This window comes from Salmo salar, chromosome 14 (assembly GCF_965601325.2).
Source record: "Salmo salar chromosome 14, fSalSal1, whole genome shotgun sequence".
Taxonomy (NCBI): domain Eukaryota; kingdom Metazoa; phylum Chordata; class Actinopteri; order Salmoniformes; family Salmonidae; genus Salmo; species Salmo salar.
The window spans coordinates 108,152,374-108,275,966 of record NC_138304.1 but is presented as its reverse complement, the minus strand read 5'-3'; the positions used below and the strand labels follow the sequence as shown (position 1 = coordinate 108,275,966).

Below are 123,593 nucleotides of genomic sequence, written 5' to 3'. Positions count from 1 at the left end.
CTGGTTACCTGGGGCTGAGCAGGGCAAACAGCTGAAACTCTAAGGCCTGGTTACCTGGGGACCTGGGGCTGAGCAGGGCAAACAGCTGAAACTCTAAGGCCTGGGGACCTGGGGACCTGGGGACCTGGGGCTGAGCAGGGCATACAGCTGAAACTCTAAGGCCTGGTTACCTGGGGACCTGGGGACCTGGGGCTGAGCAGGGCATACAGCTGAAACTCTAAGGCCTGGGGACCTGGGGACCTGGGGCTGAGCAGGGCAAACGGCTGAAACTCTAAGGCCTGGTTACCTTGGGACCTGGGGACCTGGGGGCTGAGCAGGGCATACAGCTGAAACTCTAAGGCCTGGGGACCTGGGGACCTGGGGACCTGGGGACCTGGGGACCTGGGGCTGAGCAGGGCAAACGGCTGAAACTCTAAGGCCTGGGGACCTGGGGACCTGGGGACCTGTGGCTGTGCAGGGCAAACAGCTGAAACTCTAAGGCCTGGTTACCTGGGGACCTGGGGACCTGGGGCTGAGCAGGGCAAACAGCTGAAACTCGAAGGCCTGGTTACCTGGGGACCTGGGGACCTGGGGCTGAGCAGGGCATACAGCTGAAACTATAAGGCCTGGGGACCTGGGGACCTGGGGACCTGGGGGCTGAGCAGGGCAAACGGCTGAAACTCTAAGGCCTGGTTACCTGGGGCTGTTCAGGGCAAACAGCTGAAACTCTAAGGCCTGGTTACCTGGCAGTGTTCATTTTGGCACCCTTTTTGGGGGGGATTTAGGGCTCTATTCAATTCAGATCCGCTTTAGCTGACATCTGCATTTTGGTTGTTTTGGCGGCGTTGGGGGTGGAACTTGAATCTAGGCCTTAGTTTAGTCATGTCGACTAAAATATCATTAAGTTTTTGTCACATTTTTGTCATTTGAATAGTGATTTAGTCTAATTATTGTAAAAATGACAGAAACAATGGGCTACATTAGTCAACTAAATGCTCTTTCAAATTAGTCAAATTTTAATCACATCAGATTTGTATTGCCTCGTATAGTCAACATAAATCACTGACATCCATGTGCACAAACATACATACAGTTAAGGTCGGAAGTTTACATACACCTTAGCCAAATACATTTCAACTTAGTTTCCACAATTCCTGACATTTAATCCTAGTAAAAATTCCCCGTCTTAGGTCAGTTAGGATCACCACTTTATTTTAAGAATGTGAAATGTCAGAATAATAGTAGAGAGAATTATTTATTTCTGTATTTATTTCTTTCATCACATTCCCAGTGGGTCAGAAGTTTACATACACTCAATTAGTATTTGGTAGCATTGCCTGTAAATTGTTTAACTTGAGTCAAACGTTTCGGGTAGCCTTCCACAAGCTTCCCACAATACATTGGGTGAATTCTGCGTCACGACTTCCGCCAAAGTCGGTCCCTCTCCGGCGTCGGGCGGCTTTCGGCGGTCGACGTCACCGGCTTTCTAGCCACCGCCGATCCACTTTTCATTTTCCATTTGTTCTGTCTTTGTCTTATCACACCTGGCTTCACTCAACCAATTACTTGTTTATTATTTAACCCCCTTTTTTTGTCCAAACATAACGATGGTCATTATGGCCAAAAAGTTCTATATTTGTTTCATCAGACCAGAGGACATTTCTCCAAATAGTATGATCTTTGTCCCCATGTGCAGTTGCAGTTTATGTCGATATAGGACTCGTTTTACTGTGGATATAGATACTTTTGTACCAGTTTCCTCCAGCATCTTCACAAGGTCCTTTGCTGTTGTTCTGGGATTGATTTGCACTTTTCGCACCAAAGTACGTTCATCTCTAGGAGACAGAACGCGTCTCCTTCCTGAGCGGTATGACGGCTGCGTGGTCCCATGGTGTTTATACTTGCGTACTATTTTTTGTACAGATGAACGTGGTACCTTCAGGCGTTTGGAAATTGCTCCCAAGGATGAACCAGACTTGTGGAGGTCTACAATTTTTTTTCCTGAGGTCTTGGCTGATTTCTTTTGATTTTCCCATGATGTCAAGCAAAGAGGCACTGAGTTTGAAGGTAGGCCTTGAAATGCATCCACAGGTACACCTCCAATTGACTAAAATGTTGTCAATTAGCCTATCAGAAGCTTCTAAAGCCATGACATCATTTTCTGGAATTTTCTAAGCTGTTTAAAGGCACAGTCAACTTAGTGTATTTAAACTTCTGACCCACTGGAATTGTGATACAGTGAATTATAAGTGAAATAATTGTTGGAAAAATGACTTGTGTCATGCACAAAATAGGTGTCCTAACAAACTTGCCAAAACTATAGTTTGTTAATTAACAAAAAATGTGTGGAGTGGTTGAAAAACGAGTTTTAATGACTCCAACCTAAGTGTATGTAAACTTCTGACTTCAACTGTACATATGTAGGATCTTAAATTGAACCAGCTTGCTACAGCAGGAAAAAAATCCTGCAGAAGCAGGAAATGTGAATTATTGCGTGGATTATAATTAATGGATATTTTTTGTAGGGGTGGACACATTTTTTCTTTAGGAAAAATCAAGTCTGACATTTTAAACTTTCAAAGCCTTTTTAAAATGTTCAGCAACGAAAGAGTGATCAAATTAACATCCTATAAGCTGTAGTCTTGTCCTAACAACATATTTTTCTGCAACACATCCTATTCTCTTCCCAACCGCAGAAATATGACAAACATATAGAAGAAGAATATTATATAGGAATTATCTGGCCATGTCAATTCCTAATTCCTCCTCCATAGATATTGCACATTAGTTACAAAACAAACTGACACACACAAGTTGAGTGAGAGAGAAAGAGTAGCACAAACGCCAGATAGCTCCGTACACTAGCATGAGTTACATCTACATTATATCATTCAGTCACGTCATTTCCACACTTATCAACGTTCTAGATGCCACAGCCACACTGATGTCCTAAAGTAGAACGGAGGCTAATGACTGATTCACCCAGTCATGTAGTGGAGTCACTAAACCTCCAGATAAGGACTGTTTCACCCAGTCATGTAGTGGACTACTAAACCTCAAATCCGAATCGAGTCCCAAGTCCCCTGTGCTCGAGTCCAATTGCTCAAGTCTGAGTCACTCGGTCCATACAAACTCAAAATAAAGTTATTTAGCTAGTCACATGTAGTTTAGAGGCAAGAGGGATTATCTACCCAGTCAGATATAGTCTAGTAACAAGAGGGATTATCTACCCAGTCAGATATAGTCTATATAGTAACAAGAGGGATTATCTACCCAGTCAGATATAGTCTATATAGTAACAAGAGGGATTATCTACCCAGTCAGATATAGTCTATATAGTAACAAGAGGGATTATCTACCCAGTCAGATATAGTCTATATAGTAACAAGAGGGATTATCTACCCAGTCAGATATAGTCTAGTAACAAGAGGGATTATCTACCCAGTCAGATATAGTCTATATAGTAACAAGAGGGATTATCTACCCAGTCAGATATAGTCTAGTAACAAGAGGGATTATCTACCCAGTCAGATATAGTCTATATAGTAACAAGAGGGATTATCTACCCAGTCAGATATAGTCTATATAGTAACAAGAGGGATTATCTACCCAGTCAGATATAGTCTAGTAACAAGAGGGATTATCTACCCAGTCAGATATAGTCTATATAGTAACAAGAGGGATTATCTACCCAGTCAGATATAGTCTAGTAACAAGAGGGATTATCTACCCAGTCAGATATAGTCTATATAGTAACAAGAGGGATTATCTACCCAGTCAGATATAGTCTATATAGTAACAAGAGGGATTATCTACCCAGTCAGATATAGTCTAGTAACAAGAGGGATTATCTACCCAGTCAGATATAGTCTATATAGTAACAAGAGGGATTATCTACCCAGTCAGATATAGTCTATATAGTAACAAGAGGGATTATCTACCCAGTCAGATATAGTCTATATAGTAACAAGAGGGATTATCTACCCAGTCAGATATAGTCTATATAGTAACAAGAGGGATTATCTACCCAGTCAGATATAGTCTATATAGTAACAAGAGGGATTATCTACCCAGTCAGATATAGTCTATATAGTAACAAGAGGGATTATCTACCCAGTCAGATATAGTCTATATAGTAACAAGAGGGATTATCTACCCAGTCAGATATAGTCTAGTAACAAGAGGGATTATCTACCCAGTCAGATATAGTCTAGTAACAAGAGGGATTATCTACCCAGTCAGATATAGTCTAGTAACAAGAGGGATTATCTACCCAGTCAGATATAGTCTAGTAACAAGAGGGATTATCTACCCAGTCAGATATAGTCTAGTAACAAGAGGGATTATCTACCCAGTCAGATATAGTCTATATAGTAACAAGAGGGATTATCTACCCAGTCAGATATAGTCTATATAGTAACAAGAGGGATTATCTACCCAGTCAGATATAGTCTATATAGTAACAAGAGGGATTATCTACCCAGTCAGATATAGTCTATATAGTAACAAGAGGGATTATCTACCCAGTCAGATATAGTCTATATAGTAACAAGAGGGATTATCTACCCAGTCAGATATAGTCTAGTAACAAGAGGGATTATCTACCCAGTCAGATATAGTCTATATAGTAACAAGAGGGATTATCTACCCAGTCAGATATAGTCTAGTAACAAGAGGGATTATCTACCCAGTCAGATATAGTCTATATAGTAACAAGAGGGATTATCTACCCAGTCAGATATAGTCTATATAGTAACAAGAGGGATTATCTACCCAGTCAGATATAGTCTATATAGTAACAAGAGGGATTATCTACCCAGTCAGATATAGTCTAGTAACAAGAGGGATTATCTACCCAGTCAGATATAGTCTAGTAACAAGAGGGATTATCTACCCAGTCAGATATAGTCTAGTAACAAGAGGGATTATCTACCCAGTCAGATATAGTCTATATAGTAACAAGAGGGATTATCTACCCAGTCAGATATAGTCTATATAGTAACAAGAGGGATTATCTACCCAGTCAGATATAGTCTAGTAACAAGAGGGATTATCTACCCAGTCAGATATAGTCTATATAGTAACAAGAGGGATTATCTACCCAGTCAGATATAGTCTAGTAACAAGAGGGATTATCTATAGTGTTTTGACAGGAGGAATCAAATCAAATCAAATCAATAGCTTGTTATCCCTTTTCCTTTCTTTCTGTGCCACCAAATATTTGCATATTGACTACTGGTAATGTTACCATGGTTACATTCAGGATGCTACTTGTAAATTATGGTTACAGTCAATAAACTACTGGTAATGTTACCATGGTTATGTTCAGTAAACTACTGGTAATGTTACCATGGCTACGTTCAGTAGGCTACTGGTAATGTTACCATGGCTACGTTCAGTAAGCTACTGGTAATGTTACCATGGTTACATTCAGTAGACTACTGGTAATGTTACCATGGCTACATTCAGTAGACTACTGGTAATGTTACCATGGCTACGTTCAGTAGGCTACTGGTAATGTTACCATGGCTACGTTCAGTAAGCTACTGGTAATGTTACCATGGCTACATTCAGTAGGCTACTGGTAATGTTACCATGGCTACGTTCAGTAAGCTACTGAATGGCTACATTCAGTTGAAAGCTTTCTGGAATGTTGTCGATAGGAATTCCATGTAGTCTATTTGCACACCAGTATTTCTACTTGCACATCATCTGCACATCTATCACGCCAGTGTCAATTTGCTAAATTGTAATTACTTCGCCACTATGGCCTATTTATTGCCTTACCTCCTTACTTCATTTGCACACACTGTATACAGCTTTTCTATTGTGTTATTGGACTGTACGTTTGTTTATCCCATGTGTAACTCCGTGTTTTTGTCTCAATGCTTTGCTTTATCTTGGCCAGGTCACAGTTGCAAATGAGAACTTGTTCTCAACTGGCCTACCTGGTTAAATAAAGGACTTGTTCTCAACTGGCCTACCTGGTTAAATAAAGGACTTGTTCTCAACTAGCCTACCTGGTTAAATAAAGGACTTGTTCTCAACTAGCCTACCTGGTTAAATAAAGGACTTGTTCTCAACTAGCCTACCTGGATAAATAAAGGACTTGTTCTCAACTAGCCTACCTGGTTAAATAAAGGACTTGTTCTCTACTAGCCTACCTGGTTAAATAAAGGACTTGTTCTCAGCTGGCCTACCTGGTTAAATAAAGGACTTGTTCTCAACTAGCCTACCTGGTTAAATAAAGGACTTGTTCTCTACTGGCCTACCTGGTTAAATAAAGGACTTGTTCTCAGCTGGCCTACCTGGTTAAATAAAGGACTTGTTCTCAGCTGGCCTACCTGGTTAAATAAAGGACTTGTTCTCAACTAGCCTACCTGGTTAAATAAAGGACTTGTTCTCTACTGGCCTACCTGGTTAAATAAAGGACTTGTTCTCAGCTGGCCTACCTGGTTAAATAAAGGACTTGTTCTCAGCTGGCATACCTGGTTAAATAAAGGACTTGTTCTCAACTAGCCTACCTGGTTAAATAAAGGACTTGTTCTCAACTAGCCTACCTGGTTAAATAAAGGACTTGTTCTCAACTAGCCTACCTGGTTAAATAAAGGACTTGTTCTCAACTAGCCTACCTGGTTAAATAAAGGACTTGTTCTCAACTAGCCTACCTGGTTAAATAAAGGACTTGTTCTCTACTAGCCTACCTGGTTAAATAAAGGACTTGTTCTCAACTGGCCTACCTGGTTAAATAAAGGACTTGTTCTCAACTAGCCTACCTGGTTAAATAAAGGACTTGTTCTCCACTAGCCTACCTGGTTAAATAAAGGACTTGTTCTCAACTAGCCTACCTGGTTAAATAAAGGACTTGTTCTCAACTAGCCTACCTGGTTAAATAAAGGACTTGTTCTCAACTAGCCTACCTGGTTAAATAAAGGACTTGTTCTCAACTAGCCTACCTGGTTAAATAAAGGACTTGTTCTCAACTAGCCTACCTGGTTAAATAAAGGACTTGTTCTCTACTAGCCTACCTGGTTAAATAAAGGACTTGTTCTCAACTAGCCTACCTGGTTAAATAAAGGACTTGTTCTCAGCTGGCCTACCTGGTTAAATAAAGGACTTGTTCTCTACTAGCCTACCTGGTTAAATAAAGGACTTGTTCTCTACTAGCCTACCTGGTTAAATAAAGGACTTGTTCTCAGCTGGCCTACCTGGTTAAATAAAGGACTTGTTCTCAACTAGCCTACCTGGTTAAATAAAGGACTTGTTCTCAACTAGCCTACCTGGTTAAATAAAGGACTTGTTCTCAACTAGCCTAACCTGGTTAAATAAAGGACTTGTTCTCAACTAGCCTACCTGGTTAAATAAAGGACTTGTTCTCAGCTGGCCACCTGGTTAAATAAAGGACTTGTTCTCTACTAGCCTACCTGGTTAAATAAAGGACTTGTTCTCAACTAGCCTACCTGGTTAAATAAAGGACTTGTTCTCAGCTGGCCACCTGGTTAAATAAAGGTGAAATGACATTTAAAAAATATCTGATGTTATTCCATTTTCAGCAGGTCCTACCAGCGGAGGCTGCTGGAGTCAATGGAACGGTATCAAACATGTGGTTTCCATCTGGTTTCCATCTGGTTTCCATGTGGTTTCCATCTGGTTTCCATGTGGTTTCCATGTGGTTTCCATCTGGTTTCCATGTGGTTTCCATCTGGTTTCCATCTGGTTTCCATCTGGTTTCCATGTGGTTTCCATGTGGTTTCCATCTGGTTTCCATCTGGTTTCCATCTGGATTCCATATGGTTTCCATGTGGTTTCCATCTGGTTTCCATGTGGTTTCCATGTGGTTTCCATCTGGTTTCCATGTGGTTTCCATCTGGTTTCCATCTGGTTTCCATCTGGTTTCCATGTGGTTTCCATGTGGTTTCCATGTGGTTTCCATCTGGTTTCCATCTGGTTTCCATGTGGTTTCCATCTGGTTTCCATCTGGTTTCCATGTGGTTTCCATCTGGTTTCCATCTGGTTTCCATGTGGTTTCCATGTGGTTTCCATGTGGTTTCCATGTGGTTTCCATCTGGTTTCCATGTGGTTTCCATCTGGTTTCCATCTGGTTTCCATGTGGTTTCCATCTGGTTTCCATGTGGTTTCCATGTGGTTTCCATGTGGTTTCCATCTGGTTTCCATCTGGTTTCCATGTGGTTTCCATCTGGTTTCCATCTGGTTTCCATCTGGTTTCCATGTGGTTTCCATGTGGTTTCCATCTGGTTTCCATCTGGTTTCCATCTGGTTTCCATGTGGTTTCCATGTGGTTTCCATCTGGTTTCCATGTGGTTTCCATGTGGTTTCCATCTGGTTTCCATGTGGTTTCCATCTGGTTTCCATCTGGTTTCCATCTGGTTTCCATGTGGTTTCTAGCATTCCATTGACTCCGTTCCAGCCATTACTATGAGCCGTCCTCCCCTCAGCACATTCCGCTGTGTTCTACATACTGTAGCATATTTGTATCCGAACGTTCCAAAACGTTGCATACTGCTGAACGCACCCCAGGCTGTTAGCTACAGCCAGCTGATGAGGTAACATGACTGTAGGCTAAACAAGTCAGCAAGTAGCCTAGCTTAGAACGTCCGAGATATGCTTTATGAATATAAAGTGCGACCTGCCAATGCCCGATAGAAGAAAAAACTAATGTAGTAGCGGTATTATGGGTCGTGTCTTTTGAAGGGTGACTAGAATGAGGCTGTTTTCTCTGAGGAAAAGAGGGAGACTTAGCTAAGTTGGCTACAGTACCTGTATTTCAAATTCAAAATGTCGGAGAGTTGAGCGAGACTACAAATAAAAACACAGCCTACTTTTCTATAGCCTCCTCAAGGGAGAGAAAAACAGAGCTAGACTGTTGTTTAACTATTAAACTCAACGCTGCGATTGCTTTTAATTTCGTAAAGCAGCTTGTGTTTCTTAAAACCTCCTAAGGATGCGCCCCTTTTTAAACATTTTCGCGTAAAATGACATACCCAAATCTAACTGCCTGTAGCTTAGGCCCTGAAGCAAGGATATGCATATTCTTGGTACCATTTGAAAGGAAACACTTTGAAGTTTGTGGAAATTTGAACGGAATGTAGTAGAATATAACACAATAGATCTGGTAAAAGATAATACAAAGAAAAACCAACTGTTCTTTTGTATTTTCTTTGTATCATCATCTTTGAAATGCAAGAGAAAGGCCATAATGTATTATTCCAGCCCATGTGCAATTTAGATTTTGAGCACTAGATGGCAGCAGTGTGTGTGTGTGTGGGTGTGTGTGCAAAGTTGTAGACTGATCCAATGAACCATTGCATTTGTCGAAAATGTTGTATCAAGACTGCCCAAATGTGCCTAATTTGTTTATTAATAACTTTTCATGTTCAAAATTGTGTGTAACAGATGTAAATCGTACTCTCCTTGCGTTGTGTTTTCTCCTAATAAATCACATCAGCCAGTGGTCCCAGTTGAGCATCATTTATTCCTGTTGTTAAATGGGAAACAGCACGTTAGTTGTGCAGGGCTTAATGATACTGATGGCTGTCGATGGTAAAATCTGTAGCATGAAGACAACTGTGTTAGCAGTGGGCTTATGTGACCATTATGTCGGTGTATGCTAGCATGCTAGCTAACACACTTATTTACAGCAATCATATGCCAAAGCACATCCCAGAAAGCCCCTCAATCCCTAACAGGTACCATATACCCACACATGTATAAATCAGTAACGTACAGCAAACTTGTACACATTGTAAAATATAAAACAGTATTCAGAACGTGACCTACCCCTTGCATCACATTTTCATACTGGGAAGACCTGACGTTCGCGATCTCCCCCTATCTGCAAGCGGGGCCAATCACAACAAGCCTTATTGTCATCAGAGTTGAACCAACCAATAAGAATGCTTGAACATTAAATACACCTTTCTTTAGAGGCAAGTGGAAACGTAACCAACCCTGTTACATTCTCCCCTGCTGAATTACACTTGCATAATATAACGAAACAAAATGAGCTATGCAATACCTTGCAATACATATGTCACCAAATATTCCAGTGCAAAGACTATTCTCTAAAGAGAACTAGGGGAATTCAAAGACCCCGTAGGAAAACATGCCTGTTACATCTCCAGTACACTCAGTGACAATAAGAACCTCAGACAGAAAAACCTTGGCGTACTTGACCTTTGACCCATGACCTCCATGGGGTCTCTCGAAAGTTAAAAATAAAAATGGGCTACAGACTTGGATTCTAATCCTACACCCACACAGGTATTCTAATGAATTCTGTATGAAAAACCCTCAGTGTCTGCATTAGTCTCTATGAGTCTCACTGGGGCGTTTCCTAACCCAACCAGCCGCTGACCTGACAGTCCTAACAGAGTTATCATTACGTTTAACCTGTTAGGGATAGGGGGCAGTATTGACACGGCTGGATAAAAAACGTACCCGATTTAATCTGGTTACTACTCCTGCCCAGTAACTAGAATATGCATATAATTATTGGCTTTGGATAGAAAACACTCCAAAGTTTCTAAAACTGTTTGAATGGTGTCTGTGAGTATAACAGAACTCAAATGGCAGGTCAAAACCTGAGAGATTCCTTTACAGGAAGTGGCCTGTCTGACCATTTATTGTCTTTCTTTGACATCTCATTCCAAAACAAAGGATCTCTGCTGTAACGTGACACTTCCCACGGCTCCAATAGGCTCTCAAAGCCCGAGAAAAACCTGAATGTCGTCATCCCAGCCCCAGGCTGAAACACATTATCGCCTTTCTCAAGTGGCCGATCAAGGGACAATGGGCATTAGGCGCGTGCACTGGTCGCCCCCGTCTTTGTGTTTTTTCCTCTGTTTGCCGAAAAGGAGATTCCCGGTCGGAATATTATCGCTTTTTTACGAGATAAATTGCATAAAAATTTATTTTAAACAGCGGTTGACATGCTTCGAGGTACGGTATTGGAATATTTAGAATTTTTTTGTCACGAATTGCGCCATGCGCGCAACCCTGATTTACCATTTCGGATAGGGTCTGTGACGCACTAACAAAACGCCGCTATTCGGATATAACGATGGATTATTTTGGACCAAACCAATATTTGTTATTGAAGTAGCAGTCCTGGGAGTGCATTCTGACGAAGACAACAAAAGGTAATCAAACTTTTATAATAGTAAATCTGATTTTGGTGAAGGCTAAACTTGCCGGGTGTCTAAATAGCTAGCCCGTGATGGCCGGGCTATGTACTTAGAATATTGCAAAATGTGCTTTCACCAAAAAGCTATTTTAAAATCGGACATATCGAGTGCATAGAGGAGTTCTGTATCTATAATTCTTAAAATAATTGTTATGTTTTTGTGAACGTTTATCGTGAGTAATTTAGTAAATTGTTAGTAAATTCCCCGGAGGTTTGCGGGGGGTATGCTAGTTCTGAACGTCACATGCTAATGTAAAAAGCTGTTTTTTGATATAAATATGAACTTGATTGAACAAAACATGCATGTATTGTATAACATAATGTCCTAGGTGTGTCATCTGATGAAGATCATCAAAGGTTAGTGCTGCATTTAGCTGTCTTCTGGGTTTTTGTGACATTATATGCTAGCTTGAAAAATGGGTGTCTGATTATTTCTGGCTGGGTACTCTGCTGACATAGTCTAATGTTTTGCTTTCGTTGTAAAGCCTTTTTGAAATCGGACAGTGTGGTTAGATTAACGAGAGTCTTGTCTTTAAAATGGTGTAAAATAGTCATATGTTTGAAAAATTTACGTTTTTGCATTTTTTAGGTTTTTGAATAACGCGCCACGGGATTACACTGGCTGTTACGTAGGTGGGACGAATTCGTCCCGCCTGCCCTAGAGAGGTTAACCTTTTCACCTACAACCACCACTGGTGGGTCACTGTCCACAGTCGGTGGGTAGTCAAGGTCAAGGGTTCTGTGACTGTTGCTGGAGCTTGTGCTACCAGCGGCATCTTCAGAATGCCTTTCTTCTTCAGAGGGTTCGGACATTTCTTCTCCAAAGGTTAGCTCTGACATGCTTGTGCCACCAGTGGCACCCTCAGAATGTGGTGAGTTCTGAGGGTCCCTCGTCAGTGGCCTATCTTCCAGCACATCTGCGGTTTCTTTTTCAGAGTGCTCCGGCTGTGCTTCCCCCGAGGTCTGTTCTGATACCCACACACTAGTCCTCTCACCGATGTCCATTTCTGGTATATCGTTCATGGATGAGTCCTCCATCTCCTCACTCGGATCCTCACGGTCTCCCGTATTTTGGTGTCTCCAAGGCAGTGTCAGGGAGAGGCAAGAAGTTTACAGGCATTATCAGATTACGGTGGACCGTTCTCTCCAGTCGACATGTTCTGTATCTTGAAGATGTGGATGTCACTATTCGTCTCCGTAACAATATAGAGGTTGTTCTCCCAATGATCCGGCAGCTTCCTCTTTCCACGTTCACCCTTATTCGCCAGCAGCACCCGATCACCGACCTCCACTGGAGCTCCTCTGATCTTCCTGTTGTAGAGGCCCGCATGCCTCTTCAGCTGTTTGGTTGCCGACACCTGTACTGTCTCCATGGCCTCCCTCAGGTCTCTCGTCAGGGACTTTATGTACTCGTCATAGTCTACAACCTCTGAGTCTTGCAGCACAGTATCAAACATCGTGTCGACAGGCAGACGTGGGGTTCTCCCAAACATCAACTGGAAAGGGGCGTGGCCCGTGGTTTCATGGACTGTACAGTTTTAGGCGAAGGTCAACGACTTCAGCTTCTGGGGCCACCTGTGCTTCGCTCTCGTAGGTAAAGCCCTGATCATGTTTCCCAGTGTTCTATTGAACCTTTCGACTCCCCCGTTCCCCATCGGATGGTAGGGAGTTGTGTGCGACTTCTGGACTCCTGCAGCACTCAACAACTCAGCAATCAATTTACTTTCAAAGTTGGCCCCTTGGTCAGAGTGGATACGACGAGGAAAACCATACACACAGAAGATGTTGTTCCACAGCTGAAGTGCCACTGCTTTAGCTGATTGGTTCGGAGGCATGGACCATCTTAGTAAAATTATCAGTGACGACCAGAACATCCAAGGACTTGTTGTTGGAGTCTTCAGCAGACCAGAAGTCCACGCACACCAACTCGAGGGGCTCAGTCGTGATGATGTTCTCCAGTGGAGCTCTGGCCTTGACATACTCTCTGACATCCGACTCCAGACCATGCCAGAAGAACCTCTGTCTCGTCAAGTACAACGTCCGCTGTTGCCCCTGATGACCAGCTTCACCCTTCAAAACTACCGCTCCCTCATTGAGGTGGGTACTACATACTGGTACATCTTCTTCCTTGACAGCAAACTTTTGGTAACACGATATAGTACACCCATTTTCAGAGTGAGCTTCTCCCAGGTCTTCAGAATCCGCAGAGCCTTGAGTGGTTCGTGGCCACGTTCCCTCCTAGAAGGTCTACGGCCCCTGTCCACGTAGAAGACAACTCTGGCGAGTGCGTCATCCTGGCGCTGCTTTGATATCAGGTCGTCACGGGATAGCACTCTCACATCTGACATCTCAGATGGCACCAGTGACTGAGTGAGCTGAGGCAGTAGCAGCGCACAGTTCTGTAGACCAGCCTCCCCTTGCGACCTCAGGACTGCTGACACCGCTTCCTTTGACAGAGAACCAGGAGAAGGATAGGAGGTAGTGTGGCAGTCCATGACAATTTTCACGGGCATCTGCCTCAAATTGACGGTGAGCAGCTTTCGAGGTCGAATGGGTGGTTCGACCAGCGGAACACATCTTGCACCTTCTCAGCACGGACTCCCGCAGCTTCTTCCAGCAAGGCCTTGTATGGAACCCTTGTGATGCGGTGGAGAGCGCTCGGCTGCACAAATGGCTGTCTACTGAGTGCATCAGCAATGGGATTTTTGGGACTGGGGATGTACTTGATGTCAAACTCGAATGGAGCGAGTTTAGCAACCCATCTCTGTTCACAGGCGTCCAATTTGGGCTTGGATAGGATGTACGTTAATGGGTTGTTGTCTGTCCATACAGTAAAAGGCTTGCCCCTTAGCCAATGACTAAACTTCTCACAGACGGCCCAGCGTAAAGCAAAAAACTCTAACCTATGGGCAGGATAATTTGACTGTGCATAAGTAAGTGATTTGCTAGCGAATGCTACGGGTCTGGCTGCAGACCTATCCTCTGGCACCTGGGAGAGGACAGCACCTAATCCATTACTAGATGCGTCTACAGACAGCAAGAAAGGTCTACTAAAATCAGGGTGGGCTAGCATGACCTGATCGAGGAGAGCTTGTTTCAACTGACTAAAGGCCTGTTTGCACTCACCAGTCCAGTCTGCTGCTGTGAGTTTCCTATGTATTCCTCTTTTCCTCTTGCCTTTCCCATGGCGTGGTGCCTTCGTCCTCGTTGTCAGCCCATGCCGCGTTTTTTGTGGTGCGATGGGTAATGATGCTTTGTGGGTGTCAGTTTTTGATCTGTGCAGAGGGTCCCTGGTTCAAGCCCAGGTTGAGGCGAGGAGTGGGACGGAAGCAATACTGTTACATTGATGCTGTTGACCCGGATCACTGGTTGCTGTGGAAAAGGAGGAGGTCAAAAGGGGGGTGAGTGTAACCGATGTGAAATGGCTCGTTAGTTAGCGGTGGTGCGCGCTAATAGCGTTTCAATCGGGTGACGTCACTCGCTCTGAGACCTGAAGTAGTTGTTCCCCTTGCTCTGCAAGGGCCGTGGCTTTTGTGACGCGATGGGTAATGATGCTTTGTGGGTGTCAGTTTTTGATCTGTGCAGAGGGTCCCTGGTTCAAGCCCAGGTTGAGGCGAGGAGTGGGACGGAAGCAATACTGTTACAACCCTGTTACATGTGCACTCTCCTCAAACAATAGCATGGTATTCTTTCACTGTAATAGCTACTGTAAATTGGACAGTGCAGTTATATTAACAACAATTTAGGCTTTCTGCCAATATCAGATATGTCTATGTCCTGGGAAATGTTCTTGTTACTTACAACTTCATGCTAATCGCATTAGCCTACGTTAGCTCAACCGTCCTGTACACTGATCCCAAAGAAGATGCAAAGGGGATGTAACTAGAAGACTGGTTAGCCGGAGCGTTGTTAAAGGAATTTTATATCTTGATGATAATAATCAATAATCAATTAGCCTTGACTAATGCCCAAGGTTTGTAAGACAATGGGTTAAAATAATTAGGCAAGGACTCAGCTTTCTGCAAAAGGTTTCTGTAGCTTTATTCAGAGAACGTTCTGCCGTCAGGATAACAAAACAGTCATTATATAGTTCTTGCTTACTTACGCACATGCATTTACACACAATCCGTTGGTGACCTGCAACCCCCATAAACTTCTCACACTGTTTATCACCTTCTGGCTCAGCCCGTTCCTTTCCTTCAAGGTTCTGAAGCTTTTACTCCCTTGACCATCTGTTTCCTGCTGTCCCTCCTAATGGCATCCTGGCTCCTAACACATTTCTTTCCCTCTCCAGTGGTTCCTGGACTTTCCGGAACTAATCAGACTAATCGATCCCTACATTGATCATTACATTGATTATTCATTAACCCTGCTGTATGACTAATAATTCATCATGGTTTATTGATTCATTTACCTTTATTAGATAATTCTCTTTTCAAGCGTTGCCTGTCTGCTAACACTCATTGCTTGCTCACCTACAGCTCAGCTAGACTGTATGTGGCAGGTGTGGTGCGTCCTTCCCATTGCTGAACAGAGCTGTGCTTCTGTGCTGTTTATATTAATTGTGCTTATCACTGAAAAGCTCACAATCTCTCCAAAAACTCTTGTCCAGTCCACTTAGCGGTCAGATTTTAGTCACCGAGATAATTCCGTCTCATTTAAGTCAACTGAAATGAAAAATAATTTTTGTTTAGTTATAGTACCCAGTTATAGATCTGACTATAGGGTCTATTTAGTCATAGTTTCGCCACAGAAATATAAGTGTTTAACTAATATTTTTGTCACTATTTTTGCTGACGAAATGAAAACTATTTCCTGAGTAGGGTCGTGGATGGGTATTCCAGCATGACAATGACCCAAAACACACGGCCAAGGCAACAAAGGAGTGGCTCAAGAAGAAGCACATTAAGGTCCTGGAGTGGCCTAGCGAGTCTCCAGACCTTAATCCCATAGAAAATCTGTGGATGGAGCTGAAGGTTCGAGTTGCCAAACGTCAGCCTCGAAACCTTAATGACTTGGAGAAGATCTGCAAAGAGGAGGACAAAATCCCTCCTGAGATGTGTGCAAACCTGGTGGCCAACTACAAGAAACATCTGACCTCTGTGATTGCCAACAAGGGTTTTACCACCAAGTACTAAGTCATGTTTTGCAGAGGGGTCAAATACTTATTTCCCTCATTAAAATGCAAATCAATTTATAACATTTTTGACATGGGTTTTTCTGGATTTTTTTGTTGTTATTCTGTCTCTCACTGTTCAAATAAACCTACCATTAAAATTATAGACTGATCCTTTCTTTGTCAGTGGGCAAATGTACAAAATCAGCAGGGGATCAAATACTTTTTTCCCTCACTGTAAGGCAATAAATTGGCCATAATAGCAAGTAATTACAATTTAGCTAATTATCAATGGAGTGATAGATGTGCAGATGGTGATGTGCAAGTAGTGATACTGTTGTGCAAAAGAGCAGAAAAGTAAATAAAAACAATATGGGGATGAGGTAGGTAGATTGGGTGGGCTATTTACAGATGGGCTATGTACAGCTGCAGCGATCGGTTAGTTGCTCAGATAGCTGATGTTTAAACCAGTGAGATATACCTGCTGGAGCATGTGCTATGGGTGGGTATTGTTATCGTGACCAGTGAGCTGAGGTAAGGCAGAGCTTTACCTAGCATACTTATAAAGATGACCTGGAGCCAGTGGGTCTGGCGCCGAATATGTAGCGAGGGCCAGCCGACTAGAGCATACAGGTCGCAGTGGTGGGTGGTATAAGGCGCTTTGGAAACAAAACGGATGGCACTGTGATAGACTGCATCCAATTTGCTGAGTAGAGTATTGGAAGCTATTTTGTCGATGACATCGCCGAAGTCAAGGATCGGTAGGATAGTCAGTTTTACTAGGGTAAGTTCGGCGGCATGAGTGAAGGAGGCTTTGTTGCGAAATAGAAAGCCAATTCTAGATTTCATTTTGGATTGGAGTTGTTTAATATGAGTCTGGAAGGAGAGTTTACAGTCTAGCCAGACACCTAGGTATTTGTAGTTGTCCACATATTCTAGGTCAGAACCGTCCAGGGTAGTGATGCTAGTCGGGCGGGAGGGTGTGGGCAGCAAACGGTTGAAAAGCATGCATTTAGTTTTACTAGCGTTTAAGAGCAGTTGGAGACCACGGAAGGAGTGTTGTATGGCATTGAAGCTCGTTTGGAGGTTTGTTAACACAGTGTCCAAAGAAGGGCCAGAAGTATAAAGAATGGTGTCGTCTGCATAGAGGTGGATCAGGGAATCACCCGCAGCAAGAGCGACATCGTTGATATATACAGAGAAAAGAGTCGGCCTGAGAATTGAACCCTGTGGTACCCCCATAGAGACGGCCAGAGGTCCGGACAACAGGCCCTCCGATTTTGTAGTTGGTGAACCAGGCGAGGCAGTCATTTGAGAAACCAAGGCTGTTGAGTTTGCCGATAAGAATACGGTGATTGACAGAGTCGAAAGCCTGAAGACGGCTGCACAGTACAATCTTTTATCGATGGCGGTTATGATATCGTTAATAAACCCCAGGACGAGTAGCCGCTGCCTTGGTAGGAATAATGGGGATCCATAATAAATACAAATCTGTGACCAACAGGGTTTCAAACCCAGGCCATCCAGTTTCCTACATGCCATCAGACTGCTTTAGCCTACCGAGCCAAAGGCATTAGCTCTAGGAGCCAACAGCAGCCATCTGGTGTCAGTGAAGTTTTTTCATAAGAGGTTCACTGAACCACGTCCTCAGATAGCACTCCACTCCTTCATCCAATCCATTACTCAATATATCTTCTTTTTTTTTAATCTATTGTGAAAGAGAACGACTAGCAAATATTTCAATACAGATTCGTTATCAGGGCAAAACAAGAGTTAAAATGTTCAAAAAAAGCTTCTCGAAGCATGAAATGACGGCGTAAGAGAGGTCGACATCGTGACGAGAATATGTTGGTGAAGAAATAATCCGCCTCTACCCTCCGTTCTATTGGCGAACGTACAATCACTGGAGAATAAACTGGCCAAGCTCAGAATCCGGAAAAACTCGAGTGGTTCATGGCCACGTTCCCTCCTAGAAGGTCCCGTGTCCACGTAGAATGGACATTTGATTTTTGATTTGAATTTTGATTTGTTTAACACTTTTTTGGTTACTACATGATTCCATATGTGTTATTTCGTAGTTTTGATGTCTTCACTACTTTTCTACAATGTAGAAAATAGTAAAAATAAAGAAAAAACCTTGAATGAGTAGGTGTGTCCAAACTTTTGACTGGTACTGTACATACAGTATCTACCTCAATTACCTCGTACCCCTGCACATGGACTCGTTACCCGTCCCGTTACATCGTACCCCTGCACATGGACTCGGTACCCGTCCCGTTACCTCGTACCCCTGCACATGGACTCGGTACCCGTTACCTCGTACCCCTGCACATGGACTCGGTACTCGTTACCTCGTACCCCTGCACATGGACTCGGTACCCGTCCCGTTACCTCGTACCCCTGCACATGGACTCGGTACCCGTTACCTCGTACCCCTGCACATGGACTCAGTACCCGTTACCTCGTACCCCTGCACATGGACTCAGTACCCGTTACCTCGTACCCCTGCACATGGACTCGGTACCCGTTACCTCGTATCCCTGCACATGGACTCGGTACCCGTTACCTCGTACCCCTGCACATGGACTCAGTACCCGTTACCTCGTACCCCTGCACATGGACTCGGTACCCGTTACCTCGTACCCCTGCACATGGACTCGGTACCCGTTACCTCGTACCCCTGCACATGGACTCGGTACCCGTTACCTCGTACCCCTGCACATGGACTCGGTACCCGTTACCTCGTACCCCTGCACATGGACTCAGTACCCGTTACCTCGTACCCCTGCACATGGACTCAGTACCCGTTACCTCGTACCCCTGCACATGAACTCAGTACCCGTCCCGTTACCTCGTACCCCTGCACATGGACTCGGTACTCATTTAGTCTTTTTTTATTTTCTATTTTTTCTGTCTCTCTGCATTGTTGGGAAGGGCCCTTATGCATTTCACTGTTAGTCTACACCTGTTGTTTATGAAACGTTTGCAAAATTAAATAAGAATAACATTTGATTTGATGACACTTATTAAAAGCAGGATGCAAAGTGGCAGACCAGATGTTGTTTTGTTGTTATTATTATTATAATTATAATTATTATTATCTCCTCCTTCTTACATCATCTATCTCCACCTCAACTCATCTATATAATTAGAATGCTGTCCTTTTCCCATAGCTGGATCTTTCCCTATGTGTCCTGTCCTAAAGTAGTGCACTATGTAGGGAATAGGGTTCCATTTGGATCATACATTTATCTCTAGGACAGCAGCGTACAACTTGTTAGGCCCATTCCCCTTCCCCCACCTCCCCTAAAACTCCTGAGGCATTGAGATGAGTTACTGTCACGTTTGATTTACAGCATATGGGGAGGAAAACAGAGAGATTGAATAACAAAATTGAGATGTCAGCTACTAGGCAGCTAGTTGTCGTCAGAGTGCTGTGTGCTCGGCTCCTTGCCATGTGACTCTGAGCTGTACCCCAACACTGTTTATACTGGTTGGTTACCAAGTGACTTGAGGCCTGCGTCACAATTGGCCAATAGGATTCTGATCTAAAGTATTGCACTAATGGTCCATATAAGGAATAGGGTGCCATTTGGGCCGTAACCCAAGTGAGTTAAGGTGCAGATGCTGATCTTTGAGCTCTCCAAGAACGGTGTCTAATCCCACTGAAAGCCAGTGGCAAGGTTGACTCACAGTCCAGGCATTTCAGACAGTTGATTTATCTCATTCATTTTTACAGTATGAAAACTGGGATATATGTTGTGAAATGCAAATAGCATTGTCATATTTGACCAACTTTGCTTATGGAAAGTATTCAGACCCTTTGACTTTTTCCACATTTTGTTATGTTACAGCCTTATTCTAAAATGAATAAAATAAAATAAAAATCCTTATCAATCTACACACAATACCCCACAATGACAAAGCAAAAACATTTTTGAATATATTTTGGCATATGTATAAAACCACAAAAACAGAAAAACCTTATTTACATAAATATTCAGACCCGTTGCCATGACACTCGAAATTGAGCTCAGGCGCATCCTGTTTCCATTGATCATCCTTGCGATGTTTCTACAACTTGATTGGAGTCCACCTGTGGTAAAACCCCAAAATGTCTGCAGTATTGAAGGTCCTCAAGAACACAGTGGCCTCCATCATTCTTATTAAATGGAAGAAGTTTGGAACCACCAAGACTCTTCCTAGAGCTGGCCGTCCGGCCAAACTGAGCAATCGGGGGAGGAGGGCCTTGGTCAGGGAGGTGACCAAGAACCCGATGGTCACTCTGACAGAGCTCCAGAGTTCCTCTCTGGAAATGGGAGAACCTTCCAGAAGGGCAACCATCTCTGCAGCCCTCCACCAATCAGGCCTTTATGGTAGAGTGGCCAGACGGAAGCCACTTCTCAGTAAACGGCACACGACAGCCTGCTATGAGTTTGCCAAAAGGCAACACTCTCAAACCATGAGAAACAAGATTCTCTGGTCTGATGAAACCAAGATTTAACTCTTTGGCCTGAATGTCTGGAGGAAACCTGGCACCATCCCTACGGTGAAGCAATTTAAGCAATACATTTAGAATAAGGCTGTAATGTAACAAAATGTGGAAAACGTCAAGGGGTCTGAATACTTTCCGAATGCACTGTATATGCCCCATTTATTTATCCTCCGGTTCTGACTTGGTGTACAGGGAGAATACTGTAAGAACGGCCCATTCTGAATTATGTCGCTGTAAATTTTAAAAGTGCTGAACAACTAGTTATATTGACTACGTCCGTCCTAGCTCACTCATTGTTTTAATTGAAATTACAGATTGCCTCTTATCCGCTCGTCATTCTCTTATGCCATAGTTTGTACATTTCAATTGTCAGTAGAAACCACATTTGTTTAACAAGTCAGCCATATCAGCTATGTTTTTTTAATGGCAGTAAATGAGGCTGAATGAACTGTTTCACTGCCAGACAAGGCTCCGCTGCGAGCCAGGTGTAGCAGTGGTAAGGATTCACTCCTTGTTACTAAAAATGAAGCTCTGCTGTTGAGGCAGCTTTATGTAGAGGCCCTAACAGTTTTGTGGGCACCGTTTGTCACCATTAAAGTGCAATTCATATATTGTTTAATGTTGTGTAGTGGCTTTGCTGGCATGCATCTAAAACACATTTTTTTGAGTTTGCCCCAATAAGATGTAAATGCTTTATTTATATCTAATACGTTTTTATAAAAATAAAACATTTCTCAATTAGACCTTGTCAGACCAGTTTAATGTGGACAGGTGATAGTTTGACAGTTGTAGCCACTAGCTAGACAGTTTATATGACCACTATACTCTATGTAAGAAATAATACAGGACATGTATTTTACAAGGTCGAGTATAAATTGTTGGAATGGAGACAACCGTGTGATTGTCTTCCTTACATATTTAACAAGAAACGGTAGTGAGTTTGATGCAGTAATCATTCTGTCAGTGTTCACAACAGCCGCCATGTTTCAGCTGGTTCCGCCTCGGACGGAAGTGACGAACGATCGTTCCGAAATACAACACGGAAGTGGACATTTATTGAAAAGGAAAAATTTGCTCTATTCAGCTCGGAAACATTCGGATTATCAAGTTACTGTATACATTTTTTATTTATTTTAATATATATATATATGTTTCGGCGCGTATAGTCATCTTGGACTTGCCAAAAAAAACCCGCTGCTGTTCGTTTCGTGGATCCCGATTCAAACTAGCTAGCAATGAACACGGACGTGGAATTCCACATCAGGCAGAATTATCCGTGGAACAAGCTACCAGCAAATGTCAAACAGGTATGTGATCTAGCTCAGGGTTTCCCAGACCTTTTGGTTTTCTCCCCTAGCACCACACAGCTGATACAAATAACCCAACTCATCATCAAGCTTTGGTTATTTGTATCAGCTGTGTAGTGTTAACGCAAAAAAACCACCAAAACAACTAAACGTTTGGGAACCCCTGATCTAGCTAGCTAAAAAGCTATTCCACAGCTAGCTAACTAGCTTACATCTTGTCAGTTAACTTTTCTCCCGTCCGTTCATTACTGCAACGACAGTGGTTTTGTCATTCACCTGAAAGCATCATTAGAGCACCGCTCCATTACCTAACGAGCTGGCTGCCTAGCTTGGTGTAGCACCTGAAAGCATCATCTCCATTACCTAACGAGCTGGCTGCCTAGCTTGGTGTAGCACCTGAAAGCATCATCTCCATTACCTAACGAGCTGGCTGCCTAGCTTGGTGTATCACCTGAAAGCATCATCTCCATTACCTAACTAGCTGGCTGCCTATCTTGGTGTAGCACCTGAAAGCATCATCAGAGCACCGCTCCATTACCTAACTAGCTGGCTGCCTAGCTTGGTGTAGCACCTGAAAGCATCATCTCCATTACCTAACTAGCTGGCTGCCTATCTTGGTGTAGCAGCGCATTCTTAATCACATGAGTTTTGACAGGTGGCGTAATGTCACGATTATAGCTAAACAGCTATCAGCTAGCGGTCGAATGAAAATGAGCTGTATTGTGTTATCTATTATCTACCATGTCAAGCAACTAGGGTTACTCGAAATGTTTTTTGATCAGCAAAGAAATTGTTATAATACAGGGAATGATCTATTCATCACTACTACATATCGTTAATAAATCCCACCGCATCATAAGCGTTGAGCTACTATGCCAAGATGTCAGAGACATCTTTTATTTTTTATTTTAGAGCAGCGGTATGAATGAGATTGAATGCATTGTGTTTAATATGCAAGCTCTATAATGCAGTATTCAATCACCTCTACATGACCTTTCTGTAGGCTTTAATACTTACTGAGTTACTGTGTATGTTACTGTACAGAGGGTAGTGCTTACGGCCCAGTACATCACTGATGTACTGGGCAGAGCTCCCTGCCATCCAGGACCTCTATACCAGGCGGTGTCAGAGGAAGGTCCTAAATATGGTCAAAGACTCCAGCCACTCTAGTCATAGGCTGTTCTCCCTGCTACCACAAGGCAAGCGGTACCGGAGCACCAAGTCTAGGTCCAAGAGGCTTCTAAACAGCTTCTACCCCCCAAGCCATAAGACTGATGAACAGCTTCTACCCCCAGCCATAAGACTCCTGAACAGCTTCTACCCCCCAAGCCATCAGACTGATGAACAGCTTCTACCCCCAAGCCATCAGACTGCTGAACAGCTTCTACCCCCAAGCCATCAGACTTCTGAACAGCTTCTACCCCCAAGCCATCAGACTGCTGAACAGCTTCTACCCCCAAGCCATCAGACTGCTGAACAGCTTCTACCCCCCAGCCATCAGACTGCTGAACAGCTTCTACCCCCCAAGCCATCAGACTGCTGAACAGCTTCTACCCCCAAGCCATCAGACTGCTGAACAGCTTCTACCCCCAAGCCACCAGACTGCTGAACAGCTTCTACCCCCAGGCCATCAGACTGCTGAACAGCTTCTACCCCCCAAGCCATCAGACTGCTGAACAGCTTCTACCCCCAAGCCATCAGACTGCTGAACAGCTTCTACCCCCCCAAGCCATCAGACTGCTGAACAGCTTCTACCCCCAAGCCATCAGACTGCTGAACAGCTTCTACCTCCAAGCCATCAGACTTAAACGGCTACCTGGATGGTCTGCTTTTCACCCCCTACCGACATGTACATAGTATTTCAATCAACCAATAACCTAACCAAACCTACATATGCAAATTACCTCAATCAATCACCCCAACGACCTCGTACCCCAGAACACTGACTCGGTCCAGGTACTCCGTGTATATTAGTCTGTATACAGTGTTACTATTATCTTTTTATCTATTTGTTAATTGTCTTTTTAACTGCATTGTTGGGAATGGACTCCTAAGTAAGCATTTTACGGTATGGTCTACACTTGTTGTATTCGGGGCATGTGACAAATAAAATGTGATTTTTATTTTATTTATTTGTATATTAATGCATCTAAATGTCCTGTTTTCATTTCCAGAGTGTTGGGAACTCGCAGCGTGAATATGAAAAACACGTGCAGCTGTACAGTATCCGCAACCAGCTGAGGTTCCGCAATAACCTAGGTGAGTCAGCGTGGGAGGAGTCAGCGTGGGAGGAGTCAGCGTGGGAGGAGTCAGCGTGGGAGGGTTCAGCGTGGGAGGAGTGGAATGCATGGAAGTCTCAGGCTTGTCAGAATAACTATGTTGTAGACTACAATATCCACCCCTCATTTCAGGGCAAGCACAGAAAGTTTTCACACCCCTTGACATTTTCCAGATTTTGTTGTGTTACAAAGTGGGATTAAAATGGATTTCATAAAAAAAAAAATTGTAATCGATCTACACAAAATACTAGGGATGCACGATATATCGGTGAACATATTAGAATCGGCCGACATTAGCTAAAAATGCCAACATCGGTATCGGCCGGTGTCTAGTTTAACGCCCGATGTGCAAAACCGATGTCAAAGCTGACGTGCATACCTAATATAACGTAGGTTCATGATGTAATGACGCCACGTAAAATTTTGCGCTACACGTGCAACAGAGCATTCCTAACCTCGCCCACAATGTCTGCTGTGTGGATCGAGCAGTCAACAAGTCCAGCAGTCATTTGAAAGAGTAAGAACATTTCAGCGAGACGACAACTCAAAGGCGAAATCCATTAACGCCAAGATAATGGAATTCATTGCCCCTGACGATAACCGTTCTCTGTCGTGGGTGATGTTGGCTTTCGCCGACTGGTCGAGCACCGGTTAACACTACCAAGTGCGCGATTTTTCAGATGTTGCCCTACTGGAGTTACGCGGTAATAGCGTCACTGCTATTAGCTTCACGACATACATACTATGGAACGCTGTTTGGGTCTTTGCGTGTCAAAGAAGATACAGTAGCACTGTCAAAGCAGTACAAAAAAGTCTGCAAACAAGCAAACACCGGCCACGAACGATGTTTACAATACCGCGTTGGTAATAAAGCATCATTTGTTTGACCGCAACTTCTGGGGAAGCTAGCTTTAGCTTGTTACTTAGCTAACTCCAATACAACCAGCCTGAAAACAATGACCAGTAGAAACTGCAGTCATGTTCATTATTCTTAGCAATAATTTAGGAATCCTTGTTTTAGGAATCCTTATAAGAATTGTTGTTCACCTATTGAAATTGAACTTCAGTTCATGAAAATAAATAGCTAGCCAGCTACTTAACCCTGTTGCCCTTAAGCTAACGTTATAAGCAGCCAGCTAGCTTCATCTGGCTAGTGAGGCTCGACTGGACCGGGTTGTGTTGTGAAGCTAGCCACAATAAGGATTAGGCACAATAGTAGAATTTGCGTTTTGCCTTCAAAATAAAATTATGTCATTGACAGTGATGCAAATGAATACAAATAGTAGAATTATGATATACTTTTATTTTGAAGGTTAACCGCAAAGTCCACTATTGTGGCTAATCAATCAATCAAATGTATTTATCTTTTTACATCAGCTGATGTCACAAAGTGCTGTACAGAAACCCAGCCTAAAACCCCAAACAGCAAGCAATGCAGATGTAGAAGCACGGTGGCTAGGAAAAACTCCCTAAATAGGCCAGAAACTAGGAAGAAACCTGGAGAGGAACCAGGCTATGTGGGGTGGCCAGTCTTCTTCTGAGAGAATTAGAGAGAGCATACTTAAATTCACACAGGACACTGGATAAGACATGAGAAATACTCCAGATATAACAGACTGACCCTAGCCCCCCGACACAAACTATTGCAGCATAAATACTGGAGGCTGAGACAGGAGGGGTCAGGAGACACTGTGGCCTCATCCGATGAAACCCCCGGACAGGACCAATCAGGAAGGATATAACCCCACCCACTTTGCCAAAGCACAGCCCCCACATCACTAGAGGTATGTCTTCAACCACCAACTTACCATCCTGAGACAAGGCCGAGTATAGCCCACAAAGATCTCCGCCACGGCACAACCCAAGGGGGGGGCGCCAACCCAGACAGGAAGACCACGTCAGTGACTCAACCCACTCAAGTGACGCACCCCTCCTAGGGACGGCATGGAAGAGCACCAGTAAGCCAGTGACTCAGCCCCCGTAATAGGGTTAGAGGCAGAGAATCCCAGTGGAGAGAGGGGAACCGGCCAGGCAGAGACAGCAAGGGAGGTTCGTTGCTCCAGAGCCTTTCTGTTAACCTTCACACTCCTGGGCCAGACTACACTCAATCATAGGACCTACTGAAAGATGAATCTTCAATAACGACTTAAGTCGAGACAGAGTCTGCGTTTCTCACATGGATAGGCAGACCATTCCATAAAAATTGAGCTCTATAGGAGAAAGCCCTGCCTCCAGCTGTTTGGTTATAAATTCTACGGACAGTAAGGAAGACTGCGTCTTGTGACCGTAGCGTACGTGTAGCTAACACCAGACAGATGAAGACCTAGCTAGCCTGTAACTAGCTAACACCAGACAGATGAAGACCTAGCTAGCCAGTAACTAGCTAACTAACACAGATGAAGACCTAGCTAGCCTGTAACTAGCTAACACCAGACAGATGAAGACCTAGCTAGCCTGTAACTAGCTAACACCAGACAGATGAAGACCTAGCTAGCCAGTAACTAGCTAATACCAGACATGAAGACCTAACTAGCCAGTAACTAGCTAACACCAGACATAAAGACCTAGCTAGCCAGTAACTAGCTAACACAGATAAAGACCTAGCTAGCCAGTAACTAGCTAACACAGATAAAGACCTAGTTAGCCAGTAACTAGCTAACTAACACAGATGAAGACCTAGCTAGCCAGTAACTAGCTAACACCAGACATAAAGACCTAGCTAGCCAGTAACTAGCTAACACCAGACAGATGAAGACCTAGCTAGCCAGTAACTAGCTAACACCAGACAGATGAAGACCTAGCTAGCCAGTAACTAGCTAACACCAGACAGACGAAGACCTAGCTAGCCAGTAACTAGCTAACACCAGACAGCTGAAGACCTAGCTAGCCAGTAACTAGCTAACACCAGACAGCTGAAGACCTAGCTAGCCAGTAACTAGCTAACACCAGACAGATGAAGACCTAGCTAGCCAGTAACTAGCTAACACCAGACAGATGAAGGACCTAGCTAGCCAGTAACTAGCTAACACCAGACAGATGAAGACCTAGCTAGCCAGTAACTAGCTAACACCAGACCCAGATGAAGACCTAGCTAGCCCATTAACTAGCTAACACCAGACATAAAGACCTAGCTAGCCAGTAACTAGCTAACACAGATAAAGACCTAGCTAGCCAGTAACTAGCTAACACAGATAAAGACCTAGCTAGCCAGTAACTAGCTAACAGCAGACAGATGAAGACCTAGCTAGCCAGTAACTAGCTAAGACCAGACAGATGAAGCCCTAGCTAGCCAGTAACTAGCTAGCTAACACAGATGAAGACCTAGCTAGCCAGTAACTAGCTAACACATATAAAGACCTAGCTAGCCAGTAACTAGCTAACACATATAAAGACCTAGCTAGCCAGTAACTAGCTAACACATATAAAGACCTAGCTAGCCAGTAACTAGCTAACTAACACAGATGAAAGGGAAGACCCATAGAAATATCTTTGCCATAGAGGAAGTGTAAACTTGTCATTATATTATATATGAAAAACCTTAGTATGGTTTCAATCAAATAAAATTTCATGACCATTGTGGAAAAAGTCAATGTGTGAATACTTTCTGAAGGCCAATTATAACCAATCATAAATCATTTTATTGCTCAGTACTTACAGCACATTTATTATGGGACCCTATGTATCTGAAAGCACCTGCTGTTGTCATTGTTAAAAAAAAAAAAAAGTTGTCAGTAGACCTAATGAACCACAGACCCAGGATTCCTCTACTTACAGTAAAACATCTCACTGCTTTGGATCCAAACATGAAACTGGAGAGCTTAATGAGCCTTGTTCTTCAAAAATAAAACTCCATTGTGTTATTCTTTTAAATGAGCAGGGACAGTTCTGATAGGCTGACAGTGGGACACACCCACTGAGAGTCAGAGTGGTGATTTTAATATCCTGCGTGGTCGCTGTTATTTCTAAAACACCGCCGTCTTTCCCTATCTGATCGCAGTGTCTGTCTTCATACCCCTGTCCCTATCTGATCGCAGTGTCTGTCTTCATACCCCTGTCCCTATCTGATCGCAGTGTCTGTCTTCATACCCCTGTCCCTATCTGATCGCAGTGTCTGTCTTCATACCCCTGTCCCTATCTGATCGCAGTGTCTGTCTTCATACCCCTGTCTCTATCTGATCGCAGTGTCTGTCTTCATACCCCTGTCCCTATCTGATCGCAGTGTCTGTCTTCATACCCCTGTCTCTATCTGATCGCAGTGTCTGTCTTCATACCCCTGTCCCTATCTGATCACAGTGTCTGTCTTCATACCCCTGTCCCTATCTGATCGCAGTGTCTGTCTTCATACCCCTGTCCCTATCTGATCGCAGTGTCTGTCTTCATACCCCTGTCCCTATCTGATCGCAGTGTCTGTCTTCATACCCCTGTCCCTATCTGATCGCAGTGTCTGTCTTCATACCCCTGTCCCTATCTGATCGCAGTGTCTGTCTTCATACCCCTGTCCCTATCTGATCGCAGTGTCTGTCTTCATACCCCTGTCCCTATCTGATCGCAGTGTCTGTCTTCATACCCCTGTCCCTATCTGATCACAGTGTCTGTCTTCATACCCCTGTCCCTATCTGATCACAGTGTCTGTCTTCATACCCCTGTCCCTATCTGATCACAGTGTCTGTCTTCATACCCCTGTCCCTATCTGATCGCAGTGTCTGTCTTCATACCCCTGTCCCTATCTGATCGCAGTGTCTGTCTTCATACCCCTGTCCCTATCTGATCGCAGTGTCTGTCTTCATACCCCTGTCCCTATCTGATCGCAGTGTCTGTCTTCATACCCCTGTCCCTATCTGATCGCAGTGTCTGTCTTCATACCCCTGTCCCTATCTGATCGCAGTGTCTGTCTTCATACCCCTGTCTCTATCTGATCACAGTGTCTGTCTTCATACCCCTGTCCCTATCTGATCGCAGTGTCTCCCTATCTGATCACAGTGTCTGTCTTCATACCCCTGTCCCTATCTGATCACAGTGTCTGTCTTCATACCCCTGTCCCTATCTGATCACAGTGTCTGTCTTCATACCCCTGTCCCTATCTGATCGCAGTGTCTGTCTTCATACCCCTGTCCCTATCTGATCGCAGTGTCTGTCTTCATACCCCTGTCCCTATCTGATCGCAGTGTCTGTCTTCATACCCCTGTCCCTATCTGATCGCAGTGTCTGTCTTCATACCCCTGTCCCTATCTGATCGCAGTGTCTGTCTTCATACCCCTGTCCCTATCTGATCGCAGTGTCTGTCTTCATACCCCTGTCCCTATCTGATCGCAGTGTCTGTCTTCATACCCCTGTCCCTATCTGATCGCAGTGTCTGTCTTCATACCCCTGTCCCTATCTGATCGCAGTGTCTGTCTTCATACCCCTGTCCCTATCTGATTGCAGTGTCTCCCTATCTGATCACAGTGTCTGTCTTCATACCCCTGTCCCTGTCTGATCAGTGTCTGTCCTTATCAGTCCTTATCTGATCTGTCTCTGTCCTCTCCCCCCTGTCCCTATCTGATCTGTCTCTGTCCTCTCCCCCCTGTCTGTCCAGTGAGACACGTGAGGAAGGATGAGAGGAAGTACTATGAGGAGCTGCTGAAGTACAGCCGAGATCACCTGATGCTCTACCCCTACCACCTGTCTGACATCATGGTGAAAGGCCTCCGCATCACCCCGTTCTCCTACTATATCAGTATCATGGAGGTACAGTAATACTATATACTATTACTATATATAATATATCCACTGTAGTCACCCCGTTCTCCTACTATATCAGTATCATGGAGGTACAGTAATACTATATACTATTACTATATATAATATATCCACTGTAGTCACCCCTTCTCCTACTATATCAGTATCATGGAGGTACAGTAATACTATATACTATTACTATATATAATATATCCACTGTAGTCACCCCTTCTCCTACTATATCAGTATCATGGAGGTACAGTAATACTATATACTATTACTATATATAATATATCAACTGTAGTCACCCATTCTCCTACTATATCAGTATCATGGAGGTACAGTACTACTATATACTATTACTATATATAATATATCAACTGTAGTCACCCCTTCTCCTTCTATATCAGTATCATGGAGGTACAGTACTACTATATACTATTACTATATATAATATATCAACTGTAGTCACCCCTTCTCCTTCTATATCAGTATCATGGAGGTACAGTACTACTATATACTATTACTATATATAATATATCAACTGTAGTCACCCCTTCTCCTACTATATCAGTATCATGGAGGTACAGTAATACTATATACTATTACTATATACTGAGTTTACAAAACATTAAGCACACCTGCTTTTTCCATGACATAGACTGACCAGGTGAATCCAGGTGAAAGCTATGATCCCTTATTGATGTCACTTGTTAAATCCACTTCAATCAGTGTAGATGAAGGGGAGGGGACAGGTTAAAGAAGGATTGTTAAGCCTTGAGACAATTGAGACACGGATTGTGTATGTGTGCCAATCAAATCAAATTTATTTATAAAGCCCTTCTTACATCAGCTGATATCTCAAAGTGCTGTACAGAAACCCAGCCTAAAACCCCAAACAGCAAGCAATGCATGTGAAAGAAGCACGGTGGCTAGGAAAAACTCCCTAGGAAAAACTCCCTAGAAAGGCCAAAAACCTAGGAAGAAACCTAGAGAGGAACCAGGCTATGAGGGGTGGCCAGTCCTCTTCTGGCTGTGCAGGGTGGATATTATAACAGAACATGGTCAAGATGTTAAAATGTTCATAAATGACCAGCATGGTCAAATAATAATAATCATAGTAGTTGTCGAGGGTGCAACAAGCACGTCCGGTGAACAGGTCAGGGTTCCATAGCCGCAGGCAGAACAGTTGAAACTGGAGCAGCAGCACGGCCAGGTGGACTGGGGACAGCAAGGAGTCATCATACCAGGTAGTCCTGAGGCATGGTCCTAGGGCTCAGGTCCTCCGAGAGAAAGACAGAAAGAGAGAAAGAAAGAATTAGAGAGAGCATATTTAAATTCACACAGGACACCGGATAAGACAAGAGAAATACTCCAGATGTAACAGACTGACCCTAGCCCCCCGACACATAAACTACTGCAGCATAAATACTGGAGGCTGAGACAGGAGGGATCAGAAGACACTGTGGCCCCATCCGATGATACCCCCGGACAGGGCCAAACAGGCAGGATATAACCCCACCCACTTTGCCAAAGCACAGCCCCCACGCCACTAGAGGGATATCTCCAACCACCAACTTACCGTCCTAAGACAAGGCTGAGTATAGCCCACAACGATCTCCGCCATGGCACAACCCAAGGGGGGGGGCGCCAACCCAGACAGGAAGACCACGTCAGTGACTCAACCCACTCAAGTGACGCACCCCTCCCATGGACGGCATGGAAGAACACCAGTAAGCCAGTGACTCAGCCCCTGTAAAAGGGTTAGAGGCAGAGAAACCCAGTGGAAAGAGGGGAACCGGCAAGGCAGAGACAGCAAGGGCGGTTCGTTGCTCCAGCCTTTCCGTTCACCTTCACACTCCTGGGCCAGACTATACTTAATCATAGGACCTACTGAAGAGATAAGTCTTCAGTAAAGACTTAAAGGTTGAGACTGAGTCTGCGTCTCTCACATTGGTAGGCAGACCATTCCATAAAAATGGAGCTCTATAGGAGAAAGCCCTACCTCCAGCCGTTTGCTTAGAAATTCTAGGGACAATTAGGAGGCCTGCGTCTTGTGACCGTAGCGTACGTGTAGGTATGTACGGCAGGACCAAATCGGAAAGATAGGTAGGAGCAAGCCCATGTAATGCTTTGTGGGTTAGCAGTAAAACCTTGAAATCAGCCCTTGCCTTAACAGGAAGCCAGTGTAGGGAGGCTAGCACTGGAGTAATATGATCAAATTTTTTGGTTCTAGTCAGGATTCTAGCAGCCGTATTTAGCACTAACTGAAGTTTGTTTAGTGCTTTATCCGGGTAGCCGGAAAGTAGAGCATTGCAGTAGTCCAGCCTAGAAGTAACAAAAGCATGGATACATTTTTCTGCGTCATTTTTGGACAGAAAGTTTCTGATTTTTGCAATGTTACGTAGATGGAAAAAAGCTGTCCTTGAAACAGTCTTGATATGTTCTTCAAAAGAGAGATCAGGGTCCAGATTAACGCCGAGGTCCTTCACAGTTTTATTTGAGACGACTGTACAACCATCCAGATTAATTGTCAGATTCAACAGAAGATCTCTTTGTTTCTTGGGACCTAGAACAAGCATCTCTGTTTTGTCCGAGTTTAAAAGTAGAAAGTTTGCAGCCATCCACTTCTTTATGTCTGAAACACAGGCTTCTAGCGAGGGCAATTTTGGGGCTTCACCATGTTTCATTGAAATGTACAGCTGTGTGTCGTCCGCATAGCAGTGAAATTTAACATTATGTTTTCGAATGACATCCCCATGAGGTAAAATATATAGTGAAAACAATAGTGGTCCTAAAACGGAACCTTGAGGAACACCGAAATTTACAATTGATTTGTCAGAGGACAAACCATTCACAGAGACAAACTGATATCTTTCCGACAGATAAGATCTAAACCAGGCCAGAACTTGTCCATGTAGACCAATTTGGGTTTCCAATCTCTCCAAAAGAATGTGGTGATCGATGGTATCAAAAGCGGCACTAAGATCTAGGAGCACGAGGACAGATGCAGAGCCTCGGTCTGACGTCATTAAAAGGTCATTTACCACCTTCACAAGTGCAGTCTCAGTGCTATGATGGGGTCTAAAACCAGACTGAAGCGTTTCGTATACATTGTTTGTCTTCAGGAGGGCAGTGAGTTGCTGTGCAACAGCTTTTTCTAAAATTCTTGAGAGGAATGGAAGATTCGATATAGGCCGATAGTTTTTTATAATTTCTGGATCAAGATTCGGCTTTTTCAAGAGAGGCTTTATTACTGCCACTTTTAGTGAGCTTGGTACACATCCGGTGGATAGAGAGCCGTTTATTATGTTAAACATAGGAGGGCCAAGCACAGGAAGCAGCTCTTTCAGTAGTTTAGTTGGAATAGGGTCCAGTATGCAGCTTGAGGATTTGGAGGCCATGATTATTTTCATCATTGTGTCAAGAGATATAGTACTAAAACACTTTAGTATCTCCCTTGATCCTAGGTCCTGGCAGAGTTGTGTAGACTCAGGACAATGGAGCTTTGGAGGAATACGCAGATTTAAAGAGGAGTCTGTAATTTGCTTTCTAATGATCATGATCTTTTCCTCAAAGAAGTTCATAAATGTATTACTGCTGAAGTGAAAGCCATCCTCCATTTGCGAAGGCTGCTTTTTAGTTAGCTTTGCGACAGTATCAAAAAGACATTTCAGATTGTTCTTATTTTCCTCAATTAAGTTGGAAAAATAGGATGATCGAGCAGCAGTGAGGGCTCTTCGATACTGCACGGTACAGTCTTTCCAAGCTAGTCGGAAGACTTCCAGTTTGGTGTGGCGCCATTTCCGTTCCAATTTTCTGGAAGCTTGCTTCAGAGCTCGTGTATTTTCTGTATACAAGGGAGCTAGTTTCTTATGACAGATGTTTTTAGGGGTGCAACCCCATCTAGGGTATTGCGCAAGGTTAAATTGAGTTCCTCGGTTAGGTGGTTAACTGATTTTTGTCCTCTGATGTCCTTGGGTAGGCAGAGGCAGTCTGGAAGGGCATCAAGGAATCTTTGGGTTGTCTGAGAATTTATAGCACGACTTTTAATGCTCCTTGGTTGGGGTCTGAGCAGATTATTTGTTGCGATTGCAAACGTAATAAAATGGGGGTCCGATAGTCCAGGATTATGAGGAAAAACATTAAGATCCACAACATTTATTCCATGGGACAAAACTAGGTCCAGAGTATGACTGTGGCAGTGAGTAGGTCCAGAGACATGTTGGACAAAACCCACTGAGTCGATGATGGCTCCGAAAGCCTTTTGGAGTGGGTCTGTGGACTTTTCCATGTGAATGTTAAAGTCACCAAAAATTTGAATATTATCTGCTATGACTACAAGATCCGATAGGAATTCAGGGAACTCAGTGAGGAACACTGCATATGGCCCAGGAGGCCTGTAAACAGTAGCTATAAAAAGTGAGTGAGTAGCTGCATAGATTTCATGACTAGAAGCTCAAAAGACGAAAACGTCATTGTTTTTTTTTTTGTAAATTGAAATTTGCTATCGTAAATGTTAGCAACACCTCCGCCTTTGCCGGATGCACGGGGGGTATGGTCACTGGTGTAACCAGGGGGTGAGGCCTCATTTAACACAGTAAATTCATCAGGCTTAAGCCATGTTTCAGTCAGGCCAATCACATCAAGATTACGATCAGTGATTAGTTCATTGACTATAACTGCCTTGGAAGTGAGGGATCTAACATTAAAAGTAACCCAATTTTGAGATGTGAGGTATCACAATCTCTTTCAATAATGGCAGGAATGGAGGAGGTCTTTATTCTAGTGAGATTGCTAAAGCGAACACCGCCATTTTTAATTTTGCCCAACCTAGATCGAGGCACAGACACGGTCTCAATGGGGAAAGCTGAGCTGACTACGCTGACTGCGCTAGTGGCAGACTCCACTAAGCTGGCAGGCTGGCTAACATCCTGTTGCCTGGCCTGCACCCTATTTCATTGTGGAGCTAGAGGAGTTAGAGCCCTGTCTATGTTCGTAGATAGGATGAGAGCACCCCTCCAGCTAGGATGGAGTCCGTCACTCCTCAACAGGCCAGGCTTGGTCCTGTTTGTGGGTGACTCCCAGAAAGAGGGCCAATTATCTACAAATTCTGTCTTTTGGGAGGGGCAGAAAACAGTTTTCAACCAACGATTGAGTTGTGAGACTCTCTGCTGTAGAGCTCATCACTCCCCCTAACTGGGAGGGGGCCAGAGACAATTAATCGATGCCGACACATCTTTCTAGCTGATTTACACGCTGAAGCTATGTTGCGCTTGGTGACCTCTGACTGTTTCATCCTAACATCGTTGGTGCCGACGTGGATAACAATATCTCTATACTCTCTACACTCGCCAGTTTTAGCTTTAGCCAGCACCATCTTTAGATTAGCCTTAACGTCGGTAGCCCTGCCCCCTGGTAAACAGTGTATGATCGCTGGATGATTAGTTTTAAGTCTAATACTGCGGGTAATGGAGTCGCCAATGACTAGGGTTTTCAATTTGTCAGAGGGTGAATGGGCAAGACAAAAATATTGAAGTGTCTTTGAACGGGGTATGGTAGTAGGTGCCCAGGGGCACCGGTTTGTGTCAAGAACTGGAACACTGCTCAACAGTTTCCTGTGTGTATCAAGATTGTTTCAACACCCAAAGGACATCCAGTCAACTTGACACAACTGTGGGAAGCATTGGAGTCAACATGAGCCAGCGTCCCTGTAGAGTCCATGCCCCGACGAGGCTGTTCTGAGGTCAGAAGGGGGCTCTGGTCTATAAGGTCCATAGTGCTCTGGTCTATAAGGTCCATGTAGGTCCGTAGGGCTCTGGTCTATAAGGTCCATGTAGGTCCGTAGGGCTCTGGTCTATAAGGTCCGTAGGGCTCTGGTCTATAAGGTCCATAGGGCTCTGGTCTATAAGGTTCATAGGGCTCTGGTCTATAAGGTCCATGTACGTCCATAGGGTCAGTAGTAGTGAACTATAATTGAATAGGGTACCGTTTAGGACAGAACCGTAGTCCCAAATCAATCCATTCAAGAGCTGTCCTACTGTGCATTTAGGTCATACTGATACCAGTCTTTACACTAGAATGAGTAGAACGGGGGTGTCCTCATTCAAGCCAATGATGACATTATGGGGAGACCCATAGGAGCAAAGCGGGAAGTAAAAGCAGGAAGTGTACCCATCAATCTGTGCTGTGATTTGTTGAATCAATTGAACTGCCATTACAAAAAATACATTCCATTGCATGAGTCATATCAGTTAACATTATTTTGAATTAACATTCTTCATTACCATGGAAATGATTTAATTACAATACCAGGAAGCGATTGCTAGTGTACTCATGAGTTCACCAGTCATATTGCCAGGAATAGAGATTCCAAACCCGTTCTATTCATTGTATTTCTATGTTTTGTATTTCTACGCTGTAAAAACCAATTGACCACAAGGGGTGTATTCAGTTGGGAAAACGGTACAGAGCCGTGCAGATAGAAATGTAATTTATAGAGCTCAAAATGACTCCCTATTATTGAGGATAGAGGATCATATCTGTTCTACATCATATTTTCTACCGTAACCCTTCCTGCTAGAATTTCCGCGGTTAAAGCTGGCAGAGCTAAATCGGTCTTCTCACGGAGTGTCCGAACAGTTTGGCCACTCGGTGGAAAGATGAGACTCTTGTTTTGATCTAGGATGCCCACAAGACTCACAAGACTCATCTGAATGTCCCCCGTACCAGTTAAACCAGTTTATGGAAGTATATATGGAGAAAGTTTAGTGCCTAAAACAAGGGATCAAATACAACTTTTCCAGACACTTCAGAACAAACTTCCTTAAGATTTTTTTTAAAATATCTGTTGTTCAATGTGTTTCTATTGGCTAATAGCAGTAATCTGTTATTCAATGTGTTTCTATGGGCTAATAGCAGTAATCTGCTATTCAATGTGTTTCTATGGGCTAATAGCAGTAATCTGCTATTCAATGTGTTTCTATGGACTAATAGCAGTAATGCCAAATTCAATGTTTCATAAAATACTTTTTGAAGTATTTTTTTTTTTTTGATACCATTAACCGGTCTTATAATTCAAAATCAAAGAGATAAATGATCCTTGGTATGACCATCTTAAAACAATTCCATATGTCAGCTTAGTAGAGACCCCCATTTCCCCCGGCTTGGGTTAACAGACCTCAGCTGTTTAACTGCTGGCTTGCAGTGTTCCTGTTCTGCTGAGAAGACGCCGTTATTCTTCCTGTGTTATTCCTGGAGTTTCACACTCTGTACCCTTGACTCAAACATAACCTTGGTAGACTTTCAAACCCCTTGAGTTAGCCCTAATATGTGACTTTGTCTTGTGCAACAGTCCAATAGCGTCAGTATTAAAGAACCATGCTGCATCCCGATGGCTCCTATTCCCTTCTGATAGGTTTTGGATTGATGAATTTTAAATCCTTATTAATGATTTAGTTTCAATAGAGAAATGAGAGGTGCCGTAACCGCTGGTGGTGCCGTAGTCCCTCGGCTATCTACAGGAAGAAGGTACATGGTGGGGGCAATTCATCTTGGAATGTACCGAGTGTTGGGAAAGCGATCACGTGACAGATAAGCTGGTCCCGTGTGGCTCAGTTGGTAGAGCATGGTGTTTGCAACGCCAGGGTTGTGGGTTCGATTCCCACGGGGGACCAGTACGGAGGAAAAAAATGTATGAAATGTATGCATTCACTACTGTAAGTTGCTGTGGATAAGAACCGTCTGCTGAAATGACTAAAATGTAAAAAAGGGGAGAGAGCCATGGATTAGTGATGAAAGGGGGGGGGGGGGGTCGAGGTCAGGTTAAGGAAGAAATGTAAAGTTTATGGCCTGTATCACTTAGGCAGGACACTAACAGTAAAAACACAATGTTTTATACAGATGTGTAGGAGGAGGCTCAGCCTAGAAGGAAGGGTTAAATATCAGTGCTTGTGTGAAAAATGTTTTTCTCTAATGCAGCTGTATTGATCCGCTGGGCAGAATAAACTTGGTTGAACCTTTCATAGTGTCCGGCGAGTTTTTACTCTGAACGTTAAGTTCTAACACTTCACAGTACGATGGGAGATTGCCCCAGTCAGTGTGGGGTGGACCCTAACTGTTACTAGTCCAACGCTCTAACCACTAGGCTACGCTGCCTTGAAGAATTTCATAGAATTTCAATGAAAAAAATGCACAGATGAAATATAATGAACAACTAGGGCCTAGATCTAGTGCCCAAACTCAAACTGTTGCTTAGCTGATTGTGATATCGTTAATGGTGAAAAACATTAAAACCAATTTTATTTTCTACATTCTGAGGCGGCATCTCGCTGCGCGTTCTGAGGCGGCATCTCGCTGCGCGTTCTGAGGCGGCATCTCGCTGCGCGTTCTGAGGCGGCATCTCGCTGCGCGTTCTGAGGCGGCATCTCGCTGCGCGTTCTGAGGCGGCATCTCGCTGCGCGTTCTGAGGCGGCATCTCGCTGCGCGTTCTGAGGCGGCATCTCGCTGCGCGTTCTGAGGCGGCATCTCGCTGCGCGTTCTGAGGCGGCATCTCGCTGCGCGTTCTGAGGCGGCATCTCGCTGCGCGTTCTGAGGCGACATCTCGCTGCGCGTTCTGAGGCGACATCTCGCTGCGCGTTCTGAGGCGACATCTCGCTGCGCGTTCTGAGGCGACATCTCGCTGCGCGTTCTGAGGCGACATCTCGCTGCGCGTTCTGAGGCGACATCTCGCTGCGCGTTCTGAGGCGACATCTCGCTGCGCGTTCTGAGGCGACATCTCGCTGCGCGTTCTGAGGCGACATCTCGCTGCGCGTTCTGAGGCGACATCTCGCTGCGCGTTCTGAGGCGACATCTCGCTGAGGCGACATCTTCATACTAGACGTGTAAATGACATTACTGATGGACGTGTTACTCTGATAATCCATTTGATGTGTTTTTTTTAATAGGATAAATTAATTACTGCACTAAATAGGGAATAGGGCGCCATAGGGCCCTGGTCCAAAGTAGTGCACTAAAATTGTGAATAGGGTCCTGGTCAAAAGTAGTGCACTACATTGGGAATAGGGTGCCATAGGGTCCTGGTCAAAAGTAGTGCACTACATTGGGAATAGGGTGCCATAGGGTCCTGGTCAAAAGTAGTGCACTACATTGGGAATAGGGTGCCATAGGGTCCTGGTCAAAAGTAGTGCACTACATTGGGAATAGGGTGCCATAGGGTCCTGGTCAAAAGTAGTGCACTACATTGGGAATAGGGTGCCATAGGGTCCTGGTCAAAAGTAGTGCACTACATTGGGAATAGGGTGCCATTTGGAACATATTCAGTGAATAATGAAGGTCCAGGGAAGGAAGGAATGGTGTATTAAGAGAAATTAGTTTAATTTGCTGCTCCCTTATTCCTGTTTTAATTTCTCCCTCTTCTCTTCCCTCCCTCTCTCTCTCTTCTCTTCTCTTCCCTCCCTCTTCTCTTCTCTTCCCTCTCCTCCCTCTTCTCTTCTCTTCCCTCTCCTCCCTCTCTCTTCTCTTCCCTCTCCTCCCTCTCTCTTCTCTTCCCTCCCTCTTCTCTTCCCTCTCCTCCCTCTCTCTTCTCTTCCCTCTCCTCTCTCTCTCTTCTCTTCTCTCCCTCTTCTCTTCCCTCTCCTCCCTCTCTCTTCTCTTCCCTCTCCTCTCTCCCTCTTCTCTCTCCCTCTCCTCCCTCTCTCTTCTCTTCCCACTCCTCTCTCCCTCTTCCCTCCCTCTTCTCTTCTCTTCCCTCCCTCTTCTCTTCCCTCCCTCTTCTCTTCCCCTCCCTCTTCTCTTCCCTCTCCTCCCTCTTCTCTTCCCTCTCCTCCCTCTTCTCTTCCCTCTCCTCCCTCTTCTCTTCCCTCTCCTCCCTCTCTCTTCTCTTCCCTCCCTCCCTCTCTCTTCTCTTCCCTCCCTCCCTCTCTCTTCTCTTCCCTCTCTCCCTCTCTCTCTCTTCTTCCTCCCTCCCTCTCTCTTCTCTTCCCTCTCCTCCCTCTCCTCCCTCTCTCTTCTCCTCCCTCTCTCTTTCTCTTCCCTCTCCTCCCTCTCTCTCCACCTCCAGGACATCATGAACGTAGAGAAGAGTTACGACTCACTGCCCAACTTCACTGCTGCTGACTGTAAGTAGACTGTTACTGTACTTCCTCTTACAGCTCTGTGGTGTGTGGGTCAGTATTTCCGGTAGCCGGTAATAGCTGGCTTTTGGCCCAAAAAACAACAATGATAAAACGATAAATAAAATTGGCGCCGGCCATTTGTCCGGGAGAAGAAAAAAATAAATAATGACAAAATAATTAATTTTAGCCTATTAATTTATGGAAATACCAGTCGATGGAAATACATTTGACCGGTCATGCTTATCGGTCTATAGGTTAATTTGCATAAATTAGTTGGAATTAAATTGGCACATGCATTTTCATTATTCATCTTATTTAGCACACACGCATAGCAAAACAGATACAGAGCCTAATTTGTGCTGCTGCTACAGCTCCTCAAACAGCTTGTCAGTTGCTGCTAGAGTGAAACGTGCTTTTATAAACCCAACCATTACGTAATAATTCTAAATGCAATCTAGTGTTAAAGACAGTTTTGATGGCCACGATTGAGAAGGGCTACTATTTTTATTTCTCAACTGGTAATTGAAGCGCGCTTCCCATTTGCATAGGAAGGCTTCAGAGTGTCACTCTTCACTTTGCAATGAGCTGGAGGCAGAATGCATTTTGAAAACATTTTCTTTAGTTGTTGGAAACCTGAAGGTTTTACTACATATTATGAGGCACGTCCTTGCTTCAAAGTAGCCTAGTTAAAATCAGACCATAGAAACGTGGAGGAAATTATTTTGGCTTCCATATGCCATTGAAACCAGTAGCATATTTCTCTCACGTTCTATTGGTTTTCAAATCAACTTTCTTTCATTGTCCAGTAGCCAAAGGCACAATCCTAGTCATATTAGAATCCCATGCTAGTTGATGATAATCCTAGTCATATTAGCATCCCATGCTAGTTGATGATAATCCTAGTCATATTAGCATCCCATGCTAGTTGATGATAATCCTAGTCATATTAGCATCCCATGCTAGTTGATGATAATCCTAGTCATATTAGCATCCCATGCTAGTTGATGATAATCCTAGTCATATTAGCATCCCATGCTAGTTGATGATAATCCTAGTCATATTAGCATCCCATGCTAGTTGATGATAATCCTAGTCATATTAGCATCCCATGCTAGTTGATGATAATCCTATGTAGTACTCCCTCTCTCAGGGATAAACTTCTGACTGTTAGTAGTAGTACTGTAGTACTCCCTCTCTCAGGGATAAACTGCTGCCTGTTAGTAGTAGTACTGTAGTACTCCCTCTCTCAGGGATAAACTGCTGACTGTTAGTAGTAGTACTGTAGTACTCCCTCTCTGGGATAAACTGCTGTCTGTTAGTAGTAATACTGTAGTACTCCCTCTCTCAGGGATAAACTGCTGACTGTTAGTAGTAATACTGTAGTACTCCCTCTCTCAGGGATAGACTGCTGGCTGTTAGTAGTAATACTGTAGTACTCCCTCTCTCAGGGATAGACTGCTGGCTGTTAGTAGTACTACTGTAGTACTCCCTCTCTCAGGGATAGACTGCTGGCTGTTAGTAGTACTACTGTAGTACTCCCTCTCTCAGGGATAGACTGCTGGCTGTTAGTAGTAATACTGTAGTACTCCCTCTCTCAGGGATAGACTGCTGGCTGTTAGTAGTACTACTGTAGTACTCCCTCTCTCAGGGATAGACTGCTGGCTGTTAGTAGTACTACTGTAGTACTCCCTCTCTCAGGGATAGACTGCTGGCTGTTAGTAGTACTACTGTAGTACTCCCTCTCTCAGGGATAGACTGCTGGCTGTTAGTAGTACTACTGTAGTACTCCCTCTCTCAGGGATAAACTGCTGACTGTTAGTAGTAATACTGTAGTACTCCCTCTCTCAGGGATAGACTGCTGGCTGTTAGTAGTACTACTGTAGTACTCCCTCTCTCAGGGATAGACTGCTGGCTGTTAGTAGTACTACTGTAGTACTCCCTCTCTCAGGGATAAACTGCTGGCTGTTAGTAGTAGTACTGTAGTACTCCCTCAGGGATAAACTGCTGCCTGTTAGTAGTACCACTGTAGTACTCCCTCTCTCAGGGATAAACTGCTGACTGTTAGTAGTAATACTGTAGTACTCCCTCTCTCAGGGATAGACTGCTGGCTGTTAGTAGTACTACTGTAGTACTCCCTCTCTCAGGGATAAACTGCTGGCTGTTAGTAGTAGTACTGTAGTACTCCCTCTCTCAGGGATAGACTGCTGGCTGTTAGTAGTACTACTGTAGTACTCCCTCTCTCAGGGATAAACTGCTGCCTGTTAGTAGTACTACTGTAGTACTCCCTCTCTCAGGGATAGACTGCTGACTGTTAGTAGTACTACTGTAGTACTCCCTCTCTCAGGGATAAACTGCTGGCTGTTAGTAGTACTACTGTAGTACTCCCTCTCTCAGGGATAAACTGCTGGCTGTTAGTAGTACTACTGTAGTACTCTCTCAGGGATAGACTGCTGGCTGTTAGTAGTACTACTGTAGTACTCCCTCTCTCAGGGATAGACTGCTGACTGTTAGTAGTACTACTGTAGTACTCCCTCAGGGATAAACTGCTGGCTGTTAGTAGTACTACTGTAGTACTCCCTCTCTCAGGGATAGACTGCTGGCAGTTAGTAGTACTACTGTAGTACTCCCTCTCTCAGGGATAGACTGCTGCCTGACTGACTGTAGAACATCAGTGAGTTAGAACATTCTGCTAGCAACACCAGGGTTGAGGCATTGGGCCTCTGCTGACTAATTAATAAACGGGAAACACTGTCTTTGACCTCATTTTGAATTGAACTGTTCCGACAGTTATTCCTCTTCTAACGAATTAACACATTCATTTTGAGGAACTCAGTAACTGATAAAACAATTATTGCTAAAGCCCATTGTATTACAAACGACAAATTCAATGAATGAAGCGGCATTGGTCGATGACTTTCTGCTGTCAGACCGGCCAGAAGCAGGATGGCTCCATGACTTTCTGCTGTCAGACTGGCCAGAAGCAGGATGGCTCCATGACTTTCTGCTCTCAGACTGGCCAGAAGCAGGATGGCTCCATGACTTTCTGCTGTCAGACCGGCCAGAAGCAGGATGGCTCCATGACTTTCTGCTGTCAGACTGGCCAGAAGCAGAATGGCTCCATGACTTTCTGCTGTCAGACTGGCCAGAAGCAGAATGGCTCCATGACTTTCTGCTGTCAGACTGGCCAGAAGCAGAATGGCTCCATGACTTTCTGCTGTCAGACTGGCCAGAAGCAGAATGGCTCCATGACTTTCTGCTCTCAGACTGGCCAGAAGGAGGATGGCTCCATGACTTTCTGCTGTCAGACCGGCCAGAAGCAGAATGGCTCCATGACTTTCTGCTCTCAGACTGGCCAGAAGCAGGATGGCTCCATGACTTTCTGCTGTCAGACCAGCCAGAAGGAGGATGGCTCCATGACTTTCTGCTGTCAGACTGGCCAGAAGCAGGATGGCTCCATGACTTTCTGCTCTCAGACTGGCCAGAAGCAGGATAGCTCCATGACTTTCTGCTGTCAGACTGGCCAGAAGCAGGATGGCTCCATGACTTTCTGCTGTCAGACTGGCCAGAAGCGGGATGGCTCCATGAATTTCTGCTGTCAGACTGGCCAGAAGGAGGATGGCTCCATGACTTTCTGCTGTCAGACCGGCCAGAAGCAGGATGGCTGCATGACTTTCTGCTCTCAGACTGGCCAGAAGCAGGATGGCTGCATGACTTTCTGCTCTCAGACTGGCCAGAAGGAGGATGGCTGCATGACTTTCTGCTCTCAGACTGGCCAGAAGCAGGATGGCTGCATGACTTTCTGCTGTCAGACCAGCCAGAAGGAGGATGGCTCCATGACTTTCTGCTGTCAGACTGGCCAGAAGCAGGATGGCTCCATGACTTTCTGCTCTTAGACTGGCCAGAAGCAGGATGGCTCCATGACTTTCTGCTGTCAGACTGGCCAGAAGCAGGATGGCTCCATGACTTTCTGCTCTTAGACTGGCCAGAAGGAGGATGGCTGCATGACTTTCTGCTGTCAGACCGGCCAGAAGCAGGATGGCTGCATGACTTTCTGCTCTCAGACTGGCCAGAAGCAGGATGGCTCCATGACTTTCTGCTGTCAGACTGGCCAGAAGGAGGATGGCTGCATGACTTTCTGCTCTCAGACTGGCCAGAAGCAGGATGGCTGCATGACTTTCTGCTCTCAGACTGGCCAGAAGGAGGATGGCTGCATGACTTTCTGCTCTCAGACTGGCCAGAAGGAGGATGGCTCCATGACTTTCTGCTCTCAGACTGGCCAGAAGCAGGATGGCTGCATGACTTCAGAAGATAAGTTCATTACAGTTACCAGCCTCAGAAATTGCAGCCCAAATAAATGCTTCACAGAGTTCAAGTAACAGACACATCTCAACATCAACTGTTCAGAGGAGACTGTGTGAATCAGGCCTTCATGGTCGAATTGCTGCAAAGAAACCACTACTAAAGGACACCAATAATAAGAAGAGACTTGCTTGGGCCTAGAAACACGAGCAATGGACATTAGACCGGTGGAAATCTGTCCTTTGGTCTGATGAGTCCAAATGTGAGATTTTGGGTTCCAACCACCGTGTCTTTGTGAGACGCAGAATAGGTGAACGGATGATCTCCACATGTGTGGTTCTCACCGTGAAGCATGGAGGTGGAGGTGGATGGTGTGGGGGTGCTTTGCTGGTGACACTGTCAGTGATTAATTTAGAATTCAAGGCACACTTACCCAGCATGGCTACCACAGCATTCTGCAGCAATACGCCATCCCATCTGGTTTGTGCTTAGTGGGACTATCATTTGTTTTTCAACAGGACAATGACCCAACACACCTCTAGGCTAAGGTCTATTTGACCAAGAAGGAGAGTGATGGAGTGCTGCATCAGATGACCTGGCCTCCACAATCACCTGACCACAACCCAATTGAGATGGTTTGGGATGAGTTGGACCGCAGAGTGAAGGAAAAGCAGCCAACAAGTGCTCAGCATATGTGGGAACGCCTTCAAAACTGTTGGAAAAGCATTCCAGGTGAAGCTGGTTGAGAGAATGCCAAGAGTGTGCAAAACTGTCATTAAGGCAAAGGGTGGCTACTTTGAAGAATCTCAAGTATATAAAATATGTTTTAATTTAACACTTTTTTTTGGTTACTACATGATTCAATATGTTTTATTTCATAGTTGTGATGTCTTCACTATTATTCTACAATGTAGAAAATAGTAAAAGTTAAGAAAAACACTTGAATGAGCAGGTATGTCCAAACTTTTGATTTGGTACTGTATGTAAAGACTAAGTTCTTTATAAGTGGCAACATTTTTAAAACTAACTAGCAAAGGATATGAACGTGGCTACATGCAGCTCTTGCTTTGATCTCAAAACAAGCGCATCTACTCACGACCGCTCATGCTGTAAACACAGTCCAGTTCAAAGTCAATGCCACCGATCCATATATGGCAATGGTCTATTTGCATATAGGCCTACTGCAGCTCTGATTGGTTATGCCGCACAGGTCTGTGTAAAGTATGGACTAAGTCTGCAATAGAATGCTACTTCGAAGCGTTCTGCCTACAGCAAAAACTCTTGCATTGTTCGTTTTGTTTCAGTATGTTGGATTGAAAATGGCTAATAGTGCGTTGATTCGATCGCCAATTGCCACAGTAAAGGGAAACGTTGATAGTGTTAGCCTCTTACATCTAGACGTTCCGCTAGCGGAACACCTGCTCCAATATCCAATGATGGGCGTGGCGCGAATTACAAATTCCTCAAAAATACAAAAACTTCCATTTTTCAAACATATGACTATTTTACAGCATTTTAAAGACAAGACTCTCCTTTATCTAACCACACTGTCCGATTTCAAAAAGGCTTTACAGCGAAAGCAAAACATTAGATTATGTCAGCAGAGTACCCAGCCAGAAATAATCAGACACCCATTTTTCAAGCTAGCATATAATGTCACATAAACCCAAACCACAGCTAAATGCAGCACTAACCTTTGATGATCTTCATCAGATGACAACCCTAGGACATTATGTTATACAATACATGCATGTTTTGTTCAATCAAGTTCATATTTATATCAAAAACCAGCTTTTTACATTAGAATGTGACGTTCAGAACTAGCATACCCCCCGCAAACCTCCGGTGAATTTACTAAATTACTCACGATAAACGTTCACAAAAAACATAACAATTATTTTAAGAATTATAGATACAGAACTCCTTTGTGCAATCGAGGTGTCCGATTTTTAAAATAGCTTTTTGGTGAAAGCACATTTTGCAATATTCTCAGTAGATAGCCCAGCCATCACGGCTAGCTATTTAGACACCCACCAAGTGTGGTACTCACCAAACTCCGATTTACTATTAGAAAAATGTTATTACCTTTGGTGTTCTTCGTCAGAATGCACTCCCAGGACTGCTACTTCAATAACAAATGTTGGTTTGGTTCAAAATAATCCATTGTTACATCCAAATAGCGGCGTTTTGTTCGTGCGTTCAAGACACTATCCGAAGTGTAAATAAGGGTCACGAGCATGGCGCATTTCGTGACAAAAGATTTCTAAATATTCCATTACCGTACTTGGAAGCATGTCAACCGCAGTTTAAAATCTATTTTTATGTCATTTTTCTCGTAAAAAAGCGATAATATTCCGACCGGGAATCTGCGTTTAGGTAAAAAGACGAAAGAAAATAAAGCATGGGGTCGACTCGGGCACGAGCCTGAGTCTCACAGTACTGTGACCAGCCACTATCCAAAGGCGCTACTTTTTTTCAGCCAGAGCCTGCAAAGCCACGATTCAGCTTTTTGCCGCCTTCTGAGAGCCCATGGGAGCCGTAGGAAGTGTCACGTAACAGCAGAGATCCTCTGTAATGGATAGAGATAATCAAGAAGGCCAAGAAATTGTCAGACAGGCCACTTCCTGCATGGAATCTTCTCAGGTTTTGGCCTGCCAAATGAGTTCTGTTATACTCACAGACACCATTCAAACAGTTTTAGAAACTTTGGAGTGTTTTCTATCCAAAGCTAATAATTATATGCATATTCTAGTTTCTGGGCAGGAGTAATAATCAGATTAAATCGGGTACGTTTTTTATCCGGCCGTGAAAATACTGCCCCCTATCCATAACAGGTTAACAGGAAAAACTCTAGAACAATCTGGTGCTTCTCTCCGTGGGCTGATATTTCCTCTGTGATCTGCCCGTGCTCAGCTTAGAGGGAGCTGTTCTGGAGGGCTTTGGAAGGGCACGCGCGCGTGCGCGCACACACACACACACACACACACACACACACACACACACACACTGACTCACTCAGAAATAGCTTCAATCGGTGATGATGGTGACATTTCAGGAAATCAATTTGAACATTTTAAATGTAAGACGTTACTGATCTAGGAGGGGCGTTATGGAAACTGCTCTGGTCAAACGGAGTGCACTATATAGGGCTCTGGTCAAACGGAGTGCACTATATAGGGCTCTGGTCAAACGGAGTGCACTATATAGGGCTCTGGTCAAACGGAGTGCACTATATAGGGCTCTGGTCAAACGGAGTGCACTATATAGGGCTCTGGTCAAACGGAGTGCACTATATAGGGCTCTGGTCAAACGGAGTGCACTATATAGGGCTCTGGTCAAACGGAGTGCACTATATAGGGCTCTGGTCAAACGGAGTGCACTATATAGGGCTCTGGTCAAACGGAGTGCACTATATAGGGCTCTGGTCAAACGGAGTGCACTATATAGGGCTCTGGTCAAACGGAGTGCACTATATAGGGCTCTGGTCAAACGGAGTGCACTATATAGGGCTCTGGTCAAACGGAGTGCACTATATAGGGCTCTGGTCAAACGGAGTGCACTATATAGGGCTCTGGTCAAACGGAGTGCACTATATAGGGCTCTGGTCAAACGGAGTGCACTATATAGGGCTCTGGTCAAACGGAGTGCACTATATAGGGCTCTGGTCAAACGGAGTGCACTATATAGGGCTCTGGTCAAACGGAGTGCACTATATAGGGCTCTGGTCAAACGGAGTGCACTATATAGGGCTCTGGTCAAACGGAGTGCACTATATAGGGCTCTGGTCAAACGGAGTGCACTATATAGGGCTCTGGTCAAACGGAGTGCACTATATAGGGCTCTGGTCAAACGGAGTGCACTATATAGGGCTCTGGTCAAACGGAGTGCACTATATAGGGCTCTGGTCAAACGGAGTGCACTATATAGGGAATAGGGCTCTGGTCTAAGGTAGTGTACTAAACAGAGAATAGGGCATCATTGGGACTCAGCCTTGGTAGAGGAGGAACCAGTGATTTAATATCTCCTGTCTGTGTTCTAGGTCTAAGACTGCTGGGAATCGGGAGGAACCAGTATATAGACTTGATGAACCAGTGCAGGTCCTCCAAAGTAAGAGAGTCTTCAACTTCATTAAGCATGTCGTTATTTCCTTGGTCATATTTCTGACTGACATGAATAGTAACAGTGATTTAACGTGTACGGACTTGTGTCTCCTGTCAGAAATTCTTCCGTAGGAAAACGGCGCGAGACCTGCTGCCCTCCAAGCCAGTAGAGATCTCTGTTGAGCCCTGGTGGGTGGCTCAGACCGGATACATCACAGAGGATGACGTCAGGGTGAGTCTCTGTTGAGCCCTGGTGGGTGGCTCAGACCGGATACATCACAGAGGATGACGTCAGGGTGAGTCTCTGTAGAGGATGACGTCGGGGTGAGTCTCTGTAGAGGATGACGTCGGGGTGAGTCTCTGTAGAGGATGACGTCGGGGTGAGTCTCTGTAGAGGATGACGTCGGGGTGAGTCTCTGTAGAGGATGACGTCGGGGTGAGTCTCTGTAGAGGATGACGCGGGTGAGTCTCTGTAGAGGATGACGTCGGGTGAGTCTCTGTAGAGGATGACGTCGGGGTGAGTCTCTGTAGAGGATGACGTCGGGGTGAGTCTCTGTAGAGGATGACGTCGGGGTGAGTCTCTGTAGAGGATGACGTCGGGGTGAGTCTCTGTAGAGGATGACGTCGGGGTGAGTCTCTGTAGAGGATGACGTCAGGGTGAGTCTCTGTAGAGCTTCCTGGTGGTGGTAGAGGATGACGTCAGGGTGAGTCTCTGTAGAGGATGACGTCAGGGTGAGTCTCTGTAGAGGATGACGTCAGGGTGAGTCTCTGTAGAGCTTCCTGGTGGTGGTAGAGGTGACGCAGGGTGAGTCTCTGTAGAGGATGACGTCGGGTGAGTCTCTGTAGAGGATGACGTCAGGGTGAGTCTCTGTAGAGGATGACGTCAGGGTGAGTCTCTGTAGAGGATGACGTCAGGGTGAGTCTCTGTAGAGCTTCCGTGGGATGACGCAGGTGGTCTCTGTAGAGGATGACGTCAGGGTGAGTCTCTGTAGAGGATGACGTCAGGGTGAGTCTCTGTAGAGGATGACGTCAGGGGTGAGTCTCTGTAGAGGATGAGGTCGGGGTGAGTCTCTGTAGAGGATGAGGTCGGGGTGAGTCTCTGTAGAGGATGACGTCGGGGTGAGTCTCTGTAGAGGATGACGTCGGGGTGAGTCTCTGTAGAGGATGAGTCGGGTGGCTCTGTAGAGGATGACGTCGGGGTGAGTCTCTGTAGAGCTTCCTGGTGGTGGTAGAGGTGACGCTGGGTGAGTCCTGTAGAGGATGACGCAGGGTGAGTCTCTGTAGAGGATGACGTCAGGGTGAGTCTCTGTAGAGGATGACGTCGGGGTGAGTCTCTGTAGAGGATGACGTCAGGGTGAGTCTCTGTAGAGGATGACGTCAGGGTGAGTCTCTGTAGAGGATGACGTCAGGGTGAGTCTCTGTAGAGGATGACGTCGGGGTGAGTCTCTGTAGAGCTTCCTGGTGGTGGTAGAGGATGACGGCTGGGTGAGCGTGGCTCTGTAGAGGATGACGGCTGGGTGAGTCTCTGTAGAGGATGACGTCAGGGTGAGTCTCTGTAGAGGATGACGTCAGGGTGAGTCTCTGTAGAGGATGACTGGGGTGAGTCTCTGTAGAGGATGACGTCCGGGTGAGTCTCTGTAGAGGATGACGTCCGGGTGAGTCTCTGTAGAGGATGACGTCAGGGTGAGTCTCTGTAGAGGATGACGTCAGGGTGAGTCTCTGTAGAGGATGACGTCAGGGTGAGTCTCTGTAGAGGATGACGTCATGGTGAGTCTCTGTAGAGGATGACGTCAGGGTGAGTCTCTGTAGAGCTTCCTGGTGGTGGTAGAGGATGACGACAGGGTGAGTCTCTGTAGAGCTTCCTGGTGGTGGTAGAGGATGACGACAGGGTGAGTCTCTGTAGAGGATGAGGTCGGGGTGAGTCTCTGTAGAGGATGAGGTCGGGGTGAGTCTCTGTAGAGGATGACGTCGGGGTGAGTCTCTGTAGAGGATGACGTCGGGGTGAGTCTCTGTAGAGGATGACGTCGGGGTGAGTCTCTGTAGAGGATGACGTCGGGGTGAGTCTCTGTAGAGCTTCCTGGTGGTGGTAGAGGATGACGGCTGGGTGAGTCTCTGTAGAGGATGACGTCAGGGTGAGTCTCTGTAGAGCTTCCTGGTGGGGGTAGAGGATGACGTCAGGGTGAGTCTCTGTAGAGGATGACGTTGGGGTGAGTCTCTGTAGAGGATGACGTTGGGGTGAGTCTCTGTAGAGGATGACTTCGGGGTGAGTCTCTGTAGAGGATGACGTCGGGGTGAGTCTCTGTAGAGGATGACGTCGGGGTGAGTCTCTGTAGAGGATGACGTCAGGGTGAGTCTCTGTAGAGGATGACGTCAGGGTGAGTCTCTGTAGAGCTTCCTGGTGGTGGTAGAGGATGACGTCAGGGTGAGTCTCTGTAGAGGATGACGTCAGGGTGAGTCTCTGTAGAGGATGACGTCAGGGTGAGTCTCTGTAGAGGATGACGTCGGGGTGAGTCTCTGTAGAGGATGACGTCGGGGTGAGTCTCTGTAGAGGATGACGTCGGGGTGAGTCTCTGTAGAGGATGACGTCGGGGTGAGTCTCTGTAGAGGATGACGTCAGGGTGAGTCTCTGTAGAGCTTCCTGGTGGTGGTAGAGGATGACGACAGGGTGAGTCTCTGTAGAGGATGACGTCAGGGTGAGTCTCTGTAGAGGATGACGTCAGGGTGAGTCTCTGTAGAGGATGAGGTCGGGGTGAGTCTCTGTAGAGGATGACGTCAGGGTGAGTCTCTGTAGAGGATGACGTCGAGGGTGAGTCTCTGTAGAGGATGACGTCAGGGTGAGTCTCTGTAGAGGATGACGTCGGGGTGAGTCTCTGTAGAGCGTGAGGTCCGGGTGAGTCTCTGTAGAGGATGACGTCGGGGTGAGTCTCTGTAGAGGATGACGTCGGGGTGAGTCTCTGTAGAGGATGACGTCGGGGTGAGTCTCTGTAGAGGATGACGGTCTGGGTGAGTCTCTGTAGAGGATGACGTCAGGGTGAGTCTCTGTAGAGGATGACGTCAGGGTGAGTCTCTGTAGAGCTTCCTGGTGGTGGTAGAGGATGACGTCGGGGTGAGTCTCTGTAGAGGATGACGTCAGGGTGAGTCTCTGTAGAGGATGACGTCAGGGTGAGTCTCTGTAGAGGATGACGTCAGGGTGAGTCTCTGTAGAGGATGACGTCAGGGTGAGTCTCTGTAGAGGATGACGTCAGGGTGAGTCTCTGTAGAGCTTCCTGGTGGTGGTAGAGGATGACGACAGGGTGAGTCTCTGTAGAGGATGACGACAGGGTGAGTCTCTGTAGAGGATGACGTCGGGGTGAGTCTCTGTAGAGGATGACGTCGGGGTGAGTCTCTGTAGAGGATGAGGTCGGGGTGAGTCTCTGTAGAGGATGACGTCGGGGTGAGTCTCTGTAGAGGATGACGTCGGGGTGAGTCTCTGTAGAGGATGACGTCAGGGTGAGTCTCTGTAGAGGATGACGTCAGGGTGAGTCTCTGTAGAGCTTCCTGGTGGTGGTAGAGGATGACGGCTGGGTGAGTCTCTGTAGAGGATGACGTCAGGGTGAGTCTCTGTAGAGCTTCCTGGTGGGGGTAGAGGATGACGTCAGGGTGAGTCTCTGTAGAGGATGACGTCGGGGTGAGTCTCTGTAGAGGATGACGTCGGGGTGAGTCTCTGTAGAGGATGACGTCGGGGTGAGTCTCTGTAGAGGATGACGTCAGGGTGAGTCTCTGTAGAGGATGACGTCAGGGTGAGTCTCTGTAGAGGATGACGTCAGGGTGAGTCTCTGTAGAGGATGACGTCATGGTGAGTCTCTGTAGAGGATGACGTCAGGGTGAGTCTCTGTAGAGCTTCCTGGTGGTGGTAGAGGATGACGACAGGGTGAGTCTCTGTAGTTGATGACGACAGGGTGAGTCTCTGTAGAGGATGAGGTCGGGGTGAGTCTCTGTAGAGGATGAGGTCGGGGTGAGTCTCTGTAGAGGATGACGTCGGGGTGAGTCTCTGTAGAGGATGACGTCGGGGTGAGTCTCTGTAGAGGATGACGTCGGGGTGAGTCTCTGTAGAGGATGACGTCGGGGTGAGTCTCTGTAGAGCTTCCTGGTGGTGGTAGAGGATGACGGCTGGGTGAGTCTCTGTAGAGCTTCCTGGTGGTGGTAGAGGATGACGGCTGGGTGAGTCTCTGTAGAGGATGACGTCAGGGTGAGTCTCTGTAGAGCTTCCTGGTGGGGTAGAGGATGACGTCAGGGTGAGTCTCTGTAGAGGATGACGTCAGGGTGAGTCTCTGTAGAGGATGACGTCAGGGTGAGTCTCTGTAGAGGATGACGTCAGGGTGAGTCTCTGTAGAGGATGACGTCAGGGTGAGTCTCTGTAGAGGATGACGTCAGGGTGAGTCTCTGTAGAGGATGACGTCAGGGTGAGTCTCTGTAGAGGATGACGTCAGGGTGAGTCTCTGTAGAGGATGACGTCAGGGTGAGTCTCTGTAGAGGATGACGTCAGGGTGAGTCTCTGTAGAGCTTCCTGGTGGTGGTAGAGGATGACGACAGGGTGAGTCTCTGTAGAGGATGACGTCGGGGTGAGTCTCTGTAGAGGATGACGTCGGGGTGAGTCTCTGTAGAGGATGACGTCGGGGTGAGTCTCTGTAGAGGATGACGTCAGGGTGAGTCTCTGTAGAGCTTCCTGGTGGTGGTAGAGGATGACGACAGGGTGAGTCTCTGTAGAGGATGAGGTCGGGGTGAGTCTCTGTAGAGGATGAGGTCGGGGTGAGTCTCTGTAGAGGATGAGGTCGGGGTGAGTCTCTGTAGAGGATGAGGTCAGGGTGAGTCTCTGTAGAGCTTCCTGGAGGTGGTAGAGGATGACGTCAGGGTGAGTCTCTGTAGAGGATGACGTCAGGGTGAGTCTCTGTAGAGGATGACGTCAGGGTGAGTCTCTGTAGAGGATGAGGTCAGGGTGAGTCTCTGTAGAGGATGAGGTCAGGGTGAGTCTCTGTAGAGGATGACGTCAGGGTGAGTCTCTGTAGAGGATGACGTCAGGGTGAGTCTCTGTAGAGCTTCCTGGTGGTGGTAGAGGATGACGACAGGGTGAGTCTCTGTAGAGCTTCCTGGTGGTGGTAGAGGATGACGACAGGGTGAGTCTCTGTAGAGGATGAGGTCGGGGTGAGTCTCTGTAGAGGATGACGTCGGGGTGAGTCTCTGTAGAGGATGACGTCGGGGTGAGTCTCTGTAGAGGATGACGTCGGGGTGAGTCTCTGTAGAGGATGACGTCGGGGTGAGTCTCTGTAGAGGATGACGTCAGGGGTGAGTCTCTGTAGAGGATGACGTCAGGGTGAGTCTCTGTAGAGCTTCCTGGTGGTGGTAGAGGATGACGACAGGGTGAGTCTCTGTAGAGGATGACGTCGGGGTGAGTCTCTGTAGAGGATGACGTCGGGGTGAGTCTCTGTAGAGGATGACGTCGGGGTGAGTCTCTGTAGAGGATGACGTCGGGGTGAGTCTCTGTAGAGGATGACGTCAGGGTGAGTCTCTGTAGAGCTTCCTGGTGGTGTAGAGGATGACGTCAGGGTGAGTCTCTGTAGAGGATGACGTCAGGGTGAGTCTCTGTAGAGGATGACGTCAGGGTGAGTCTCTGTAGAGGATGACGTCAGGGTGAGTCTCTGTAGAGCTTCCTGGTGGTGGTAGAGGATGACGCAGGGTGAGTCTCTGTAGTTGATGACGACAGGGTGAGTCTCTGTAGAGGATGAGGTCGGGGTGAGTCTCTGTAGAGGATGAGGTCGGGGTGAGTCTCTGTAGAGGATGAGGTCGGGGTGAGTCTCTGTAGAGGATGAGGTCGGGGTGAGTCTCTGTAGAGGATGAGGTCAGGGTGAGTCTCTGTAGAGGATGACGTCGGGGTGAGTCTCTGTAGAGCTTCCTGGTGGTGGTAGAGGATGACAGTCTAGGGTGAGTCGTCTGTAGAGGATGACGTCAGGGTGAGTCTCTGTAGAGGATGACGTCAGGGTGAGTCTCTGTAGAGGATGACGTCAGGGTGAGTCTCTGTAGAGGATGACGTCAGGGTGAGTCTCTGTGGAGGATGACGTCAGGGTGAGTCTCTGTGGAGGATGACGTCAGGGTGAGTCTCTGTGGAGGATGACGTCAGGGTGAGTCTCTGTGGAGGATGACGTCAGGGTGAGTCTCTGTAGAGGATGACGTCAGGGTGAGTCTCTGTAGAGGATGACGTCAGGGTGAGTCTCTGTAGAGGATGACGTCAGGGTGAGTCTCTGTAGAGCTTCCTGGTGGTGGTAGAGGATGACGACAGGGTGAGTCTCTGTAGAGGATGACGTCGGGGTGAGTCTCTGTAGAGGATGACGTCGGGGTGAGTCTCTGTAGAGGATGACGTCGGGGTGAGTCTCTGTAGAGGATGACGTCAGGGTGAGTCTCTGTAGAGCTTCCTGGTGGTGGTAGAGGATGACGACAGGGTGAGTCTCTGTAGAGGATGAGGTCGGGGTGAGTCTCTGTAGAGGATGAGGTCGGGGTGAGTCTCTGTAGAGGATGAGGTCGGGGTGAGTCTCTGTAGAGGATGAGGTCAGGGTGAGTCTCTGTAGAGCTTCCTGGAGGTGGTAGAGGATGACGTCAGGGTGAGTCTCTGTAGAGGATGACGTCAGGGTGAGTCTCTGTAGAGCTCCCTGGTGGTGGTAGAGGATGACGTCCGGGTGAGTCTCTGTAGAGGATGACGTCAGGGTGAGTCTCTGTAGAGGATGACGTCAGGGTGAGTCTCTGTAGAGGATGACGTCAGGGTGAGTCTCTGTAGAGGATGACGTCAGGGTGAGTCTCTGTAGAGCTTCCTGGTGGTGGTAGAGGATGACGACAGGGTGAGTCTCTGTAGAGCTTCCTGGTGGTGGTAGAGGATGACGACAGGGTGAGTCTCTGTAGAGGATGAGGTCGGGGTGAGTCTCTGTAGAGGATGAGGTCGGGGTGAGTCTCTGTAGAGGATGACGTCGGGGTGAGTCTCTGTAGAGGATGACGTCGGGGTGAGTCTCTGTAGAGGATGACGTCGGGGTGAGTCTCTGTAGAGGATGACGTCGGGGTGAGTCTCTGTAGAGGATGACGTCGGGGTGAGTCTCTGTAGAGCTTCCTGGTGGTGGTAGAGGATGACGGCTGGGTGAGTCTCTGTAGAGGATGACGTCAGGGTGAGTCTCTGTAGAGCTTCCTGGTGGGGGTAGAGGATGACGTCAGGGTGAGTCTCTGTAGAGGATGACGTTGGGGTGAGTCTCTGTAGAGGATGACGTTGGGGTGAGTCTCTGTAGAGGATGACTTCGGGGTGAGTCTCTGTAGAGGATGACGTCGGGGTGAGTCTCTGTAGAGGATGACGTCAGGGTGAGTCTCTTTAGAGCTTCCTGGTGGTGGTAGAGGATGACGTCAGGGTGAGTCTCTGTAGAGGATGACATCAGGGTGAGTCTCTGTAGAGGATGACATCAGGGTGAGTCTCTGTAGAGCTTCCTGGTGGTGGTAGAGGATGACGACAGGGTGAGTCTCTGTAGTTGATGACGACAGGGTGAGTCTCTGTAGAGGATGACGTCGGAGTGAGTCTCTGTAGAGGATGAGGTCGGGGTGAGTCTCTGTAGAGGATGAGGTCGGGGTGAGTCTCTGTAGAGGATGAGGTCGGGGTGAGTCTCTGTAGAGGATGAGGTCAGGGTGAGTCTCTGTAGAGGATGACGTCGGGGTGAGTCTCTGTAGAGCTTCCTGGTGGTGGTAGAGGATGACAGCTGGGTGAGTCGCTGTAGAGGATGACGTCAGGGTGAGTCTCTGTAGAGGATGACGTCAGGGTGAGTCTCTGTAGAGGATGACGTCAGGGTGAGTCTCTGTAGAGGATGACGTCAGGGTGAGTCTCTGTAGAGGATGACGTCAGGGTGAGTCTCTGTAGAGGATGACGTCAGGGTGAGTCTCTGTAGAGGATGACGTCAGGGTGAGTCTCTGTGGAGGATGACGTCAGGGTGAGTCTCTGTAGAGGATGACGTCAGGGTGAGTCTCTGTAGAGGATGACGTCAGGGTGAGTCTCTGTAGAGGATGACGTCAGGGTGAGTCTCTGTAGAGGATGACGTCAGGGTGAGTCTCTGTAGAGGATGACGTCAGGGTGAGTCTCTGTAGAGCTTCCTGGTGGTGGTAGAGGATGACGACAGGGTGAGTCTCTGTAGAGGATGAGGTCAGGGTGAGTCTCTGTAGAGGATGAGGTCAGGGTGAGTCTCTGTAGAGGATGACGTCAGGGTGAGTCTCTGTAGAGGATGACGTCAGGGTTAGTCTCTGTAGAGCTTCCTGGAGGTGGTAGAGGATGACGTCAGGGTGAGTCTCTGTAGAGGATGACGTCAGGGTGAGTCTCTGTAGAGGATGACTTCAGGGTGAGTCTCTGTAGAGGATGACGTCAGGGTGAGTCTCTGTAGAGGATGACGTCAGGGTGAGTCGCTGTAGAGGATGACGTCAGGGTGAGTCTCTGTAGAGGATGACGTCAGGGTGAGTCTCTGTAGAGGATGACGTCAGGGTGAGTCGCTGTAGAGGATGACGTCAGGGTGAGTCGCTGTAGAGGATGACGTCAGGGTGAGTCGCTGTAGAGGATGACGTCAGGGTGAGTCTCTGTAGAGGATGACGTCAGGGTGAGTCGCTGTAGAGGATGACGTCAGGGTGAGTCTCTGTAGAGGATGACGTCAGGGTGAGTCTCTGTAGAGGATGACGTCAGGGTGAGTCTCTGTAGAGGATGACGTCAGGGTGAGTCTCTGTAGAGCTTCCTGGTGGTGGTAGAGCTCGTCTATTTACCCGTCAGTTTAAACAATATATAATCTAGCCGTGATGGTGAGCAGAGATCCTGGTGAGTCTCTGTTCGATTTGTACATTTGTTACACTGGAGAAGCCTGCAAAGCCAGCAATGTTGATATATATTGTATCATTTCATTTCCTGATACTAGCAAAAGCACAGACCGGTCTGAGTAGACTTTGCAAGGTCACTGTCATGCAGCCTCTGAGTGTCAGAGAGGGAAAATGGAGCACCACTTCAGGCATACAGGCAGGCGTGCCGCTTTGCAGCAAAGAAAACGTCTTGTCTCTAGCCTAAATGGTTTAAAACAATATATATTACCACAGTCTCTAACCTAAATGGTTTAAAACAATATATATTACCACAGTCTCTAGCCTAAATGGTTTAAAACAATATATACTGCTCAAAAAAATAAAGGGAACACTAAAATAACACATCCTAGATCTGAATGAATGAAATAATCTTATTAAATACTTTTTTCTTTACATAGTTGAATGTGCTGACAACAAAATCACACAAAAATAATCAATGGAAATCCAATTTATCAACCCATGGAGGTCTGGATTTGGAGTCACACTCAAAATTAAAGTGGAAAACCACACTACAGGCTGATCCAACTTTGATATAATATCCTTAAAACAAGTCAAAATGAGGCTCAGTAGTGTGTGTGGCCTCCACGTGCCTGTATGACCTCCCTACAACGCCTGGGCATGCTCCTGATGAGGTGGCGGATGGTCTCCTGAGGGATCTCCTCCCAGACCTGGACTAAAGCATCCGCCAACTCCTGGACAGTCTGTGGTGCAACGTGGCGTTGGTGGATGGAGCGAGACATGATGTCCCAGATGTGCTCAATTGGATTCAGGTCTGGGCCAGTCCATAGCATCAATGCCTTCCTCTTGCAGGAACTGCTGACACACTCCAGCCACATGAGGTCTAGCATTGTCTTGCATTAGGAGGAACCCAGGGCCAACCGCACCAGCATATGGTCTCACAAGGGGTCTGAGGATCTCATCTCGGTACCTAATGGCAGTCAGGCTACCTCTGGCGAGCACATGGAGGGCTGTGCGGCCCCCCAAAGAAATGCCACCCCACACCATGACTGACCCACCGCCAAACCGGTCATGCTGGAGGATGTTGCAGGCAGCAGAACGTTCTCCACGGCGTCTCCAGACTCTGTCACGTCTGTCACATGCTCAGTGTGAACCTGCTTTCATCTGTGAAGAGCACAGGGCGCCAGTGGTGAATTTGCCAATCTTGGTGTTCTCAGGCAAATGCCAAACGTCCTGCACGGTGTTGGGCTGTAAGCACAACCCCCACCTGTGGACGTCGGGCCCTCATACCACCCTCATGGAGTCTGTTTCTGACCGTTTGAGCAGACACATGCACATTTGTGGCCTGCTGGAGGTCATTTTGCAGGGCTCTGGCAGTGCTCCTCCTGCTCCTCCTTGCACAAAGGCGGAGGTAGCGGTCCTGCTGCTGGGTTGTTGCCCTCCTACGGCCTCCTCCACGTCTCCTGATGTACTGGCCTGTCTCCTGGTAGCGCCTCCATGCTCTGGACACTACGCTGACGGACACATCAAACCTTCTTGCCACAGCTCGCATTGATGTGCCATCCTGGATGAGCTGCACTACCTGAGCCACTTGTGTGGGTTGTAGACTCCGTCTCATGCTACCACTAGAGTGAAAGCACCGCCAGCATTCAAAAGTGACCAAAACATCAGCCAGGAAGCATAGGAACTGAGAAGTGGTCTGTGGTCCCCACCTGCAGAACCACTCCTTTGTTGGGGGTGTCTTGCTAATTGCCTATAATTTCCACCTGTTGTCTATTCCATTTGCACAACAGCATGTGACATTTATTGTCAATCAGTGTTGCTTCCTAAGTGGACAGTTTGATTTCACAGAAGTGTGATTGACTTGGAGTTACATTGTGTTGTTTAAGTGTTCCCTTTATTTTTTTTGAGCAGTGTATATTACCAGAGGTCTCTGACCTAAATGGTTTAAAACAATATATATTACCAGAGGTCTCTGACCTAAATGGTTTAAAACAATATATATTACCAGAGGTCTCTGACCTAAATGGTTTAAAACAATATATATTACCAGAGGTCTCTAACCTAAATGGTTTAAAACAATATATATTACCAGAGGTCTCTGACCTAAATGGTTTAAAACAATATATATTACCAGAGGTCTCTGACCTAAATGGTTTAAAACAATATATATTACCAGAGGTCTCTAACCTAAATGGTTTAAAACAATATATATTACCAGAGGTCTCTGACCTAAATGGTTTAAAACAATATATATTACCAGTCTCTAACCTAAATGGTTTAAAACAATATATATTACCAGAGGTCTCTGACCTAAATGGTTTAAAACAATATATATTACCAGAGGTCTCTGACCTAAATGGTTTAAAACAATATATATTACCAGAGGTCTCTAACCTAAATGGTTTAAAACAATATATATTACCAGAGGTCTCTGACCTAAATGGTTTAAAACAATATATATTACCAGAGGTCTCTAACCTAAATGGTTTAAAACAATATATATTACCAGAGGTCTCTGACCTAAATGGTTTAAAACAATATATATTACCAGTCTCTAGCCTAAATGGTTTAAAACAATATATATTACCAGAGGTCTCTGACCTAAATGGTTTAAAACAATATATATTACCAGAGGTCTCTGACCTAAATGGTTTAAAACAATATATATTACCAGAGGTCTCTAACCTAAATGGTTTAAAACAATATATATTACCAGAGGTCTCTAACCTAAATGGTTTAAAACAATATATATTACCAGAGGTCTCTAACCTAAATGGTTTAAAACAATATATATTACCAGAGGTCTCTAACCTAAATGGTTTAAAACAATATATATTACCAGAGGTCTCTGACCTAAATGGTTTAAAACAATATATATTACCAGAGGTCTCTGACCTAAATGGTTTAAAACAATATATATTACCAGAGGTCTCTAACCTAAATGGTTTAAAACAATATATATTACCAGAGGTCTCTGACCTAAATGGTTTAAAACAATATATATTACCAGAGGTCTCTGACCTAAATGGTTTAAAACAATATATATTACCAGAGGTCTCTGACCTAAATGGTTTAAAACAATATATATTACCAGAGGTCTCTGACCTAAATGGTTTAAAACAATATATATTACCAGAGGTCTCTGACCTAAATGGTTTAAAACAATATATATTACCAGAGGTCTCTGACCTAAATGGTTTAAAACAATATATATTACCAGAGGTCTCTAACCTAAATGGTTTAAAACAATAAAACAATATATGTCTGCCTGTTTCCCTCCTCTCCTCCTCTCCTCCTCTCCTCCTAATGTCTGTCTGTTTCCCTCCTCTCCTCTCCTCCTCTCCTCCTCTCCTCCTAATGTCTGTCTGTTTCCCTCCTCTCCTCTCCTCCTCTCCTCCTCTCCTCCTAATGTCTGTCTGTTTCCCTCCTCTCCTCCTCTCCTTCTCTCCTCCTAATGTCTGCCTGTTTCCCTTCTCTCCTCCTCTCCTCCTCCTCTCCTTCTCTCCTCCTCTCCTCCTCTCCTCCTCTCCTCCTAATGTCTGCCTGTTTCCCTGCTCTTCTCCTCTCCCTTCTCTCCTCCTCTCCTCCTCCTCTCCTTCTCTCCTCCTCTCCTCCTCCTCTCCTCCTCTCCTCCTCTCCTTCTCTCCTCCTCTCCTCCTAATGTCTGCCTGTTTCCCTGCTCTTCTCCTCTCCTCCTCTCCTCCTCTCCTCTCCTCTCTCCCTCCTCTCCTCCTCTCCTCCTCTCCTCCTAATGTCTGCCTGTTTCCCTGCTCTTCTCCTCTCCCTTCTCTCCTCCTCTCCTTCTCCTCTCCTCTCTCCCTCCTCTCCTCCTCTCCTTCTCTCCTCCTAATGTCTGCCTGTTTCCCTGCTCTCCTCCTCTCCTCCTCTCCTCTCTCCCTCCTCTCCTCCTCTCCTCTCTCCCTCCTCTCCTTCTCTCCTCCTCTCCTTCTCTCCTCCTCTCCTCCTCTCCTTCTCTCCTCCTAATGTCTGCCTGTTTCCCTGCTCTCCTCCTCTCTCCCTCCTCTCCTCCTCTCCTCCTCCTTCTCTCCCCCTAACGTCTGTCTGTTTCCTCCCCCTGTCCTGTCTGATTTTCAGATCTGCTCGGTGGCAGAGAGGAAGGCGATTGATAAGATGATTGATTCAGGACCCCAGCTGGCTGGATCAATGGAGTACAATGTGGTGCTGAGTGAGTGTTATCTATTCCCTGGTTCGTGTGTGTTCACCCCAGCAGGCTGGTAAATGACAGTGTTGTGGGTGGACGGTAATCGTTAGCCATCAGGGTGTCTTTGGTGTTATTGGAAAACAGTTTAGTTTGATGAAATGCCTCCCCTGTCATTACGGTCCATTGTGGCTATGATGAGAGAATAACAGATAGGATTGGAGACGACGGGGAGGCTGGGGAAGATGGGAGACTGGGGGCCGGTGGGTGACTGGGGGAGATGGGAGACTGGGGGCCGGTGGGGGACTGGGGGCCGGTGGGGGACTGGGGGCCGGTGGGGGACTGGGGGCCGGTGGGGGACTGGGGGCCGGTGGGGGACTGGGGGCCTGTGGGAGGCTGGGGGCCGGTGGGGGGCTGGGGGCCGGTGGGGGGCTGGGGGGAGATGGGAGACTGGGGGCCGGTGGGAGACTGGGGGCCGGTGGGAGGCTGGGGGCCGGTGGGGGACTGGGGGCCGGTGGGAGGCTGGGGGCCGGTGGGGGACTGGGGGCCGGTGGGGGACTGGGGGCCGGTGGGGGACTGGGGGCCTGTGGGGGACTGGGGGCCTGTGGGGGACTGGGGGCCGGTGGGGGACTGGGGGCCTGTGGGGGACTGGGGGCCGGTGGGGGACTGGGGGCCGGTGGAGACTGGGGGGCCGGTGGGAGGCTGGGGGCCGGTGGGAGGCTGGGGGCCGGTGGGAGACTGGGGGCCGGTGGGAGACTGGGGGCCGGTGGGGGACTGGGGGCCGGTGGGGGACTGGGGGGCCGGTGGGAGGCTGGGGGCCTGTGGGAGGCTGGGGGCCGGTGGGAGACTGGGGGCCGGTGGGAGGCTGGGGGCCAGGGGGGGACTGGGGACCTGTGGGGGACTGGGGAAGATGGGGGACTGGGGGCCGGTGGGGGACTGGGGATGATATAATGCTCTGCCATAACAGAAATATTTCTAATGACATCGTTATATCAATAAAATCACAATGCTCTTACCTTAGTCCTAATACTGTTTGAGTTCTGTTTTCATACATGGTAATGTATTGATGTTGTCTGCACCTCGTTCTTCTCCTTCAGGTCTGTACAACAGGGGGTACATCTACCTAGATGTTCCCATCTCTGATGCCAGCTGTATCTCAGGTAGCTACTGACAGAGCTGTATTAGAACATGGGGGAAAGAAAAGGTTTGATGCTTGAATGTGTTACTTTCGGTACTTTCTGTCAAATGGGTCTCACGGATCACGGGCCTGTCTATCAGCACAGCCCATTTCTTATTATAGAGAACCCTGCCTGCTCCACTAACTCACTGCCTGCTCCACTAACTCACTGCTAGCCCTTATTATAGAGAACCCTGCTGCTCCACTAACTCACTGCTAGCCCTTATTATAGAGAACCCTGCTGCTCCACTAACTCACTGCTAGCCCTTATTATAGAGAACCCTGCTGCTCCACTAACTCACTGCTAGCCCTTATTATAGAGCTCCCTGCCTGCTCCACTAACTCACTGCTAGCCCTTATTATAGAGAACCCTGCCTGCTCCACTAACTCACTGCTAGCCCTTATTATAGAGCTCCCAGCCTGCTCCACTAACTCACTGCTAGCCCTTATTATAGAGAACCCTGCCTGCTCCACTAACTCACTATTAGCCCTTATTATAGAGCTCCCTGCTGCTCCACTAACTCACTGCTAGCCTTTATTATAGAGAACCCTGCCTGCTCCACTAACTCACTATTAGCCCTTATTATAGAGCTCCCTGCTGCTCCACTAACTCACTGCTAGCCTTTATTATAGAGCTCCCTGCCTGCTCCACTAACTCACTGCCTGCTCCACTAACTCACTGCTAGCCCTTATTATAGAGAACCCTGCCTGCTCCACTAACTCACTATTAGCCCTTATTATAGAGCTCCCTGCTGCTCCACTAACTCACTGCTAGCCTTTATTATAGAGCTCCCTGCCTGCTCCACTAACTCACTGCCTGCTCCACTAACTCACTGCTAGCCCTTATTATAGAGAACCCTGCCTGCTCCACTAACTCACTGCTAGCCCTTATTATAGAGCTCCCTGCTGCTCCACTAACTCACTGCTAGCCCTTATTATAGAGCTCCCTGCCTGCTCCACTGCTAGCCCTTATTATAGAGCTCCCTGCCTGCTCCACTAACTCACTGCTAGCCCGTATTATAGAGAACCCTTCCTGCTCCACTAACTCACTGCTAGCCCTTATTATAGAGAACCCTGCCTGCTCCACTAACTCACTGCTAGCCCTTATTATAGAGCTCCCTGCCTGCTCCACTAACTCACTGCTAGCCCTTATTATAGAGAACCCTGCTGCTCCACTAACTCACTGCTAGCCCTTATTATAGAGCTCCCTGCCTGCTCCACTAACTCACTGCTAGCCCTTATTATAGAGAACCCTGCCTGCTCCCCGAACTCACTGCTAGCCCTTATTATAGAGAACCCTGCCTGCTCCTCTAACTCACTGCTAGCCCTTATTATAGAGCTCCCTGCCTGCTCCACTAACTCACTGCTAGCCCTTATTATAGAGCTCCCTGCCTGCTCCACTAACTCACTGCCTGCTCCACTAACTCACTGCTAGCCCTTATTATAGAGAACCCTGCCTGCTCCTCTAACTCACTGCTAGCCCTTATTATAGAGCTCCCTGCCTGCTCCACTAACTCACTGCTAGCCCTTATTATAGAGCTCCCTGCCTGCTCCACTAACTCACTGCTAGCCCTTATTATAGAGAACCCTGCCTGCTCCTCTAACTCACTGCTAGCCCTTATTATAGAGCTCCCTGCCTGCTCCACTAACTCACTGCTAGCCCTTATTATAGAGAACCCTGCCTGCTCCACTAACTCACTGCTAGCCCTTATTATAGAGAACCCTGCTGCTCCACTAACTCACTGCTAGCCCTTATTATAGAGAACCCTGCTGCTCCACTAACTCACTGCTAGCCCTTATTATAGAGCTCCCTGCCTGCTCCACTGCTAGCCCTTATTATAGAGCTCCCAGCCTGCTCCACTAACTCACTATTAGCCCTTATTATAGAGCTCCCTGCTGCTCCACTAACTCACTGCTAGCCCTTATTATAGAGAACCCTGCTGCTCCACTAACTCACTGCTAGCCCTTATTACAGAGCTCCCTGCCTGCTCCCCTAACTCACTGCCTGCTCCACTAACTCACTGCTAGCCCTTATTATAGAGCTCCCAGCCTGCTCCACTAACTCACTGCTAGCCCTTATTATAGAGCTCCCTGCCTGCTCCACTAACTCACTGTTAGCCCTTATTATAGAGAACCCTGCCTGCTCCACTAACTCACTGCTAGCCCTTATTATAGAGCTCCCAGCCTGCTCCACTAACTCACTGCTAGCCCTTATTATAGAGAACCCCAGCCTGCTCCACTAACTCACTGCTAGCCCTTATTATAGAGAACCCCTGCCTGCTCCACTAACTCACTGCTAGCCCTTATTATAGAGCTCCCTGCCTGCTCCACTAACTCACTGCTAGCCCTTATTATAGAGCTCCCTGCCTGCTCCACTAACTCACTGTTAGCCCTTATTATAGAGAACCCCCGCCTGCTCCACTAACTCACTGCTAGCCCTTATTATAGAGAACCCTGCTGCTCCACTAACTCACTGCTAGCTCTTATTATAGAGAACCCTGCTGCTCCACTAACTCACTGCTAGCCCTTATTATAGAGCTCCCTGCCTGCTCCACTAACTCACTGCTAGCCCTTATTATAGAGAACCCTGCTGCTCCACTAACTCACTGCTAGCCCTTATTATAGAGCTCCCTGCCTGCTCCACTAACTCACTATTAGCCCTTATTATAGAGCTCCCTGCCTGCTCCACTAACTCACTGCTAGCCCTTATTATAGAGCTCCCTGCCTGCTCCACTAACTCACTGCTAGCCCTTATGATAGAGCTCCCTGCCTGCTCCACTAACTCACTGCTAGCCTGGGAGTCTGGGCTGCATCATGTTAGCTCCACTAACTCACTGCTAGCCTGGGAGTCTGGGCTGCATCATGTTAGCTCCACTAACTCACTGCTAGCCTGGGAGACTGGGCTGCATCATGTTAGCTCCCCACTCGTGCTCTGCACAAGTTAACACACTTCAATAATGCGACACGGCATGTAGAAATGTTGAAACTTAATTACAGTTCGCAAAACAATGTCCATACAAGCTAGAACAATGGAAGAAGATACCGGTAGCTTCCAGCTTTGTAGGCCAACTTTCCTTTCTAGCTGACAGATAGAGAACATCAATTCACTACCCTCTGGTACTTAGTTTGTGATAATATGAATCCAAATTGTGATTCACTTAATCGGTGTGTCACGTCTCTCCCAAAGATGATCTATTGCCTCAGCGAACCGACTCCGGGCCGCTCTCCTCTTGCCTTGTGAATGACTTTATTACTAGTTGAAGAGACAGCGCACATTTTTTAATAAAATAAACTACTTCTATGCAAATGTTGTTAATCAGTAAAATGAAATAAGTCTTCAATGGAAGAGAAACAGATTGTTGGTCATCTGTAGCCCCGTTCGATCAGCCCAAACAAGCTCACAAAGTCAATGCCTGCACACACTCCTATGGAATACGCATCCACCTGTATTGTGGATAGGCCTAGTCTAAATATTGTTTTACCCAGTTTATCAATAGAGATTTACCATTTAAATAAATGATTACCATTATGTTATGTAGTTAGATTGGTTAAAAACAAAGTCTAATTGATTCATTCATGAATACATGGCTGTCTCTGAAATGTTTTGACGTAAAATATGTAAAATGTAATGATCTTGAACTCAAGATGCCCAACGATTGACTTTGGCTAATATGCCTTCTTTTCTTGCCGTGGTATCGTGATCATATCGAGTATTGTGATTCTAAACCTGGTATTGAGTATTGTGATTCTAAACCTGGTATTGAGTATTGTGATACTAAACCTGGTATTGAGTATTGTGATACTAAACCTGGTATTGAGTATTGTGATACTAAACCTGGTATCGAGTATTGTGATTCTAAACCTGGTATCGAGTATTGTGATACTAAACCTGGTATCGAGTATTGTGATTCTAAACCTGGTATCGAGTATTGTGATTCTAAACCTGGTATTGAGTATTGTGATACTAAACCTGGTATTGAGTATTGTGATACTAAACCTGGTATTGAGTATTGTGATTCTAAACCTGGTATTGAGTATTGTGATACTAAACCTGGTATTGAGTATTGTGATACTAAACCTGGTATCGAGTATTGTGATACTAAACCTGGTATCGAAATAAAATGCTGGTATCGTGACAACATTAACACACACCTCATATGGTCCTATTTATCTCATACTGTGTTAGTGGTTTGTTCAGCCAGGGATCATGGGTAATGGCAGCAGATCCTTGATCTGAGTGAGATAATGGTGTTATTACAAGTCCATTTGGATGGAAAGTGGAGAGAACATGACCATCTTTAACTGGCTGAGGGCTGTGAAGAGGCCCCACAACATTCAGTTGAAGTCAAAAGTTGACATCCACTTAGGTTGGAGTCATTAAAACTTGTTTTTCAACCACTCCACAAATTTCTTGTTAACAAACTATAGTTTTGGCAAGTCGGTTAGGACATCTACTTTGTGCGTGACACAAGTCATGTTTCCAACAATTATTTACAGACAGATTATTTCACTTATAATTCACTGTATCACAATTCCAGTGTGTCAGAAGTTTACATACACTAAGTTGACTGTGCCTTCAAACAGCTTGGAAAATTCCAGAAAATTATGTCATGGCTTTAGAAGCTTCTGATAGGCTAATTGACATCATTTGAGTCAATTGGAGGTGTACCTATGGATGTATTTCAAGGCCTACCTTCAAACTCAGTGCCTCTTTGCTTGACATCATGGGAAAATCAAAAGAAATCAGCCAAGACCTCAGAAAAGGAATTGTAGACCTCCAACGTCTGAAGATACCACTTTCATCTGTACAAACAATAGCAAGTATAAACACCATGAGACCACGCAGCCGCCATACCGCTCAGGAAGGAGACGCATTCTGTCTCCTAGAGATGAATGTACTTTGTTGCGAAAAGGGCAAATCAATCCCAGAACAACAGCAAAGGACCTTGTGAAGATGCTGGAGGAAACGGGTACAAAAGTATCTATATCCACAGTAAAACGAGTCCTATATCGACATAAACTGCAACTGCGCATGGGGACAAAGATTGTAGTTTTTGGAGAAATTTCCTCTGATCTGATGAAACAAAAATAGAACTGTTTGGCCATAATGACCATCGTTATGTTAGGAGGAAAAAGGGGGAGGCTTGCAAGCCGAAGAACACCATCCCAACCGTGAAACACGGGGGTGGCAGCATCATGTTGTGGGGGTGCTTTGCTGCAGGAGGGACTGGTGCACTTCACAAAATAGATGGCATCATGAGGAGGAAAATTATGTGGATATATTGAAGCAACATCTCAAGACGTCAGTCAGGAAGTTAAAGCTTGGTCTTCCAAATGGACAATGACCCCAAGCATATTTCTAAAGTTGTGTCAAAATGGCTTAAGGACAATAAAGTCAAGGTATTGGAGTGGCTATCACAAAGCCCTGACCTCAACCCTATAGAATATTTGTGGGCAGAACTGAAAAAGTGTTTGTGAGCAAGGAGGCCTACAAACCTGACTCAGTTACAGCAGCTCTGTCAGGAGGAATGGGCCAAAATTCACCCAACTTATAGTGGGAAGCTTGTGGAAGGCTACCTGAAACGTTTGACCCACGTTACACAATTTAAAGGCAATGCTACCAAATACTTATTGAGTGTATGTAAACTTCTGAGCCACTGGGCATGTGATGAAAGAAATAAAAGCTGAAATAAATCATTCTCTCTACTATTATTCTGACATTTCACATTCTTAAAATAAAGTGGTGATCCTAACTGACCTAAGACAGGGAATTTTTACTAGGATTAAATGTCAGGAATTGTGAAAAACGGAGTTTAAATGTATTTAGCTAAGGTGTATGTAAACTTCCGACTCCAACAGTTTTTTTTGCAGTATATTATCTATTCATTAATTCTATGTTTTATCTCCCAGTGCCCCCTCTGGAAGGCTTCGTGATGAACAGGGTCCAGGGAGACTACTTTGAAACCCTTTTGTACAAAATATTTGTGTCCATCGACGAGCAGACTAACGTCTCAGAGGTAGGGGAAATATAATATTACGTCTTGGCCTCGTTGGACCATCCTGCTCTTGAGATCACATTCTGCTTCATACAGTAGGAGCTTTGCAGGATGCTCTTGAGATCACATTCTGCTTCATACAGTAGGAGCTTTGCAGGATGCTCTTGAGATCACATTCTGCTTCATACAGTAGGAGCTTTGCAGGATGCTCTTGAGATCACATTCTGTTTCCTACAGTAGGAGCTTTGCAGGATGCTCTTGAGATCACATTCTGTTTCCTACAGTAGGAGCTTTGCAGGATGCTCTTGAGATCACATTCTGTTTCCTACAGTAGGAGCTTTGCAGGATGCTCTTGAGATCATTCTGCTTCCTACAGTAGGAGCTTTGCAGGATGCTCTTGAGATCACATTCTGTTTCCTACAGTAGGAGCTTTGCAGGATGCTCAAACGAGGCTAATAGAATCTAACCATAATACGTGTGCTCTATTGAACAATGCTTATTGGTGTGTTTTATTATTGACTTTATTAAAGTGATTTCAGTCCCAATTAGTCTTGATCCTCTTTCTCTGATGGTTCTGTTCCAGCTGGCTAATGTTCTGGAGATTGACTTGGGCCTGGTGAAGGTACGTACTCATATATATATATATATATATAGGGAATAGGGTGCCATAGGGCTCTGGTCTAAAGTAGTGCACTATATAGGGAATAGGGTGCCATAGGGCTCTGGTCAAAGGTAGAGCACTATATAGGGAATAGGGTGCCATAGGGCTCTGGTCAAAGGTAGAGCACTATATAGGGAATAGGGTGCCATAGGGCTCTGGTCAAAGGTAGAGCACTATATAGGGAATAGGGTGCCATAGGGCTCTGGTCAAAGGTAGTGCACTATATAGGGAAGAGGGTGCCATAGGGCTCTGGTCAAAGGTAGAGCACTATATAGGGAATAGGGTGCCATAGGGCTCTGGTCAAAGGTAGAGCACTATATAGGGAATAGGGTGCCATAGGGCTCTGGTCAAAGGTAGAGCACTATATAGGGAATAGGGTGCCATAGGGCTCTGGTCAAAGGTAGAGCACTATATAGGGAATAGGGTGCCATAGGGCTCTGGTCAAAGGTAGAGCACTATATAGGGAATAGGGTGCCATAGGGCTCTGGTCAAAGGTAGAGCACTATATAGGGAAGAGGGTGCCATAGGGCTCTGGTCAAAGGTAGAACACTATATAGGCAATAGGGTGCCATTTGGGGTACAGTTGCATGAATTGGAGAAGCCATTATCGTGTCAGCAACTTGCTGTAGTTCTGATGGGTTTATTAATGGATGGTCCTGTCAGCACCTTGCTGTAGTTCTGATGGGTTTATTAATGGATGGTCCTGTCAGCACCTTGCTGTAGTTCTGATGGGTTTATTAATGGATGGTCCTGTCAGCAACTTGCTGTAGTTCTGATGGGTTTATTAATGGATGGTCCTGTCAGCAACTTGCTGTAGTTCTGATGGGTTTATTAATGGATGGTCCATTGAATGCGTCCTGTCAGCACCTGGTGCTGCTGGACACTGCTAGGTGGGAACAGAGATTCTAACTATGCTCACACTGAATGTGAAATCAGCCATCCTTACATCCCAGATGGCATCCTAAGTTGTGCGCTATATCAGGAATAGGGACACAGGCCATGTTCTTCAGGACAGCCTCCCATTTCATTTACTCAGATGATCTAAGAAGTAAGTAGAGATGTTGCTTTGGTAACAACCCCATGAAAGACTGAGTTCGTCATAAGTCATTCTGTTTTCTGTTGAAAGGATAATGTCCCTGTTCTATATCGAAGATTATTATAGTCATTTATAGTCATAATATATGTAATATATAAGAATATCAGCGGATTTGAAAGTTAAATGTTTTATTTTGACACATCAGCACTGCTGACAGTTTGGCTATTGTTGTACACACACACACACACACGACACACACACCCTAGGGTTTAATATTTTCCCCAAATTCTACAACTGTTCCTTCCTAATATCCTAGGGCTGCTATTTTTTTATATCCTAGGACTGCTATTTTTCTCTTGCTCTCTCTCTCTCTCTCTCTTTAACCCAGAGCAGTGCTCCCTCAATCTCTCTTTTTCAATCTCTCTCTTTCTCTCTCTCTCTCGCTCGCTCTCTCCCTCTCTCCCTCTCTTTCTCTCTCTCTCTCTCTCTCTCTCTCGCTCGCTCGCTCTCTCTCTCCCTCTCTTTCTCTCTCTCTCTCTCCCTCTCTTTCTCTCTCCCTCTCTTTCTCTCTCCCTCTCTTTCTCTCTCCCTCTCTTTCTCTCTCTCTTTCATTCTCTCTCTTTCTCCTAGAGCAACCCTCCTTCAATCTAATGGTCTCCTGGGTGAAACTTTCAAAACATTTCCCCCATTTCATATTTCCCACTTGTCATTTTAACCTTGAAGGATGTGGTACAAGATGTTTTTAGTTTTCTGTTCTAACCTACCGGCAAAAAAAAATAATTCTTGACTGTAGAATACATTAAAACATTGAGATTTTTTGTGTCTGAGAGAATTTCCTTTGGCGATTTTTAACTTTTAAGTTGTTAATAAGAGCAGGAAACTTTCTCCACAACTTATTGTGTTATTTTCTGTGTAATCGTAATGATGCAGGATGTTTCAGAATAAATTCCTACAGTACTTGATTAATGATTAGTATAATTGGTGTAAAGGCTGACCAGTTTGTCTTCAGTGCACAATGAGAGGTCAGTGGAAGGAGCAGAACAAAGCAGCATGGACACTAACTTGGCTGACACCGTTCTGTTTGACCCTCATGGCATACCATTGATTAGGAACAGGCTGCTTCTGGCTGTACACTGGTATTTTAATAGTTCTCTTCTCTCTCTCTCTCTCTCTCTCTCTCTCTCTCTCTCCCCCTCTCTCTCCCCCCTCCCCTCCCCTCTCTCAGAATGCTGTGTCTATGTACTGTCGCTTGGGTTTTGCCCTGAAGAAAGGAGGCTCGTTCAGCTCAGAGCAGCTCCACCCCACATGGAAGACTGCTCCCTCTGTCAACAGATTGAAGTAGGTCTTCAATACCACTTCAAGACAATGGAAGCCTGTTGTGGCAGCCAAATCCACAAAACATACACTATAGGGCTCCCTCTTTGAGCCTCTCTAAAGACTCTTGGGACGTGTAACACAGCGCCAAACCCACGGGGATGTCAATACTCTGAATACAATAGCAGATGTAAATCACATCCACACTATAAAACACAAGCCCCCTAACACACACACACACACACACACACACAGACCCAGTGTGTGTGTTAGGCCTTCCCTGTGGCTCAGTTGGTAGAGCATGGTGTGTGCAATGCCAGGGTTGTGGGTTCGATTCCCACGGGGGGGGGGGGGGGGGCCAGTACAAAAAAAAAAAAAAAAAAATGTATGCATTCACTACTGTAAGTCGCTCTGGATAAGAGCGTCTGCTAAATGACTAAAATGTAAATGTAATCTATGTTCCTCACCCCGTGTCCCAGGAGCACTGTGGACCCCAAACAGATGCTGCTGTCATGGGAACAGGGGAGTCCTGTGATGGAGGCTGGATCCTCTGCTACAGACACCACCAGCCTGGATGACCGAGGTGAGAATCTCCCCCAGAACACACCACAAGCCCTGGATCTGGCTCAGGCTGCCCACGGTAACCCCTGAGTAGGGCGGCTCTAGCCTGATCCCAGGTCTGTTTGTGCTCTCTCAAAACAATCTAATCCATTGCATCATGGGATGATGAGTTCTTCTCTCTCTCTCTCTGTGTGTGTGTTAGACAACGCCAGTGTGAGCAGCCTGAGTAACCCTGGTCCTGCTGCCCCGCCCACCAAGAGGATCGCCTTCCTGTTTGACTCCACCCTCACCGCCTTCCTCATGATGGGGAACCTCTCTCCGGTTCGTACCCTAACCTCTGACCTCTGACCCCTTAACCCTCACCGCCTTCCTCATGATGGGGAACCTCTCTCCGGTTCGTACCCTAACCTCTGACCTCTGACCCCTTAACCCTCACCGCCTTCCTCATGATGGGGAACCTCTCTCCGGTTCGTACCCTAACCTCTGACCTCTGACCCCTTAACCCTCACCGCCTTCCTCATGATGGGGAACCTCTCTCCGGTTCGTACCCTAACCTCTGACCCCTTAACCCTCACCGCCTTCCTCATGATGGGGAACCTCTCTCCGGTTCGTACCCTAACCTCTGACCTCTGACCCTTGATAATATTATAGATATTATGATAGTAGATGATAATATTATAGATAATATGATAGTAGATGATAATATTATAGTGTTATTATAGATAATATGATAGTAGATGATAATATGATAGTAGATGATAATATTATAGATAATATGATAGTCGATGATAATATTATAGATAATATGATAGTAGTAGATGATAATATTATAGATAATATGATAGTAGTAGATGATAATATTATAGATAATATGATAGTAGTAGATGATAATATTATAGATAATATGATAGTAGATGATAATATTATAGATAATATGATAGTAGATGATAATATTATAGATAATATGATAGTAGTAGATGATAATATTATAGATAATATGATAGTAGTAGATGATAATATTATAGATAATATGATAGTAGTAGATGATAATATTATAGATAATATGATAGTAGTAGATGATAATAGATGATAATATTATAGATAATATGATAGTAGTAGATGATAATATTATAGATAATATGATAGTAGATGATAATATTATAGATAATATGATAGTAGATGATAATATTATAGATAATATGATAGTAGTAGATGATAATATTATAGATAATATGATAGTAGTAGATGATAATATTATAGATAATATGATAGTAGTAGATGATAATATTATAGATAATATGATAGTAGTAGATGATAATATTATAGATAATATGATAGTAGTAGATGATAATATTATAGATAATATGATAGTAGTAGATGATAATATTATAGATAATATGATAGTAGTAGATGATAATATTATGGTGTTATTATAGATAATATGATAGTAGATGATAATATGATAGTAGATGATAATATGATAATATTATAGATAATATGATAGTTGATGATAATATGATAGATAATATGATAGTAGATGATAATATTATAGATAATATGATAGTAGATGATAATAGTATGGTGGTATTATAGATAATATGATAATGTGATAGTAGATGATATGATAGTAGATGATAATATGATAGTAGATGATAATATTATAGATAAGCTATGTACAGTAGCGAGGCTATGTACAGTAGTGAGGCTATATGCAGGTGGAACCGGTACAGAGTCAATGTGCGGGGGCACAGGGATTAAACTAATCATGTAAACTTTAATAAATTAGGAGGTCTGGGCACCATGGGAAAATGTTTATAGTCTCTATTTCCCGAATCGACTCTTCAGATATTTTCATATCTTATCAAAACAGTCGCTTATTAATGAATTATTATTACCTCATCAGTTCTCATTACTGACCGTCGCAAACTCTGAGATATCTGCCCGAACCCTAGCCTAAATAATGAATCAGCGATAATTGGCTTAATTGTTTATTTACTAACTAAATAATCACAGAAATGCATAACAAACAAACAGTAGATATTTAGGTTACGACATGACACAAATAAAAAGTCCCTTATGGACGAACCCGATATGACGGCTTGGTAGACAAAGGAAAGGGGTGGGGACAGAGAGCAGAAAAGACAAAATGGATTCACTACACAGTTGATAATTATATTCATTGAAATGCTAATCCTTTGCTCGTGAATGGCTGGTCATTCGAGAATAATTGCAATGTATATATTTATGCCTGTATGTCGTTGTTGTCTTCTCTGTTGGAATCGTCGGTCCGTCTGCTGGAGAGTCAGTTCATCAGAGAGAGTCTGGTTAACCAGAAGTCGCAATGTCCTTCGTGCTTGTAGTTTTCTCTGCGGCTCTGGATAGTGTCTGTTGTTATGGATACGTCAGGTGTACAGATGGTTGTTGCATAGGATAGATGCTTCCGCGGTTGTCGGTATTCTCGTACTAGACTTATGTAATTTCCAGCTGTAGACTAGTAATTCTGCTTCTAGGATTTGCTCTTATTCTGTAGTGAGCGATAGTCTCAGAGTTGAACCATTTCCAGTCATGTAGCCAACACTACACGCCGGCTGGTCTCCTGGGCCTATAGAGTTGTAGTTCTTAACCATTTCAACATGGGCGTGGCCATTGATTTGGTTAACTTTATATGAAAACCCATATTTTCACATTTAGAAGGTTAACATCACATTACATCTTTTCACAAATAGTTTCATATTTAATCATATAAGTTCCACAACATTTAGATGTCAACCTGACAGCTGGGAAATGTACACTTTAAGAGATACAGTTATGTTGTGTTTCCTGTCCTTCATGAGATCACCAAATGAAACGCACTCGTCATAAATGTCCCTTAAGTGTCCACGGACCACTCCCACATTCTCAAAAATAGAAATATTGTTTAATTATTCAAACTTTTGATGTCCAAATGTGTGTCTCTGTGTTCCACAGTTTACATTCCAAGCTCGAACACTACAGAGCATAGAGGCAGCGTGTTTTATGACCGGCCATAAAACAGTTGACTTCCCGCTCTCCCTCCCCCTCTACGAGAGAGAGAGCGCGCTGTAGAGAGGACCCACTGTAACCTGATCCTTCAGATCGTCACAGGAGAGTTATGATAGAGTACTAGTAGTAGTAGTGGTGGTAGTAGGGGGAGGAGGAGGGGTAGTAGTAGATGTAGTACTAGTAAGAGGAGGAGTAGTGGTTAGCAGCAGTAGTAGCAGTAGCAATAATAGTAGAGTAGTAGGAGCAGTGGTAGTAGTATTAGTATTAGTAGTAGTAGTAGTAGCAGTAGTAGCAATAATAGTAGAGTAGTAGTAGCAGCAGTGGTAGTAGTATTAGTAGTAGCAGCAGTGGTAGTAGTATTAGTAGTAGTGGTGGTAGTAGTAGCAGTGGTAGTAGTATTAGTAGTAGTAGTAGTAGTGGTGGTAGTAGTAGCAGCAGTAGTAACAGTCGCAATAATAGTAGCAATAATAGTAGTAGCAGTAGTAGTAGCAATAATAGTAGTAGTAGTAGTAGTAGTAGTAGTAGTAGTAGTAGTAGTAGTAGTAGCAATAATAGTAGCAGCAGTAGTAGCAATAATAGTAGTAGCAGTAGTAGTAGCAATAATAGTAGTAGTAGTAGTAGTAGCAATAATAGTAGCAGCAGTAGTAGCAATAATAGTAGTAGCAGTAGTAGTAGCAATAATAGTAGTAGTAGTAGTAGTAGTAGCAATAATAGTAGCAGCAGTAGTAACAGTAGTAGTAGCAGTTGTGGTTGTATTCGTAGCAGTAGTAGTAGTATTAGTGGTAGTATTAGTAGCAGCAGTAGCAGCAGTAGTAATAGTGGTAGCAGCAGTATAAGTAGTGTTAGTAATAGTAGTAGTAATAGCAGTAGTGGTAGTATTAGTGGTAGTATTAGTAGCAGTAGTAGAAGTAGTATCGGTAGCAGTAGTAGCAGTAGTGGTAGTATTAGTTGTAGTAGCAGTAGTGGTGGTAGCAGTGGTAGTATTAGTGGTAGTATTAGTTGTAGTAGCTGTAGCAGTAGTGGTAGTAGTAGCTGTAGTGGTAGCAGTGGTAGTATTAGTGGTAGTAGCAGCAGTAGTAGTAGTAGCTGTAGCGGTAGCAGTAGTATTAGTGGTAGTATTAGTGGAAGTAGTAGCTGTAGCAGTAGTAGCTGTAGCAGTAGTAGTAGTATTAGTAGTAGCTGTAGCAGTAGTAGTAGTAGCTGTAGTAGCGGTAGTATTAGTAGTAGTAGTAGTAGTAGCTGTAGCAGTAGTAGTAGTAGCTGTAGTATTAGTAGTAGCGGTAGCTGTAGTAGTAGTAGTAGTAGTAGTAGTAGTAGTAGTAGTAGTAGTAGTAGTAGTAGCTGTAGTAGTAGCTGTAGTGGTTCCTCTCTAGGTTTCTTCCTAGGTTCTGGCCTTTCTAGGGAGTTTTTCCTAGCCACCGTGCTTCTACACCTGCATTACTTGCTGTTTGGGGTTTTAGGCTGGGTTTCTGTACAGCACTTTGAGATATCAGCTGATGTAAGAAGGGCTTTATAAATAAATTTGATTTACATTTGATTTGATTAGTAGTAGTGGTAGCAGTAGTGGTAGCAGTAGTATTAGTAGTAGCTGTAGTGGTATTAGTATTAGTGGTAGTAGTAGTAGCGGTAGCAGTAGTATTTGTAGTAGCTGTAGTAGCGGTAGCAGTAGTATTAGTGGTAGTAGTGGCAGTAGTAGTAGTATTAGTAGTATTAGTAGTGGTAGTAGTAGTAGTGGTAGTGGTAGTATTATTAGTAGTGGTAGTATTATTAGTAGTAGTGGTGGTAGTATTAGTAGTAGCAGTAGTGGGGGTAGTATTATTATTAGTAGCAGTAGTGGTAGTATTATTAGTAGCAGTAGTGGTAGTATTAGCAGTAGCAGTAGTGGTAGTATTATTAGCAGTAGCAGTAGTGGTAGTATTATTAGTAGTAGCAGTAGTAGTAGTGGTAGTATTATTAGTAGCAGTAGTGGTAGTAGTAGTAGTAGTAGTGGTAGTATTATTAGTAGTAGTAGTAGTGGTAGTATTATTAGTAGTAGTAGTAGTGGTAGTATTATTTGTAGTAGTAGTAGTGGTAGTATTATTAGTAGTAGCAGTAGTGGTAGTATTAGTAGTAGCAGTAGTGGTAGCAGTAGTGGTAGTGTTAGTAGTAGTAGCAGTACTAGTAGTGGTAGTATTATTAGTAGTGTTAGTATTATTAGTAGTAGTATTAGTAGTAGCAGTAGTAGTAGTAGTAGTAGTGGTACTATTATTATTATTAGTAGTAGTGGTAGTATTATTATTAGTAGTAGTGGTAGTATTATTATTAGTAGCAGTAGTGGTAGTATTATTAGTAGTAGTATTAGTAGTAGCAGTAGTGGTGGTAGTAGTAGTAGTGGTAGTATTATTATTAGTAGCAGTAGTGGTAGTATTATTATTAGTAGCAGTAGTGGTAGTATTATTATTAGTAGCAGTAGTGGTAGTATTATTATTAGTAGCAGTAGTGGTAGTATTATTATTAGTAGTAGCAGTATTAGTAGTGGTAGTAGTGGTAGTAGTAGTAGTAGTGGTAGTAGTATTATTAGTAGCAGTAGTGGTAGTATTATTATTAGTAGCAGTAGTGGTAGTATTATTATTAGTAGCAGTAGTGGTAGTAGTATTAGTAGTAGCAGTAGTGGTAGTAGTAGTAGTGGTAGTAGTAGTAGTAGTAGTAGTAGTGGTAGTATTATTATTAGTAGCAGTAGTGGTAGTATTATTATTAGTAGTAGCAGTAGTGGTAGTAGTGGTAGTAGTGGTAGTAGTAGTAGTAGTAGTAGTGTTAGTAGTATTATTAGTAGCAGTAGTGGTAGTATTATTATTAGTAGCAGTAGTGGTAGTATTATTATTAGTAGCAGTAGTGGTAGTATTATTATTAGTAGTGGTAGTATTAGTAGTAGCAGTAGTAGTAGTAGTAGCAGTATTAGTAGTAGCAGTAGTGGTAGTATTAGTAGTAGCAGTAGTGGTAGTAGCAGTGGTGGTAGTATTAGTAGTAGCAGTATTAGTAGTAACAGTAGTGGTAGTAGCAGTAGTGGTAGTATTAGTAGTAGCAGTAGTGGTAGTATTAGTAGCAGTAGTGGTAGTATTAGTAGTAGTAGTGGTAGTGGTAGTATTAGTAGTAGTAGTGCTAGTATTATTAGTAGTAGCAGTAGTGGTAGTATTATTAGTAGTAGCAGTAGTGGTAGTATTAGTAGTAGCAGTAGCAGTAGTAGCAGTAGTGGTAGTATTATTAGTAGTAGCAGTAGTGGTAGTAGCAGTAGTAGCAGTAGTGGTAGTAGCAGTAGTAGCAGTAGTGGTAGTAGTAGTAGTAGTAGTATTAGTAGTAGCAGTAGTGGTAGTATTAGTAGTAGTAGCAGTAGTGGTAGTATTAGTAGTAGCAGTAGTGGTAGTATTAGTAGCAGTAGTGGTAGTATTAGTAGTAGTAGTGGTAGTGGTAGTATTAGTAGTAGCAGTAGTAGTGGTAGTATTATTAGTAGTAGCAGTAGTGGTAGTATTATTAGTAGTAGCAGTAGTGGTAGTATTATTAGTAGTAGTGGTAGTGGTAGTAGCAGTAGTAGCAGTAGTGGTAGTAGCAGTAGTAGCAGTAGTGGTAGTAGCAGTAGTAGCAGTAGTGGTAGTATTAGTAGTAGTAGTATTAGTAGTAGCAGTAGTGGTAGTATTAGTAGTAGTAGCGGTAGTAGTAGCAGTAGTAGTAGTAGTGGTAGTATTAGTAGTAGCAGTAGTGGTAGTAGCAGTAGTGGTAGTATTAGTAGTAGCAGTAGTGGTAGTATTAGTAGTAGCAGTATTAGTAGTAGCAGTAGTGGTAGTATTAGTAGTAGCAGTATTAGTAGTAGTAGCAGTAGTAGTAGTGGTAGTATTAGATTATGCAGGATTATTTGTGAGAGCAGGGGTGTTAACCCCGGTGTCCTGGCTAAATTCCCAATCTGGCCCTCATAACATCATGGCCACCTAATCATCCCCAGCTTCCAATTGGCTCATTCATCCCCCCTCCTTTCCCCTCCTTTCGTACTTGATGATAATGTGACAGCAGGAGACATCTAAATATCTTGTTATTGAATAAGAATAGAATGATCAAGGAGAAACTGTAATACAAGCGTCTACTGATCCAGGGGTTCCCAAATCTTTTCACTCAGGGGGGGACCCCCCCCTTCCAGCATTGGGGAACATCCCGCGCCCAAATCCCCCCCCCACCCACACGAGCCACGTCTATTTCTACCCACTGTTCACGACACAAACTGTTACCACCCCTCTTGTTTTTGGAGAGAATTTAGCAGGTTGAAAGCTTATTTCCTGTAATTCTACACGTTTTGTCATGGGGTGCAATGAACATTTTGCAGTTGTGAAGCAAATTTTCTTGCACAATTCTATACATTTTGCCATGTCTAATGTGTATGCATGTGATATTTGTGTGACTGCAAAATTACAACAATATCTGAGCTAAAAACCTAAATAAAAAAAAAACATGGGCAAGTTGATCTGGACATTTCTGACAAGTTATAAATAGCTTTTTTAAAGTCTGCAGTGATTAACATGATGAGGAACTGATGGTGTACTACCAACCTTACTACCAACCTTGTGTACTACCAACCACTACTGCTACTACTATTACAACGTTCAAGAGTAAGTTTTTAAAGCTGGACTGAGTTTATTTTTTGGGGGGGGGAGGGGGGTACCCCCGTGCCCCTCCTGCGGACTCCTCGCCCCACAGTTTGGGCACCACTGTACTAAACCATGTCTCTGTTTCTCCCCCTCAGAACCTGAAAAGCCATGCAGTCACCATGTTTGAGGTGGGGAAGCTGTCAGACGAGACCCTGGACAGCTTTCTGATGGAGCTGGAGAAAGTAAGCTGTGTGTGTCTGTGTGTGATTGAGTGTAATCCTTCATTACTAGGCTCCATGGGAACTAAGCCAGTCCCTGGAGGTGGCAAACCAATTTACACAGAGGGGCCGTAGAGGGGGAGACAGCATTTTTTGGCAACGTAATATGGCAACACAACAGGGTCACGGGCCGACTCAAATTTGTACACATGACAGACACAGGAACACATATACACACACACACACACACACACACACACACACACACACACACACACAGGGCGAGGCCCAGAGTTATACTAACCCTCTCTCTCTCTCTCCTCCCTCCATCAGGTAGAGAGCATGGCGGAGGGCGAGGCCCAGAGTTATTTTGACCATGTTACTAACTCCCTCTCTCCCTCTCTCTGTATGTCTCTTTCTCTCTCTTTCTCTCTCTCTCCCTCTCTCTCTCTGTCTGTCTCTCTTTCTCTCTCTTTCTCTCTCCCTCTCTCTCTTCTCTCTCTCTTTCTCTCTCTCTTTCTCTCTCTCTTTCTCTCTCTCTGTCTCTCTCTCTCTCTTTCTCTCTGTCTCTCTCTCTCTCTCCTCCCCCCCTCTTTCTCTCCTCCCCCCCCCCCCCCCCCATTCAGGTAGAGAGCACAGCAGAGGGCGAGGCCCAGAGGTATTTTGACCACGCTCTGACCCTCAGGAACACTATCCTGTTTCTCCGCTACAACAAGGACCTGACCACCGACCAGGGCCCTGACCTGCCTAACAACGGTAACTAACAACACAGCTAACACCCTCTTTCTTTAATTAGGAACCAATAACATAATGCTCACGCCTTGTTCTGTGTGTTAAAAGTTGTTAGAATTAAAAAATAAAAAGTTGTTGGAAAAGTTATGAGATATTTTGTGTGCAATAGTATAATAACACAGAACAACAATGTAAACACAGCATGTAAAGTGTTGGTCCCATGTTCCATACAGACAAAAAGCTGATTTCTCTCAAACGTTACGCACAAATTTGTTTACATCCCTGTTAGTGAGCGTTTCTCCTTTGACAAGATAATCCATCCACCTGACAGGTGTGGCATATCAAGAAGCTGATTAAACAGCATGATCATTACACAGGTGCACCTGGTGCTGGGGACAATAAAAGGCCACTCTAAAATGTGCAGTTTTGTCACACAACACAAGGTCACAGATGTCTCAAGTTTTGAAGGAGCGTGCAATTGATATGCTGACTGCAGGAATGTCCAACAGAGCTGTTGCCAGAAAATTGAATGTTAATTTCTCTACCATAAGCCATCGTTTTTGAGAATTTGGCAGTACGTCCAACCGGCCTCACAACTGCAGACCACGTGTATGGATTTGCTGATGTCAACATTGTGAACAGAGTGCCCCATGGTGGAGGTGGGGTTATGGTATGGGCCCCATGGTGGAGGTGGGGTTATGGTATGGGCCCCATGGTGGTGGTGGGGTTATGGTATGGGCCCCACGGTGGAGGTGGGGTTATGGTATGGGCCCCATGGTGGAGGTGGAGTTGTGGTATGGGCCCCATGGTGGAGGTGGGGTTATGGTATGGGCCCCATGGTGGAGGTGGGGTTATGGTATGGGCCCCATGGTGGAGGTGGGGTTATGGTATGGGCCCCATGGTGGTGGTGGTGTTATGGTATGGGCCCCATGGTGGTGGTGGGGTTATGGTATGGGCCCCACGGTGGAGGTGGGGTTATGGTATGGGCCCCACGGTGGAGGTGGGGTTATGGTATGGGCAGGAATAAGCTACGGACAACGAACACAATTACATTTTATCGATGGCAATTTGAAGGCACTGAGATACCGTGATGAAATCCTGAGGCCCGTTGTTGTGCCATTCATCCACCGCCATCACCTCATGTTTCAGCATGATAATGCACAGCCCCATGTCGCAACGATCTGTACACAATTCCTGGAAGTTGAAAATGTCCCAGTTCTTCCATGCCCTGCATATTCACCAGACATGTCACACATTGAGCAAGTTTGGGATGCTCTGGATATAGGTGTACGACAGGACAGCATGTCCCAGTTCCCGCCAATATCCAGCAACTTCACACAGCCATTGAAGAGGAGTGGGACAATATTCTACAGGCCACAATCAACAGCCTGATCAACTCTATGTGAAGGAGACGTGTCGCGCTGCATGAGGCAAACGGTGGTCACCCCAGATACTGACTGGTTTTCTGATCCACGCCCCTACCTTTTTTTAAGGTATCTGTGACCAACAGATTCATATCTGTATTCCCGGTCGTGAAATCCATAGATTAGGGCCTAATGAATTTATTTCCACTGACTGATTTCCTCATATGAACTGAAACTCAGTAAAATCTTTTAAGTTGTTGCATGTTGCACTTACATTTTTATTCAGTGTAGATAGTAGTTTTAACTTCCTGTCTGGTTATTAGTGGTTTTGTAGATAGTAGTTTTAACTTCCTGTCTGGTTATTAGTGGTTTTGTAGATAGTAGTTTTAACTTCCTGTCTGGTTATTAGTGGTTTTGTAGATAGTAGTTTTAACTTCCTGTTTGGTTATTAGTGGTTTTGTAGATAGTAGTTTTAAGTTCCTGTCTGGTTATTAGTGGTTTTGTAGATAGTAGTTTTAAGTTCCTGTCTGGTTATTAGTGGTTTTGTAGATAGTAGTCTTAACTTCCTGTCTGGTTATTAGTGGTTTTGTAGATAGTAGTTTTAACTTCCTGTCTGGTTATTAGTGGTTTTGTAGATAGTAGTTTTAACTTCCTGTCTGGTTATTAGTGGTTTTGTAGATAGTAGTCTTAACTTCCTGTCTGGTTATTAGTGGTGTTGTAGATAGTAGTTTTAACTTCCTGTCTGGTTATTAGTGGTGTTGTAGATAGTAGTTTTAACTTCCTGTCTGGTTATTAGTGGTTTTGTAGATAGTAGTTTTAACTTCCTGTCTGGTTATTAGTGGTTTTGGTGCGTTTTTGTTTAGGGGGTGTTGGGTGCTTTAATCAAGGCAAGTTTATTGACATTCAGTTATTGTAAATGTTTATTTTTCGGTGTAAATGAAATACTCCAGCCAACAGAACTGAGTGTGTAAATGAAATACTCCAGCCAACAGAACTGAGTGTGTAAATGAAATACTCCAGCCAACAGAACTGAGTGTGATGAAAACAACATCGAGACTCTAATTTCAGAATCAACATACCTTTTGTTTGTGTTTATAGTGCTGCTGTTTAATCTCTGTGTGATATGTCCATCAGGGTTGTGGTTAATCTCTACGTCCATCAGGGTTGTGGTTAATCCCTACATCTATCAGGGTTGTGGTTAATCTCTACGTCCATCAGGGTTGTGGTTAATCCCTACGTCTATCAGGGTTGTGGTTAATCTCTACGTCCATCAGGGTTGTGGTTCATCTCTACGTCCATCAGGGTTGTGGTTAATCCCTACGTCTATCAGGGTTGTGGTTAATCTCTACGTCCGTCAGGGTTGTGTTTAATCTCTACGTCCATCAGGGTTGTGGTTAATCTCTACGTCCATCAGGGTTGTGGTTAATCTCTACGTCCATCAGGGTTGTGGTTCATCTCTACGTCCATCAGAGTTGTGGTTAATCTCTACGTCCATCAGGGTTGTGGTTAATCTCTACGTCCATCAGGGTTGTGGTTAATCTCTACGTCCATCAGGGTTGTGGTTAATCTCTACGTCCATCAGGGTTGTGGTTAATCTCTACGTCCATCAGGGTTGTGGTTAATCTCTACGTCCATCAGGGTTGTGGTTAATCTCTACGTCCATCAGGGTTGTGGTTAATCTCTACGTCCATCAGGGTTGTGGTTAATCTCTACGTCCATCAGGGTTGTGGTTAATCTCTACGTCCATCAGGGTTGTGGTTAATCTCTACGTCCGTCAGGGTTGTGGTTAATCTCTACGTCCATCAGGGTTGTGGTTAATCTCTCTGTGTGCGACTATCTTGGTCCAAACATACCAAGACTGTCATGAAAAGGGCACCTCAAAACCTTTTCCACCTCAAGAGACTGAAAAGATTTGGCATGGGTTCCCAGATCCTCAAAAGGTTCTACAGCTGCACCATCGAGAGCATCCTGATCGGTTACATCCCAGCCTGGTATGGCAACTGCTCGGCCTCTGACCGTAAGGCACTACAGAGAGTAGTGTGAACGGCCCAGTACATCACTGGGGCCAAGCTTCCTGCCATCCAGGACCTCTATACCAGGCGGTGTCAGAGGAAAGCCCATAAAAGCCAATTGTCAAAGACTCCAGTCACCCAAGTTCTGGACTGTTTTCTCTGCTACTGCACAGCAAGTGGTACCAGAGCGCCAAGTCTAGGACCAAAAGGCTCCTCAACAGCTTCTACCCCCAAGCCATTAGACTGCTGAACAATAAATAAAATCGCCACCGGACAATTTACATTGACCCCCCCCCTCCTTTTGTATACTGCTGCTACTTGCTGTTTATTATCTATGCATAGTCACTTCATCCCCACCTACATGTACAGGTTACCTCAACTAACCTGTACCCCTGCACACTAACTCAGTACCAGTGCCCCCGGTAGGCACGATATAGGAACAGAGAAAGTACATTGAGTCAAAACTTCTGAGAATCTCAAATGTAGTCTTTGGCAAAGACATTTCTTTCTGTTACCACAGTTGATAAAGTTGCCATTTCTTTAGTATTTTTAAGTTTCACAGACCTCGTTATTGTTGTGTTACTTTTTATAATTTTTTTATTTTATTCTACTTGGTAAATATTTTCTTGTTCTTGAACTGCACTGTTGGTTAAGGGCTCGTAAATAAAGCATTTCACTGTAAGGTCTACTACACCTGTTGTATTCAGCATTTCACTGTGAGGTCTACTACACCTGTTGTATTCAGCATTTCACTGTGAGGTCTACTACACCTGTTGTATTCAGCATTTCACTGTGAGGTCTACTACACCTGTTGTATTCAGCATTTCACTGTGAGGTCTACTACACCTGTTGTATTCAGCATTTCACTGTAAGGTCTACTACACCTGTTGTATTCAGCATTTCACTGTGAGGTCTACTACACCTGTTGTATTCAGCATTTCACTGTGAGGTCTACTACACCTGTTGTATTCAGCATTTCACTGTGAGGTCTACTACACCTGTTGTATTCAGCATTTCACTGTAAGGTCTACTACACCTGTTGTATTCAGCATTTCACTGTAAGGTCTACTACACCTGTTGTATTCAGCATTTCACTGTAAGGTCTACTACACCTGTTGTATTCAGCATTTCACTGTAAGGTCTACACCTGTTGTATTCAGCATTTCACTGTAACGTCTACTACACCTGTTGTATTCAGCATTTCACTGTGAGGTCTACTACACCTGTTGTATTCAGCATTTCACTGTGAGGTCTACTACACCTGTTGTATTCAGCATTTCACTGTGAGGTCTACTACACCTGTTGTATTCAGCATTTCACTGTAAGGTCTACTACACCTGTTGTATTCAGCATTTCACTGTGAGGTCTACTACACCTGTTGTATTCAGCGTTTCACTGTAAGGTCTACTACACCTGTTGTATTCAGCATTTCACTGTGAGGTCTACTACACCTGTTGTATTCAGCATTTCACTGTAAGGTCTACTACACCTGTTGTATTCAGCATTTCACTGTGAGGTCTACTACACCTGTTGTATTCAGCATTTCACTGTGAGGTCTACTACACCTGTTGTATTCAGCATTTCACTGTGAGGTCTACTACACCTGTTGTATTCAGCATTTCACTGTGAGGTCTACTACACCTGTTGTATTCAGCATTTCACTGTAAGGTCTACTACACCTGTTGTATTCAGCATTTCACTGTGAGGTCTACTACACCTGTTGTATTCAGCATTTCACTGTGAGGTCTACACTTGTTGTATTCGGCGCATGTGACAAAGTTTGATTTGATTTGACACGTCAGTCAGTGTTTTGGTTAGCCGGTAACAGGCTTTGGCCGATACAAAAATAGAAATGCGGACGAACAAAATCGGTGCTGGCTGGCCAATTGTCCAGATGAAGGAAGAAAAAAAAAAAATCCCATTGTGAAATAATGTTTATTATTGATGGAAATACCAGTCAATGTAAATCAATTTAACTGGTCATGCTCATCGGTCAATAGGAACATTTGTATAATTTAGTGTTAATTAAATTGTCTCATGTGTACAGTATATTCGTTATGTATCTTATCACACGCGTACAGCACACAGACAGAGCCTTTGAGCGGGAAATCTGTCAGCAGCGACAGCATCTCAAACAGCGACAGCGGAAAGCAGACTTCATCAGTATGTCACACACCACTTTGCAATGAGCTGGAGGCAGAATGCATTTTGAAAACATTTTCTTTAGTTGTTGGAAACCTGAAGGTTTTACTACATATTATGAGGCACGTCCTTGCTTCAAAGTAGCCTAGTTAAAATCAGACCATAGAAACGTGGAGGAAATTAATTTGGCTTCCATATGCCATTGAAACCAGTAGCATATTTCTCTCACGTTCTATTGGTTTTCAAATCGACTTTCTTTCATTGTCCAGTAGCCAAAGGCACAATCCTAGTCATATTAGCATCCCATGCTAGTTGATGATAATCCTAGTCATATTAGCATCCCATGCTAGTTGATGATAATCCTAGTCATATTAGCATCCCATGCTAGTTGATGATAATCCTAGTCATAGTAGCAACCCATGCTAGTTGATGATAATCCTAGTCATATTAGCATCCCATGCTAGTTGATGATAATCCTAGTCATAGTAGCATCCCATGCTAGTTGATGATAATCCTAGTCATATTAGCATCCCATGCTAGTTGATGATAATCCTAGTCATATTAGCATCCCATGCTAGTTGTTGCATCTTTAGATCTCCCCTCTTCATACATTTCTAACAGATATTTCCATCTGTCATGTGCAGTGGACTTTTGACAACAGTGTTTTTCCTGCTAATTGCATTATGGAAGGAACATTTGTATACGTGGCCTACTGCCTTGTGCGCATTGCTGTGCTTTATAATGTGAAGAAATAATAGTTGATCAGCCTTGTTATCTAAATGTTCTGAGCTGTTGCATCAGACTCATTGCTTTTTAATGTTGTTTAGTAATGTAGTCTAGGCCTACTGGTTGTATGAATTTGGGATTTATCTCTACAACTGTCCCAGAGTCTGTTTGTTTCTTTGTCGCACAGAATGACAAGCTGGCCAATTGAATAGGTCAACTTTTCTAGTAGTGGATAGCAGAAGATTGACGGGCTAGTTATTTTGCTGTTCGTTACTCGTCTTGTTGGCTGAGGAAAAGGAAACGTGGACAGTTATTCTAACACGTTCAAATTCACATCAGAATTCGTAAAGAAGAAACGCACATCGTTGCATCCTGGACTTGCGTTTTCTGTTAATATGAATTACCATAATGTATATGTTTATTTCTGTTATTCTGAACACCGGTGGGTGGACGCCCTAATCAGGATCCACACCCAATGCATTATGGTTCCAGTACATTTCTCAAAATGTCCGCCTCATTAAAATGCTGCCGGTCAAATGTCTGACACCAAATTTTCCTAACAGGATCCCTGACGTGTGTGTGTGTGTGTGTGTGTGTGTGTGTGTGTGTGTGTGTGTGTGTGTGTGTGTGTGTGTGTGTGTGTGCGCGCGCAATACATCCGTGTCTCTGCGTCCGTGTGTGTGTGTTGTCTTCGTCCGTGTGTGTGTGTGTCTCTTCGTCCGTGTGTGTGATTGATCCCCCCCAGGCCTGCCCCTGGACATGCTCCGCTGTGAGAGTCTGCTGGGTTTAGACCAGGCCACCTGCAGCCGTGTCCTCAACAAGAACTACAAACTACTGGTCTCCATGGCACCGCTCAGCAACGAGATCCGGCCTATCAGCAGCTGCACACCTCAGGTACACACTGGTCCCCCTTCACAGACCTTTCACTTCACAGACCTTTCACTTCACAGACCTTTCTCTCACCCCCACAGGCTCCTCCTCTGACTGACTAGGGCCTGTTGAGAGTGTGTGTGTGCGTGCGTGCGTGCGTGCGTGCGTGCGAGCGAGCGAGCACTGGTCACCATGCTCTGAGACTGCTCCAGAACACACACAACAGGTCTGGGGATTCACACTCATTCAGACTGGAAAGCAGTTTGTCCTGGACAGACTGCAGTCTGGTATCTGACTGACAGGGAGAACAGAGAACTATACAACTACAGTGGCTTGTGAAATTATTCACCCACCTTGGCATTTCTCCTGGAATTAAAATATTATTTTTTTGGAGGGGGGGGGGGTTTGTATCATTTGATTTACACAACATGCCCACCACTTTGAAGATGCAAAATATTTTTTCTTGTGAAACAAACAAGAAATAAGACAAAAAACGCAGAACTTGAACGTGCATAACTATTCACCCCCCCCCAAAGTCAATACTTTGTAGAGCCTCCTTTTGCAGTAATTACAGCTGCAAGTCTCTTGGGGTATGTCTCTATAAGCTTGGCACATTTAGCCACTGGGATGTTTGCCCATTCTTCAAGGCAAAACTGCTCCAGCTCCTTCAAGTTGGATGGGTTCTGCTGGTCTACAGCAATCTTTAAGTCATACCACAGATTCTCAATTGGATTGAGGTCTGTGCTTTGACTTGGCCATTCCAAGTCATTTAAATGTTAGCTCCTTAAACCACTAAACTACTCGAGTGTTGCTTTAGCAGTATGCTTAGGGTCATTGTCCTGCTGGAAGGTGAACCTCCGTCCCAGTCTCAAATCTCTGGAAGACTGAAACAGGTTTCCCTCAAGAATTTCCCTGTATTTAGTGCCATTCATCATTCCTTCAATTCTGACCAGTTTCCCAGTCCCTGCCGATGGAGAACATCCCCACAGCATGATGGCTGCCACCACACAAATGTGTTTGCTTATTTTCTTCTTTAAGCAATGGCTTTTTTCTGGCCACTCTTCCGTAAAGCCCAGCTCTGTGGAGTGTACAGCTTAATGTGGTCCTATGGACAGATCTCTGCTGTGAAGCTTTGCAGCTCCTTCAGGGTTATCTTTGGTCTCTTTGTTGCCTCTCTGATTAATGCCCTCCTTGTCTGGTCTGTGAGTTTTGATGGGCGTCCCTCTCTTGGCAGGTTTGTTGTGGTGCCATATTCTTTCCTTTTTTTAATAATGGATTTATGTTCAATGCTTTGGATATTTTTTTTATAACCCAACCCTGATCTGTACTTCTCCACAACTTTGTCCCTGACCTGTTTGGAGAGCTCCTTGGTCTTCATGGTGCTGCTTGCTTGGTGGTGTTGCAGTCTCTGGGGCAACAGACTCTAAATGACTAAAATGTAAAATGTCATTGGCTGCACCAGATCTTAGGTGGTGAATAATTATGCATGCACCACTTTCCCGTTTTTTTTTTAAATTTTTTTTAAACAAGTCATTATTTTTCATTTTATTTCACCAATTTGGAATATTTTGTCTATGTCCATTACATTAAATCCAAATAAAAATCCATTTCAATTACAGGTTGTAATGCAACAAAATAGGAAAAAAGCCAAGAGGGATGAATACTTTAGCAAGGCGCTGCATAGAGCTATACAACTATAGAACTATAAAACTACAGAACTACAGAACTATACAACTATACAACTATAGAACTATACAACTATAGAACTATAAAACTACAAAACTACAGAACTACAGAACTATACAGCTATACAACTATACAACTATAGAACTATAAACTATAGAACTATACAGCTATACAGCTATACAACTATAGAACTATACAACTATAGAACTATAAACTATAGAACTATACAGCTATACAACTATACAGCTATACAACTATAGAACTATAGAACTATAGAGCTATACAACTATACAACTATACAACTATACAACTATACAACTATAGAACTATAGAACTATAAACTATAGAACTATAAACTATAGAACTATACAGCTATACAGCTATACAACTATACAGCTATACAGCTATACAACTATACAGCTATACAACTATACAGCTATACAACTATACAGCTATACAACTATAGAGCTATACAACTATACAACTATACAACTATACAACTATAGAGCTATACAACTATACAACTATACAACTATAGAACTATAAACTATAGAACTATACAGCTATACAACTAGAACTATAGAGCTATACAACTATACAACTATACAACTATACAACTATAGAGCTATACAACTATACAACTATACAACTATACAACTATAGAGCTATACAACTATACAACTATACAACTATAGAACTATAAACTATAGAACTATACAGCTATACAACTAGAACTATAGAGCTATACAACTATACAACTATAGAACTATACAACTATAGAACTATAGAACTATACAACTATAGAGCTATACAACTATAGAGCTATACAACTATAGAGCTATACAACTATAGAGCTATACAACTATAGAGCTATACAGCTATACAGCTATACAACTATACAACTATACAACTACACAACTATACAACTATACAACTATACAACTATACAACTATACAACTATACAACTATAAACTATAGAACTATACAACTATAAACTATAGAACTATAAACTATAGAACTATAAACTATAGAACTATACAGCTATACAACTATACAGCTATACAACTATACAGCTATACAACTATACAGCTATAGAACTATAGAGCTATACAACTATACAACTATACAACTATACAACTATAGAACTATACAACTATACAACTATAGAGCTATACAGCTATAGAACTATAGAGCTATACAGCTATACAACTATACAACTATAGAACTATAGAACTATACAACTATACAACTATAGCACTATAAACTATAGAACTATACAGCTATACAACTATAGAACTATAGAGCTATACAACTATAGAGCTATACAACTATAGAGCTATACAACTATAGAACTATACAACTATAGAGCTATACAACTATAGAACTATACAACTATAGAGCTATACAACTATAGAGCTATACAACTATAGAGCTATACAACTATAGAGCTATACAACTATAGAGCTATACAACTATAGAGCTATACAACTATAGAGCTATACAACTATAGAACTATACAACTATACATCTATACAACTATACAGCTATACAACTATACAACTACAGAACTACACAACTATACAACTATAGAACTATACAGCTATACAGCTATACAACTATAGAACTATAGAGCTATACAGCTATACAACTATACAACTATAGAGCTATACAGCTATACAACTATACAACTATAGAACTATAGAACTATAGAACTATACAACTATACAACTACAGAACTATACAGCTATACAACTATACAACTATACAACTATAGAGCTATACAACTATAGAATTATACAACTATACAACTACAGAACTATACACCTATACAACTATACAACTACAGAACTATAGAACTATACAACTATACAACTATAGAACTATAAACTATACAAGTACAGAACTATAAACTATACAACTATACAACTATAGAACTATAAACTATACAACTACAGAACTATACAACTATACAACTATACAACTATAGAACTACTGTAGTTGTATAGTTCTGTAGTTGTATAGTTCTGAACTATACAACTATAGAACTATAAACTATAGAACTATACAACTATACAACTATAGAACTATACAACTATACAACTATAGAACTATACAACTACAGAACTATAGAACTACAGAACTATAGAACTATACAACTATACAGCTATACAACTACAGAACTACACAACTATACAACTATACAGCTATAGAACTATAAAACTATACAGCTATAGAACTATAAACTATAGAACTATAGAGCTATAGAACTATAGAACTATAGAGCTATACAACTATACAAATATAGAGCTATAGAACTATAAACTATAGAACTATAGAGCTATAGAACTATAGAACTATAGAGCTATACAGCTATACAGCTATACAACTATAGAAATATAGAGCTACACAGCTATAGAACTATAGAGCTATAGAACTATAGAGCTATACAACTATACAAATATAGAGCTATACAGCTATACAGCTATACAACTATACAACTATAGAAATATAGAGCTACACAGCTATATAACTATAAACTATAGAACTATAGAGCTATAGAACTATAGAACTGTAGAGCTATAGAACTATACAACTATACAAATATACAACTAAAGAACCATAGAACTATAGAGCTATACAACTATACAACTATAGAGCTATACAACTATAGAACTATACAACTATAGAACCATAGAGCTATAGAGCTATAGAGCTATAGAGCTATACAACTATAGAGCTATAGAGCTATACAACTATAGAGCTATACAACTATAGAACTATAGAACTATACAGCTACACAGCTATAGAACTATAAACTATAGAACTATAGAGCTATAGAACTATAGAACTATAGAGCTATACAACTATGCAACTATAGAGCTATAGAACTATAGAGCTATACAACTATACAACTATAGAGCTATACAACTATAGAACTATACAAATATAGAACCATAGAGCTATAGAACTATAGAGCTATACAACTATAGAGCTATAGAACTATAGAGCTATACAGCTATAGAGCTATACAACTATACAACTATACAACTATAGAAATATAGAGCTGTACAACTATAGAGCTATAGAACTATACAACTATAGAGCTATACAACTATACAACTATACAACTATAGAGCTATACAACTATACAACTATAGAGCTATACAACTATACAACTATAGAGCTATACAACTATACAACTATACAACTATAGAACTATAGAACTATACAGCTATACAACTACACAACTACACAACTATAGACCTATAAACTATAGAACTATAGAGCTATACAACTATACAACTATAGAACTATAGAGCTATAGAACTATAGAGCTATACAACTATAGAACTATAGAGCTATACAACTATAGAACTATAGAGCTATACAACTATAGAACTATAGAGCTATACAACTATAGAGCTATACAACTATAGAACTATAGAGCTATACAGCTATACAGCTATAGAACTATACAGCTATACAGCTATACAACTACACAACTACACAACTATAGACCTATAAACTATAGACCTATAAACTATAGACCTATAGAGCTATACAACTATAGAACTATAGAGCTATACAGCTATAGAACTATAGAACTATAAACTATAGAACTATAGAACTATACAACAGAACTATAGAACTATAAACTATACAACTATAGAACTATAAACTATACAGCTATACAACTATACAACTATACAGCTATAGAACTATACAACTATACAGCTATACAACTATACAGCTATACAACTATACAGCTATACAGCTATAGAACTATAGAGCTATAGAACTATAAACTATAGAACTATAAACTATACAGCTATACAACTATAAACTATACAACTATACAGCTATAGAACTATAAACTATACAACTATAGAACTATACAACTATACAGCTATACAACTATACAGCTATACAACTATACAGCTATACAGCTATACAACTATAAACTATACAGCTATACAACTATACAGCTATGCAGCTATAGAACTATAAGCTATACAGCTATACAACTATAAAGTATACAGCTATACAACTATACAACTATGCAACTATAGAACTATACAACTATACAACTATAGAACTATACAGCTATACAACTATACAGCTATAAACTATACAACTATAGAACTATAAACTATACAGCTATACAACTATGAACTATACAACTATACAACTATACAGCTATACAACTATGAACTATACAACTATACAGCTATACAACTATGAACTATGAACTATACAACTATACAACTATAGAACTATACAACTATACAACTATAAACTATACAACTATACAGCTATACATCTATGAACTATACAACTATGCAACTATACAACTATACAACTATACAGCTATACAACTATACAGCTATACAACTATACAGCTATACAGCTATACAGCTATACAGCTATACAACTATACAGCTATACAACTATAAAACTATACAACTATACAACTATACAACTATACAACTATAAAACTATAAAACTATAAAACTATAAAACTATACAACTATACAACTATACAACTATACAACTATACAACTATACAGCTATACAGCTATACAGCTATACAACTATAGAACTATACAGCTACACAACTATAGACCTATAAACTATAGAACTATAGAACTATAGAGCTATACAACTATAGAGCTATACAGCTGTAGAACTATAAACTATAGAACTATACAACAGAACTATAGTACTATAGAACTATAAACTATAAACTATAGAACTATAGAACTATAAACTATACAACTATAGAACTATAGAACTATAAACTATACAACTATACAGCTATACAGCTATAGAGCTATACAACTATAGAACTATACAACTATACTACTATAGAACTATAGAACTATACAGCTATAGAACTATACAACTATACAACTATACAGCTATACAACTATAAACTATAGAACTACAAACTATACAACTATACAGCTATAGAACTATAAACTATACAACTATAGAGCTATAGAACTATACAGCTATAGAGCTATAGAACTATAAACTATACAACTATACAACTATACAGCTATACAACTATAGAGCTATAGAACTATAAACTATACAGCTATAGAACTATACAGCTATAGAACTATACAACTATAGAGCTATAGAACTATAAACTATACAGCTATACAGCTATACAACTATAAACTATACAACTATTGAGCTATACAACTATGAACTATACAACTATACAACTATACAGCTATAGAACTATAAACTATACAACTATACAACTATACAACTATACAGCTATAGAACTATAAACTATACAACTATACAACTATACAACTATACAGCTATAAAACTATACAACTATACAGCTATAGAACTATAAACTATACAACTATAGAACTATACAGCTATAGAACTATAAACTATACAACTATACAGCTATACAACTATACAGCTATAAACTATACAACTATAGAGCTATAAACTATACAGCTATACAACTATAAACACTATACAGCTATACAGCTATACAACTATACAACTATAGAACTATACAGCTATAAACTATACAACTATAGAACTATAAACTATACAACTATACAGCTATAAACTATACAACTATACAGCTATAAACTATACAACTATACAACTATAGAACTATAGAACTATAAACTATACAGCTATACAACTATAGAACTATAGAACTATAAACTATACAGCTATACAACTATACAACTATACAACTATACAACTATACAACTATAGAACTAAGAACTATACAGCTATACAGCTATACAACTATACAGCTATACAACTATAGAACTATAAACTATACAACTATACAACTATAGAACTATAAACTATACAACTATACAACTATAGAACTATAAACTATACAGCTATACAACTATAGAGCTATACAACTGTACAGCTATACAACTATACAGCTATACAACTATAGAGCTATACAGCTATAGAGCTATACAACTATACAGCTATACAACTATAGAACTATACAGCTATACAACTATAGAACTATACAGCTATACAACTGTACAACTACATGCTAACTTCTGTTTGTTTTTCCAAGTATTCCTCTCTCCCCTGGTCTGTAGTCTGGGTTGAAGCCATCTCAGTGCACGCTGCCCAGTACACACACACACACACACACACGCACACGCGCACAACACACACACACGCGCACAACACACACACACGCACTACACACACACGCACACACACACAGAACTACAGGCTATCTTGTTTGTGTTCATTCTTGGCTGGTGTTGTTACCAAGCCTGTCTCTCTGCCTAACAGGACATGTTACCAAGCCTGTCTCTCTGCCTAACAGGACGTGTTACCAAGCCTGTCTCTCTGCCTAACAGGACATGTTACCAAGCCTGTCTCTCTGCCTAACAGGACATGTTACCAAGCCTGTCTCTCTGCCTAACAGGACGTGTTACCAAGCCTGTCTCTCTGCCTAACAGGACGTGTTACCAAGCCTGTCTCTCTGCCTAACAGGACGTGTTACCAAGCCTGTCTCTCTGCCTAACAGGACGTGTTACCAAGCCTGTCTCTCTGCCTAACAGGACGTGTTACCAAGCCTGTCTCTCTGCCTAACAGGACGTGTTACCAAGCCTGTCTCTCTGCCTAACAGGACGTGTTACCAAGCCTGTCTCTCTGCCTAACAGGACGTGTTACCAAGCCTGTCTCTCTGCCTAACAGGACGTGTTACCAAGCCTGTCTCTCTGCCTAACAGGACGTGTTACCAAGCCTGTCTCTCTGCCTAACAGGACGTGTTACCAAGCCTGTCTCTCTGCCTAACAGGACGTGTTACCAAGCCTGTCTCTCTGCCTAACAGGACGTGTTACCAAGCCTGTCTCTCTGCCTAACAGGACGTGTTACCAAGCCTGTCTCTCTGCCTAACAGGATTTCACCCTTTTCTCAGGTTTCATCTCATCTCACTTTCTGGGATCCAGGGTTGGAGTCAAGTCACTTTTCAATTCAGTCCATCCAGGAAGTCAATTGAAATTAAATTCATTAGCCATTGTTTTTTTTTTATTTGTTCAACGATCCTGATCTCGTGAGCTTACAGCACAGTCAGGGTGGATCGGCCACAGTCAGGAGGGTGGATCGGCCACAGTCAGGAGGGTGGATCGGCCACAGTCAGGAGGGTGGATCGGCCACAGTCAGGAGGGCGGATCGGCCACAGTCAGCCAGGAGGGCGGATCGGCCACAGTCAGCCAGGAGGGCGGATCGGCCACAGTCAGCCAGGAGGGCGGATCGGCCACAGTCAGCCAGGAGGGCGGATCGGCCACAGTCAGCCAGGAGGGCGGATCGGCCACAGTCAGCCAGGAGGGCGGATCGGCCACAGTCAGCCAGGAGGGCGGATCGGCCACAGTCAGCCAGGAGGGCGGATCGGCCACAGTCAGCCAGGAGGGCGGATCGGCCACAGTCAGCCAGGAGGGCGGATCGGCCACAGTCAGCCAGCAGGGCGGATCGGCCACAGTCAGCCAGCAGGGCGGATCGGCCACAGTCAGCCAGCAGGGCGGATCGGCCACAGTCAGCCAGCAGGGCGGATCGGCCACAGTCAGTCAGGAGGGTAGATTAGGCTGCTATTGTTTTCGATCAGGATTTGAACATTCTTGTAAATTCCATGAACCTTGGCCAGCTAATCTGATTTATGTAATGGTACATAAAGTATTATGTGCTTGGATCTGTCCCTATTTAAATCAACCATACATGAATGAATAAATGTGCTTTATTGTTCCCCCTGTAGCACATTGGCCCAGCCATCCCCGAGGTGAGCTCCATCTGGTTCAAGCTCTACCTGTACCATGTGACCGGCCAGGGTCCTCCCTCCCTGCTGCTGTCCAAGGGCTCCAGGCTCCGGAAACTACCAGTCATCTTCCAGGTCAGTCTGTAGAAACTACCGGACATCTTCCAGGTCAGTCTGTAGAAACTACCGGACATCTTCCAGGTCAGTCTGTAGAGACTACCGGACATCTTCCAGGTCAGTCTGTAGAGACTACCGGACGTCTTCCAGGTCAGTCTGTAGAGACTACCGGACGTCTTCCAGGTCAGTCTGTAGAAACTACCGGACGTCTTCCAGGTCAGTCTGTAGAAACTACCGGACGTCTTCCAGGTCAGTCTGTAGAAACTACCGGACGTCTTCCAGGTCAGTCTGTAGAAACTACCGGACGTCTTCCAGGTCAGTCTGTAGAAACTACCGGACGTCTTCCAGGTCAGTCTGTAGAAACTACCGGACGTCTTCCAGGTCAGTCTGTAGAAACTACCGGACGTCTTCCAGGTCAGTCTGTAGAAACTACCGGACGTCTTCCAGGTCAGTCTGTAGAAACTACCGGACGTCTTCCAGGTCAGTCTGTAGAAACTACCGGACGTCTTCCAGGTCAGTCTGTAGAAACTACCGGACGTCTTCCAGGTCAGTCTGTAGAAACTACCGGACGTCTTCCAGGTCAGTCTGTAGAAACTACCGGACGTCTTCCAGGTCAGTCTGTAGAAACTACCGGACGTCTTCCAGGTCAGTCTGTAGAAACTACCGGACGTCTTCCAGGTCAGTCTGTAGAAACTACCGGACGTCTTCCAGGTCAGTCTGTAGAAACTACCGGACGTCTTCCAGGTCAGTCTGTAGAAACTACCGGACGTCTTCCAGGTCAGTCTGTAGAAACTACCGGACGTCTTCAAGGTCAGTCTGTAGAAACTACCGGACGTCTTCCAGGTCAGTCTGTAGAAACTACCGGACGTCTTCCAGGTCAGTCTGTAGAAACTACCGGACGTCTTCCAGGTCAGTCTGTAGAAACTACCGGACGTCTTCCAGGTCAGTCTGTAGAAACTAACGGACGTCTTCCAGGTCAGTTTTAATTGTCCGATATTCTGTGGACTGGTTTCCCAAACACAGAATAATCTTATTCTTGGTCTAAAAATCAAACTGAGTGATGATCTTCCGTTGAACATCCGTTCTAGTTCAGGACTAGTCATTATCTGTGTCTGTTCAGGACTAGCCTTTATCTGTGTCTGTTCAGGACTAGCCTTTATCTGTGTCTGTTCAGGACTAGCCTTTATCTGTGTCTGTTCAGGACTAGCCTTTATCTGTGTCTGTTCAGGACTAGCCTTTATCTGTGTCTGTTCAGGACTAGCCTTTATCTCTGTCTGTTCAGGACTAGCCTTTATCTGTGTCTGTTCAGGACTAGCCTTTATCTGTGTCTGTTCAGGACTAGCCTTTATCTGTGTCTGTTCAGGACTAGCCTTTATCTCTGTCTGTTCAGGACTAGCCTTTATCTCTGTCTGTTCAGGACTAGCCTTTATCTGTGTCTGTTCAGGACTAGCCTTTATCTGTGTCTGTTCAGGACTAGCCTTTATCTGTGTCTGTTCAGGACTAGCCTTTATCTCTGTCTGTTCAGGACTAGCCTTTATCTGTGTCTGTTCAGGACTAGCCTTTATCTGTGTCTGTTCAGGACTAGCCTTTATCTGTGTCTGTTCAGGACTAGCCTTTATCTGTGTCTGTTCAGGACTAGCCTTTATCTGTGTCTGTTCAGGACTAGCCTTTATCTGTGTCTGTTCAGGACTAGCCTTTATCTCTGTCTGTTCAGGACTAGCCTTTATCTGTGTCTGTTCAGGACTAGCCTTTATCTGTGTCTGTTCAGGACTAGCCTTTATCTGTGTCTGTTCAGGACTAGCCTTTATCTGTGTCTGTTCAGGACTAGCCTTTATCTCTGTCTGTTCAGGACTAGCCTTTATCTGTGTCTGTTCAGGACTAGCCTTTATCTCTGTCTGTTCAGGACTAGCCTTTATCTGTGTCTGTTCAGGACTAGCCTTTATCTGTGTCTGTTCAGGACTAGCCTTTATCTGTGTCTGTTCAGGACTAGCCTTTATCTGTGTCTGTTCAGGACTAGCCTTTATCTGTGTCTGTTCAGGACTAGCCTTTATCTGTGTCTGTTCAGGACTAGCCTTTATCTCTGTCTGTTCAGGACTAGCCTTTATCTGTGTCTGTTCAGGACTAGCCTTTATCTGTGTCTGTTCAGGACTAGCCTTTATCTGTGTCTGTTCAGGACTAGCCTTTATCTGTGTCTGTTCAGGACTAGCCTTTATCTCTGTCTGTTCAGGACTAGCCTTTATCTGTGTCTGTTCAGGACTAGCCTTTATCTGTGTCTGTTCAGCACTAGCCTTTATCTGTGTCTGTTCAGGACTAGCCTTTATCTGTGTCTGGGAAGCGCCGGTCCTTGCTGTCTGGCCTTAGAGCTACTTCCTGTCATCAGAAAGACAAACTCATTTTTTCTGGTTGTGAGGATTCCTGGTGATTATTGTATGTGTTCCAGGTTTTTGACAGGTTGCTGATCACTTCCTGGGGTCACGACCCCGGTGTGGTGCCCACGTCCAACGTGCTGACCATGCTCAATGACGCCCTCACACACTCCGCTGTACTCATACAGGTAAGACACACACACACACACACACACACACACACACACACACACACACACACACACACACACACAATCTAACGTAAGTCTGTCTTGGTCCACAGGGCCATGGGCTGCAGGGTCATGGAGAGACCGTTCACGTCCCCTTCCCGTTTGACCAGGAAGATCTCAAAGGAGGTAGCTGGTTCTTTAGCTGCTATCTATCTGAGCCTGCAGAACTGACGATAGTTTCAGATAATCAAGTCAGATTGAACTGTTGCTTTCTCAAGCCCTATTCTTCTTTCTCTGTGAACAATTCAATTTGGTTGACTACAAGAAGTGACACATGTTAGAATTGACACGTTAGAGGTATCACATGTAAGAGTTGATATACAAATCTTTCTGTGTTATCCTAGTTTAACCCTTTCTGCCCCGTCCTCCTCCCAGAGTTCTCCTCCTCCAACATGTGTGTCCACAAGGCCCTGCTGCTGCTGAGGGAGAAGGTGGATCTGGAGCACCAGTGTGGCTACATCACCATGCTCAACCCCAACAACAGGCACCGCAGGAGGCCCAGCGAGAGCTCCGACGGCAGGGGTGAGTGGAGGGTTGGGATTAGGGTTGTGACGGTCATAGAATTTTGGATGACGGTAATTGGCCAACCAAATGACTGCAGTCTCCGTCATAACCATTGGAATTGTCCTGTCTTTAGTCAATATATATACAATACCGGTCAAAAGTTTGGACACACCTACTCATTCAAGGGTTTTTCTTTATTTTTTAAAACCATTTTCTACATTGTAGAATAATAGTCAAGACATAAACTATAAAATAACACATATGGAATCATATAGTAACCAAAAAAGTGTTAACCTGTTAGGGCTAGGGGGCAGTATTGACACGGCCGGATAAAAAACGTACCCGATTTAATCTGGTTACTACTCCTGCCCAGTAACTAGAATATGCATATAATTATTGGCTTTGGATAGAAAACACCCTAAAGTTTCTAAAACTGTTTGAATGGTGTCTGTGAGTATAACAGAACTCATATGGCAGGCAAAAACCTGAGAAGATTCTGAACAGGAAGTGGCCTGTCTGACCATTCCTTGAGCTTCTTGACTCTGTTTATTGAAGACTGAGGATCTTTGCTGTAACGTGACACTTCCTATGGCTCCCATAGGCTCTCAGAGCCCGGGAAAAAGCTGAATGATATCGAGGCAGCCCCAGGCTGAAACACATTATCGCGTTTGGATAGTGGCTGGTCAGAGTACTCTGAGACTCGAGGGCACGAGATGTTGCACGAGGGCACGAGATGCTTTTATTTTCTCTCTCTTTGTACGTATACACGCTTTCCCGGTCGGAATATTATCGCTTTTTTACGAGAAAAATGGCATAAAAATTTATTTTTAACAGCGGTTGACATGCATCGAAGTACGGTAATGGAATATTTATACATTTTTTGTCACGAAATGCGCCATGCTCGTCACCCTTATTTACACTTTCGGATAGTGTCTTGAACGCACGAACAAAACGCCGCTATTTGGATATAAGAATGGATTATTTGGGACCAAACCAACATTTGTTATTGAAGTAGAAGTCCTGGGAGTGCATTCTGACGAAGAAAAGCAAAGGTAATAACATTTTTCTTATAGTAAATCTGACTTTGGTGAGTGCTAAACTTGCTGGGTGTCTAAATAGCTAGCCCTGTGATGCCGGGCTATCTACTTAGAATATTGCAAAATGTGCTTTCACCGAAAAGCTATTTTAAAATCGGACATATCGAGTGCATAGAGGAGTTCTGTATCTATAATTCTTAAAATAATTGTTATGTTTTTTGTGAACGTTTATCGTGAGTAATTTAGTAAATTCACCGGCAATGTTCGGTCGGAATGCTAGTCACATGCTAGTCACATGCTAATGTAAAAAGCTGGTTTTTGATATAAATATGAACTTGATTGAACAACACATGCATGTATTGTATAACATAATGTCCTAGGGTTGTCATCTGATGAAGATCATCAAAGGTTAGTGCTGCATTTAGCTGTGGTTTGGGTTGATGTGACATTTTATGCTAGCTTGAAAAATGGGTGTCTGATTATTTCTGGCTGGGTACTCTGCTGACATAATCTAATGTTTTGCTTTCGTTGTAAAGCCTTTTTGAAATCGGACAGTGTGGTTAGATTAACGAGAGTCTTGTCTTTAAAATGGTGTAAAATAGTCATATGTTTGAAAAATTGAAGTATTTGCATTTTTGAGGTATTTGAATATCGCGCCACGGGATTACACTGGCTGTTGAGTAGGTGGGACGCAAGCGTCCCACCTAGCCCATAGAGGTTAACAAATCAAAATATATGATATATTTGAGATTAGCCACCCTTTGCCTTGATGACAGCTTTGCACACTCTTAGCATTCTCTCAACCAACTTCACGAAGTAGTCACCTGGAATGCGTTTAAATTAACAGGTGTGCCTTGTTAAAAGTACATTTCTGGAATTTCTTTCCATCTTAATGTGTTTGAGCCAATCAGTTGTGACGAGGTAAGGGTGGTATACAGAAGATAGCCATATTTGGTGAAAGACCAAGTCCATATTATGGCAAGAATAGCTCAAATAATCAAAGAGAAACAACAGTTCATCATTACTTTAAGACATGAAGGGCAGTCAATCCAGAAAATGTCATGAACTTTGAAAGTTTCTTCAAGTGCAGTCGCAAAAACCATCAAGCACTATGATGAAACTGGCTCTCGTGAGGACAGCCACAGGAAAGGAAGACCCAGAGTTACCTCTGCTGCAGAGGATCAGTTCATTACAGTTACCAGCCTCAGAAATTGAAGCCCAAATAAACGCTTCACAGAGTTCAAGTAGCAGACATCTCAACACCAACTGTTCAGAGGAGACTGCATGAATCAAATCAAATAACATTTTATTTGTCACATGCGCCAAATACAACAGTTGTAGACCTTACAGTGAAATGCTGAATACAACAGTTGTAGACCTTACAGTGAAATGCTTACTTACAAGCCCTTAACCAACAACGCTTTAAGAAGTTAAAAAAGTAAATAAAAAATGTAAATTAAAAGTAACAAATAATTAGGCCTTCATGGTCGAATTGCTGCAAAGAAACCACTACTAAAGGACACCAATAATAAGAAGAGACTTGCTTGGGACAAGAAACAAGAGCAATGGACATTACACCGGTGGAAATCTGTCCTTTGGTCTGATGAGCCCAAATGTGAGATTTTTGGTTCCAACCACCGTGTCTTTGTGAGATGCAGAATAGGTGAACGGATGATCTCTGCATGTGTGGTACCCACAGTGAAGCATGGAGGAAGAGGTGTGATAGGTGTGGAGGTGTTTTGCTGGTGACACTGTCAGTGATTAATTTAGAATTCAAGGCACACTTAACCAGCATGGCTACCACAGCATTCTGCAGCGATACGCCATCCCATCTGATTTGTGCTTAGTGGGTCTATCATTTGTTTTTCAACAGGACAATGACCCAACACACCTCCAGGCTGTGTAAGGGCTATTTGACCAAGAAGGAGAGTGATGGAGTGCTGCATCAGATGACCTGGCCCCCACAATCACCTGATTTGAGATGGTTTGGGATGAGTTGGACCGCAGAGTGAAGGAAAAGCAGCTAACAAGTGCTCAGCATATGTGGGAACTCCTTCAAGACCGTTGGAAATGCATTCCTCATGAAGCTGGTTGAGAGAATGCCAAGAGTGTGCAAAGCTGTCATCAAGGCAAAGGGTGGCTACTTTGAAGAATCTAAAGTCTCAAAGCCTTTACTGTCTAGAACAGAGGACCATAGATATAGAACCTATACTGTCTAGAACAGGGTACCATAGATATAGAACCTATACTCCATGTTCAGTTTATTAGGTACCGGGTCGGTCCCGTCTTTGCGCACAGAACATCCTGAATTATTCGGGGAATGGAACTGTTACTCAATATTGGTATCTAGGGATGTTTATCCACCCCTAAATTGTCCAGTGTTGGTGATCGCGTGCCCACTGGAGCCGCTTCTTCTTGTTTTTAGCTGATAGGAGTTGTACCCGGTGTTGTCGTCTGCTGCAATAGCCCGTCCTTGACAAGGACTGTACTGCGCCGTTACATGCCTGTTTGTGGCCCGCCTGTTAGCATGCACAAACCTTGCCATTCTTCTTCGACCTCTCTCATCAACAAGCTGTTTTTGCCCACATGACTGCCGCTGACTGGGTGTTTTTTGTTTGTCTCTGTGAACCCAAGACACTATCGTGTGTGAAAAGCCCCGGAGGGCGGCCATTTCTGAGATACTGGAACCGGCGCGCCTGGCACCAACAATCATACCTACTGTAACCGATGTGAAATGGCTAGTTAGTTAGCGGTGGTGCGCGCTAATAGCGTTTCAATCAGTGACGTCACTCGCTCTGAGACTTGAAGTAGGGTTTCCCCTTGCGTTGCAAGGGCCGTGGCACCAACAATCATACCTACCACGCTCAAAGTTGCTTCGGTCACTAGTTTTGCCCATTCTGACGTTCTATCGAACAGTAACTGAATGCCTCAATGCCGCTCTGCCTGCTTTATATAGCAATCCAAGGCCATGTGACTCACTGTCTGTAGGAGCAAACCATTTTTGTGAACAGGGTGGTGTACCTAATAAACTGTCCACTGAGTATATAATGAGTGAAGATAGTGCCGACAGACATGGCAGGCACCAAAGCAATATATAGTTTTTTGTGTTATTTCCTACATTATTAGCCCAGAACGTTTTTTGTGTTATTACATACGGCCGGGAAGAACTTTTGGATATCAGAGCGGCGGTAAACCACTAGCATTACGACCAGAAATATGACTTTCCCAAACTGGGTCCTTTGTTCGTACCCCCCAGGGCAATTGAACTTATCCCAGAGGCTGCTCCAATATGAGGTATTCAGAGTGGACTTCTAGGCGTGCACACCATCCACCGCTACCGAGTATATTACTCACTAATGTTCAGTCCTTGGACAGTAAAGTAGACGAGCTCAGGGCGAGGATCTCCTTCCAGAGAGACATCATGGATTGTAGCATACTCTGTTTCACGGAATCATGGCTCTCTCCGGATATACTGTCCCCGTCCAATCAGCCAGCTGAGTTCAGTACACCACGCAGACAGGAAAAAAAGACCTCTCCGGGAAGAAGAAAGCTGATGTTGGTAACGTACAGAAACTCAAGTCCTTTTGTTCACCCGACCTAGAATACATTACAATCAAATGCCGATCGTATTACCTCCCAAGAGAATTATCTTCGGTTATAGTCACAGCCGTGTAAATTCCCCCTCAAACCGATACCACGACGGCACTTAAGGAACTACCCTGGACTTTGTGCAAACTATAAGCATAAGCCACCACCGCATTTAACCATGGCAAGGTGACTGGGAATATAGTTGAATACAAACAGTGCAGTTATGCCCTCCGTAAGGCAATCAAACAAGCAAAACGTCAGTATAGAGACAAAGTGTAGTTGCAATTAACAGCTCAGACACGAGATGTACAGTTGAAGTCGGAAGTTTACATACACCTTAGCCAAATACATTTAAACTCAGTTCTTCACAATTCCGGACATTTAATCCTAGTAAGAATTCCCTGTCTTAGGTCAGTTAGGATCACCACTTTATTTTAAGACTGTGAAATGTCAGAATAATAGTAGAGAGAATGATTTATTTCAGCTTTTATTTCTTTCATCACATTCCCAGTGGGTCAGATGTCTACATACACTCAATTACTAATTGGTAGCACTGCCTTTAAATTGTTTAACTTGGGTCAAACATTTCGGGTAGCCTTCCACAAGCTTCCCACAATAAGTTGGGTGAATTTTGGCCCATTCCTCCTGACAGAGCTGGTGTAACTGAGTCAGGTTTGTAGGCCTCCTTGCTCGCACACGCTTTTTCAGTTCTGCCCACAAATGTTCTATAGGATTGAGGTCAGGGTTTGTGATGGCCACTCCAATACCTTGACTTTATTGTCTTTAAGCCATTTTGTCACAACTTTGGAACTATGCTTGGGGTCAATGTTCATTTGGAAGACCAAGCTTTAACTTCCTGACTGATGTCTTGAGATGTTGCTTCAATATATCCACACAATTTTCCTACCTCATGATGCCATCTATTTTGTGAAGTGCACCAGTCCCTCCCTGCAACACCCCCACAACATGATGCTGCCACCCCCGTACTCCATGGTTGGGATGGTGTTCTTCGGCTTGCAAGCCTCCCCCTTTTTCCTCCAAACATAACGATGGTCATTATGGCCAAGCAGTTCTATTTTTGTTTCATCAGACCAGAGGACATTTCTCCAAAAAGTACGATCTTTGTCCCCATGTGCAGTTGCAAACCGTAGTCTGACTTTTCTATGGCGGTTTTGGAGCAGTGGCTTCTTCCTTGCTGAGTGGCCTTTTAGATTATGTCGATATAGGTCTCGTTTTACTGTGGATATAGATACTTTTGTACCTGTTTCCTCCAGCATCTTCACAAGGTTCTTTGCTGTTGTTCTGGGATTGATTTGCACTTTTCGCAACAAAGTACGTTCATCTCTAGAAGCGTCTCCTTCCTGAGCGGTATGATGGCTGCGTGGTCTCATGGTGTTTATACTTGCGTACTATTGTTTGTACAGATAATCGGGGTACCTTCAGGCGTTTGGAAATTGCTCCCAAGGATGAACCAGACTTGCGGAGGTCTACAATTGTTTTTCTGAGGTCTTGGCTGATTTCTTTTGATTTTCCCATGATGTCAAGCAAAGAGGCACTGAGTTTGAAGGTAGGCCTTGAAATACATCCACAGGTACACCTCCAATTGACTCAAATTATGTCAATTAGCCTATCAGAAGCTTCTAAAGCCATTACATCATTTTCTGGAATTTTCCAAGCTGTTTAAAGGCACAGTCAACTTAGTGTATGTAAACTTCTGACCCACTGGAATTGTGATACAGTGAATTATAAGTGAAATAATCTGTCTGTAAACAATTGTTGGAAAAGTGACTCGTGTCATGCACAAAGTAGATGTCCTAACCGACTTGCCAAAACTATAGTTTGCTAACAAGAAATTTGTGGAGTGGTTGAAAAACGAGTTTTAATGACTCCAACCTAAGTGTATGTAAACTTCCGACTTCAACTGAATGTGGCAGGGTCTACAGACAATCACTGATTACAGGGAAAACCAGCCACGTCGCAGACAAGGATGTCTTATTCCCAGACAAGCTAAACACTTTCTTCGTCCTCTTTAAGGATAACACAGTGCCATCAACGGTGCCATCGATGCGGCCCGCTCCCAAGGACTGTGGGCTCCTGTTCTCCGCGGTCGACTTGAGTAAAACATTTAAGCCTGTTAACCCTCGTAAAGGCTACCGGCCCAGACAGCATCCCTAGCTGCGTCCTCAGAGCATGCGCAGACCAGCTGGCTGGAGTGTTTACGGACATATTCAATCTCTCCCTATCCCAGTCTGTTGTCCCCATATGCTTCAAGATGGCCACCATTGTTCCTCTACCCAAGAAAGCAAAAGTAACTGAACTAAATGACTATCGTCCAGCAGCACTCACTTCAGTCACCATGAAGTGCTTTGAGAGACTATTTGAGGATCATATCACCTCCACGTTACCTGACACCCTAGACCCAATTTCAATTTGCATACTGCCTCAATAGGTCCATAGATGATGCAATCGCCATGACACTGCCCTGTCCCATCTGGACAAGAGGAATACCTATGTAAGAATGCTGTTCATTGCCAACAGCTCAGCCTTCAACACCATAGTACCCTCCAAACTCATCATTTGTGTCTGAACCCCGCCCTATGCAACTGGGTCCTAGACTTCATGGAGAAGGTAAAAAGCTTAAAGTTCCTCGACGTCACTGACAATCTGAAATGGTCCACCCACGCAGAGACAGCGTGGTGAAGATGGCGCAACAGCACCTCTTCAACCTCAGGAGGCTGAAAAAATTACTCTTGGCCCCAAAGACCCTCACAAACTTTTACAGATGCACCATTGAGAGCATCCCTTCGGGCTGTATCACCGCCTGGTACGGCAACTGCACCGCCCTCAACCGCAGTGCTGTCCAGAGTGCCAACTGGGTTTTTAATCCTTATTTAACTAGGCAACTGGGTGGTGGGTAACTTGTCCTGTCTGTACAGGAGACAGTCATCTGGGTGGTGGATTGGAGGCCAACAGCAGCACGGAGTCCTTTGAGCTGGTCACAGAGGACAACAATGGAGGAAAGCAAGCAGCAGAAGGTATAGTACAGTCTACTCAAACTTGCGGGCAATCTGAAATAGCACCCTATTCCCTATGTAGTGCACTACATTTGGAGAAGGAAAGCAAGCAGCAGAAGGGGACAGTACAGTGGGGCTACTCAAACTGGCTATGTTCCAATGTTCATACTACTAGTATACCACTTAGAATACAATAGTGACTATTCATCTCTTTGGAAGAGGCTTTTAAATCGGACAAGCAATACCAAACTCTTATCTTAACAACCTGGGAACTGGAGTTTTAGCCAACATTGACTTGATATACACAACATTAGGAACACCTTCCTAATAATGAGTTTCACCCCCCCCCCCCCCCCCTTTCCCCTTATCTGTTCCTCAGTTTCTAACAGGTATACACTGAGTGTACACAACATTAGGAACACCTAATAATGAGTTGCACCCTCTTTTTCCATCAGAACAGCCTCAATTCATCTGGGAATGGACTCAATAAGGTTTTGAAAGAGTTGCACAGGAACGCTGGGGTATCGGAAGCAGGGACGCTGGGGTATCGGAAGCAGGGACGCTGGGGTATCGGAAGCAGGGACGCTGGGGTATCGGAAGCAGGGAGGCTGGGGTATCGGAAGCAGGGAGGCTGGGGTATCGGAAGCAGGGAGGCTGGGGTATCGGAAGCAGGGAGGCTGGGGTATCGGAAGCTGGGAGGCTGGGGTATCGGAAGCTGGGAGGCTGGGGTATCGGAAGCTGGGAGGCTGGGGTATCGGAAGCTGGGACGCTGGGGTATCGGAAGCTGGGACGCTGGGGTATCGGAAGCAGGGAGGCTGGGGTATCGGAAGCAGGGACGCTGGGGTATCGGAAGCAGGGAGGCTGGGGTATCGGAAGCAGGGAGGCTGGGGTATCGGAAGCAGGGAGGCTGGGGTATCGGAAGCAGGGAGGCTGGGGTATCGGAAGCAGGGAGGCTGGGGTATCGGAAGCAGGGACGCTGGCCCATGTTGACTCCAATGCTTCCCACAGTTGTGTCAAGTTGACTGGATGTCCTTTGGGTGGTGGACCATTCTTGATACACACGGGAAACTGTTGAACGTGAAAAACCTCAGCATCGTTGCAGTTCTTGACACAAACCGGTGCGCCTGGCACCTACTACCATACCCCGTTCAAAGACACTTTAATATTTTGTCTTGCCAATTCACCGTCTGAATGGCACACATACACAATCCGTGTCTCAATTGTCTCAAGGCTTAAATATCCTTCTTTAACCTGTCTCCTCCCTTTCATCTACACTGATTTCAAGTGGATTTAACAAGTGACATCAATCAGGGATCATAGCTTTCACCTGGAATCACCTGGTCAGTCTATGTCATGGAAAGAGCAGGTGTTCCTGATGTTTTGTCCACTCAGTGTACAGTATATATTGTTAATGTGTATGTTGTGAGACCTCGTCTGTGTCACTGAGATTTCCATCCTTGGTTATATTCTATTCTATTCTTATACTCTCACGTTCCGTGACTTATCTCTCTTCTTGTCCCCGTTTGATGATGCTATGTTAAGTACCTCCTTGCAGTGTCCCTGTTTGATGTTATGTACCCACCCTGCAGTGCCGTTGACAGAAGATGAGTGGGTCCCTCTAGAGCTGTGCTTTGGGATGCCCCTCTTCAGCTCCGAGCTGAACCGCAAAATATGCAGAAAGATCGCCTCGCACGGCCTCTGTAGCAAAGACAGGTACTGGAAGAACAACATAAAGTGCCTGTTTTTTATGTCCTGGTTGGGAAATGGAAAAAGACTAGAGTTTATTTTTTGTTATTTTTTATTTTTTTTCAATCTTAAAAAATGTCAACTTAAAATAAGGATGAAGGTGTCATTCTTTGTTGTTTCAGCCTTCAAGACTTACTTCATTCCAGCCGGAAACTATCATTAAATGTTCTGAGTTTTGTTCAGTCATTCCAGGTAAGAGCTGCTTTCTATTGTATTACACCTCTCTGCCACTTAAAGAGCGCTCAAATCAAACCAGCCAATCAGAACAGAACACTGAAAGTGGACCAGTCTCATAATGCCAATCAGAACAGAACACTGAAAGTGGCATTATGAGACTGGACCAATCTGAACACTGAAAGTGGTCCAGTCTCATAAACCTGTTTCCATGCTGCCACCCCTCAAGCGCCCAGCCAGATCCCCTATAAACCTATGGCATGACCATGAGAGAAGCGTCCTCTTTAGGAATCAGACACATAACTCAGCAGAACATAGAGTCAAATAAAATAGAGAAAGAAATGAGGTCATACTGAGGACATTAAGACTGCAACAATAAACCAGACAACAGCAACATGAATGATAATTACATCATCCTTATAACTTTCATCATCAAAACAAGTGATGCGCAGATATCCATATACAAATATCCATATATCAATATACAAATATCCATATATCAATATACAAATATACATATATCAATATACATATATCAATATACAAATATCCATATCCATATACAAATATCCATATATCCATATACAAATATCCATATATCCATATACAAATATCCATATATCCATATACAAATATCCATATATCAATATACATATATCAATATACATATATACATATATCAATATACAAATATACATATATCAGTATACAAATATCCATATACAAATATCCATATACAAATATACATATATCAATATACAAATATACATATATCAATATACATATATCCATATACAAATATCCATATATCAATATACATATATCCATATACAAATATCCATATATCAATATACAAATATACATATATCAATATACATATATCAATGTACATATATCAATATACAAATATACATATATCAGTATACAAATATCCATATACAAATATCCATATACAAATATACATATATCAATATACATATATCAATATACAAATATCCATATATCAATATACAAATATCCATATATCAATATACAAATATACATATATCAATATACATATATCAATATCCATATAACAATATACAAATATCCATATCAATATACATATATCCATATATCAATATACAAATATCCAGATATCCATATACAAATATCAATATATCCATATACAAATATCCATATATCCATATACAAATATCCATATACAAATATCAATATACAAATATACATATATCAATATACATATATCAATATACAAATATACATATATCAATATACATATATCAATATACAAATATACATATATCAATATACAAATATACATATATCAATATACATATATCAATATACAAATATCCATATATCAATATATCAATATACAAATATCTATATACAAATATACAAATATCTATATACATATATCCATATATCAATATACATATATCTATATAGAAATATCCATATACAAATATCCATATATCTATATACATATATCCATATATCAATATACAAATATCTATATACAAATATACAAATATCTATATCCATATATCAATATACATATATCTATATAGAAATATCCATATACAAATATCCATATATCTATATCCATATATCAATATACAAATATCAATATACAAATATACATATATCAATATACAAATATCCATATATACATATACAAATATACATATACAAATATACATATCAATATACATATAACAATATACATGTATCCATATACAAATATACAAATATCAATATACAAATATCCATATAGAAATATCCATAGATCCATATACAGGTATACATATACAAATATCCATATATCAATATACATATATCCATGTATCAATATACAAATATCCATGTATCAGTATCCATATCCATATATCAGTATACATATATCAATATACATATATCCATATACATATATCTATATATCAATATACATATATCAATATACAAATATACATATCAATATACATATATCCATATATCATATACAAATATACATATATACGTATATCCATATATCAATATACAAATATCAATATCCATATACATATATCCATATACATATATCAATATAAAAAAATCCATATATAAATATCCATATACAAGTATACATATATCAATATACAAATATCCATGTATCAGTATACAAATATCCATGTATCAATATACAAATATCCATGTATCAATATACAAATATCATGTATCAATATACAAATATCCATGTATCAATATACAAATATCCATGTATCAATATACAAATATCCATGTATCAGTATACAAATATCCATGTATCAGTATACAAATATCCATGTATCAGTATACATATATCAATATACAAAAATCCATATACAAATACTCATATATCATATACAAATATACGTATATCCATATATCAATATACAAATATCAATATCTATATATCCATATCAATATATCAATATACATATATCAATATACAAATATCCATATATCAATATACATATACAAGTATAAATATCCATATACAAGTATACATATACAAATATCCATGTATCAATATACAAATATCCATGTATCAATATACAAATATACATATATCAATATACATATATCAATATCCATATATCAATATACAAATATCCATATCAATATACATATATCCATATATCAATATACAAATATCCAGATATCCATATACAAATATCCAGATATCCATATACAAATATCCATATATCCATATACAAATATCCATATACAAATATCAATATACAAATATACATATATCAATATACATATATCAATATACATATATCAATATACAAATATACATCAATATACATCAATATACATATATCAATATACAAATATACATATATCAATATACAAATATACAAATATCCATATATCAATATATCAATATACAAATATCTATATATCAATATATCAATATACAAATATCTATATACAAATATACAAATATCTATATAAAAATATCCATATATCAATATACATATATCTATATAGAAATATCCATATACAAATATCCATATATCTATATACATATATCCATATATCAATATACAAATATCTATATACAAATATCTATATACATATATCCATATATCAATATACATATATCTATATAGAAATATTCATATACAAATATCCATATATCTATATCCATATATCAATATACAAATATCAATATACAAATATACATATATCAATATACAAATATCCATATATACATATACAAATATACATATACAAATATACATATCAATATACATATAACAATATACATGTATCCATATACAAATATAAAAATATCAATATACAAATATCCATATAGAAATATCCATAGATCCATATACAGGTATACATATACAAATATCCATATATCAATATACATATATCCATGTATCAATATACAAATATCCATGTATCAGTATCCATATCCATATATCAGTATACATATATCAATATACATATATCCATATACATATATCTATATATCAATATACATATATCAATATACAAATATACATATCAATATACATATATCCATATATCATATACAAATATACATATATACGTATATCCATATATCAATATACAAATATCAATATCCATATACATATATCCATATACATATATCAATATAAAAAAATCCATATATAAATATCCATATACAAGTATACATATATCAATATACAAATATCCATGTATCAATATACAAATATCCATGTATCAATATACAAATATCCATGTATCAATATACAAATATCCATGTATCAATATACAAATATCCATGTATCAGTATACATATATCAATATACAAAAATCCATATACAAATACTCATATATCATATACAAATATACGTATATCCATATATCAATATACATGTATCAATATACATGTATCAATATCTATATATCCATATCAATATATCAATATACATATATCAATATACAAATATCCATATATCGATATACATATACAAGTATAAATATCCATATACAAGTATACATATACAAATATCCATGTATCAATATACAAATATCCATGTATCAATATACAAATATCCATGTATCAATATACAAATATCCATGTATCAATATACAAATATCCATGTATCCATATACAAATATCCTTGTATCAGTATACATATATCAATATACAAATATCCATGTATCAATATACAAATATCCATGTATCAGTATCCGTATACATATATCCGTATACATATATCAATATACATATATCAATATACATATATCCATATACAAATACCCAAATATATATATATATATATATATATCTCAATATACAAATATACATATCAATGGCAATATACAAATATACATATATCAATATACATATATCCATATACATATATCATATACAAATATACATGTATACGTATATCCATATATCAATATACAAATATCAATATCCATATGCAAATATACATATCCGTATCCATATACATATATCCATATACAAATATCAGTTTTTCCATATACAAATATCAATATACAAATATCCGTATATCCATATACACATTTCCATAAATCAATATACAAATGTCCATGTACAAATATCAATATATCTATATCCATATACAAATATACATATATCAATATACATATATCAATATACAAATATCCATATATCAATATACAAATATCCATATATCATATAAAAATATCCATATAAAGTATCAATATACAATTATCAATATTTAAATTTCCATGTATCAATTTACAAATATCCATTTATCAATATCTATATCCATATACAAATATCCATATATCAATATCCATATATCAATATACAAATATCCATATATCATATAAAAATATCCATATAAAGTATCAATATACAATTATCCATTTACAAATATCCGTATACATCAGGTTTTCCCATCAGGTATTCCTGGTAGTACTGCTACTACCAGCAGTACTACACCTGCTACTACCAGCAGTACTACACCTGCTACTACCAGCAGTACTACACCTGCTACTACCAGCAGTACTACACCTGCTACTACCAGCAGTACTACACCTGCTACTACCAGCAGTACTACACCTGCTACTACCAGCAGTACTACACTACACCTGCACGTGTCGACGACACAAGTTGTTCTGCTTCCACGAGCACATCCAATGCTAGCATCAGTAGTTCTACATTTGTTGTTAGCCCAGCTAGCATGGACAATGATGGCAAAAACAACATACTAGTGAAATACTACATGAAAGAGCTGGCTCATTAGTACTAGTAACATACTACATGAAAGATCTGGCTCATTAGTACTAGTGAAATACTACATGAAAGATCTGGCTCATTAGTTCTAGTGAAATACTACATGAAAGATCTGGCTCATTAGTTCTAGTGAAATACTACATGAAAGATCTGGCTCATTAGTACTAGTGAAATACTACATGAAAGATCTGGCTCATTAGTACTAGTAACATACTACATGAAAGTACCTGAGTCGTGTTCATAAGGGCACACAACAGAAAACGTTTTTAAATGTTTTGCAATGTAAAATGTACATTAGCATTTCGTATTGGACAATTCCAGGTATTTCTTATTGGACAATTCCTGCCCAGTTATATTCCGTTTTCTTCCTTTTGGTGCCTAATGTACTGTGTTATACACAACTGACCTTTGACCCCTGACCTGTGTGTCCTATAGGATGGCAGCCAGGGTCAGCCCGACCCTGACAGTGGAGTATCCGGTCCTCTCAGCCAGCCCCCGGCCGAGTCTGGTGTTCCGCTGCCCGCTCTCAACCTCATCTTCAAGGATGGACAGCTGAGGGAGTGGAGTGGACGAGCACCTCCACCTCTCCACATCTCAGCCCTGCAGAAAGACCAGTCCTTATAGACCTCTCCACATTATAGACCCCTCCACATCTCAGCCCTGCAGACAGACCAGTCCTTATAGACCCCTCCACATCTCAGCCCTGCAGAAAGACCAGTCCTTATAGACCCCTCCACATCTCAGCCCTGCAGAAAGACCAGTCCTTATAGACCTCTCCACATTATAGACCCCTCCACATCTCAGCCCTGCAGACAGACCAGTCCTTATAGACCCCTCCACATCTCAGCCCTGCAGAAAGACCAGTCCTTATAGACCTCTCCACATCTCAGCCCTGCAGAAAGACCGGTCCTTATAGACCCCCCTCCACATCTCCGCCCTGCAGAAAGACCAGTCCTTATAGAACATGTCACTTTCTCTCAAACACTCATTCAACCACATAAATATAACTTCCTGTCTCTGTCCTGCAAAACACGAGCCCACAGTAGCCCCACACTCCCTAGGCCGTCCCCAAGAGGTGATGGTGTTACTTTAGCGGGGCCACGAGGAGACTGTCTGTATTGGTCATTTACAGTGGTGATAGCTGGTGATGTCTAGACCTTTTAGGCCAGTGGTTCCCAAACTTTTTAGGTCACTGTACCACCAAGTGAATTTTGCTCTGCCTGGAGTACCCCTTGAAGTACCCCATCGTGTGGATTTTACCAGTAGTCCTATGGTCTCATGAGTCTTCTCCAGTACCCCCTGTGGGTAGGCCAAATACCCCCAGGGGTCCTAGTACCCCTGGTTGGGAACCAACTGCATTAGGGCATCCAGAAAAAATAGGAAACTATTAAAAGTATTGACAACGCTGTAATATTGAGTCCATAGAGTTGAATAGAAGTTCCCTTCCCTTTAAAGTCTATGTTCAATACTTTTGCTGAATAATAGAAAAATATTCATAAATGACTGTATTTTTTGCTGACCTAAGTAGGTATTTTTGATGGACTAAGTAGGTATTTTTGATGGACTAAGTAGATATTTTTGATGGACTAAGCCTGGAATGGTTTGACTAGTAAATGTCTGTAGAGCAGGCATGGTTAACCCAGTGATTTTGTTAGTCACTCTCATTCAGATATATTAAAGACTGCAAACATTTCTCCCCACCCTAAAAACGTGTAGAATTGCAGGAAATTTGTTAGAGAATCTTGTGTGGGTACGCTGTCCCTCGAGCCTCTTCAGCCCTGCATGATGGGTACGCTGAGCCTCTTCAGCCCTGCATGATGGGTACGCTGAGCCTCTTCAGCCCTGCATGATGGGTACGCTGAGCCTCTTCAGCCCTGCATGATGGGTACGCTGAGCCTCGAGCCACTTCAGCCCTGCATGATGGGTACGCTGAGCCTCTTCAGCCCTGCATGATGGGTACGCTGAGCCTCGACCCTCGAGCCACTTCAGCCCTGCATGATGGGTACGCTGAGCCTCGACCCTCGAGCCACTTCAGCCCTGCATGATGGGTACGCTGAGCCTCTTCAGCCCTGCATGATGGGTACGCTGAGCCTCTTCAGCCCTGCATGATGGGTACGCTGAGCCTCGACCCTCGAGCCACTTCAGCCCTGCATGATGGGTACGCTGAGCCTCGACCCTCGAGCCACTTCAGCCCTGCATGATGGGTACGCTGAGCCTCTTCAGCCCTGCATGATGGGTACGCTGACCCTCGAGCCACTTCAGCCCTGCATGATGGGTACGCTGACCCTCGAGCCACTTCAGCCCTGCATGATGGGTACGCTGACCCTCGAGCCACTTCAGCCCCATGAAAGTTGGCCATCCCTGCTGTAGACTCTCCACACTAGACGAACCAACCCCTCCCTCCTCCTCCTATTGGCCTAAGTTTAATAGCCCACTCACCCCATGCAAGGAAAATCTGAAAATACCTACTTCTTATTGAGGTGTCTTTTTAATGTCACAATGAGACTGGTGTAGTGCTCTTCTCTTCTATAGCCTATGGATCAATCAAACAGCACGCTGACTGAAAAACCTGTTCCATTTTCATTCTAGTTTAGTTTCAACCATAAAAGTATTGTTGTTGCTTGTGTTATGATTCCCCAAGGTGCAGTTCACTCTATCAGCCAGTAGTAGTTGGTGTTTTGTTCAGGAACTGGACGCCGGTTGGTTGGTTGGTTGGTTGGTTGGTTGGGGGGGGGTTGGTTTGAGATCGACCTCGGATCAGAGGAGAGCTACCAGCCCCCCCTGCTTTATGCAAAACATTTCTCTCTCTGTTTGACTGAGGGAACACCAAAGACTACATTTCTCTCTCTGTTTGACTGAGGGAACACCAAAGACTACATTTTTTGTTTGTGGTTACATTTTTCTTTTGGGTTTTTACTTATCTTTTTTTTTTGTGCTTTTATTTGTATTTTTCTACCTTATTATTATGACATCATCCTCTATCATGCCCTGTAGACTTCTATATCGTTATCTCTGGCCCCAGTCCAGTCCTGTACGGACAGCACACTCCACTCCCTTGGCCAGTTTGTTAAGATCTCTGTTTACAGCGACGGCTAGTGTTACTTAGTGACGGCGTCAATACTGGTTCAGACCTACCTGGGTTAAACTAGTATCCGTTTTCTTTATGCCTGGCTGGAGTAACCCAGATGGTTTGGAGTTTTTTGAGACTGTTGTAATTGGTTCCACTGTGCCAGGCAAGCTCAATAAAGCACAGATGTTTGAACCCGGGTCTGCTTGGGTTATCCAGAGAGCAACCAAAGCCTGGACCAAGTCCCTCACAGAGAAGAACCATATTAGAATCTAATGTGTTCTATCTATGACGCTGTCTATTCATAATGCTCCTCGGACGGCAGCAGCAGTAGTACACTCAGTGCCCGTAGCACTCAGTGCCCGTAGCACTCAGTCGACCCGTCGACACTCAGTAGTACACTCGTGTACACTCAGTAGTTCTATCTATCTCTCTTTTTTTATGTGGATGGATATGTTCAGTTCCCCCCATTTTGACCCCGTAGTGGTTGTTTATTGATGATGATGATGATGTAGATAAAAGATAAACGAGGTCCTGGTGAAGCATGATGAGTGTGTAGAGACCATTGTCTGTGTATAACACCATCACCTCATCAACCTACCCAATACCTCCTGCCATTATTGTCCCCTACCCTCCATAACTAGTCTCCTATCGATCTATCAGACCCCTACCCTCCATAACTAGTCTCCTATCGATGGACTGGCCCCTACCCTCCATAACTAGTCTCCTATCGATGGACTGGCCCCTACCCTCCATAACTAGTCTCCTATCGATGGACTGGCCCCTACCCTCCATAACTAGTCTCCTATCGATGGACTGGCCCCTACCCTCCATAACTAGTCTCCTATCGATGGACTGGCCCCTACCCTCCATAACTAGTCTCCTATCGATGGACTGACCCCTACCTTCCATAACTAGTCTCCTATCGATGGACTGGCCCCTACCCTCCATAACTAGTCTCCTATCGATGGACTGGCCCCTACCCTCCATAACTAGTCTCCTATCGATGGACTGACCCCTACCTTCCATAACTAGTCTCCTATCGATGGACTGGCCCCTACCCTCCATAACTAGTCTCCTATCGATGGACTGACCCCTACCTTCCATAACTAGTCTCCTATCGATGGACTGGCCCCTACCCTCCATAACTAGTCTCCTATCGATCTATCAGACCCCTACCCTCCATAACTAGTCTCCTATCGATGGACTGGCCCCTACCCTCCATAACTAGTCTCCTATCGATGGACTGACCCCTACCTTCCATAACTAGTCTCCTATCGATGGACTGGCCCCTACCCTCCATAACTAGTCTCCTATCGATGGACTGGCCCCTACCCTCCATAACTAGTCTCCTATCGATCTATCAGACCCCTACCCTCCATAACTAGTCTCCTATCGATCTATCAGACCCATACCCTCCATAACTAGTCTCCTATCGATGGACTGGCCCCTACCCTCCATAACTAGTCTCCTATCGATGGACTGACCCCTACCCTCCATAACTAGTCTCCTATCGATGGACTGACCCCTACCCTCCATAACTAGTCTCCTATCGATGGACTGGCCCCTACCCTCCATAACTAGTCTCCTATCGATGGACTGGCCCCTACCCTCCATAACTAGTCTCCTATCGATGGACTGGCCCCTACCCTCCATAACTAGTCTCCTATCGATGGACTGGCCCCTACCCTCCATAACTAGTCTCCTATCGATGGACTGGCCCCTACCCTCCATAACTAGTCTCCTATCGATGGACTGGCCCCTACCCTCCATAACTAGTCTCCTATCGATCTATCAGACCCCTACCCTCCATAACTAGTCTCCTATCGATGGACTGGCCCCTACCCTCCATAACTAGTCTCCTATCGATGGACTGACCCCTACCCTCCATAACTAGTCTCCTATCGATCTATCAGACCCCTACCCTCCATAACTAGTCTCCTATCGATGGATCTGGCCCCTACCCTCCATAACTAGTCTCCTATCGATCTATCAGACCCCTACCCTCCATAACTAGTCTCCTATCGATGGACTGACCCCTACCCTCCATAACTAGTCTCCTATCGATCTATCAGACCCCTACCCTCCATAACTAGTCTCCTATCGATCAATCAGACCCCTACCCTCCATAACTAGTCTCCTATCGATGGACTGACCCCTACCCTCCATAACTAGTCTCCTATCGATCTATCAGACCCCTACCCTCCATAACTAGTCTCCTATCGATGGACTGACCCCTACCCTCCATAACTAGTCTCCTATCGATCTATCAGACCCCTACCCTCCATAACTAGTCTCCTATCGATGGACTGACTCCTACCCTCCATAACTAGTCTCCTATCGATCTATCAGACCCCTACCCTCCATAACTAGTCTCCTATCGATGGACTGACTCCTACCCTCCATAACTAGTCTCCTATCGATCTATCAGACCCCTACCCTCCATAACTAGTCTCCTATCGATGGACTGACTCCTACCCTCCATAACTAGTCTCCTATCGATCTATCAGACCCCTACCCTCCATAACTAGTCTCCTATCGATGGACTGACTCCTACCCTCCATAACTAGTCTCCTATCGATCTATCAGACCCCTACCCTCCATAACTAGTCTCCTATCGATGGACTGACTCCTACCCTCCATAACTAGTCTCCTATCGATCTATCAGACCCCTACCCTCCATAACTAGTCTCCTATCGATGGACTGACTCCTACCCTCCATAACTAGTCTCCTATCGATCTATCAGACCCCTACCCTCCATAACTAGTCTCCTATCGATCTATCAGACCCCTACCCTCCATAACTAGTCTCCTATCGATGGACTGACTCCTACCCTCCATAACTAGTCTCCTATCGATGGATCTGACTCCTACCCTCCATAACTAGTCTCCTATCGATCTATCAGACCCCTACCCTCCATAACTAGTCTCCTATCGATCTATCAGACCCCTATCTGTCTGGTAGACCTTTATCAATACATCAACCCCCTCCCTCCATGCCTCACTCCCAACCTCCTCCACAGTGTTAGTTACCAATAGTTTTATATAATGTCAACTTTGTGTTTTAGGAGTCTTTGTAGCTTGTTTAATGGGACTGTGAATAATGATAATATTGACGCTGTTTTTTTTTTTTTATCAAGTGTGTACAAAACGTGACATTCCTCCACATTTTCTTCACTGTCCTGAGATATGTGTTCTTATTATTACAAAATGAAATGTAAAAAGTATAAATAAATATGTAATAATAAAATAAATGTAACACCCTACCCTGCCAAACAAATGTGTTTCTGGTGTCTGGATCTCTGGAAATATACTGCTCAAAATAATAGTATTTCTAGTTCACTAAAGTTATATCTGTAATTTCCAGGTTATCGCTGTAATTTGGTTTCTGGTGTGTGGATCTCTGTATTGTTATTCTGCTTGGTGGTGACTGGATCACATTAGTTGGAGATGTGTTAGATGCTGTTTTCTGGGGTGTTCTGTCGTGTATTGTAACCAGTGCTGTCTGGTGAATGCATTAGGTACTTCCCTAGGCTTTGCTTGCCTCCATCAGGCCATCTGATTGGCCAGCAGCTCCCCCAGCCACAGTAATTACCAGGAAGCACAATGTGCCATGTCACCAGGGGGCGTAGAGGAAAGGAAGTGGGTCACCTGAGGACGACAGACACGAATGCTGTGGATAAGTGTCAAATGGCACCCTGTTCCAGGGCTCTGGTCAATAGTAGTGCACTATGTAGGGGATAGGGTGCCATAGGGCTGTGGTATAAAGGAGTGCACTGTGTAGGGAATAGGGTTTCATTCGCGACGTAGTCACTGTCCCAATTCTCTGCGAAGTGTACACTTGTGCATTCCTCCCCAAGCATTTGAGTGAAGGGAAGTGCACAAGTGTACACTTGGGTCAGAAGGGTAGATAATTGGGACGCAGACAGACAGGGTTGAGGGCAGGCTGCAGAGGGAGGAAGCCTAACGAAGAGGTGCTGCTGCAGGAATGTCATGATGAATTTAATACTGCCTTGGTTACTGTACTGTCTACTGCCTTGGTTACTGTACTGTCTACTGCCTTGGTTACTGTACTGCCTTGGTTACTGTACTGTCTACTGCCTTGGCTACTGTACTGTCTACTGCCTTGGCTACTGTACTGTCTACTGCCTTGGTTACTGTACTGCCTTGGTTACTGTACTGTCTACTGCCTTGGTTACTGTACTGTCTACTGCCTTGGTTACTGTACTGCCTTGGTTACTGTACTGCCTTGGTTACTGTACTGTCTACTGCCTTGGTTACTGTACTGCCTTGGTTACTGTACTGCCTTGGTTACTGTACTGTCTACTGCCTTGGTTACTGTACTGCCTTGGTTATTGTACTGTCTACTGCCTTGGTTACTGTACTGTCTACTGCCTTGGTTACTGTACTGTCTACTGCCTTGGTTACTGTACTGCCTTGGTTACTGTACTGTCTACTGCCTTGGCTACTGTACTGCCTTGGTTACTGTACTGTCTACTGCCTTGGCTACTGTACTGCCTACTGCCTTGGCTACTGTACTGCCTTGGTTACTGTACTGCCTTGGTTACTGTACTGCCTTGGTTACTGTACTGCCTTGGTTACTGTACTGCCTACTGCCTTGGCTACTGTACTGCCTTGGTTACTGTACTGCCTACTGCCTTGGTTACTGTACTGCCTTGGTTACTGTACTGCCTACTGCCTTGGTTACTGTACTGCCTGGATGGATGAGTTGATACTGGACCTTTATCAACGTGCTTTACAAATGTAACTTGTTGCAATGCATTGTTGTTGTTCTTGGTTCATGTCCTGAAAATGTATCATTTTGAGTTTGTTGTCTGGTTATATTGGCAGTAGATTATCCTTCATGTTGTCTGGTTATATTGGCAGTAGATTATCCTTCATGTTGTCTGGTTATATTGGCAGTAGATTATCCTTCATGTTGTCTGGTTATATTGGCAGTAGATTATCC

The 123,593-nt window shown here is 43.5% G+C and overlaps 1 protein-coding gene across 4 annotated transcripts; it reads left to right on the top strand.

Moving 5' to 3' along the window:
* The first annotated feature begins 21,828 nt into the window (after positions 1-21,828).
* fam91a1 (family with sequence similarity 91 member A1) lies at positions 21,829-118,962 on the top strand. Of its 4 annotated transcripts, XM_045695088.2 has the most exons (24): positions 21,829-22,100; positions 24,275-24,359; positions 29,955-30,106; positions 40,158-40,215; positions 48,551-48,618; positions 48,730-48,843; positions 61,560-61,650; positions 62,721-62,783; positions 68,711-68,817; positions 69,380-69,418; positions 71,719-71,831; positions 72,287-72,390; positions 72,571-72,689; positions 80,155-80,241; positions 80,844-80,973; positions 87,939-88,087; positions 97,519-97,653; positions 100,076-100,189; positions 100,285-100,357; positions 100,607-100,753; positions 108,297-108,395; positions 109,964-110,087; positions 110,243-110,312; positions 115,993-118,962. In XM_045695088.2, the coding sequence occupies exons 1-24, from the start codon at positions 22,029-22,031 to the stop codon at positions 116,179-116,181; spliced, it is 2,502 nt and encodes an 833-aa protein (XP_045551044.2). In that variant the 5' UTR covers positions 21,829-22,028; the 3' UTR covers positions 116,182-118,962. The 4 variants fall into 4 exon arrangements, with proteins under 4 accessions (XP_045551044.2, XP_082817504.1, XP_082817503.1 ...); XM_082961378.1 differs by lacking the exons at positions 21,829-22,100; positions 24,275-24,359; positions 29,955-30,106 and adding an exon at positions 30,161-30,189; XM_082961377.1 differs by lacking the exons at positions 21,829-22,100; positions 24,275-24,359; positions 29,955-30,106 and adding an exon at positions 30,661-30,681.
* Positions 118,963-123,593: the final 4,631 nt, after the last annotated feature.

Bases quoted from the DNA above. Each gene is read 5' to 3' on its own strand.
- fam91a1 (XM_045695088.2), top strand. From the start codon at position 22,029: ATGAACACGGACGTGGAATTCCACATCAGGCAGAATTATCCGTGGAAC. The intron at 69,419-71,718 runs GTACGTACTCAT...CCCCTCTCTCAG, and splicing joins TTGACTTGGGCCTGGTGAAG to AATGCTGTGTCTATGTACTG. The intron at 100,754-108,296 runs GTGAGTGGAGGG...CTGTCTGTACAG, and splicing joins CGAGAGCTCCGACGGCAGGG to GAGACAGTCATCTGGGTGGT.